This window comes from Juglans regia, chromosome 3 (assembly GCF_001411555.2).
Source record: "Juglans regia cultivar Chandler chromosome 3, Walnut 2.0, whole genome shotgun sequence".
NCBI classification, from domain to species: Eukaryota; Viridiplantae; Streptophyta; class Magnoliopsida; order Fagales; family Juglandaceae; genus Juglans; species Juglans regia.
Genome location: NC_049903.1, coordinates 5,742,748 through 5,886,462, shown reverse-complemented (window position 1 = coordinate 5,886,462; position 143,715 = coordinate 5,742,748). Strand labels below are relative to the sequence as shown.

At 34.5% G+C, this 143,715-nt stretch overlaps 14 protein-coding genes and 1 long non-coding RNA gene across 22 annotated transcripts in view; 10 read left to right on the top strand and 5 right to left on the bottom strand.

Moving 5' to 3' along the window:
- Nucleotides 1-7,455: 7,455 nt before the first annotated feature.
- LOC108979815 (serine/threonine-protein kinase-like protein ACR4) lies at nucleotides 7,456-9,316 on the bottom strand. Its single transcript, XM_018950582.2, has one exon. The coding sequence runs from the start codon at nucleotides 9,071-9,073 to the stop codon at nucleotides 8,072-8,074; it is 1,002 nt and encodes a 333-aa protein (XP_018806127.1). The 5' UTR covers nucleotides 9,074-9,316; the 3' UTR covers nucleotides 7,456-8,071.
- Nucleotides 9,317-14,213: 4,897 nt separating this feature from the next.
- On the bottom strand, nucleotides 14,214-17,990 carry LOC108979816 (receptor-like protein kinase HSL1). The gene is made up of 2 exons (XM_018950583.2): nucleotides 15,091-17,990; nucleotides 14,214-14,872 (listed from the first exon to the last, which is right to left on the bottom strand). The coding sequence occupies exons 1-2, from the start codon at nucleotides 17,678-17,680 to the stop codon at nucleotides 14,481-14,483; spliced, it is 2,982 nt and encodes a 993-aa protein (XP_018806128.2). The 5' UTR covers nucleotides 17,681-17,990; the 3' UTR covers nucleotides 14,214-14,480.
- Nucleotides 17,991-40,395: 22,405 nt separating this feature from the next.
- Nucleotides 40,396-41,331, top strand: LOC109020010 (protein DMP4-like). Its single transcript, XM_019002396.2, has one exon. It carries the CDS (start codon nucleotides 40,463-40,465, stop codon nucleotides 41,093-41,095), a length of 633 nt encoding a protein of 210 aa, XP_018857941.1. The 5' UTR covers nucleotides 40,396-40,462; the 3' UTR covers nucleotides 41,096-41,331.
- A 1,276-nt stretch (nucleotides 41,332-42,607) lies between these two features.
- LOC109020011 (triose phosphate/phosphate translocator, chloroplastic) lies at nucleotides 42,608-47,202 on the top strand. Its single transcript, XM_019002397.2, has 12 exons — nucleotides 42,608-43,098; nucleotides 43,191-43,265; nucleotides 43,414-43,479; nucleotides 43,634-43,712; nucleotides 44,727-44,847; nucleotides 44,960-45,055; nucleotides 45,242-45,354; nucleotides 45,495-45,572; nucleotides 45,692-45,808; nucleotides 46,020-46,119; nucleotides 46,222-46,322; nucleotides 46,875-47,202. The coding sequence occupies exons 1-12, from the start codon at nucleotides 42,809-42,811 to the stop codon at nucleotides 46,890-46,892; spliced, it is 1,254 nt and encodes a 417-aa protein (XP_018857942.1). The 5' UTR covers nucleotides 42,608-42,808; the 3' UTR covers nucleotides 46,893-47,202.
- Nucleotides 47,203-50,499: 3,297 nt separating this feature from the next.
- Nucleotides 50,500-64,344, top strand: LOC108984176 (homeobox-DDT domain protein RLT1). Of its 4 annotated transcripts, none has more exons than XM_018956045.2 (18): nucleotides 50,500-51,162; nucleotides 51,332-51,781; nucleotides 53,159-53,241; nucleotides 53,866-54,273; nucleotides 54,363-54,452; nucleotides 54,562-54,726; nucleotides 54,850-55,072; nucleotides 55,708-55,808; nucleotides 56,235-56,321; nucleotides 56,412-56,564; nucleotides 56,664-56,819; nucleotides 57,474-57,683; nucleotides 57,866-58,561; nucleotides 58,682-59,242; nucleotides 60,620-61,252; nucleotides 61,443-61,547; nucleotides 62,558-62,821; nucleotides 63,114-64,344. In XM_018956045.2, the coding sequence occupies exons 1-18, from the start codon at nucleotides 51,003-51,005 to the stop codon at nucleotides 63,867-63,869; spliced, it is 5,301 nt and encodes a 1,766-aa protein (XP_018811590.1). In that variant the 5' UTR covers nucleotides 50,500-51,002; the 3' UTR covers nucleotides 63,870-64,344. The 4 variants fall into 4 exon arrangements, with proteins under 4 accessions (XP_018811590.1, XP_018811591.1, XP_018811589.1 ...); XM_018956046.2 differs by having other exon boundaries at nucleotides 50,502-51,162; nucleotides 53,165-53,241; nucleotides 63,111-64,344; XM_018956044.2 differs by having other exon boundaries at nucleotides 50,502-51,162; nucleotides 53,162-53,241; nucleotides 63,111-64,344.
- LOC108984177 (dnaJ homolog subfamily B member 13-like) lies at nucleotides 64,272-67,453 on the bottom strand. Its single transcript, XM_018956047.2, has 3 exons — nucleotides 66,983-67,453; nucleotides 66,161-66,579; nucleotides 64,272-64,995 (listed from the first exon to the last, which is right to left on the bottom strand). Exons 1-3 carry the CDS (start codon nucleotides 67,145-67,147, stop codon nucleotides 64,557-64,559), a joined length of 1,023 nt encoding a protein of 340 aa, XP_018811592.2. The 5' UTR covers nucleotides 67,148-67,453; the 3' UTR covers nucleotides 64,272-64,556.
- Nucleotides 67,454-78,712: 11,259 nt separating this feature from the next.
- On the top strand, nucleotides 78,713-79,962 carry LOC108984186 (protein E6-like). The gene has a single exon (XM_018956064.2). The coding sequence runs from the start codon at nucleotides 78,792-78,794 to the stop codon at nucleotides 79,662-79,664; it is 873 nt and encodes a 290-aa protein (XP_018811609.1). The 5' UTR covers nucleotides 78,713-78,791; the 3' UTR covers nucleotides 79,665-79,962.
- An 8,060-nt stretch (nucleotides 79,963-88,022) lies between these two features.
- On the top strand, nucleotides 88,023-90,402 carry LOC108984173. Its single transcript, XM_018956039.2, has 3 exons — nucleotides 88,023-88,082; nucleotides 89,317-89,475; nucleotides 89,985-90,402. Exons 1-3 carry the CDS (start codon nucleotides 88,071-88,073, stop codon nucleotides 90,246-90,248), a joined length of 435 nt encoding a protein of 144 aa, XP_018811584.1. The 5' UTR covers nucleotides 88,023-88,070; the 3' UTR covers nucleotides 90,249-90,402.
- Nucleotides 90,403-97,354: 6,952 nt separating this feature from the next.
- On the top strand, nucleotides 97,355-102,055 carry LOC108984171 (protein NUCLEAR FUSION DEFECTIVE 6, mitochondrial-like). Of its 5 annotated transcripts, XR_001994984.2 has the most exons (4): nucleotides 97,362-97,639; nucleotides 97,761-97,882; nucleotides 100,573-100,644; nucleotides 101,786-102,055. XR_001994984.2 is itself a non-coding variant. In XM_018956033.2 (3 exons), exons 1-3 carry the CDS (start codon nucleotides 97,485-97,487, stop codon nucleotides 99,906-99,908), a joined length of 297 nt encoding a protein of 98 aa, XP_018811578.1. In that variant the 5' UTR covers nucleotides 97,355-97,484; the 3' UTR covers nucleotides 99,909-100,209. The 5 variants fall into 5 exon arrangements, 4 of the variants coding, with proteins under 4 accessions (XP_018811578.1, XP_018811579.1, XP_018811581.1 ...); XM_018956033.2 differs by lacking the exons at nucleotides 100,573-100,644; nucleotides 101,786-102,055 and adding an exon at nucleotides 99,889-100,209 and having other exon boundaries at nucleotides 97,355-97,639; XM_018956034.2 differs by lacking the exon at nucleotides 100,573-100,644.
- A 1,394-nt stretch (nucleotides 102,056-103,449) lies between these two features.
- On the bottom strand, nucleotides 103,450-106,949 carry LOC108984180 (uncharacterized protein At4g28440-like). Its single transcript, XM_018956051.2, has 2 exons — nucleotides 106,447-106,949; nucleotides 103,450-103,967 (listed from the first exon to the last, which is right to left on the bottom strand). Exons 1-2 carry the CDS (start codon nucleotides 106,712-106,714, stop codon nucleotides 103,777-103,779), a joined length of 459 nt encoding a protein of 152 aa, XP_018811596.1. The 5' UTR covers nucleotides 106,715-106,949; the 3' UTR covers nucleotides 103,450-103,776.
- Nucleotides 106,950-108,637: 1,688 nt separating this feature from the next.
- Nucleotides 108,638-112,278, top strand: LOC108984179 (protein DEHYDRATION-INDUCED 19-like). The gene is made up of 5 exons (XM_018956050.2): nucleotides 108,638-109,156; nucleotides 109,226-109,365; nucleotides 110,758-110,835; nucleotides 110,973-111,256; nucleotides 111,886-112,278. Exons 1-5 carry the CDS (start codon nucleotides 109,072-109,074, stop codon nucleotides 111,992-111,994), a joined length of 696 nt encoding a protein of 231 aa, XP_018811595.1. The 5' UTR covers nucleotides 108,638-109,071; the 3' UTR covers nucleotides 111,995-112,278.
- Nucleotides 112,279-112,982: 704 nt separating this feature from the next.
- On the top strand, nucleotides 112,983-113,963 carry LOC118347892. The gene is made up of 2 exons (XR_004801039.1): nucleotides 112,983-113,303; nucleotides 113,534-113,963. It is a non-coding gene; the product is annotated as an uncharacterized LOC118347892 (long non-coding RNA).
- An 11,256-nt stretch (nucleotides 113,964-125,219) lies between these two features.
- On the top strand, nucleotides 125,220-128,314 carry LOC108984178 (pentatricopeptide repeat-containing protein At5g04780, mitochondrial-like). The gene has a single exon (XM_018956049.2). It carries the CDS (start codon nucleotides 125,248-125,250, stop codon nucleotides 128,089-128,091), a length of 2,844 nt encoding a protein of 947 aa, XP_018811594.2. The 5' UTR covers nucleotides 125,220-125,247; the 3' UTR covers nucleotides 128,092-128,314.
- Nucleotides 128,315-128,616: 302 nt separating this feature from the next.
- LOC108984172 (MACPF domain-containing protein NSL1-like) lies at nucleotides 128,617-134,666 on the bottom strand. Its single transcript, XM_018956037.2, has 7 exons — nucleotides 134,017-134,666; nucleotides 132,402-132,640; nucleotides 131,938-132,142; nucleotides 131,340-131,423; nucleotides 131,056-131,239; nucleotides 130,097-130,263; nucleotides 128,617-129,463 (listed from the first exon to the last, which is right to left on the bottom strand). The coding sequence occupies exons 1-7, from the start codon at nucleotides 134,272-134,274 to the stop codon at nucleotides 128,771-128,773; spliced, it is 1,830 nt and encodes a 609-aa protein (XP_018811582.1). The 5' UTR covers nucleotides 134,275-134,666; the 3' UTR covers nucleotides 128,617-128,770.
- Nucleotides 134,667-143,555: 8,889 nt separating this feature from the next.
- LOC109015484 (ethylene-responsive transcription factor 4-like) overlaps nucleotides 143,556-143,715 on the top strand; it is a 1,182-nt gene continuing 1,022 nt past the window's right edge. The window contains exon 1 of the mRNA XM_018997955.2: nucleotides 143,556-143,715. This exon is cut by the window's right edge and continues 1,022 nt beyond it. The gene's annotated coding sequence lies outside the window, so the exon portion shown is untranslated.

The window sequence follows — 143,715 nt, the reverse complement described above, 5'->3', positions numbered from 1 at the left end:
TTTATTCAAAATTTTCTCTCTCATTTTCCAAAATCTCATAAAACATATTAACTCAAATATTTCACTACAAACATCTCACTACTATTTACAGATCATCTCATCTTATCTCATTATACAAACGAGGCTTTAGAGCTTATGAAAATGAATAGATAGAGTTAAAAAACTATTTGATTACTATTAGGTTGTGTTTTGATGTTGAACTGAGTTGAGTTGAGATGATAAAATATTATTAGAATATTATTTTTTAATATTATTATTATTTTACAATTTGAAAAAGTTGAATTGTTTATTATATTTTGTATTGAAATTTGAAAAAGTTGAGATGAGCTAAGCTCAAAATCTCTCATTTGATTACTATTCATCCAAATCATAGCTTTGGTCTAATATATTAATATACCGAAGTTGTGATGTAGATTATATTTCATTGATTACATGAAGAATTATAATTCATCAGTAAGGCTAGGAGAATGTATAAGGTCTGTTTTTTTTTTATTTTTTCACAAATCATCTCATCCCAAAACTCCCAAACGTTATAGTCATTACAAAAGATAAGAATTATAATCATTACAACATTTTCAAACTCTCAAACAAAATACAATAAATGATTCAATTTTTTCAAATTACAAAACAAAATTTTATTAAAAAATTATATTCTAATAATATTTTTATCCAATTTTCAACTTTCTTCTACTTTCATTTCATCTGTATAATCAAACGAGGCCTTAGACTTCGGGTCTCTATTCTTTCATAGTATTAAAGCGCTAAAATGTAAAATGTAATTTAACTTTGGAGAAGGCTGGTTGTGCATATTTGAGGTGCAAATGGAAAGGTTTTTGTATTGTTTTGGGTTTTGCTCATGCTGTGATCAGTGTAGCATAAGGCCTATTTATTGATCCTGTCTATCGTACGAGGGTGCAGCTCCCACCATATATAATGTGAGCTAGCTTTGATATGAAATTCTTTGTTTTTTTTTTTTAAATTAAAATAAAAATATTAAGGGCTTGTTTGGGAGGTAAGATGAGATTATAATTTCGTGAATAATAATGAAATAGTTTGTGAATAGTAGTGAACTAATTTGGGTTAAGATGTTTTATTAAATTTTGAAAAACGAGAGAGAAAAAGTTGAATAAAAATATTATAAAATTAAAAATATTGTTATAATATACTTTTTTAAGATTATCTTTATTTTGAAATTTGAAAATTTGTATTATTTTTTGTGTTTTATTTAAAAGTTTGAAAAAATATCATACAAAAGTTGAAATTTTGAAATTGAAAATCGTATGCATTTGAGTGATATTAATTAGGAAGAAAATTATGAAAAGTTTTGAGATCATGATCAGATCATCTCACTTCTCAAACAAATCATAACGCATCGTTTTTTTTTACAATCATTCTCATCTCATTTCATCTAATCATTATAATTTTTTGAATTTTCACACAATAAAATAAGCAACTCAATTTTTTCAAATCTCAAAACAAAAATGATATTAAGAAAATATATTCTAACAATATTTTATTCAACTTTCAACTTTTATTTCAACTCATCTTATCTGTAAAAACTAATTTCGAGGAACATAAACATGCCAAAATAACAATTAATCTGTTATTAGGGAAACTGAAAGACAAATTGCAGGACGTTTTCCCATATCGTGCTAATTACTAAGGATTAAATCCATTGAATATTTGACTAGTTCTTATCAAAGGATCATAGGCTAGACCACATCTATAATTGAATGAGACCGATCCCTTTTGTACCTTTCATGTGGCTTAGATACTTGTCAAAGTTTTGAGAGCTGGTAAGAAAAAAAGAAAAAAGATAAAGAAAAATACTTCATCTTTGTACGAGATAATACAAGAGTAGTGAATTTATAAGCCAATCACGTGATTTGATGTGTTATATTAAATTATAAAATTATTTTTATAATAAGATAAAATTTAGCATATTACATAAAATATGTGATCAATTTGTAATTAACTTGCTTTTGTGAGATCTTTTGTGGATATTCTAAAAAAGAAAAGAACATCTACAACCATACGAAGTTAAAGAGGCATCAGCCGCGCGCGGAGTTGGCCAATATTCATGCCGAGACAACGTACATTGGGTACTGTAAAGGATTGCATGGAAATCAAAGACTTTTTACCCCCAGGATTACTTTTATCGTACAATTGTAGGTAGCTAACGTGCCATGCATGGTCAAAATCCATACCAAAAACAATCAACCTAGCTAGGTATGTTAAATCGAGGACACTTTTCAATCAAGTATTATTCACTATGCCCAGCTAAAAAGTCTTTGCAATTGGGGCGCCAAGGCCTGGGTCTTGAAATTGAAGGTTGAGTGTGAGATACGTCGTGTTACTTCTGTCCTGTTATATGAGACATGCGCGCCATGTGTCATAAAAAAACTGTCATAGAAAGGGGGAAAAAGTCTTTACAAAATCATTCTCCAAAATAGTAGAAGTCTTACGAGACCAATATATTTCAGATTTTAAAAAAATTCAAAAAATTGAAAATTCGAATCTTAAGGCCGAGTGTTATGTCGTAATTTCTCATTATTTTTTTGTTATAAATCAGATGTTTATATTCATATATAGCATAAATGGTTTGTACTTGATACAAGAAAAAGCCTGCCCTCCATAACTGAATGGCCAATGGGTATTAAAAAACAGTGACAAAAAGAGCCAAGTGACGAAAATATATACAAGGACGTTAATTAGGAGCACATGATTAGGCTTGGCCTACGAACGTCGACTTCGGAATAGGCCGAGAGCTTGAGCTCAACGATCGATCGATCTCCAAAAGCAGTACAGTGCTTGACATCAGCCCAGATAATCAGCAAGGGTCCGGCCACTTTCAGCCGGGAGAGAGGGTGGGTGGGATGATATGCAGGGTGACGATGAACATGACCATGCTTGGAGGCACAAATTAAGGGGGTTCAGCTGTAAAGCAAGACGTTTCAAATAGAGTAAGAGTGAAAGGGTCGTTTTCGAACCTTTCTTCTCAACCATGTCAACCCGATAAAGCGGAACTAAGAGAGTTAGTTTTCAAACGGTTAGCCAAATTCCAAAATAATACACAGTCAATTTAGATGCGAATCAACCAACTTTTGCTCCGCGGATCACTTTTGTTTTGTTTATTGTTCTTTTAAATGTCATGGCTCATCGTAATTCAATGACAGTAGCATATCAACAGTTGGGATACTCCGTTAATGCCAGGGTTGATTGATAGAGTAGTATAAATAATGATCGAGTCACCATTTGAATAGGACTTGGTGTAAAATATCGATTAACATTTCCGAAATTCGATTTTAAAATGAGTGTGTTGCTGAAGATAGTAGTCCATGATCAGTTAGACAACAAATCAGTGTCTTCTTCACTTGTGTTCGATCGATTTTGACTGTTGAGACATGGAACCATCCTTAGCTGCCATTGCTGATAGCTTGCTCTGCCGCCACTCCATCAATGTTCAGCTTCGTTTCTCTCTCCCGATAGTCTCTTTTGTCGCCACCCATTGTAACAGCAATCCGCCTCATGATCTCTGTCATGACCAACCCCGCTCCGCTCAAGGTGAGGCAGTTAACAAGCCCATTTTTGGTGTATTGTTAGCATGATTTCTAATGAGTATTTTTTCATCCATTATGATTTTCCTTAACATTCACTATGATTTGCCTTTACCCAAATACAAAAGGAAAAAATGTATATGAAAACTTGAGAGACTTTCAAGACATATGGCATCTTCGTAAAGTTAGGTTCTAGCCAATTCTTGTTCAAGGCATTAGTTGTTTGGGGTCTATTTTGTTTGCTAGGATTTGGGACTTGAACAGCACTTAATGATATTAATGCGCGCTTGATGACCAGGGTGTATGGTTAATTAGTGCATAATTTTCTTTGGGTTTCATCTCTATGCTGACGATGACATAGGGTTCAGAAAACACAGGTTGGATGTCATGCTCGACTGATTTTGGAGAGAAACACAAGCTGGATGCTAGCTAGATTAATTGGAGAGAAACGTGTTCTATCCCCTGCAATATCGTGTTCAGCTCGAAAAACAATGGGAGCCTGTCATATTTTGTTTGAAGTTAAATTCTCATAAATATTCTATCATAGATCAAATGCTACCTCGGTAAAGAATACTGTAAAAAAATTATGAATTGATCATGTGATATATAATTAAACCTACTTTATTTAAAAAATATATATATTCTACTTAACCGTCTACTATTTATACATCCTCCACACACTAGTCCACGTGGCTTTTTTTTTGTTTTTTTCAAACGTTGTCGTTTCTTAGATTTGAAAGTTCAAATGTTTTCTCTCCCAGGAACACTCCCCAATTACGTCCCGCGTCTTCTCCCTTTTTGCAATGAATCTAGGGCAATCTTAACCCTCTTGTTCCTATTATGGGGCGGGAAGGACGCAGGACGAGTAAGGGGGGAAGACGCGGGATAACATTTCGGTGTTCATGGGAAAAAAAAAAACATTTGAAAGAGGAAGAAACAGCAAAGTAAAAAAAAACCACGTGAGCGGATATGTGGAGGATGTATTAGTAGTGGGCGGTTTAGTAGAATTGTTCAAAAAATAAAAACTTTATAATATGATACATCATATCAAATCAATTATATTTATAAAATATTTTATTATTATTATTCTCTTGATAAGCCTCGCATTTCTCTATCAGTCACTAACCTAATGTTTTATGATTAAATGAATATTTAACAGAAGATAATTGATACAGACATAAAGAGATTATACAAAACAAACCAACAAATTGATATGGTTTCATGAAATCTGTTAGTTTTACTTTATAATAAAAATAACTTTATAATCTGACATAACACATTAAATCATATTAATTTATAAATTTACTTTTATTTAATCTCTTTGTACGTTGTTAAAAAATTTACCTTAACAAAAACCATGTCTATGTCAATGGAGAAGTGTTAAAAGGTGAGTTGAAGGAGACTTTGGTCAAGGAATCTTTAAAAGGCCATGGACCCCATGGCGTAGAAAATGTTGGTCGATGATGTTGCCCCAACGCTGTTGTATGAATCCAACCCAAAAAAAAAAAAATAGGGGTGAGAAATGATAATTTAGAGTCGAGTTTAACGCGCAAAATTTTGACAAATGGTCAAAGTAAAATGATTTGATCTTAGGTACTCACCCAAAGCTTACTTTTTATCTTATTTTATTGCCATCTTTTCCTTGCATAAAGTCTTGATTACTTTACTTTAACTTAAAATTAAGTTTAAAGTCGCAAAGTTTGAAATCATCCTCTTATAATGAGAAGAGAGAATGGAATTTAGATCGGCATTGATTGGGAGGCCTATCCCCTCATTTTACCGTTATTGTTAAGACTCTGCTATGTCAGCCGAGAAAATCCACAGAAAATTTCTATTGATAGTGCAAAATATTTTTTTTTAAATATTTTTTTAAACCCTTTAAATATTTAAAAAAAAATCCCAAACTCATTAAAAACATTTCCTTAACCATTAAATAAATAAAAAAACAATCAGTAAAAATCCTTATTGTTATCCTTATTGTTATCCTTTGTTGCCGAGTGAGAACTTCTTTTGAGGGTGGATGGGGGACGGTAAATCCCACTATTATTTCATCAAAATTCTCCTAATTGTTTGGAATAGGAAATTGGATGGTATATATTTAATGTAAACTTGAGGTATTTTAATAGTTGTGTTTTAAAAAAAATTAAATTGATAAGTGAAATTATCCAAATAACCCATAATTTTATATTGAATGAATACTATCTATTTCAAGTACAATGTAAAATATCATTGTTCTATTTTTTCGCGGTGGGTTTTTTTATATGATTAATAAATCTTAAAACCTGATGATATTTGCCTCTTCTCTCGTATCAGGAGTGGATTGAACATTAATTAGATGAGAAACATAACTCCATAGACAAATTAAAGCAATGAGTAATACGTACTACTCATTATTTAATGATGTAGTATTAAATAATTAAAAATTATGTATTACGCTTTACTTGTAAGCATATTATTTAATGTCATATTAAAAGATATTGATAATATATATAAATAGATTTTTTCAAATGAAAATAATTTACACATAACATTTTTTACAATACTTTATAACTATATTTTAAATGAAGAGTATTTTTATAAAACATCTTATAAAAATAATATTATTTTACAAAAATATCTTTATTTTATAATATTATTGTATAATATATTATATAATATATTTTGTGTATATCATTACTCCTTTCCAAAAAGTAACATCCGACAATTAAAACTTTAAAGCATCCCCTTTCAACTAATCTGTTCAGAGTTCTCTATCAGCCCAAAAGCGCCACTACTCGGGCTTAACCTCGTTCCTGGATAGACCAAACCAAATTTGGCCCAAGTCCATGGGATTTGGGCTGGATTATCCGCGCCCTTGGTTTGGTTCAATGATCAACAGACATATTTTTGCAAATAAAAGTGTTTTTTTATTTATTTTTCATTTACCAAATTCCCGCGTCAACCATGGAAATCGATACTATTTTCTTAAAAAAACTCTCGAAGCTATAATTAACATAACGAACTAACTTTAGGCAAGATAAAATTTTGTGCGCCCGATCAACCAATTACGTCCTCATAATTCACAAATAATAAGTTACACCCACCATCCCCGTGGTTAGACCTAATGAATTCTTAACAATTTATTAATACTTGATGTGTAACTAGCATTGATATTAAACTCTACGGCTGTGTTTGGCAGTTGAGATTACCTCAAGCTATCTCACTATTATTTAGAAAAAATTCATTATTATTCACAAATAATATATTACTATATGTGCTTGGTTCAATGTTTGGGAATGAAATGATATTAGATGACATGAGTTGAAAATTGTTGCCAAACATCTCCTAAGCTCCAGTGGTAAGAAATTTGGTCTTAAGGGTATGCAACAATTTCGAGGGGTCACAGACTCACATCTTATCGGTGAATAATTTACTTAATATGTGTAATGAAAGCACATTATACGACTTTGAAATTTAACCGAGTAAAATACATGTTGCATTTATATTGTCTTTGAAACTCCTTGTCATTAAAAAAAATATCATTGAGATTCAGAGGACTGATTTTGTTGTATCAAACTTGCAAGTCTTATATAATTAGCAACAATCTCTAAAAGGCTTCAACATATTCTCCATGGTCACCAATAGAGGTGTAATTGGTCCAGTTCAGTTTGGTTATGAATAAATTTTAAAACTAAACTAGTATACACCAATTTTGATAATTTAAGAATCGATACGGACTAATTTATCATCAAAATCAAAACTTATAATATTTTTGTTTCCAATCCGGTCCAGTCTAATTTTTTCTATTTACAAGCATAGCAGCACTTAAGTTTAGTATTATAATAATAATTAGATCAATAGGAAGTGACAACAAAAAGGATACCCTCCTGCCAAATAATAAAATGTGGATACCTTGTTCTTGTTAGTCATACATACTATCCATCATGTGAACATTTATTCTAGCATTTGGCTAAAAGACGAAAAATAAAACACAAATCCTTTGTAGCCGATGGCCTTGTTTATAATTGTACATTAATGATATACAGATGATGTTTAATCAAATGATTAAGCAATGACAAGCCAAAAAAGTACTGTACAAAATAAGAGGTTGATTGGGAGATTGGAATGGGTCCCTTCAACGCTAGAGCGATCCCCTACTCTTACCCACACGCAAAGAAAAGATAAACACACCGTCCAAAATATGGAGGCACCATCCCCACCTTTGCATTCCAAGAGCTCCCAGTCCCCCGAGTAATTCTCAAAGACGGGACAAAACCAAAACATGGCAAAGACGTTTCAAACCCGCAACATTAAGATGGCATTTGATCAGAGTCAAATACTCCTTTTTCCTATTTCTTCATTTTCCTCTTGAAAATTCTCTGCAAATGATATTAGCAGCAACCATTTTAGACCAGTAGTACTTGACTTCAGCTCGTGACTTAAAGGGGCACCAATTTGTTCAAAATCTCTCTCTGAATTGTGCTGAATATTGTAACTCAACTGAATCATTAGCTCGTTTTGGAGAGACCTGTGAATCAAAGGCATACCTCCGTCTCTAAATTGTTCAAAATTGATGCCACTTGACCCATGGAAGGCCTGCTCTTCCTTGAGTTACCAACACAAGCTGAAGCAACTTTAGCCAGTCTAACAAGAGGTTTTATATCAGAAGGAATTACTATTCTTGGGTCCAAAAGTTCATAAAATCTCATGTCCTTGATCAATGGCAATGCCCACTTAACAAGTAGCATTTCTTCATTTCCTCTCCCACTCAGAATTTCTAGCAGAAGCACCCCAAAACCATAAACATCACTCTCCTTGCAAGCACCACCTCCTCTGTCCCCCAAGTACTCATCATCCACATACCCTTCAAAGCCTTTCTCCCCGGGGGGTGCCATAAAAGAAAGCCCATAATCACAAATTCTAGCACAAGATTTCACATCAATCAAAATATTTGAGGCCTTGATACAACCATGGACTATATTCGGTGCGATGCCTTCGTGCAGATATTCGAGTCCCCGAGCAGCCCCGGCAGCAATTCTCAAACGGTGGCCCCAATCCAACAGAGACGCCCCATCTGGGTTTTGATGTAAATAGAAATCCAAACTCGCCATGCCAACAAACTCCATTAATATAATTCTCTCACCAGGAGCTTCCGAAAAGCCTATAATCGGCACTACATGGGGGTGTTGGGCAAAAGAAAGTGATTTGATCACCTTTGAAAACCCAAATCCCGCATTGCTCAGAACAAGCCGTGGATGAATCCGCTTAATAGCAACTAGTTCTCCTTGCTCAAGTATGGCTGCATATACAGTTCCTAGGCAGCCCCGGCCGACAATTCTGCGGTGGTTGAAGCCATCAGTGGCAGTATCAATATCCGTCAATGAGTATGCACGAGCACAAGGCTTGATGGAAAGTGGTTCTTCGGATTCAACAGATCTCTTTTTGCAAATAAAGTAGAGAACAATACCAAGAACGATGAGAGAGATGGATAGGCAAACCATGACAACGTAATAAGCAATATGCTGGATTGGATTCATCTTCGTTCTGTTTGCAGGTTGACTAGGTAGAGAGCTTTGGATATGGAAAGATGAAAGGGGTTGTCTGGTCAATATAACGGTGTTGGAATCGGCTTATATACATGGGATTCAAAGTTGGTATGGAACCAAATCACCAATCAATGACAGATATGATCGAGAAGAAAATAGAGGTTATCGGTTTGAATATTGGGGGGGTTAGATGGGTGAGAAAGTTGGAAACTTTCCATGGTTTTTAGTTGTGTCTTTCGTTTGTTCACGGTTGGCCGCCTCCTTAATGAAACATGACGTATGCTTAGGTTGCTCTTGATTTGGAATTGGGCTTCTGATTTTTCTACTTTTTAGAGCCTTCTCGATTAGTTAAAATTAAACGAAAATTTTGATGAATATAAGAGAAATTTAACTTTTAACTATTTTATTCATATAAATCTACACATTGAAAAAATTATTTTTTTATTATATAATAATAAAATAATATAAGATGAATTTAATTTTAGTTATTCATATTAAATTTTCACATTAGATTATACATTTATTTATTATATGGTAATGAATAACTAATAATTTCAAATTTATTTAATTTTTTTAATTATTAATTTATTTAATTTTATCATATTTTACTATTCTACTTATTATATGTTAATTAATAATCATGTTCTTATTAAATTAATATATCACTAAGTCAAATTAATATATTAATTGTGATAAAATATGTGATAGAAAGAAATTGAGAGAGAAATAATTAATAAAATATGTATTTGATGTATGAACAGTAAATTTTAAATTTGAAAAAACTTTTGAAAGTCACTGTAGCTAAATTTCAAATATTTAGAACTTGACTAGTCTAATGTGAGCATATTTTACTCTTTAATAACTAAATACTCATTAAATTTAATTTTTAACTAATCCAATAAAAATGCTCTAATTAAGAGAAGTTTTACAGGTCAAGAATTGAAACCATACTATATCTCAACTTGATTAGGAAGTAGGTGTGATTGCTATTCGTCCTTGCACACTTTGGGCCGCACGCATCTCCTACTACATGTGTCTTGTGTGGCACAAATAAACCATGAAAAAGACTAATGATCAAGTGAAAGTTATCGATCGAGCACATGAGGCGTAGTTTGGCATGGCTGGATATTAGGAATATTGATACATCCTTTTACCATTTTAGTTAGAACCACCAAAATGCATAGTTTTGGAGCTCATCTGCAAATAGCTTAAACAAACTCACAGATCATAATCTTATTGGCCCCATCAAAAATTTGTGTAGAGTCAAATGTTCCCATCTCGTTTTCGTTAGAAATTAAATTAAACGAGTACTTGTACGCAGTATCGTTTGCTTTGGTCTCCGATCCATCCAACGTCTTAAAACTCTTCAGCACTGAAACTTACAGACCAAAATGGCTGTGTGTGGAGTATATAACAATTTTAGAAAACACGTTCTCAAATTGTCCGATTTCAAGACTTCAAAGTGAAACAGAGATACATAGAGTGATCCATTTTTTATTTTATGTTTTTCTATTTTTCTACATTTTATACTAACGTGCACTGTTTATGTTTAAAAGTCTATGAAGCTTGAAAGAATGGATCTCCCAAGGATTTGTTTAAAAATTTTTAAATTATAACTACTAGTTTGGAAAATAAAAAGTCAAAACCCCAAACACGAACGTAATTTTTTAAGCTTGTGAGAATCATGCAAAGAGCCATACACGTGGCTCACCACTAGAATAAACTGGACAATAGCATGTGTATAAACAAGTAACATGAAATTGCATACTAAAAAAGAGCATGAGATTACCTAAAATTGTCCTATGCGGCCGAATTAATCATAAAAATCCATCCCAACCATAACGAACAAAGTGAAATAAAAGATGCTCCTTAATTCTTGGCTTCGTTTATTTTCGCAGATGAGATGAGTTGAAATTAAAATTAAAAGTTAAATAAAATATTATTAGAATATATTTTTTTAATATTATTTTTTTTTATATTTAAAAAGGTTGAATTGTTTATTTTATTTTATGTGAGAATTCAAGAAATTTTTAATGATTAAATAAGATAAGAATTTCAAAAAAAAAATTAAATAAGATAAGATAAGTTGAAATGAATTATGAAAACAAACGAGGCTGTACGTTTGGGTGTTGAAAAGTATTGAGAAGTGTTGAGAATGTTTGTGAATAGTTATGAGTAGAGATTGAAGTGAGTTTGTGGGTCCCATTGAGAGTATTTTGAATTGTTTGGATGTGTGAAGTATGTTGAGTTGTTGACTTTTGAGTAGGTAGTTGAAAAATGTGTGGGTCCCATAAATATTATAGTGATTTGATTTTTAATAATAAATATTATAATGATTTTATTATAGTGATTTTTTAATATTAATAAATATTGTAGTGATTTTATTTTACTTTTATATATAATAATGATAAATATTATAATAATTTTATTTTTAATTTATATATAATAATGATAAATATTATAATGATTTTATTTTTAATTTATATATAATAGTGATAAATATTATAATGATTTTATTTCTATATATATATAATAGTGATAAATATTATAGTAATGTTATTTTTTATTTATATATTATAGTGATTTTATTTTTAATTTATATATAATAGTGATAAATATTATAGCATTTTATTTTTTATTTATATATAATAGTGATTTTATTTTTATTTATATATAATAGAGAAAAATATTATAATGATTTTATTTTTTTATTTATATATTATAGTGATTTTATTTTTTATTTATATTTAATAGTGATAAATATTATAGTAATTTTATTTTTTATTCATTATATATTATAGTGATTTTATTTTTTATTTATATATTATAGTGATTTTATTTTTTACTTATATATTATAGCGATTTTATTTTTTATTTATATATAATAGTGATAAATATTTTTTATTTATATATTATAGTTATTTTATTTTTTATTTATATATTATAGTGATTTTATTTTTTATTTATATATTATAGTGATTTTATTTTTTATTTATATAGAATAGTGATAAATATTTTTTATTTATATATTATAGTTATTTTATTTTTTATTTATATATTATAGTGATTATATTTTTTATTTATATATTATAATGATTTTATTTTTTATTTATATTTAATAATGATAAATATTATAATGATTTTATTTTTCATTTATATTTAATAGTTATAAATATTATAGTGATTTTATTTTTTATTTATATATTATAGTGATTTTATTTTATTTATATTTAATAGTGATAAATATTATAATGATTTTATTTTTTATTTATATGTAATAGTGATAAGTATTATAGAATGTTTGTGAATAGTTATGAGTAGAGATTGAAGTGAGTTTGTGAGTCTCATTGAGAGTATTTTAAGTTGTTTGGCATGTGAAGTATTTTTAAACGTACGAGAATACTTGGAAAGTGTTGAGGAATGTTTGGTACCCAAACATAGCCCGGGTGCTGTTACTCAGTTCCATCTTGCTCTCTCAAAATTATCACTAGTTCAAATTAGTTTTTTGTGTGTGTTTTTTTTTTTTTAATATTAAAAAAATATATACAAATATACTAGTGGTAATTTTTAACTATTTAAAAAAAATTAAATACACTAGTGATGGAACAAAATGACGGAGCTAACCTACCTTATGCATTCATTAATAAGCACTCTGAAACCCACTACTACAAGTACTACTCCCTATGCGTTTCGTGGGCTCATGCTCTGCATATTTTGATGGGCTCATCTTTCCAGACAAAGATCGAAATGTGGACTTATCCGCTGGATAGTCCAACAAAAGTGTATTTCAAGTTCTCGACTCAAACTCAAACGGCCCATTTCCCAGTGACGAAGTAAAAGCAAGAAACGGATGAAATTAAACGGGAGGATAACACTGTTATGTAGCTGAGAATTATTGCTAGTGTCTTGGTTTGAGTGACATGTCATATCTATTTTACAATAATAAAAATAAAAAATTAAATTTATATGAGCAGCAGAGACGTGAGTTGGACCTTCATTGATTTGTTACAAATGGTATTAAGAGTGCGAGATTTGAGCCGTCCATCCTGTTAAGACGTATTTATCTGACACATCACTGGCTGTCACTCTCATATAGTGTACAAGGCACCCCCGTTGGATAAGGGCGTTCTGCATCATCATCTAAGCAGAATCTCATACCTTTCTTCTACGGAGGCGACTCGTCAAAGGCAGAATTCTTTTAAACATTCATGAATTTCAAAGTCGGTACTAATCTTTGAAATCAAGCCAAGAAACAAAATGTGCATTAATTGGGTATATAGAGTTTGAAAGCGAAAAGTACATAAGTTTTATTGGGGAATTGCAGAACTCCTGCCCTCTTTACGGGACTAACTATAGCTGCCCAACTGAGTTGAGTAAATGGGGTATTAGAGCCACAACGGACAGACGGCTCTCAGCGCAGGCTTGCTCTAGTACTTGCGCTTTTTCTAGACTAGCTTTTGCCCATCCTATCCTCTTATCAGATTTTTCCATAAATAAACAGCCAATAATCCGACCCTTGCAGGACTTACCTGACAATCATTAGGCGGGATAAAAAGAGAATAAAATCTCTAATATTTTCATTGAAACCATAGCAAATAAGAAGAAGTTGCATATTGGGAAATTTGATTTTTTGATACTTGAATGTGGGTAGGACCAGCCCTAAATTACAAGTGAGACGTCCCAGTCATTTCCAATAAGTAGGATGTATACCTGGACTCCACAAAGTACAGCTATAAGAGCAGCCCAAGGAGAAGGAGCTATTTCACTTAAATGGGAGGGACCCTTTCTGTATCAACCATACTAACTACCTTCTTAATTGAATTTGATGTATAGGCTTCTGCCCTCCTCCTCGTATGCCTCTCCTCACTAAACAGTAGCATAAAACCGCTGTGTATTCTCAGAGAGAGGATAGTAAAAAGCTCAAATTAAGAAGTTAAGCACCACCACCACCGCCGCCGCATGACTTCTAAGAGATTCCATATACATGGATTTTCTCATCATAACATAAGTAAAAAATTAGTAGGATGATTCTTGACAATGAAGCCAAAGGTTTACATTTTCAAAATCGCCTGAGTGATGATGCCAGGGAGAAAGTCCACCATCAAGAAACAGTGCTAAACATCATTCTCAATAAGAGGAGTTAATGCAAGCAGCTACGCAATCTTTGGATAAATCCAACAAGGATGTATTACTTTACACTTAAAAAATCCACTCCCTCTTTCCCTTTTGAACTCCCTCTTTTACTTTTCCCCACTCTTTGAAGCAAACACAAACTGGATCTAATTATGTGGAGTTAACTTAAGAAAATGTAAAAGAAAAGAAAAGCTGCCACTCCCCCATCCATGGATACATTATATTTTGTAAACCAATAAAAAGTAAAAAACTTGAACCCAAGCTCTTAAGCTACACTTCCATGATCTGAGGTATCTTCGTAGTAATAAGGAGACAATTTTCCATCTTTCTTGGGCATCTTGGACTGGTTCTCAGGACACACTTCTTGCAACATTTTCACCACCCGTCTCATGGAAGGACGATTGATTGGGAGAGGGCTGGTGCAGAGAAGGCCAATGTTGAGCACCTTGCACATGTCTACCTTGTAACAAGAATCAACTTTGGGATCAAGAACGTGGTCCACGCCTTTCTGATCCAATGTGGTACAGACCCACTTCACCAAATCCTTCTCCCCAAACTCGGGGTCAACCGGGAGTTTCCCTGTGACCAACTCAAGAACCACAACGCCAAAACTGTATATGTCGCTCTTCTCGTTCACTCTAAGCGTGTACGCATATTCTGAAACAAGTTTAAGCAGATGGGCACTTAAATTTTGAGCTCAAAACAAAGACTTTATGCATTGAAACCATATCTGTTATGGCATCCAAGTAACACTAATCATAAATAGGAATTAATTAATGACAGTAACTTGAACATAAGATGAAATTTGATCGAGATCAAGTTGAAAATGCATACAAACCAACCAAAGCCAGCTACCAGAAGTTAAAGTGGCTAACCTGGAGCAATGTACCCACAGGATCCAGCAATGACTGACATGGATTTAGGTCCCTTTCCGGCCGAATCAACAACCTTAGCCACTCCAAAATCTGCCACACGAGCTCCGAAATCCCCATCCAACAAAATATTGTTCGATTTCACATCTCGGTGGACAATTGGGGGAACACAATCGTGATGTAAATAAGAAAGTCCCTCAGCCGCATCCAAAGCAATCCTGTACCTCGTTGGCCAATCCAGCAACCCTCCTTTACTACTGTGCAGCAAATCACCCAAACTGCCATTAGGCATGTACTCATAAACCAATAGCTTGCAGTCCCTGGTGGTGCAGCAACACCATAGCTTTACGATGTTCTTGTGCCTAATCTTTCCCAAAGTCTCAACCTCTGCATCAAAGACATTGTCGCGAACATGACCTTTCTCAACATCGACACTCTCACACTCTTTCCTCAGCCCGACCCAAAGCTTCTTCACCGCAACAACCTCGCCACTGCTTAGCACAACCTTATACACCTTCCCGGAAGATCCACTACCAATCACACTATCTTCGTCAAGGCAATCCAATATCTCGTATTCACTAAAGCCCAGTTTATGAAACGACATTAACGTCCATTTCGACTTGTCGATTTCTCTCTTCGCCATCTTGAAGTTCCTGTACTTTAAGTAAAACCAAACCACGCCCACAACAAACACTAGCCCAGCAACGACAAAAATTGTCCGAAGCAACCAAACATAACCATTGCTCTTAGCTTCCTCTTTCCCATTGCACAAACCCTCCAAATCTCCACACAAACCAGGATTACCCACAAAGCTATTCATATACGTTTCCTTGGAAAACAACGGGGGAAGCTCACCCGATAGTCGATTGTATGATAAATTGAGCTGATTGAGCTTCAAATTCTGTAATCCAAGTGGGATTTTCCCAGAAAATTGATTTCTTGAAAGATCAAGGTAATTAAGCACAGACAACCTCCCAATCTCCTCGGGTATCTTCCCTGTAAACTTGTTATTTGCTAGATTCAGCTCGTTAAGCTTCTTCCAAGATTTAACTCCACTTGGAAGCTCTCCAGAAAGCTCATTGTTGTGAAGATCAAGAATCCCAAGCTGCTCAAGATTCACAATACTCCCAGGCAATGACCCGCTGAAACTATTATTGTAACCCGAAAACTCAACCAGATTACCCAACCATCCAATCTCATCTGGTATCGGACCCGAAAACTTGTTCGTAGACAAGAGTAAACTGGAAAGATTTGCCGCACCAACAATTGTCTTCGCGATTTGGCCCGAGAAAGAGTTCCCAACGAGTTCGAGCAGAGACACGCGTGGGAGACCCCAAAAGCCAGCCGGTACTTCGCCGGAAAACCGATTGAAACCCAAACGGACACGGGTCAAACTCTGGCACTCGCCAAGACTCGCCGGGATTGGACCCGACAATTGGTTGTATATCATCAAAAGCTCTTCCAGCGCCCCCTTCTGACACAAAGCAGCCGGAAGTTCGCCGGAAAACTGGTTGCTCGAAATGTCGAGCCATTTAAGTGGCGAGTTCCTGCCGAGATTTTTGGGTAACTCGCCGGTGAGTCCATTCCGAAACAGTCTGAGCTCGTATAAGCCCGTCGAGTTGGCAATACTCTCAGGCAAGCTTCCCTCTAATCGGTTCTCGTAAAGATTGAGGCTTTTGAGAGGTAACCGACACAACTCATCCGGAATCGTCCCTGTCAACTCGTTCATCGACACGTCGAGCAGCCGCAATGCAGTCAAGTTGGACATCCCGGGAGGAAACCCGCCCGAAAATGAGTTATTGTAGAGCTCAATCTGGACCACGCTGCTCAACTCAGTGAGAGACCTGGGGATCGGACCGTGCAAAGCATTCAGCGCCAGGTCCAAATCGGTGAGTTTCTTGAGTCGGCCCATTGAGTCAGGAATCTCACCCACCAAGTTACAGTCCGTGAGCCACATCACCTCGAGATTCGTCAAGTTCCCAAGCTCCGGCGGGATCCCACCGGGGACAAACGGGTTATAAGAAAGGTTAAGCATTTTGAGAGTACTTATGTTTCCCAAGAACGCCGGAATGGTCCCGTCCAAAAGATTGTAAACCAGGGAGAGAACCTCGAGTTCTTGAAACCGCCCAAAGGTGTCTGGTATATCTCCCGAGAAATTATTGCCGGTTAAGTCTAAGTACCGGAGACTGGGTAGGTCAGCTAGGGTGTGGGGGAGCTCACCGGTGAGAAGATTCTGGGAGAGGTCGAGGTGTTGGAGACTTCGACAAGTGGACACGTCGGGAGGAAGGGTGGAGTTGATGGAGTTGTTGGAGAAGGAGATGAAAGCGAGGTTGGGGAGACGGCAGAGGAGGGAAGGGAAAGGGCCGGCGAGGTTGGTGTTGGAGAGGTCGAGGGAGTGAACGGAGTGGGAAATGGGGTCGCAAGTAACCCCAGGCCAGTTGCATGGGGCGCCGTCGCGTTCGTTCCAGGCAGAGAGGGCGGAGTCCGGGTCTTCGAGGGAGTTCTTGAGGCTTTGGAGGTAAAGGCCCTCTTGGTTGAGAGAGACGGTGAGAGGCGGACCAGAAAGGAGGAAGAGAAGGAGAAGGAGAAGCATTGTTGTTAATGGATGGGTACCAGAGAGGGAGTGAGTTTGAGCTTTCACGAGGAGAAACGGTGTACTGGTTGGGCGTAATATATGCGGGACAAAAGAGGAGAAACGAGGAAGAAAAAGTGAGGATCAGAATGTGCATTTGATCGTGCTAATGAAGGCTGTAGGAGAGAGAATCACAGAGTCCACAGAGGAAGACAGCATAGAGATGAATGTGTGCGCGCGTGTAGAGAGAGAGAGAACATTGGTATGAGTGTGATAGAGTAAAAAGTTTGAAGTAGGCTAGTTCTTCTACTTGCTCTCTTTCGCATGCCTTAATTATCTTTGCGCATATATATATATATTGTACTTTGAGTTTCAGATGATTTTACTGTATTATGGACCTCCTCAAAGAAATAAATTTAGAGGTCACCTTTGTTTGCGAGATCGAGAGATGCTTCTAATTGTATTGAGTCTCCTATTTTACCTAAAAACAATAGAGAAGGCAACTATAAAGAGTAGCACAGTACTCTCAATATCTTTTGTACTATATAAAAAATAAAAATTATTGAAGAATTGTTTTAAAAAGGAATTCCAACCAATTATATAAAAGAAATTATAAAATATAATTAGCTATAGTAACCCTTACATGTAGTAGGTATTGTTCATCTTATAAATTTTTTATTATTATTGATATTTTATTTAATCTCTCATTTTCTTTTATTTTGGTTTTAATCATGTAAGCAGATTTTTTTTTTTATTGTTTATCATTTAAAACACATATATGTCATTTTCGTCTAACAAATATCTTGAAAATATTTTAAAACCAGTTTTTCATATTTTCATTTTATTTTTAATTTTTATTTGGCTTCTATATTTTTGTTTTACACTGAATTAGTTTATATTGTATATAAAAACAAATTAAAATATAAAAAAAATGGATATTATATATTTATTAGTAGAAATGAAATATTTAAAAAAAATTAAATAATATAAAAATATATATAACTTTATAGATGATATATTGTAAAAGTTAATAAAATTAATTAAAATTAAAAAAAAAACTAGTGAGTGCTCGTGTTCCAGTATCATTTCTGTAAAATACTGTGTAGTGGATCCTTTACAGTGAAACCAAGGAGAACAAGTGAAGTGCAAGTTTGTAGGAAATACATCTCCAAGAGTAACATTTTGCTTTTCCTATGATCGGCCAAATCAAGTCCTGTCACGCGGCTGCAATAAACGCCGTAAGTGAATTAGGAATTGGTTTCCACAATTCATTTTAAATAGTTTTAGCATGCAAGAAATTTGAAAGTATATTCAGGAAAAATTCAGCGCCTGGCAAACATATATAATTACATAAAACTATACTAGCTACAAATGGTTTATATTAAAATAAGAGTTTTGCTACACAACTTTCATTACACTCCACGCTTCATATTTTTTAAATTTTTTTAAATTTTTTTTATTTTTGTTGAGTTTATTTTTTTAAAACTATTTCAAATTTTGTATTCATTAGTTATATAATAAATATTTGATAAAAGAATAAAAGAATAAAATTAAAAATAATGTGGAGTGTAGAGTGTTAGAAAGTTGTAAAAATTTTTTGTTAAAATAAACTCACAATTAATGTAACTTAATGTGACACGTTAAATTGTAAAATTATTTATATTGTCAAATAGATATGACGTATCATATTAAACTATTTTAATTTATAATTTTTTTTATACAATTGTTTTTTTAATAATTATAGCACTTCTCATGCTTTTATATATATATATATATATATATATATAAAGGAATATGGTTAATTTTGTGGAGGCAAACATCAGACCTCTAGAAAGAAATTAATCAAAATAATTATAAGAAAAATTATACTCATCACACATCACATATAATTTTTTTTATTTTATTAAATGTGTAATATATGGATGATAAATAAAAGAATTGAATTAATTTAATAAAATTAAAATATTAAAATAAATATGATATATATGAAGAGTAACAAAGCACAAATAAAAAATACTCACTAAATTTTAGGGCCCATAGACTCAAACATAGCGGGTAACTTTCCTTCCCTAGGACGACTTTCCTACTCAGAAGTCCCAGCCACCCGTGACCCATGGCAGATCGAATCTAAAAATGGGATAATCTCACTTATTCCAAGGTGGATACTTCATATATAATTGATATCTATAACAGAAACGACGTTACTCTCTTGTGGAATATAAGTAATATAGATTCATATTCGACGTGAAATATTAATTAATATAACTCTCTTGTGGAAATGTCATGGATAATCGTATTCAAAATGTAGCATAATTATGCTAGTAATATTATATATTATATTCTCATTTTATTTTAATTATATTAAGTGATATGTTGTACATTAATTATTATTAAATGATAAAAAAATATATAATAATGATTATTTAATAATAATAAATATATCATATCATTTAATGAGATAGAAATAAGATGATAATATACTATATTAAATTTTCCTAACTACACAGTTCATAATCACACTATTCAATTCCCACGCATTTAGTACGCTTGTAGAAAGTGCACGTAATTGGTGAAGAGCGGTACTATTCTACTGCTCAGAATGTACCGCTCAAGCTTATCTAAAAATATTTTTGGAGAAATTAAATAGACAAACTAATATTTTTCAATTGGAGAGAGACTAGAGAGTAGCAAGGGAATCAAACTAGAGAGTAGCAAGGGAATCAAACTAATAAGATGTCCTTCGCGTCGGTCGCATCGTTGAGCCGATGGATGATGAGACGGAGACATCGATGAGAAGTACTGGATCGTAGGCTACTATTGCTACCTATTGATACCTGAGAAGTTACTTTTATAACATATTTTATAAAATTATTCTTCATTTTAAGATGTAGTTGCGTGAAGTGTTTTATTATTATTTTATTTATTACCCTCCGATCAAGTTGGCCGTTTTTTTTTTTTATTCTATATATATAGTGATGCTACAGCCCCCGCTGGGAGCTCCCGCTGGGGGTGTAGTGTTATTTTACATATATTTTATTTAAGTAATTTTTTATATAGATCTTTTATTATTTTAAAATATTTTAAAAAAATAAAATAAATTTAAAATATCATTCAAAAAATATTTTCTTAATCAGAAAGTAAAAAAATATATATTAAAAAATACTTTCTTAATCATGAAGTAAAATAAAAAATTATAAAAAATATTTTTAAAAAAATAAAATAAATTTAGAACATCATTAAAAATACTTCCTTAATTAGAAAGTAAAAAAAAATTCATTAAAATATACTTTCTTAATCACGAAGTAAAATAAAAAAATATTTTTTATGATTTTTTATTTTACTTCGTGATTAAGAAAGTATTTTTTAATAATATTTTAAATTTTTTTATTTTTTAAAAATATTTAAAATTATTAAAAAAATCTATATAAAAAATAATTTAAAAAAAAAATACATTAAAAATACACTAATCGCCGGCGGGAGCTGGAGCTCCCAACGGGAGATATACATTTCCCATATATATATATATATACACCAGTAAATCACACACGTTTAATTGCATGCATAAAAGTGAAAAGCATGCATGCACTGTTGCGTGCGCTGACTCATGAATAGGCTGAAGCAGCTTGAATACTTCGGCATGTCCGACGGTTATATTTCGAGGGCAGGCAGATGCGAGCGGCTGTGGCAGACACTTTCGGTGAAGCTAGGAAACGGTACCATAAGTACTGTTGAATAGGGATTCAAAGCCGAAACACCGGATGTCACTTTCGAAGGTGGGAGATTTCGTGCAAGCTAAAGCCATGCATGCATAACGGATAAATTAAGATTTGAACTCGTTTCCACCAATCTGGCCGGCAGATATTACGTTTTGCATACTTACATTATTACATATGCTGGCTTTTAAGCCATATTTTTTCACGAAAAAGGTTGTCTATTGGTATATTTAAATTGAAAATGCTATTTTGTTTCATTGCTTTTTCATTTTGACTATTTATATATTTTTTATTTAATGATTAAAAAAATAATCATTAGTGAATTGTTATATTTTTTAAAATATTTTAAAAAATAAAAACATACTAGGAGTACACCCAACATTACATGCTAGCTGTGAGTGTTGAGGAATCATCTCACATTAGTTGTAGATAGGATCTTGGACATGTTTATAAGTAATGAGCAATCATCTCTTGTTGAACCGATTTTATGATATGAGTTAAGCCCATTAATTTCTTCATGGTATCAGAGCCTGCTACAGGACGAATGAGAGCCCACACTACTTACCCCGTGACGAGAACCAAAAAAAATACTGACCTGCACGTGAAGAAGGGTGTTGAGAAATAATCACACATTAGCTATGGACAAAGTCTTGGATATGTTTATAAGCAATGAGCAACCCTCTCTTGTTGAACCGATTTTATGAGATGAGTTAAGCTCATTAATTTCTTCTGTCAGTAGCTAACATTGTCCTGTTTAAATTAATTTTACTACGTGCAGTGCTACTAGTGCAAGTAATCTACAGTAACTCCTCATGGAAAAAGTATGTTGAAGCATTGGAATTAGCTTCTATTTTGAACTCTGTACGCACGCAAGAATAGGTTTAAAAAAATATTATAGCAGCAAAGAAAATGTGACATCTTCATGAAATGCATGCTTGTGATCGCACCAAGCGTTCAGTGTTGAGACTGATCAAAAGCGTGATCTCTGCTTGTTTCTGTCAACTCACATGGATAGGCATGTATAATTGGAGTACGTCATGGCTCAAAAAACAGAGTGCCTTTAACGTATGCCTAAGTTGAATCGATACAAAATGAATTAGTATGAAGGGGAATATATATAGATATTGCAATCAATGGCCAAAATAAAATCTAAAATCACTTACATTTAAGTATCGACAATTGTATACAGAAGTTTATAAGTAAGTGTGCCGTTTATTTTTTCAAACAAATATAGCAGGATATAATATTATTTCTCATTAAAGTCAACCAATTAATATTATATCTTTTAATTAATTATAATAATGAAACTTGACCCGTTTCAATTCAAATAAATTGAATAAAATATTATTAAAATATTAAATATTATTATTATTATTATTTAAAAATTTAAAAAAATTAAATTTATTATATTTTTATGTAAAAATTCGATAAAATTATAATAATAAGATAATATAAGATTTTAATCCAAACCGAGACTTAAGTAACAAATCATGAACAAAAATATAGTTAATCGAATGAACCAATTAAGAAGAGAATTGATTGAACTAGAAGTTGAAAGTCAGGTTGAGTAAAAAAGTCTTGTTGTTTTTATATATTACAACTAAAATATAAATATTTTTTTATCAAATTTTGGTCGTTTTAATTCGAGATAAAATAATATCTAAGGTTTTGTTCACTTTTACAAATTGTTTCATCTCATCTCATCATTATAATTTTTTTAATTTTTTATATAAAATAAAATAAATAATTTAATTTTTCAAATCTAAAAAAAAAATATTAATAAAAATATTTTAATAATATTTTAATTAATTTTTATTTTAACTCATCTCATCTACGAAAATAATAGAGTCCTAATTTAGTAACATGTAAAACCCTCTTGTTGAAAAGCCGATTTCTGTTTTATTTGTTGTTATCCGAAGTTTATAACATTTGACCGTGATTAAAGATTAGAGTTCTCCTGACGATAAGATATCAATTGGTGGTCAAAGATTCAAGTTCCAAAAAAAAATATTTATATTATTAATTTTTTTTTTAATTTAAGATGTATATTTTAAATGTAATGTTATGTATAAATTTTAAATAGAAAAATTCTACCTAAGTACGTTATAAAAAGATGGCTCTCACTAAAAAAATGTTTTTTTTATTTATAATTTACTTTTTTACAAAAGCCTGCACAAAATTTATTTATTTAAAAATTATATAAATGATTTCTCATATTTTAAAGTATTCGGCCCTTTTTCTAACTCTAGTCAATCTTCAAATTTTTTAAATTACGTTTAGATGTTGAATTGAAATGAATTGAATTGAATTTTTTATTAATAGTAGTAAATTAAATAGGTAGAGCTGGTTATGTAAGACTCATCTAAAATGAGTTTAGATGTGTTTGAATGTTAAAATGAATTTAATACTACTTATGAAAAATTAAAAAAGATTAAGGATTCCACGTATAAATGTGTTGAGTTAAAAAAAGTTTGTAAGTTTCACGTGTAAGAAAAATTTGAGTTAAGATGAATTTAATAATTTAATAATCGAGTATTTAGATGTTAGATTCAGATTAAAATTAGACTGAACTGATTTGATATCAACCGAGTCTTGCAACCAAACGGGGAAGACCTGGTTTGCTTTCAAGACTAAAATCCAAAACTTTGACAATTCTACTTTTTCAAATTTCATAATAAAAGTAATATTAAAAAATATTTTATAATAATATTTTATTCAACTTCTTAATTTTAAGTTGCGTTTGGATATTGAAGTGAATTGAATTAAGATGATAAAATATTATTTTTTAATATTGTTATTTTAGGATTTGAAAATATTAAATTATTTATTATATTTTATGTTAAAATTTAAAAAAATAATAATGATAAGATAAAATGAATTAACAATTAATCTCTATCTCATATCTAGCCTAATCAATCGGCTGCACTGTATAGGGATAGGTGTAATCCAACAGCCTTCGAAAATTAGATGTATCACTAATTCACTATCGCGTGTATGCTGCCATTTTATCGCATTACGTGGAATCATTTTAATTATTTGTTGAGTAAAGTTAGTAACGAGTTATAAATAAACAAATTTTGCTAATTTTTTTGTAAAAAAATAATTTGTATTGAAAAAATAATTTTTTTATATTTATTTTATGATAATGTCTATTTATTTTTTTATAAAGATTTGTGTAAAATTTATCTGATTAGAATTTGTAGAAATTATTTCTTTTATTTATTTAGTTAGGAGTTTTATTATGTACAATCAGATTTACGTATCAATTTGTATATTAATATTAATATTTGTATATTTTAAATTTAATTTAATATTATTTATAATAAACTATATTTTTTAATCAATTATATTAAATAAATATACATATTAATATACAAAATTACTTATAATTAAAATTTTCCTTTAGCTAAACTAGTGAGAGATTTTGAGGACAGATTTCAGTTGTAGTGCGTAAGCCACGGGAAGTTGCAGAGGAAGACATGGACAGTTTTGCAGTACTGGCCAATGGTGACAACTTTATTTTGGACGGATTTCACTGCTATTCTTTGACTATCTTTGGGCAACCATCCACGAGATCTATCTTTATGCTTGTATATCCTCCCCCTCCAAACCCAACTCCTTCCCAACAAAATCTTCCTCTGCAGCTGTCAGACTGAACCCAAAAATTTTCCTTTTTTTTTTTTTTTTTTCTCGATAAGTTTGATGGGTACGAATCCCACACTAAACTCCACGACCGAGTTTGTTTGTTTGTATGTTAATCCAGATATTTTATTAGTTTAACCCAAAAATAGTTGGGTTTTCAGGCCACAGAGAACCCCACGCCCAGACACGAGCCACGGCAAACTTGTCAGGACTCAGGATTTTGTTTGGTGTGTTGATGGGTTACGTTACGCCTAGTCAATCGCTGCCACTCCAGTACACACTCCTGAGTCCTGACTCCCCCTCTTTCGACATTTCATAATGATGCCCAGTTTGTTTCTTTCCCCTCTCTCTCTCTCTCTCTCTCTCTAGCCCCGGAGTACAATTGGATGTAATAGTTTTTCTATTTTAAGTTTAATTATATCATCTTTATTGATTAGTTTAGTAGATTTTATAATTGCATAGATATTGTATATATTTTAATTAATAAGAAATAACAACTTGATAATCTCCTAGAGCGCACCTATATAAAGATGAGAATATTGCATCTTTAAATAGAAATTTAGTTTATATATAGTGCAACATTTATTGTATCTATCATATTTAAAATTGAATGAAGAAATCTATTAATAAGCATCACAATCAACGTCGTCTAAATTTTTATGGGCAATCAATATTGTCCATTCATTTACACAAGATAAATGATATTTATAATTAAAAAAATAATAGTTACAATCGTGAGTGCGCAAGCGTCTTATAATCATTTTAGAAAAGTGAATATATACATGATCTATATAAAAATAAATTAATTTTTTAATAATAGACTCTATTCTTTTTTAAATTGACTGTATGACGCTTGCACATTTCACGACTGCATGTAGCATTACTCTTATAATTATCTAGTAGTACAAAAGCGTCACGCATTCCTTTCCGAAAATGTGACTAAATACGAGACCCACTTAAAAAAATTAATTTTTTAATAATGAATTACACTCTTTTTTAAAATGAGTGTGTTGTAGTTATACAATCTATGATTATATATAATATTATTTCAATTATAAAATAAAATAATAATTATAAAATAGAGTTATGTAACATATAATTATTTTTATATATTTTTTATATATTTTATTGATGTGATTATTAAAATAATTATTTTATATTATAAAAAATGATGTAATTAATCATATTAATAGAATAGAATGTATAAAGAGTTGAACATTATTGTATGGGGAATGATCCGTATCATTAGTCGTACTGGAATGGGTTAAATCAACTCAATGTGGCTGCACTTTTTTCAGTGTAGTATGGTTGAAATTTTAAATAGAGGTAGGTAGGTGGGTGAATTGAAGGAACTTAAACAGAAGAGAAAACAGGACAACAACAAAAAAGCTTACTCTAGCTGGCCTCGATAAATCCCCCGACGTGTTGGCAAAGTCAGGCCATCGATGATCATCAGGTGCGTTTATGTTATGCTATCAATACACATGAGTATTTATTTATGTTATCATCCGTCAGGGTAAAAAAAAAAAAAAAAGTAGCTTGTATCTCAGATTCGAATGTTTTTATTTTTACACGTAATAAATCCTCCAGTAAATTTTTGTTTTTAAAAAAAAAAAATAATATATTACAAAAAAATTATTCAATTAATTTCAACAAAATAACTATTTAAAATTAAAATTAATTACAACAAAATTTTTAATTGTAATAAATTAATTATAAAAGTCAGCCTTATCTCAGCTATATATATATATGCGCACAAGAAAAGTTATGCTGAGATAGAAGGGTCCATGAAAGATTCTGCCAACTTTTAGAAGCGAAATTCCTAAGATCAGTGGAACCTACAAAATGATTAGGACTCGTTTGTGTTTGTTTTTAAAGATTAAATGAGATGAGTTGATATTAAAATTAAAAAGTTAGATAAAATATTATTAGAATATATTTTTTAATATTATTTTTATTTGTAAATTTGAAAAAAAAATTAAATTATTTATTTTACTCTGTATGCAAGTTTAAAAAAATTATAACAATGAAATAAAAATTAACTTTTTAAATTTTTAAAATTTTAAGTTTTAGTGAGTTTGAATCTCTAACTCATCTTAACTAAATTCAACTCATTATTACAATTTTTTCAAATCTCAACATAAAATATAATAAATAATTCAAATTTTTTAAATATTAAAATAATAATAATATTAAAAAATAATATTCTAACAATATTTTATCATCTCAACTCAACTCAACTCAACTTAATTCACTTTAACATCCAACCTCACAATCTCGAAAACAAACGCACAGACTATTGGATCGATGCTTAAATGATTGATCGAAATGGTGCTGCTCAGAATTATTTTCTTTTCCATGTTGCGTTACATGTTACCTGGCCTAGTCGTACGTAAAAACTTTTGGACATGCATGCCAGCATATATGCTACTCTCTTCATGGCTACAAATGGAAGTCCACCAACTCTTCTACTAATTAATCTGTCTATCTTAAAAGCCAATTTCGTGATCAAGTGCAACAAAAAGATCATGGTATACTTCAAGTCCAAGTATAATGATTTCTGAGAATGATAGATGGAAACCACTCATCTTTTTATTTAGAAAAAAAAATAAAATTTATAAGTCTTGATCTCGATCGTTGACACATGATCAACACATTATTAATTAGAGATTTGTCATATTATACTAAAACAAATACCTGTTTTTTCAGCAAGGGATTGTGGTGGCAAAAACTTCAATTCGGTGGGCAAAATTCTTTTTCCACAAATTTTAGTCGTGGGATGACCGTGACATAAAATTGGTAGCATAAAATATTTTTCTCCATGAAAAGCTCAACCCGTGAAAAATATGATGGCCTTTGCTAGTAAATCGTTGGAAAAAAATATTTTTGATAAAATACTTTCATGGCAAATAAATAAGTTTTAAAATCAAACTCTTTATTCTTGATTGAAATAAATAATTTTTTTATTATAAAATAAAATTATGAGTTTTTATAAATATTTTTAAGAGAAATAAATTCTTCTAAACAAATGGAGTTTCTGACATAAAATAAATAATTAATCATAGTAAATATCTCTAATAGAAATAAAATCATTCAAATAAACTGATTTTGTAAAACTATAATATTTTCAGGGCTCCAAACATTAAAGAGACTGACTTAAAAATCTAAGTTTGGTTTAATAATATTAAAAATATCTTATTCAAATAATTTTAACTTTTGAAATATTTGAAAGATTTTAAAACACTTGGTTCAATTTAAAATCATCCGTTAAATTTAAAATAAATGTGTGAGATTTGAAATGATGTCGGGATAGGAGAGAAGAAATATAAATCCAATTTTAAAAATTTCAAATCGTGACCTCTTGTGGTGTCTATTATCGCCGTAAAAGATCATATATAGCTACAATAAGTTTCGCCGCAGTGCTTCTTGAACTTTTTCGACAAACGATGATAACAAAAAGTCATCGCAAAATCTTATTTTTATTGACGAATTTTAGATCGTCGGATATGATATTGCTGTAATAGCTTGATTCATTTTCTACCGACATCCTTTATGTGATCAATCCTATATTTTTCACGATGATGTGTCGTGTGAAAATAATTCGTGGGGAAAGATCAAATTTGTTATAGTGTTAATTAAATGGTATGAAAAATTATTTACATTTGCTTTGGTTTCGTTAATATGCCATCTCACAAATCATCATGTTATGGTATCAGCCATCTACCACCATTTAACTCTGATGTCTAATCATGTAATTAAGATGCATTAAATACAAAGTACAACATGATTAATTATAAATTCAAAAAAAAAAAAAATTAGACATAAGCTTCACATATTTTATATCACTTAAAAATATATAATTTTATTTTTTTAATCTCATATTTTATATTGAATTGGAGTATGAAATATAAAAATAAAAAAATAAAATTATATATTTTTAAATGATGTGTAAGAGTGTGAGATTTCTGTGTATCACAATTCATTCAAAAAAAAAAAAAGATGATCTCCTTACTTATATGAGAGCACTCTCATTGGATTAGCAAAATTAAAGTATATTTTTTATGAATGCAAGATGAATTTAGCATTTAGCTATTACATTTACATAAGTTTCTACATTGGAATAGTAATTTTTTCATTATATGACAATAAAATAATATAAGATGAATTTAACTTTAACTATTCACATCAAATCTCCAAATTAGATTATCTATTTATTCATTATATAGTAATGAGTAATTAATAATTTTGAAATTTTTTTAATTTTTTTAATTATGAATTTATTTTATTTTATCATATTTTACTATTCATAATATTATATATTAATTAGTAATTGTATTCTAATTATATTTTTTCAATTGTCATTTAAAATGGAGAGAGAAATAATTGATATTAAAAGGAGAAAGAAAGAAATAATATAAAAAAGATTTGATGAATGAATAGTATGTTTCAAATTTGAAAATTAGTTTGGATATTACTGTAGCTATATTCTATTTGGAATATAGCTAATTCAATGTAAGTAATTTATTGACTTAATAGCTAAATTCTCATTAGATCAACTCTGAGATAGCTTTAATCCTAATATATTGCAGAAAAGACGTTTCTAAAGTGATATATATGTACTTGGACCTTTCGCGTGGATTATTATTAATCACCCCAAATGTTTAAGGCGGCCCCTAGATCAAGATCATTATTGCAGAAATAAAAGTTGGAACTCTTTAATTAAATTACATTGTATATATGTTCAATAAATGTTGACGATGCGGATCGATGTCCTTAATTCTAGACCTGGGCATCCTTTCGATGAAGCTGCTGGTCCACACTAGACGTGAATTTAAGGTGTAGAAAACAGCATAATCAAACGGTCAAAACGGGTCGGTGTTCCAATTGAAGACAGTCATAGGACTCATCGCACGTCGCATGGCCCACAATCAGGTCCCACACAACCCAATTAGTAGTACGTATCTACCTGATCTGCGTGCCAACCCATGATCACAAAGGGGAAACATGCACGCTGAGAAAACAGAGACCGAGGCGGTTTTTAACCTTTTTTATGTGAGGCAGAGGGTCATGTAAACTCGATCGAGAGGTTAGGTGGGACTATTGAAGATCATGACCTCGTGAATGTCAGCTTGCATGCGAAGAGAGGGCGCTCAAATGCGCAGATTTGCCTCTAACCAGACCTAGCTAGTCCATGCCATGCAAGCACGCCGGCCGGCAAGAGAGGCTTGGTTTTCAACATGGATTGCTTGGTCTTGCCTAGTGCAGCTAGCCTCTCTATCATAGAAGCAGATGAATGTGTCTGCCTATGAGTGAGTGCGACTTTGGAGTATGCTACTTTTGACTCGTGACTTTAATATCAGGAGGTAATTATTAATTGATGGTGAAAATCTATGGTAGCCTTTTCGGATAGTAGAGAGCATAGGGAGCAAGGGGTACACTTACTATAATTGTTGTTGTTTGTTAGTTTTTTTTTTATTTTTATTTTTTTATTATTGTTGGTAAACAATAGCTAGCTAGGTACATTATGATCAATAAGAAATTCAACATTGAATTGATTCACGACGTGCATGAAAGACAAGCTAGGCTTGACCGTTCGCGATTTTAAAATCAAATCAACTCGTACGTGGTTAATTTGTTTGGAATATTTTGAACACTAACTGCATGCCTATAGAAAGATGCAGCCCGTTTCATGTCAAATATAATTTAATATATATATATATATATATATCAATAAATGTACGTAGCAAGCATCGAATGTATGATCCAACGACTTGCTTATAAACCTCGTGAAAACTTGAAATACTATGAATATTTAGAAATCATCTCACTGAGAAAAAACTTTGAAATCAAAACTTGGATTAATTGATGAGGTTGAATTGATAGAGTCGTATAATAAACTAGCATTAATGCACAATGCTGAGAATTTCTTTAGTGGTATCTAAATGCATGTCCGGAAGGCATGCATAAAGGAAAAGTAGTAGTACTGGAGCTAGAGGATTCCTTGCTTTTGGTTAAATTTTCTTGACTTTTTGTGTAAATTAATCGCAATCAAACGCATGCTAATTACTTATTTTTTCTAGTCTAATGGTTAGACGTAGCTCGTGGTCCAAACGAAAAATTAAAGATCAAGCTGATCAAGATGGTGCGAGCGATCCCTCCAAGTCAATGATGATGATCTAATTAATTAAACCGGCCATATGAATTCTGGTCTAAAAGATCATGAAACTAGCTAGCTATTATATATAGTGGCCCATTCAACAAAGACCCCCCCACCCACCTTAGCATTTCCTAATCAGTGACGAAATATCTTTATGACAATTGAAAATACTTCCGTGCATGAGCTAAGTTCTTACTCTATAGCATGCAGCTGCCCACGATTCTTTAAAGATCATTGGGTGCTATATATTTTGCGCAACACATGATGGGGAAGATCGGTGGGGTTGTACGTAGTCGAGGCTTTTATAAAATTTTAATACATCCATTATATAAAAACGTTGATAAAGATGAAAAAAGGATAGTAGAGGCGACGGTGGCTCCAACCCATTAGACTCTGTTCCTAACTATAATGATCATGATTGTACTGGTATGCCTCCACTCTGCCTTTCTCCTACGCCCGCCACTTACTCCCACTTTTCACAAACCTTTTTTCGTGTGAAAGAGAAACTTTGCAACTGTTGTGGGATTTTTTTATTTTCCTGATCATCTTTGGATATGTTACTTTCTCTTCTTTTTTCACAAGATCCCTCCTTTCTTTCCTGCTATTCTTAATGATTAGTGGTGGTAGCTAGTCGATCTGGTAGAATTGGGAAGATCCCAAAAGATCATTTGTTCCAAAATATTCGCTTTTAGCATTAGGATGTGCATGGAGTTCTTACATCTGACCATTGTTTTTGTACCTAATTTCTATCTCATGTGTCTGAATTTCATATAAGATAGAAGGGTCGACATACAGAACATGCTGTGAAAAATTAGATATAGGTTTTTGAAGTATTTTAAATAACTGCCAATGTATGGTTCTAAAATTTCTAGTGAATAATAGCTTTGGAGTTTAAATGTTGAGAGCACTTAGTCAAAAAGCCTAAATAAAGTATGCTAGTAGGGTTCTTTAACCGAGAAAAAAATGTCGAAAAGAGCCAAAAACCCAATATATAGACAAGTACTGATTGATGGATGGCTACTCTTGCGGTGAATTTTGTTGATCAGGGCCTTGCTCGTTCATGATCTGGCGAACTAATCATAGAAGGAAGCTTCAGTGAGAAGGTGTCGAATTATGTTTATGTTACATTTAATGAGTTAATTTAGATACGATTAGTTAATAATTTCGTTTTAAAATCTTAAACTTTAATACGACTATTAAAATAACAAGTTGACATGATACGACATGATTAATTTTGACTCTTTACTGAATACAAAATAGATTGACATGATACGATACGACATGATACAACCAGACTTACTTCAACCTGTTTACGTTAATGGATTGAATAGACCCATTTTAATTCATTTGATCTGATTGATTTTATCTAAATATTAAAATATAAACAATATCTATAATAAATAAAAAACTAATTACAAGTTTAAAATTGCAATCCAAATAATAAAAATATCGATATTAAAATTTCAACAGTATCAAATATGATAAACACACATTGTAATAATATTAAAGTTACAATCTCAAATATAATAAACACACATTGTAAAATATTAATGTTACAATTTTAGGTCTAAGGGTGCTTATAAATGTAAATTCAATTTTATTAACAGGTCATAATGAATTGATTCGTTAGTGATCCGTTAAATAATCTTATCTTAACAAATTAATATATTTTAATCCGAATCCGTTAAGATCAAACCTCTACTTTAATCCTATCGTGTTATGTTAGATTCGTATTGATACCCTAGTGCCAATGCATGCATGCACATGAATCTGATGGCTCAAAACAAGGAGCTACACTGATTACTACTTCTGTCCCAAGTTTTTGGCATATACGGCCAGAAAGTTTTTTTTTTTTTTTTAAGAGTGAAAAATATAATTATAGACAGTGATAAAAATACGAAAGAGACGAGTGGTATTAATGAGAATACCCATGCAAGAGAAGCAGATCAGTGTGTCTGGCATGCACAAGAACTTCAGTGCTACAAGTTGGCTAGCTATAGATGGACCCTACCCCGCCCAATTCACATTATCTTTCATTTTTCAAGGAAATGAGTTGTTGTTCAAGCAAACAAGGAAAAAGACAAGAAAGCCATGTTACATTGTCATGTCATGTACAAAATAAATATGAGAATAAATTGGTTAATAATTAATTGTTCTAAAGAGTAAAGACCATATAATTGTATGACAATACTGCCATTTTTTCTTCAATAATAAGATATGAAAATTTTGTTTTAAGATATGCTAGGAATTGAAGAAGAGAAGAAAAAGGAAATTAATATTGGTGTGAAAAACGAAAGCGTGATCATGGCTGATGGCTGTGTCATCATCACCACTTTCCCCACTGGTCCTCAAATTGAGGGAAACTCAGGCAACAGATCGATTGGTACTTGAAACCAGAAGGGAACTAATTGAATACAAACGTACAGGCTCTCAATTATTAGTGAAGAGAGGGTGAAAAGATCTGATCCCTCTCCCTCGATCGTTATATATATATATATATATATATATATATATATATATATATATATTCTTAAAAGATCATAGAGAACAATATACATACATTTCCCCATCAACATGCTTGTCTGTGCAGATGGGCTCTACATGAGCTGTATGCAAAAGCGTGGCTTCTCCTTATTGCAATTGAGGCCATTTCATCATCACTCCACCATGCTCACCCTCTCTCTCATATGATTGCTAATTGAATCCGATTAGCTTTTTTGTTTTGTAGGAAATATTTGTAGAAGTGGGTCAACTATAACTTCCTCGGTGGAATTTAAAAAATAAAGGAAGGAATTTTCACTTTTCTCATGTTTTATGAGATGTAATAATTATTATATATTACCAAAATTTAAAGCTGCTTAGTTAGAGATAAAAACATACATAAATTTAAGCTCTTTTAAGAGACAAGGATATCTATTGCCAGGGTCCATTTTGATGCTCTTAATAATATATATCCGCTCAATCTTGACAACCTAGCTAATTATTTATAAGTAACTACTACGGTTTATATATACTATACTCATAATGTCTCTCAAAATTCAGCGTCAAATCAACTGATGAAAAAAACCAAAAACAAAAACATCATCAAACAACAACATTAATTATATATAGCTCATCACCACCGCGACCAGACCAACAGCAATAACAACAATGGCGTCAAGGTCTTTTTGTTTGCTTGTTCATGAATTTACGGTACCGTAACTTCTAATAACAAACGTATCAGACCATCCAGATGGTGGATGGTAATAATTTTTACCTAGGGGCCGGATCAGCTTCGAGGAGGCCATGAGGCTGATCTTGATCTGATAGCTAGCTAGCTAGATTATTATTGAATTTGATTAGGTTGATTAAATTACCCAATAATGATTGCCTGGTGGCCCAAATAAATTATAAATAATTTTATGTACGTACGTAGCTATATCATGACTAGAAATTAATTTGGTGCACAATTTTTCTTCTAAATTAACAGAAGAATCTTGGCATCCCCATATAGCCCCATATAGCAGACAGCTACCTAACCCTTTAGACCAGCTTCTGCATTCTAATATTCGATGAAGTTCCAAATTTAAGGATTTTTAAACAGACAAAACCGATTGCATATTCAGAATATATATATGATGCTCATCATGAGAACATCACTAGTCTAGTATTTGGACCTACTTGCATCTAGTTTTGTTGTTGATCAACATCTTTAGAGGCCGGAATCAGTCATGATTCTATATTAATTCTGGAATTAATTATCACAAGCAATGATGATTAATTTGCTCCGATCCATATACGACGCTATCACAAGCAACCCAATTAATTGTAGAAGTAGCTCGCTCGCTTGACTATTAAGAGCACTACAACGATCACGAACTTACACTTGAGAGTGATTCACTTCTGATGGTAACTCATCAGCTAGCTGCTGGGGAATATCATAAAGGAAACCAAACTACTCATGGCTAGATTCCGATGCTGCACAAATCAACATGTTGGACGTATAGGAAATGAAGCAGCTCATCAGTTAGCTAGCTAGACACTCTTGGCATGTAGATGGCATGTAGAATCTTGCCCAGAGGTCGTTCAACAAATTGTATGGGTGGACAAATCTTTGCAACATGCAGCTTGTCTAATTTCAATGAAGCATATTCAGTTATCAAAAAAAAAAAAAAAAAAGAAGAAGAGCACTACAACGAAGAAAACTCTTGCACCTGAATATTATATACTTGATATATATATATATATATATATATGTGTGTGTGTGTATTCTTTGTCTCTACTAGATTTGGATACCAAGAGTATTTCAAGTATTTTCAGAATACTTTACTATTATTTATTATTATTTTTTTATTTTTTACTTATTTTTTATTACCATTCGTTATTTTTTACTATTATTCAATACTTTATTATTACTTTTTCACTATTATTCACAAATATATTTTTTAACACTACTAAGATTTTGTCAATACCCGATTAATTCGGCCTTTTAACCATTTTTTTTTCTGCCATTATTTTCGGTTATGGGAAAAGATGTGGTACTCAAAATCATGTGACATTGTTGGCGCAAATCATGAGACTGCTGATCTCTTTCATTTTCAGCCTAAGCTAGCTCTGGCTTTAAGCATATATTGATCTATCTACTCTGTAAACATTCTGCATGCATGTGCATACTATTCCGACTTCCGAGTTATCAGGGCTAGCTAGCTGGTTGAAGTGGTTGGATAGATTCGATTGACTTTTTTTTTTTTCACAGTATCTAGGTTAATGTGAAGACAATAACAACATATATAGTTTAAATAGCTTATGTTAACAGTACTATAATTATTAATATAAAGTCAAAAGAAAATATTCACTGCTTAATTTTATATTTATGTACTATATATATATATATATATTTTTATGTGGGGTTGGGGGGTAATTAAGTTAAATTTTTTTTAAGGTCAACACTAAACATGTCATAGATAATCTGTTCGATGAATCGATCGATCGATGCTGAAAGCTGCTCTGATCTAGACCCAGGAATAATTGCCTTGGACACAAAACTACCGTTTGGGAAGGGACAGAACAACAGCATGTTTGGAATTTCAACTACATGAAAGCATAATTACCTAAAAACAATGACCTAACAACTTCTGAAATGGCGCTCGTTTACCCACTTTGATATTACATGTTGGTGAGTACGTACTGCAGAATAAACGAGATTAATGATTCCATGAGTAGATAAGCATATTAATGAAACGTCACCGAATCAAACTGATATATATATATATATATACATATATACACACACACAATCCTAGCTAGCCAAGCCTAGATCTTTCAGTAATCTGTAGCCTACAATAATCCAATATTTTGTCCCATATTTGTGGCTTTACAAATCTTTTTGGTGAGTCAATGAAAGTCGTTAAGGGCTGGTTTGGTTTTTTAAATGTATTCAGTTCAGTTGAATTCGATTTAAATTTAGATTTATCTTAATATTTAAATATTCAACTCTCAAATCATTACATTCATTCTAATTTAAAATTTCTTTACACGTGAGATTCATAATCTTTTTCAATTCAATACATATTTACACGTGTGATCTATAATTTTTTTCAATTTCTTATGAATACATCTAAACTCATCTTAGATAGATCCTATATAACCCACCTTATTATCTTAACTCACTATTATTCATAATAAATTCAATTCAATTCAATTCAACATCTAAACACAACCTAAATAACAAAAAAATTCACATATACGGTACTCTTTGTAATGAAAGCAAGTGAAGTCTTCGAGATAATTAATTATGTAGTTCGCGAAAAAAGAATCCACGGTATTTCTTATCCAAATCAAACTAATTATTACGTTAATAAAAGAGATCTTCTCGTTTATTTGTTGAGATAAGATGAAATAAAAGTTAAAAATTAAAATATTATTAAAATATATTTTTTTAATATTATTTTTATTTTAAAATTTGAAAAATTTGAATTATTTATTATATTCTGTATATAAATTTAAAAAATTATAATGATAAAATGAAACAAATTGAGTCGTTGAACTGTGAAAACAAATGAGATTAGAGTCACATTTCGGCCTGATATCCATCGATCAACTAAAGAATTTTACTCTGCCTATTTAGCGGGAGGATGAACATTCCATTTGTTACTTTGCAAACCTCTGTAAACGTTTGAAATGGCTACAATTTTGAAACGTCATAATAACTTTGTGATCACATCATGATATGATAACTCATAATTAATGCTTATTAGTAACATTAATATATATATAAGTACTAATTAAATTCTTTAGGAATTGAATTTTATCACTATAAAAGATGTGTACTCAACGGCAACTTGCATATATAATTTTTTATTTAAAAAACTGGAAAATAAATAGAACCACCTAACAGGACAAAGAGCCCAATTTTATCAACATGGGCCGCACTATGCGAAGTTACTTATTCTATTGAAGAAAATTACCATGTATATAATACTATCTTTATAAAATGGCTCGGAAAATAGTATAATGTTTGAAGCTTTTTTTTTTTTTTTCTTTAAGAAATAAAGGCAAAGGAATAAATAATGGTTCATAAGATGGCTCAAAAGGGGTTTATGTGTTGTTTAGCTTGGAATTTTAGAATTATCAAATCTTAAACTATTCTAAAAACTTAAGGAGATAGAAAATGATGAATAATTATTTAAATTATTTTCTCTTAACCTTTTTCCTCACATGCGAGACCAAAAATCAAGTGGATCCCATCTATTAGGAAAGAAACTTGAGATTTTAAGCTAGAAAATATGCACAAAATCAGGATCATTTGAATCCAAAGCTATCACTTGATACCGTGCTAAAATCACTGATTATCTCAAAAACTGAACAAACTGATAAGAAAAATACTAATTTAATCATTTAAATTACATTCTCCATACTCCATAGGGAATGGTGTTGGACTAGACATTGGAGGATGGTTAATCATCTCTTCCAGAGAACATATGCTGCAATGAAATACAGAACATTAATGAAATGAACATAAACTACCTTAAGTTACTGTTCGTACGTAAGATGGCTCAAAAGGGTAGAACAATTGTGTGTGAAATTCCCCAGCAGTATAACTGGATCTGTATAAAGGCCCAAAAGGGCCCTAAACGGTAAGCGGCGGTGGATTGGGTTTGAGCGTACATGATGCGCATTCGGGTAAAAAAATTAAGGGTTAGCAAGCTCAAACCATCACCTTCGTAGTATAATTTTTCTGTGCTTTATCCAAAGAAAATGAAGTATTAATTTACGTAGAAGTTTATTTTATTTAATTTGCCAAATTTCTTGGATTAGAGCCGCTTATAAATCCACATCAACAGTTAAGGAATTAGTATTAGGACTAAAAAGAAAAGGAAATGAAGTCTTTTGTTGTACACGTACGATGTAATAATACCTTCCATATATATTTTTTTTATTAATGTAGTTTTTTTAATAATTTGCCGAGACAATTTCCGTTTAAAGTAAATCTGTCGAAAATATTTCCAGCCGTATATATTTCTGGCCCCCCTTAAATCACCACAAATAATTCATTATTGAAATCATGCCGTGCATGAGATGGGTACGTATGATCACATCTAATGTGTTATTGGACAACCATCGATCCGCTTTTCCCAATACTACCAAGCATAGTTGTTTACTAGGCATCCAACAAGAAAAAAACGTTTAAAAAAGAAAATTGATAAAAGAAAGAAGAAATCAAATGCAGCCTAGCTAGCTCTCTAGGTGAAGCAGACAACACAATTTGTTATTGGGTGAACCATTCTTTTTTTTCACAGTGTGTTGTCTTCCATAGAGGAGGAGAACTTGATTATAGCAAGAAGGTGGAGTTGTTGGGAGAGCTTCACAATGGAGTGCATGTGAAACTCTAGAGCATGCTATTAGATAGGAGCATGATTTTGATTTTGACATTAGCGTATAGTGAGAGCAAGTTTACAGTTTCATCTGGTAGATAGAGAGGAGGCAGTTTAGCCACTTTTGGGATATGCTCATGCAGACTTTGTGGTATTCTTAACTTGGTAAAAAATATTTCTTGTTAATTTTTGTGTGTATTCGGAAGCCATTGTTCAGGTAGCAATATGTATTGTGATGCGTGTGCTTTTGTGTGAAGAGGAGATTCTTCATTAGGACCAAACTTGTGATTTGATCAAGTCGTCTATGGTGTTGAAGACTTTTTGGTGGAAATTGAGTCCTTCAAAGATAGACGTTGTGTCCCGGTTTGAGATTTGTGGAGAAGTTTTGTTTCTTGATCTTTGATGGGCATCTTTGATGTCTTTATTGTTGAATGGTGAAATTCGATTTGATGGAATTCATATTTTGTTTAGGCATGCTAAACCCTGGCTCAAGCAACCTTGGCTCGACACTTTGCTCTGCAATCCACTCGAGCAAAACTTCAAACATAGAGTTTGCTCGACACTCGCTTGACGGTCAGCTTAAGCAGGAGGCCAACCCATAAGTTCGCTCGACACTTGCTCGATAGTTAGCTCGAGCGAGTGCCTGCCCTAAACATCCGCTCGTGCTCCTCTCGACCTTCCGCTCAAGTGAATGTTATGAAATTACGGTTCCGTGCTGTTTAGTATAAATACATATTGTTTTTCATGTATTATTGCATTTAGGGTTCATTTGGAGTGGCAAGAACTCAAAGAGGACGCCAACAAGACGGAGACCTCCTTGTGAGTTCCATTTGTGAGCTTGAGAGCTCATTTGGGTGTATTGGGACTTTGGGTCGGAGACCTCCTTGTGAGTCTCCATTTGTGAGCTTGAGAGCTCATTTGGGTGTATTGGGGCTTTGGGTCTAAGGAGTGTTTTATTATATCTCTCTTGTATTCCATTTTTATTAATGAATTCCTTTAAAGATTGACTCCACTAGTGGACGTAAGCTATATTCTAAGCCGAACCACTTAAATTTTGATTTTTTGTGTAATTGTCGTTATTTATTTTGTTTGTTTCTGTTCTTATACTTCAAATTAGCCTTTAATGACAGTTTTTTTCCCAACACTATCCTTCTCATAATTTTTTAACTACATTTCAACGTTTCCCACAAAACAATGCTCTCCTTCCAGAATTCTGGAAGCTTGCTTTATCGTTTATCTCAGCTTGCTGTTTTGCTTTTATGTTTCTTGCAAGGCATGCCTAACCAACCTAACCATCCTTTGCCTCCACTCGGCTACCTTCCTTTCACTCCTTATAAAGTATATAGTACTGCCCCGCAAGACTAGATAATGTGTTAATACAAATTTACACGAGGAAATAAAAACAAAGGGAAAAGAGAATTGATCTAGGTTCTGTGGCATGGAGATTAAGGTCATGCAATCTGATTCCCAGAATACTCATGATGAATCAAAACATCCCCTCTTGAGAGATGGAGTTGAAACAGAGGAAAAAACACCGATACAGAAGGCCATTAGCCAGACATTTCAGAGCACAGCTCATTTGGCCAATCTCTTACCTACAGGATCAGTCATGGCTTTCCAACTTCTATCACCCATTTTCACAAACCAAGGTAAATGTGACCCAGTTGGCCGGTTCATGACTGCTGCACTCGTGACCCTCTGTGGAGTATCATGTTTCCTGCTAAGCTTTACCGATAGCTTTAGGGACAACAAGGGAAGTGTTTGTTATGGTTTTGCCACATTCCGGGGCCTCTTGGTCATTGATGGGTCTGCAAATCTTTCACCTGAGGTTGCTGCAAATTTTCGGCTGCGCTTCATAGATTTCATGCATGCCTTCATGTCGATACTGGTATTTGTAGCAGTTGCACTGTTTGATAAGAATGTGGTGAGTTGCTTCTTCCCGACACCATCCCATACGACCCAAGAGATTCTTACAAGATTGCCAGTCGGAATTGGTGTCGTTTGCAGTATGATGTTTGTTGTGTTTCCCACGAAGCGCCATGGAATTGGCTTCCCCCTCTCTCTAAATTAACAAAAGTAGGTTCACCGCACCCAGAACTTCTGCCTCCACCCTGCAAGCAGCAGTGACAGGAATAAAATAATAACCAATATTGATTCAAGATGCAAGCTGCCTTGGAAACTCAGCTTTTGTTTGCTTTCTGTATGTACCTCTCTGCCTTCATAAGTGTTGATATCTTTTCATTTAAATTTCTGGAACGAGTGTTGTCTTCTCTTTGATGTATATCAATGTTAAACGATTCCATGCGATTGAACCGTTACTTAGCGGAAATATCTTGCCTTGTCCATGCTTGTGAATATGCAGGCCGATGTGCTAATATTGATAGTGCAAGCTGGTGATTGTGACTCGGCATAAAAATCAAATATGTAGTTCAGCGCGGGGAAAATGGTGGGATGTATATGTCTGCGTGAGCTCCAACGTCAATCACTTTTGAATCATGGATAATATTAATATATAACACTTTATCAAAATATTGAGTAAACAGAAATAATTCGGGACCCAAAAAATGTCCTCAATGATTTTTTTTTATTTTTTTATTTAGTGATTAAGAAAGTATTTTTTAATGATGTTATGAATTTTTTATTTTCTTAAAAAATATTTATGATAATTAAAAAAATACAAAAAAAAAATAAAAATAAAATGAACTATTCAGTAAAATTATTTGAGCTACTTCTTCGGTAGCTGAAGCAGAAATCTTGAGTAAATCAACAACTGCACGTGAAGAATATACCAAATTTAATTTAGTCTTAATAATAAGATTGACTGAGTTTCAATAGTGTAAATCAAAATCCACATGATATGTGCATATTTTGCAAAGGTTAGGAAGGCTTTTATACACATTTGGCGGCTTCCAAAGCTTACCTTATATATATCCTTGTCCTTTTTCTATTTTTATTCTATGTTTCTTCTCCTAGTCCTTGTTTCACTTTATACTAAAAGTATTAATTTGGATTTAATTTTGTCTAATTTCTATTGAAATTGCACTCGTTGGATGGAAAACACGTTTGCATAATAAGAAATAGACAAGAAATACGTATCTCATATATGATTGGTTGACAAGCATTCATGTGTTGAATATTTTAAGATTTTTCTTTGTTTTCCTTACCATATAAATAGGTACCAAGTCATTTTTTTTTGTTTAATTTGAGGTGTCCCAATCAATAAAGAAAGAAAAGATAAAAAAGGTAAGATGTCCGTGATAACAGTTGCCAAACAATAATAATACTAGAAGTGTAACTCCTAACTCTCCACCTCTCATGATATAGGAAGAGGGAAATAGAAACGATAGGGCATTAGCAAAACAGCCAACCACGAATGGATAAGACACGCCCTCACTCCCAGGCCTTTCGCTTGCGATAAGACGGGCCCACGCTATATCACCTCCTCCGTATCCACATCCACTTTCTTTCTCCCTTCACCACTCCTCTGTTGGGACCGCATACAACCACTTACCCTCATCTCACCGTCCATCTATCTATTTCCTAACTCTTATCGGCAGATCAACTCATGGATCTAGCTTATTACTGTGTTCCGCGATGCATGGGATTGTTAATCGAATTCGAGAAGTGATGAACCGCTCGTGCTCGGTTTCGCTTCGCACCGCTCACCCGTGTACAAGTTATCGTGAATAAGAGCTCTGCGTAGCTTACAGCAACCACATTTCGTCTCTCTCTCTCTCTCTCTCTCCCTCCCTCCCCCTCTCTCTCTCTCTCTCTTTCTCAGGTCATGGAATCGAGAATACTGTCACACACCGCCACCTTCGGTTGCCTCTCCAACCTCCGGAAGCTACCGAGAGAGAGAGGCAGCAGCTGCAACACCACTAGCGTCAGCTTCGTCTCGGCGAGGCCGATCGGAGCCGTGGGAGAAGGAGGGAACCTGATATGGGGGAGGCAGCTCCGACCGGCTCTGCTGCTTGAGAGCTCGAGCCTCGGCGGAAAGCCGCGAGAGACTCTAAAGCCTGGCCTCGTGGGCGCCGCTGCCTCTTCATCGCCCGCCGAAGGGAGCGATTCTGCCGGGTGAGGTCCGTCTCCTACGTCCTGACTCGGTCGAACCGGCCGCGTCAGTCTCCCCGACTAATAGTCTTCAATCTGACACCCTTTTATTTCAGGGAAACGAAGGTTGCTCCGCTAGGGTTCATCGATAAGTACCCGGCTCTCGTCACGGGGTTCTTCTTCTTCATGTGGTAGGTTAACCGTTAACGTACGTGCTTCCACTAATTTGCGCCGGTTGCGCACCGAAGTGACCGAGGTTCCCACTTGGTCGTCGATACGGTCTCTCCCAGCCTATTGGTTAAACTGGTGTATGTAAATTACTAGATTGTCCCTGTGCAGGTACTTCCTGAACGTGATTTTCAACATAATCAACAAAAAAATCTACAATTACTTCCCGTATCCTTAGTAAGTACTTCCATCTAATGATATGTTAAATATTAATTAACTAATGCATAAAAATCACGTGTGCTTTTTCACAAGTCCGCATGACTGTAAATACGACCAACTTTAGGGGTACATTATCGTGAAAGCCGGTTTGTGGTGTTTGCAACTTTTGCAGTTTTGTGTCAGTCGTGCACTTGTTCGTCGGGGTGGTTTACTGTTTGGTGAGCTGGGCCGTGGGCCTTCCCAAGCGCGCTGTAAGTGAAGCCAGAATCCAGTTACTTCGTAACAGTTAATTTAGTTATTTATTTTTAATATTTTCGGATGTGTTTAGTCAGATTGTTGCTTGCTATTGAGGCCTATAATTGTCTTTTTTCTGTATATTAAAAAAATAGATAGCTTATATGCTTCTTTTTTTGCCATTTAAATTTAAGGAGAAAAATAAAACTCGTTTGGCTTCATTCATTCAAGTAAAATTGGAATGCGTTTGTTTTCATTGTTTAAAAGTAAAGAAACTTGCATGTACACAACCACTAAACTTTTATACGAATATCTATTAAAATGAGAATTATTTAAAATTTGTATATTGGGTGTGTACTTCATTTTAAAAAAAATGTAATCCATAATTAAAAAAATAATTTTTTATGTGGGTCTGAAATTTTTTAATTTTTTTTAAAAAAATATGTGTTGGTGTTACGTAACTTAAAACTGCAAATATCATTTCTCTATTTTTTTATATATGTGAATCATCAATCATAAGGCCAAGGACGAAGGAAGGAATTTAATCTAGAAGGGGTTCCCGAGGCATTTTCAACAAAATGCTAACTTGCATTTTCTCTTTTTGGGTTTGTACGGAGAAATATGAGATTCTAATACATTTGCAGTCCTTGGCCATATGATCGATGATTCATGGTCCTCTCAGTGTTTCTCTACCATTGCTGTCAAGTCTCTACGCATGTCCTGGAATTTAAATCAACACCAAAGTCAATGATGAATGTGGCATGAAGAATTAGTAGTTTAAATTACAGATTTAGTAATTTGAAGTTGTTTAAAAAAGGGTGGAATATTACCCGTCCTTGAGATCGGAGAGTATATAATTTCATGCTTCTCCCCCATGATGTATAATCTGGTTACTGTTTTGGAAGTCTCGGGACAGGGCTTATTCCAATGAGCAGAATCTCTATATCCCCCAAATTTTTTTTTTTGGTACTTGAAACCCCTTGTTTATGTATTGACTGTACTTGCCACGCAACTGGTGTTTCTCTCTGTAGCCTATGGACTCAAACCTCCTGAAGCTGTTGATCCCTGTTGCCGTGTGTCACGCACTTGGCCACGTGACCAGTAATGTCTCTTTTGCAGCTGTTGCTGTCTCCTTCACTCATACAATCAAAGGTGATAGAAAATTTGATGCTCTTCAGGGATTCTAGCTTTGTGTTGTTATTACATGACCAACACCGGTTGAGTCAAAAGTTTCTTCATCTAAAATTCTATTTATTTGTTTCAGCTCTTGAGCCCTTCTTTAATGCTGCTGCCTCTCAGTTCATTCTTGGGCAATCAATACCCATCACTTTATGGCTGTCCCTGGCTCCTGTTGTTCTTGGTAAGATCTTACTTCGGTTTACTTGCTTGTTTCAGTTATATATGCAGGTTGAAATGTTCTTAATCTCAGCAGACCAAACCACTTGACTGCAGGCGGGCTGATTTATGAAATTATGTATCTGTTAAGATTGCATGTCATGAAATTATATTATCTACAAAGTGTGTTTATCTTTAATTTGAAATGCAGGTGTGTCCATGGCATCGTTGACCGAGCTGTCATTCAACTGGACTGGCTTCATTAGTGCCATGATTTCCAATATCTCCTTTACTTACAGGAGTATCTATTCAAAGAAAGCCATGGTTATCTTCTATGCAACTCTCATGAACCCCTTTACTGGAGTTGAACATGCAAAGCCGTTAAATGAGTTTAGAAAGTTGTTAACTTCCATAAATCAGAAGCTTTTCTACTGATCTTTTTGTTTTTAAATGTTAATTTGCAGACTGACATGGATAGTACTAATATCTATGCTTATATTTCGATCATTGCCCTCTTCGTCTGTATTCCACCTGCCATCATTGTAAGTGAACTTCTCTTGCAACCCCTAGATTTGGATGTATGTACTGACATGTATAATGCATCTGATAAGTTTATGTTCTAAAGTCTCTAATTGTCTTTTGTCCTTGTTTTATTTTACAGTTGGAGGGACCTCAACTACTTAAGCATGGTTTTAATGATGCAATTGCAAAAGTAGGTCTAATCAAGTTCATCACAGACCTTTTTTGGGTGGGGATGTTTTACCACCTTTACAATCAGGTAAATTTGTTTTCTGCAAATTCTTTGGTAACCGATGCTTTCTTGCAATTATGTGAGTCCTCTCTTCTGTGGATTATCGTCAACAGTCTCAAAATTTGCATTCCGTACAAAGCCTACTGCTGGATTCCTTTCTACTGGGTCCCTGAATTTCAGAGATTGATCATTTTTGCATACTATCACGTTAAGAGCTAATAAAAACTTACACTTGCAGTTGGCCACCAACACCCTGGAGAGGGTGGCACCTCTTACACATGCAGTTGGCAACGTGTTGAAACGAGTATTTGTGATTGGATTCTCAATCCTGATCTTTGGTAAGTTTTTATCTTCTGCTATTTCCTTTCTTCCGCTCTTAGTCTTTACTTGCCCCTAGAAGTTTATTAATGGAATGATGTCTAACATATGATTCCTGGCAGGTAACAAGATTTCAACACAAACTGGTGTTGGAACAGCCATTGCAATTGCTGGTGTAGCAACCTACTCTTACATCAAGGCCAAGATGGAAGAAGAGAAACGAGTGAGTTTCTTAGCTTAGAATATTAAAGAAAAAAGAAAAGAAAAGAAAGGATAGCCTTATGGAGGAACCAAATTTTACACCAGTCCTAGGTTACTAGTATTGAAGCATTCAATCCAAAACCTTAAACTAGTAGAAAGACAGCTCTAACTACCTAGCAATGAGCAGCAATTATACTTCAGAAAATATTTTTACCAACTTAAGTGGAGTATACTGCTGATTTTTCGACATATTTGGTATGTTTGCGCCACCCATTAAACTGATCCATGCTGTGCTTGTCTTTTGATTGCCATTTAGGTGGCATCCTCTGATATTCCAGTAAATTAGGATTCTCCAGAAACCAGAAAAACCGACATATTTTTGTTCAGCATGCAATTTGTTGTGATTTTATTTGTCCCACGCATATATGAATCCAGAGAAAGTGGTAAAAGAGGCATTTCCTTGTGGTTTCCTGATGGGTCTCAGATAGCTTTGCTGCTCTACCTATTATGCTATGTTTTGATGTACCTTTGGTATTGAAGCTGAATTTTTTCGATCTGATTTTCCTTTTGACAGCAATCGAAAGCAGCATGAGAAGAAAAGAGGTCTGAACATGGGGAAGAAAAGAATCATGCGTTGTAAATTTTTAAATGTTTCCTTCATTAAAAGAAAAAAGGATATGACAATTTGAGTATCCGAACAAAAAAAAAGGTGGTGTATCCTATTATCTTAATATCTTTGATTCATTGTGATAGCTCTTAATTTCTTGATCGATCTTCATTGATTCAGAGTAAAGACAATTGCTAATTTGCAATCATCTGGTGTTGAGATGAGCTTAACATTATGAATCACCTTGTCTGTTACAATTCATAATGAGCCTTAAAGGACATGAATTTCTTGATTATCTTCTTCCTTTTCTAACGCATTCTAAATTGCAGATATTGGAATTAATGTAAATAATAAAGAAATTAATAAAAGTACTCCAAATGTCTTGGGGTAATTTATGGTATAAGTTTCTGCGATTTTAATACTCTGTTTTGAATAAATGCCATCACAGTAGGTTACTTCTTTCTTTTCTCAGGCATTTTAATTTATTAAATAGAACTTATTCGGTTTCAAATAAAAATAAATAAATAAATAGAACTTATTCGTGGGCAAGTCTAGGGCTGGGCTCCGACTCCAACGGAGTCGGAGTGCTCGTTTCCGACCAAGAGTCGGAGCCAAATTGGAGCTCCGACTCCGACTCCGAACTGGAGTCGGAGTCTGACTCCGATCGGAGCTCGACGTGCGCTCGACTTCCGCTCGAGCGAGAGAGGTTCGCTCGACTTCCGCTCGACCTGTCGCTCGAGCAGAACTCTTCCAAAGAGGTTCGCTCGACTTCCGCTCGACATGTCGCTCGAGCCAATGTTCAATACAACGTGTGCTCGACTTGCGCTCGACACCTCGCTCGAGCGAAAGTGTACAGTAAAAAAAATTTCAGAGTCGGAATCGGAGCTTCTTGGAGCTCCGACTTCGACTCCGACTCTGAATTGATATTCGGAGCTACTCTGAATTCCGACTCCGAATTTCGATGACTCCGACGAAGTCGGAGTCGGAGTCGGAGTCGGAATCGGAGCGAAAGTCGGACGGAGTCGGAATTTTTGAAATTTTGCACACCCCTAGGCAAGTCCATTTAAAACAAAACAAAACCAGCAAAAAAAAAATTGATAATGCCCGAAACTAAAATAAACAAATGGTATTTTAATATGTAGTGCCTGATTGAATATAGTGTTATTGTTTGAAAACATAAAAAAAAACTATGAACAACAGACTGATTAGATATAATCTGGTAATTGTGCAGTCACTTTTACGTATATTTCTAACATTTTATTGATGTAATTAATTATATTAATTTTTTAATATAAAATAATTATTTTAACCAATCACATCAATATAAAAAATACTTAAAAATAATTATACTCATTCATTACGAGTGAGTTTTTTTTTTGTCGTACTTTTACATCTGCAAAATATTTATTGCTGGATTGGAATCTACACAAACGATTCTACTTTTATGTATTTGGAAAGTTTTTCTTTTTTTCTTTTTTAAAAAACCTCTGTTTTAAGTGTTTTATGGAAGAGCTTGGGCAGGTTTGGGACAAAAATAAAATATAAAATTCTCATCTCATCTCATCTCATCATTACACCTTTTTCAAATCCCCATACAAAATATAATAAACAATTCAACTTTTTCAAATCCCAATACACATTTTTCAAATTCCAAAACAATAATAATATTAAAACTTAATATTTTAAACTTCAAAACAAAACATAAAATTCTCATCTCACCCCCCAAACCTACCCTTAGTATGATGCAATATTTTTAGTATAAAATGTTAAAATTACAATATTTTCAAAAGAGCGGTACTACTCTATCATTTAGAGTGTATCATTCATTGTTACTGTTAATTAAAAGTTTCATTTTTATTTTTTTATTCATATATTTTTAATATTTTTAAAATATATAAAAAAAATAATATATTAAAAGTAACTTCATTAATTATTAAGTAAATAAAAAAATTAAAAAAATAAAATAAAATACATGAAATATCAAAACAAAGAGATAAATAGAGTGGACAAAGTAACATTTTTCTTTTCAAAATGATAAGTATTAAAATTAATTTGGAAGATCTGGTTTAACTTGTATTTGATGTAAGACTAATGTAAATTTGGCTAGTAATTACTATTAATTAGTGCCACGGTCTTCTTTTTCAAGCATGTTTATTATTAAATAGTATATTTCTTTTCTTTTCTTAAAGTAAAATTATTTTCAATTACTACTAGATTTCCTCCATATTATAAATTATGTTTGAAAAATATGAATTTAGTAAAGGATGAGTAAGGACACCCGCCACCTCACCCTGCTCAATAATGTTTTGGTTTATCAACCCATTAAATTTCACCGTACAATTTGCGGTAGTTAGCGATAGAAATTAGGTTGGCTGTAATAAGATAAGAGCAGCACCACGAGTATAAATAAATTTTATAAAAGAAATTCATAGGTTGATATGTTTTTACATAATATGTTAAATTTATTTTATAATCAAATGTAACGCACAAAATAATTTATAAATTTCCTTTTGTGAAATTTTTTTTATAGCCAAAACATTAATCACAAGATAAGGAAAAAAGAACACTTTTAGAAAATGTTTCGATACTGAATTGAGATGAGATGAAAATTAAATAAAATATTATTAGAATATTATTATTATTTGAGATTTGAAAAAAATTAAATTATTTATTGTATTTTATTATAAAATTAAAAAAATATAATGATCGAATGAGATAAGATGAGTTGAGATATATATATTTTTTTCTAAAATGATGAGTTGAGATATTTTTGAATACAAACAAGGCGGACAACATGTTCATGTTTTTCTCCATCTAGGGTATTATTTTCTCTATGTATTTTTAGATTAAACTATTTTCATGTTTTTTTGACATGACATTGTAACAATTCAAGTGAGTTTTTTTAGAAAATATGGTATTGGATTGTTGTAAAATGTGGTCGACAAAAACCTAGTTGAGGTAGTTGTTGTACAATAAGAACACGTAATGCAGACGAATTGCTGCGTAGCTTGACCTCATAGAAAAGGGATTCAAGACTCAAGTCCTTATATAACAACTAACCACCGGTTTATGAGGTAACTTTTGTCGATCAAATAACTTTCCATTGACCTTGTAAGTTACTAATCGGTGGTGGTCTCTAAACGTCATTTTTAAAGAGAAATAATTTATACAAATTTTTAAATAGTCTTTATTAAAAAAAAAATAATTCCATCTTAAAAAAAAAAAAAATATTTTCGATAGAAGTCACTTTTACACAGCATTATAATTGATCTCTCCCAAGTTCAAAAGTATGATGCTTTGATGCCTCTGTTCTGGGTAAAGCCCACGCACACGGAACATGCGAGCAGGCCGAATTATGTACAAATGTAGGGGCTAAAGCAGAAAACTGAAACCGGGTGGGTCCCACAACAACACAAACCGCAAACACCAGGTCGATCCTCGAACGCCGAAGATCCCAAGCAACCCGTACCACGAAACCGAAATTTTCCTATGACTCCGAAAATAAAAATAAAAATAAACAAAAACGATAAAGAAAGAACCAATAGAAATGGTTCATCAAATCAAAATTAAAAACACCAGAGAAAATGGCGTGTCGTTAAAACTTGAATAAATAAAAATCGTTCCTTTTGATAATGATTGTTAATAAGCGAACATTAACGCCTCGTTTGACACAAACACACACCCATTCATTAAAAAGAACGACAGAAAAAAGAGTTTGTTTTTTTTTTGTTTTTTTTTTTGGGAAAGAATTAATAATAAGAATAAGAATTATGGAAGGTGGAATTAGGGGAGTCGTCAAGAAGGACTACTGTTGTTTGTTTGCTCCTGATTATTGTGCCTTTTCCTATTTTTCGTTTGTTTTATTATTATTTCTTCCTTCTTCTTCTTTCGTATCAATTCCTTTTGCCATTTGTTTTTATCTTTTTAGACGATGACCATGATAATTCTTCTTGCCCTTTCCATTCTCTGACTTTTACTGAAGATAGCAAATCGTGTTTTTCTGGAGCCCCTTGTTCTTCTGGATCTTGGGATTTTTTCTAGGGTTTCCAAGGGGCTGTCTGTTCGATCTCTCGATCGTCTTCTTCTTCTTCTTCAATGGATGCCGCTTCGGAAGGAGATAATCACAACAACCAGAATGATGCCCACGATGACAATAGCAACAGCAAATTCGGTAATTCCAGCGAAGGGCTAAGCAAGCCCAAGCGCCAGATGAAGACCCCCTTTCAGCTCGAAACCCTCGAGAAAGCCTATTCCTGTACGAGCTCGTCTTCCCATTCCCCTTCGATTTCTATTTTTTTTTCAAAACTAAAGCAAAATTTTTGTGTTTGTGTTTGTTCTTGGATGATTTTATTATTTTTGTTGAGTTTATGTTGATTTTATTTATTTTTTGGATTATTATATTTTATTTTGGTGGTTTGATTCAGTGGAGACGTATCCGTCGGAGGCAACAAGGGTGGAACTGTCGGAGAAATTGGGGCTTTCGGATCGGCAGTTGCAGATGTGGTTTTGTCATAGAAGGTTGAAGGACAAAAAGGAAGTTCCAGCAAAGAGGCCGCGGAAAACGGCGGCAGCAATGGCTTTGCCGGAGTCTCCTGTGGATGAGTTGAGGGCAGGGGGTGAACCAGGTAGTGATTACGGGTCAGGCTCGGGTTCAAGCCCGTTTGGCCGTTTGGAGTTTCGGAATGCGATGACAAGGAGTGTGGTGGATGATGTGCCAGTGGGGAGGAGGTATTATGAGTCGCGGCAGTCGATATTGGAGCTTAGAGCCATTGCCTGTGTTGAGGCGCAGTTGGGGGAGCCCTTGAGGGATGATGGGCCAATCCTTGGGATAGAATTTGATCCCTTGCCGCCAGATGCTTTTGGGGCACCTATAGGTATAGCTAATGTGTCTTTTCATTGCATTTGACGCACTTGTGGCATATTGTTTTTTACCACTTGACTCACAGAATTCCTTTATACTTTGTTTTGGATATTTATATGGGTATAATTGCATCTGCATTGATGAGATTGGCATTGTTGATTGTGTGAAATCTCAAAATTTTAATCAAGCAAATTACTTGGTGTTCAAAGGTGTCAAGTTAATCTGTGCCCCCAGCGTATGAATTTTTAACCATATCTATCCTTTATAATGGTTTCTCTGAGGTTTGGTAACGGGAAAGATTAATTTGTTCACTGAGCTGAGTGTTGTTGAATTGATCCATAATCATATTTAGCACCTTCTATATCACCAATTGGCCTTTTTTTTCGTGGCATATAAGTGCTGCTTGTCTCATCAGTTGTCCCACGTTCTTTGATACCATGCATAGGTACTTGGATGGCTTTTGCTTCATGCAGTTTTAGCCAGCTTGTAATTCTGAGCCATTAGAGATTCCGTATACATGTCAATTGTGTCAAGACTTTTTTTAATAAGTTTATATTTCTAAAGTCCAATTGTGTAAGACTCATGGGTTTTTTTAAAGTTCTTACCCGATGAGTTATAATATAAAGAAGAGAAAAACGGTTGAATTGTTGTTGTGGATAATCTTTTCTCTTTCAATTTCTTATAAAATATTTGATTTGAATCTACTAGCTTGTTATCAATTTTTTTAGATTAGTACGGAGTAATTTCATTTACTTAAACATGATTTTTTCTTGAAATGTTGTATGTAACTTTTTTTTGGTGGTTTATTCTTGATGCTGACTCCAATTTAATTTGGATTGATGCTTGATAAGTTGAATTGTATGATCTCATGGCACTTAATTTATGGTTTTGGTGGTGGTTCAAGTTGTAAATGACGTACGAAGTTTGAATTTTTCTTTGTTCTGTTGCCAAATATTTCTAGTTAAATGACACTATGGGATGCTTATGTAGTTTACCAATCAAAAGATAACTTTTGGTCTTATAATGTATGTCCCGTGTACTTGGCTTCGCCTATTATCAATAAAATCCTTATTACTGATAAAAAAAAACTTTTGGTGTGTTTTGATTATAGAAGGTCAATAATGATTTTGATCAAAATTAATGTGATAATTTCTATTTGCTAAAATGACTTAAGAGTTAAGATCTATCATTTATGCTACAAGAAGTTAGTAGCTGCAGCCTATGTATGTGGGGAGATCATCTCATCTGGCTGTTGCTAGTCTGTGTATAGAACGGATTTTATTGTCCTCTTCAGTATGCCTTGCTGGTAAATCATTGGTTGCAGCATATTAATTGCTTGTTCCAGCTTGTAAGTTGTTTTCCTACTAAGCGTTTGGTATTGCATGTGAAGCAGCAGTTCCGGAGCAGCAGAAGCGGTCGGGGCAGTCTTATGAGGGAAAATTATATGAGCAACGTGATGTCAAGCCATATAAAGTTCGTCTCTTAATTCTCCAATGAAATAATCTGTTTAATGCATCATGCTTCGTTACTTTGGCACACAGACTGATGGATGAGATTTATTTTGTCCCTTTTTGTTGTAAATCTGGATGTAGTTAAGATTCTTGATGCTTCATTTGGTGTTATACTGGCTCTGATTTTTGTTTAAATATTATGCCTTATTTTATCCTAAATTTCTGAGTTGTAGTATTTTGAATTTCTTTCCAGGAAGAAACTATTATTGTGGTGTCTAGTTTCTTGTCCTGCTTGCTACAAGCTTTTATGCTTCAGAATTTTAAACTAATTAGAAAATAGGACTTCTTGAAAAAAAAAGGCACTTGCATCTGTTTTCTAATGCTATGACCATGTGCAAAGCATCATGATCTTTTGGACCAACTGTAGTCGCTACTATATTTTTCCTCATTTTGATTTCTTCTTCCCTTCATGAAATAGAAATCTTGCTATTAATGAATTCATATATGAATCGTTTATACTGTTGGTAGCTTGTCTTCATCCGATGTTTGCATTTAAAACTGAACATTGTTTTTGCTGGAAGCATATATTTCTGTACTACCCGATCTTCTGGGTTAATATCTTGAAGTTGAATGAAATTTATCCCAGGCTCCAAGGGTGCTCCGTGAATATCCATTTCTCCAAGACCAGTCCGGTATTAGATCTGATGCATTTGGACAAGTTGCCCAATCTCATTTTCATGAACCAATGGTTGATGGTCCAACTGCCAGACCTTCATCATTGGTGCTTGGAAATGAACTATTGCCCAGAGTTCATGGTGTCCAAGGTCACGGATCTCGTGTTCGTCTTTTGTCTCAGCAAGATAGGCAGGGGCTTGCCTTATCATCACCTCCTAGGGATGATGATCGTGTCCCAGAAAGGGACTCCCTTACAAATGTTAGAACGAATGCTCAATTTAGTGATCATTTGGTTGTTGGACCAGATGATCCATTTGTACTCTCTGATGGAAAAAGTTTTCATAATGATGCTATTATACGGAAAGAGAGGAAACGCAAGGTATCCTAAACCACTCTTAATCAATTTAGCTGGTGTTTTTTTTTTTTTTTGGCTAAGGGTTATTTTATACTTTTTGTCGCCTCATGTAGAGTGAAGAAGCTAGTGTTGCAAGAGAAGTTGAAGCCCATGAGATTCGAATAAGGAAAGAACTTGAGAAACAAGATATTCTGAGGCGAAAGGTTTGAGCTTATCATTCATGAATCTGTGTTCTCTGAAGTGAACTTGTTGTACCCTTCCCAGAAGGTACTTGCCTCTTTATTAGCTAATATTATGAACCTGTTTTGCCAGAGTGAAGAACGAATCAGGAAAGAAATGGAAAGACAAGATCGTGAAAGAAGAAAGGAAGAAGAGAGGCTGCTGCGTGAAAAGCAGCGAGAGGAGGAGAGGACAAAGCGTGAGCAAAGACGTGAAATCGAACGAAGGGAAAAATTTGTGCAGAAAGAGTATTTAAGAGTAAGTTTCTGTGATGCAAGTTATTTGGAGCTAACCCTTTTTTACTTTTCGGGATAAATGACCAAATTTCACCCATCTTTCCCTTCTAAATTTCCCTTTCCCACTTCCCTCCTTATCCTGAAGGCTGAGAAAAGGAGGCAAAAAGAAGAGCTCCGCAAGGAAAAAGAGGCGGTGAGACGCAAAGCTGCCATTGAGAAGGCTACTGCACGCAGAATAGCTAGAGAATCTATGGAGCTAATTGAGGATGAACAGCTGGAACTGATGGAATTAGCTGCTGCAAGCAAGGGCTTATCCTCGATGATCCATCTTGATCATGACAGTTTGCAAAATCTTGAATTATTCAGAGGTAGGATCCCATCGAGAACTTTTGGTTCAGTCTTCATGCATTTACATGACTGCTTTTTTCTAAGCCTTCATCTGGTCTTTTAGGATGCTGAGGAAAAGGATAAATACTGGCTCTTCTTATTCATGTTATTTTGGTTCCCAGATTATGAAATCTTGCCTTAAATATAACTTTGTCACAGTCCATTGCACATCATTTTTTTCCTATAAAGTTATTTGAAAACACAGTCTGGTAAAATAATCAGAGTGGTGTTCTGGCAATAATTAATAGAGCATCAGAATCTTGCCTTTCAATTTGTTAGTTCTCAGTCTAATCTTCCTAGACCATAGCAAATGAAGCTAAGGCTTATGTCTTCCTGTCTTGTTGTGGAGTTTTGACAAGGTTTTAGATAATGTGCCCCTTTTCTAGTGGTTTAAACTTGATCTGCATTCTATAAGAGAATATGCCAGGATAATTATGATTGAGGTGTCAAATACGGCCATATAGAAATTAATGGAATTTAATTTAATTGAACTGAAATCTCTAATTTGAGAATGTACTTCAACATCATATGATTAGTTCTGCTGATGATTAATGGAATTGAATTTCATTCAACTGAAATCTCTAATTTTGAGTGACCCTGACACTTTGTGTTGTAGATTCTCTGAGTGCTTTCCCACCTAAGTCGGTGAAATTGAAAAAGCCATTTGCGATCCAACCCTGGATCAATTCAGAGGAGAATATTGGCAACCTTTTGATGGTATGTCCTAATGGTCATTTTCATTGCGTCGTAGATGAGGAAAGATTCTAGTGCAACAGGAATTATATCATAATATACATTTTTACTGCTGTGCAAGAGGTATTTTAATGCTGTATATTGTGCTCACAGTATAGACTAATTGAGGGTTATGTATTATACCCTTGGTTTACGTTGAATATTGCAACTTTGTAGCTTTAAGAATGAGCGGAATAATTACATTGTTTAAGTGAATGTCATTTTGTGAATTGGCGGGTTTGTGATTGCAATTTGTCTTTTTTATGTTAATATTACTGCAGATAACCAATTAATGCACTTCTCTCTCTCTCTCTCTCTCTCTCTCTCTCATATATCTGTTTTGTTAAAGGAGAGAATTTTCGCTTACAGATGAATTAGTCCGTCTGATGTGTTTATCTTGGTTGTGTTCAGGTCTGGAGGTTTTTTATTACTTTTGCTGATGTTCTTAAGCTATGGCCGTTTACTCTAGATGAATTCGTTCAAGCTTTCCATGACTATGTGAGTCATTCATATATGGTTTTTGCTTTCAAATTTTCTACATGTAATCACTTTTGCCTGGACACGGTATTCATACCATTTTGATCTCAGGATTCAAGGTTGTTGGGTGAGATACATGTTGCTCTTCTTAAATTGATAATAAAAGATATTGAAGATGTTGCGAGGATGCCTTCTAATGGATTAGGAATGAATCAAAATGGTGCTGCTAATCCAGGAGGTGGACATCCACAGATTGTTGAAGGGGTAACCTCTGCTCCATGCATACTTGAATTAGTTTATTTGTTTTCCATACTGCTTTTCCCTGATTTTTGTGGAACCTTTTTGATGTTGTTTCTGTATTAGGCATATGCATGGGGCTTTGACATATTCAACTGGCAGCAGCACTTAAATACACTGACATGGCCTGAAATATTTCGACAATTAGCCCTTTCTGCTGGATTTGGGCCACAATTGAGGAAAAGGAGTATCACGTGGTCATACCCACATGAGAATGATGAGGTTTTCACTATTCTTTCTTTTGGCAATCATGTCCTTGTGCATTGGGTTTTTAAACTTCTAGTTCAGCACTCAGATGGTCATGCACACATGTAATGATGAGGTTCACATATTCTCTTTTAGCATTCATGCTCTCATATTTTCTCATGTCCATTGTGATAGTCATACAATTATGTTGTGTGTGCAAGGGCAATGGGGAATCTGTAGATTTTCTTTTACTCCTCTGTGAGGTAGCTAGCTCATTATGGCAACTTGCTATTAGTCTTTTTGGGCTTTTCTATGTAGACAGGTGGTTGATCTGTTAGTGTGCTGAAAAGGGCAGTTTGATAGTCTTCACAGTGAGATCTTGAGGAAAATGATTCTGATTTGTTTGATGTGGTGCATGTGGAGGGAAAGAACTTACGTTAGTTTTGAAGATAGTAGAAGGATCATGGAATTTTTCAACTGTTTCTTTATAAATTTCACTTTACCACTGGATGGCAGCCCACCTATGTCTTTCTAGTTTTAGCAGGATATTCTCTATCTCTTTCCTTTTTCTCATTAAATTTCTCTGATGCATATTCACGTGTGCCTTGGTAACACCTGTGTTTGTCCTTTTTTTTTTTTTATCAATAAAACTTAAAAAAATGTAATGACACGATTTATATGTATTCGCAGGGTAAAGGCTGTGAAGACATAATTTCTACTCTTCGTAATGGTTCAGCAGCTGAAAATGCATTTACAATAATGCAAGAAAAAGGTTTATTGCTTCCGCGAAGATCTAGGCATCGGTTGACTCCTGGAACTGTAAAATTTGCAGCCTTCCATGTTCTTTCACTGGAGGGAAGCGAGGGATTAACAGTTTTAGAACTTGCAGACAAGATTCAGGTGAGTTTAAATTGTTATCAACTAAAATTGTCAGTTAGTTGGGTTTTTTTTAGTTTTAATTTTTATGAATGATAGACCCCAGGTTCATGGTTTTAGGGATGGTGGAGAGAGGGGAGGGAGAGAGGGATTTATTTTTTTATTTTTTCAGTTTGTGACTTCCTAATATATTTGTATGCCACTAGAAATCTGGACTTCGGGACCTGACAACAAGCAAGACACCGGAGGCTTCGATTTCCGTTGCTTTGACAAGGGATGCTAAGCTTTTTGAAAGAATAGCTCCTTCAACATATCGTGTGCGTGCTGCTTTCAGAAAGGATCCTGCTGATGCTGAGGCAATTCTTTCAGCTGCGAGAAAGAAAATTCAGATATTTGAAAATGGGTTTCTAGCTGAAGAAGATGCTGAAGATGTTGAAAGAGAAGATGCTGAGGATGTTGAAAGAGATGAAGATTCTGAATGTGATGATGTTGATGAGGATCCTGATGTAGATGATTTTGCTACTCTGTCAACTGAAAATAAAACCTCCATTCCCAGTAGCGAGGAAAAAAGTTGCTTGGGAATCCAAAACATATGCAACAACGTTGTACTGAATCTGCAAAATAAGTTGGAGAAGGATTTTTTGTCCATCCCCCTGAGTGAATCCAAAGATGAAAACTGTCAAAGTACTGCCAGTGAACAATATGTTGCTGGTGAATATATTAGTGCCAATAATCTTGGTCAAGAAAACATGGAGATTGATGAAAGTAAATCAGGCGACTCATGGATTCAAGGACTTACAGAAGGGGAATACTCTGATCTCAGTGTAGAGGAGCGCCTTAATGCCCTTGTTACCCTGATTGGTGTTGCAAATGAGGGGAACTCTATTCGTGGTATACTCGAGGTAAACGTGTCTTGCCAGTTTTGTAATCTAGAACTATTTCTATAATCTGAAAAATGTGTTCTCTTTTCCTCCTGTCTCTCTCTCTCTCGGGTCTTGAATTTGACATTGAGTGTTTTACAGGATCGTATGGAAGCAGCAAATGCTCTTAAGAAACAAATGTGGGCAGAAGCACAGCTAGATAAAAGTCGTTTGAAAGAAGAGATTATAAATAAAGCAGATTTTACGTCGCCTATTGTGGGGAGCAAAGTTGAAACACTACCTATGAGTTCTGTAGTTGGGGGCAACCAAAGCCCATTGCCTAATGTTGATGAGCAAAATATGGAGGCATCCCCCAGCACAGCTGAAAACCAAAACCTACTGGGTTTGCAGTGCATTCAGGATCACCTCAACAGTTTGCCTGCTGAAAGGACCCCTGTTGTTCAAGATTTCTCCATGGGTCCAGATAATTTCCTGATTCAGCAACTTGGATATGCTTCAAAAAGGTCACGCTCACAATTGAAATCTTATATTGCACACAGAGCTGAAGAGATGTATGTATACAGGTCCTTGCCTCTTGGGCAAGATCGTAGACGGAATCGATACTGGCAGTTTGTTGCATCTGCTTCTAGCAGTGATCCTGGTTCTGGCAGGATCTTTGTTGAATTGCATGATGGCAACTGGAGGCTTATTGATTCTGAAGAGGTAAACAGAGTCTTGACGTTATTATTATCTTTTTCACTGCTCCTGTATGACATGAATTTTAGATCAGGTGCCAAATCAATTCTTTTTTTTTTTCTTTTTTTACTGAGTCGATTTGTTTTCTGGGCCCCCTTTTTTTTGGGTGGGGCAATAACATTTATGCTGTTTTAGGATTTTGAGTGATCTCAGTTTGGCCCACCAACTGTTGCAAGATAGCTTACTCCTTGATCATGCTCTGCATCAGTATATGCTGGATTCAGGCCAACTTTCACTCTGGAAGTTTTGATGACATGGATAGTGTGTTGATAGCTCATACATTACTTTGGCTTGAATCTTCTTTTTTCCCACCCTCTAATGGAGTCCTTTGTGTCACAAGTAGTAAAATTCTACCTTTATTGTCGGAAAATTCTACCTTTATAATAGGTCATGCATGATGCCAATAATAGCAGGAAAATTCTACCTTTATTGATGTACTTATATATAAAATGAAATAAAATATTTACTGATGAAATAGGCAGTCTTATATTTTAGATTAGGTAGAATTTTCTCTTCTTCGAGCTGGATGAATATTGGTAAATATCCTTGATGATTACTTTTGTCCATGTGTTTGTATATTCGAAATAATTATTATTGAGCCCTTCAGCCATTCAAAAATAAAGGGGATCCAAAACAGTAGAAGCTTGTTTTTGCTTCTTGGCACAAGGTGGGTACTTAAGGGTATGATAGCTAGAGTTGAAAAGTTATTTGAATATAACCCTTTTTAGGGTTGTCTTTGTTTTGGTTTGTGTTTTTTCATTTCACTGAAAATCTAGGCAAATGATTGGGCAAAAGGTTGAAATAGATTTTTTTCGGATTGAAAGATGTTTTGGATTGAAGTTGATTTTTTTTTTTTAAAAAAAAAAACTTTCAAAAGTTAATTAACTGAACATAGCCTAGGATTGGCCAGTCGACAATATGCTTATGAGACTGTGGAAGGTTCCTGGGACTTTGTGCCTTGCATCTAAACATATTGGTGGCATGCCTTCTTTGCTTAAATTTCTATTGTCTTGGGTTTTTGTTTTCTTACTTGTGAATAATGAGAGTTAGAAATTGACTTATTGTTTCAATAATTTTTGAGTTTTTTGTTAGTAAGCAATCGTGTTAAAAGTGCGAAGGGGTATAACCCAACTTCAAAAGTATACTGGAGAGAAACGCTTCTAGAGGGAGGAAGAAAAAGAACAGGAATTAAAAAATTATAGAAAGCTGGACAAGGGAGCTATTATGAGCAGCCCTCCGAACAATTAGGGGATTAAATAATGTTTGAAAAGTAGAACTTTTAGCATTATAATCTTGATAAACTTGTTATTGTTGTGACAATACTTTAATCCGTTTTCTGTGTAGGCCTTTGATGCTATTTTGATGTCATTGGATGCACGTGGGATAAGGGAATCCCATTTGCGCTTAATGCTGCAAAAGATTGAGACCTCCTTCAAAGAAAATCTTAGAAGGAATACGCAGTGTGCCAATGTTGTGGCCAAGAGTGGAATCAGTATGAAAAATGAAACTGATGAAATGAATTCTAGTCCAGATTGCCCAGCTGCATTTGACAGTCCTAGCAGTACTGTTTGTGGTATAAATTTGGATATATTGGAGACCTCGTCTTCTTTCAAGATTGAGCTTGGGAGAAATGAAGCTGAGAAGAGAGCTGCTCTGAATAGATATCAAGATTTTCAGAAGTGGATGTGGAAAGAGTGCTTCAATTCATTAACCTTATGCGCAATGAAGTATGGAAAAAAGAGGTGCGTACAGCTGCTGGGCATTTGTGATTTCTGTCTTAATACTTATTACTCCGAAGAGTTCCACTGCCTTTCTTGCCACCGAAATTTTGGTACCAGTACTAATGGTTTTAGAGTTTCGGAGCATGCAATTCAATGTGAAGGGAAAAGGAAGTTAGATACTGGGGATTTTCGTATATTAGAATCTTCTCTTCCCCTCGGAACCAGATTGCTCAAGGCTCTGTTAGCTTGCATTGAGGTTAGACGATGCTGACCTTGAAGAAACTTTTGTAGAAATTGTTTAGCCATTAGTTCCTAATATGGTAGTTAAATATTGATTACTCCTGGCATCTTATGTCATTTATGCGGATTGTCCTTAGAGCAGTTGATAGTGTATGTTGTATATCTATCTACCTGTAGAAAGCATTTACATCTTTTTTCATTGACAGGCGTCTGTCCCTCCAGAAGCTCTTCAATCATATTGGATGGAAGACCTTCGAAAAACTTGGGGTGTGAAATTGAATGCATCATCGACCATTGAGGAACTTTTACAGGTTTTGTGTTACTTAATACCTTTGATGGAATTTTATGTAACTTGATCTTCTAAATCTGCTTTGCATTCAACTTCTCTTGTACTCGCACCATAGAATGGTGATGATTAGAGTCACTTGTTAGGACATTAGCAAAATTCTTCCACCCGGGAGTAGGGAGTCGTTGGTTGATTTAAATTGTAATTTCCATTGATTTGATTTTAATGCATTTTGTTTGTTTATGCTAGTGGAAGCACATTTAAAAGGATTTGAGTTGTCTACTGAACTTGATGTGCTCACTATTGAAGTTTATTTTTGCAAGTTGAGATGTCTTGTGCATGATCTATAATTATGGATGTGAAGACACAGGTCCAATCTTTTGTCTTAACAAGGAAGCATGCTAGCACCCTATACTCATCATAAGCAAGCATTAAGATATATCTGTTTCATGGGATTATGAGTGCAAAAATACACATGGTAAGACATGGAAGCAGCTCACATGCTTGAAATGGCCATTTTGTTCGGGCATGAATTGCTGAAATGTTTTTTAATAAGTAAAATTGCTGGAAAATTTATATGAAAACACGGCAATTTTGTTTTTTAATAAGTACAATTGCTGGAAAATTTATATGAAAACATAAAACCATTATAACTCTGAAATTCAGTGTTAGAGAGAAGCAAAATAGATTTAAAAAAATCATATTATTGCTTGATTTTGCATCTAGGCTAGAGAATTATCATGTATTATTTTTTCTTTTTTAATGAAGAAATTATTCCTAGGCATTCTTTATATTATGTTTTTATGCATCTATATGGAGGTAAATTGTGTGCGCATTTGGAAAATTACCTGGAGGATGTCATTTATTTATTTATGTTTTTAATGGACTATTATATCTTCACTTTGCTCGTATCACAAGTGATGTCAGATACAACTTCATATTGCTTCTGTTGCTTTTTATTGATTAACGTATATAGTTCAGTCTTTTTTGTTTTTCGTTAAGATAATTTGCTCAACTAGAAGAGCTTTGTTGCAGATATTGACTCTGTTTGAGAGAGTGCTGAAGCAAGACTTTCTTTCATCGAAGTTTGCAACAACAGAGGCGCTATTGGGGTTCTCTACTCAGTCAGGAAGTGCTTTGCATGATTTTGCTGATCCTAAATCAGTTCCTCTACTTCCATGGGTACCACAAACCACTGCAGCTGTGGCTCTGAGACTTTTTGAGCTGGATGCATCGATTATATACGCAAAGCAGGCCAAACCTGACCCTTGTGAGGACAAGGAGATAAGAGAATTCATTGTGAGTTCTATGCTTTCTTTTCTTTACCTTTCGTTTTTTTAGGGTGTGGTTCTATAAGAGAAATTTTTCCTTTTGCATAGTGTCGCAGTGTCCTGCATCTTTATAGAGTTTCTGTTGGCCTCTCATTTGTGATAACCCATTGATTAGCCAACACATCTACAGGCTACTGTTTCCGACATTTCACAGGGTGGAAATTGTAGATGTGTGTAAATTGATGTCATTTGGGGTCACAATCTTTCACCATCTCGTAAAAGAAATTATTACCTAACTCCTATTTTCTTATCCACAGAAGCTTCCTTCAAGATATGGCCCAGTCAATAATGTGAAGGAGGTTGAACTAACAGAACTAAACCATGTTGAAGACATGACAGAAAAGAACAGTGCCAAGCTGAAAAACACCCGAAACAGCTACAAGCGTGGGCGAGGGGCACGTGACCAAGGACGTGGTAGAAGGTGGCAGAAAAAAGCTAGTGTTTCTAACTCTGATGTTAGCAGGCGAAACGTTAGGAGCAATGAGAATTTAATTCACGGACTAAGACAGCAAGGACAGAAAACATATGGACAAGGGAGTGCACGGGGTCGCCGAACAGTTAGGAGGAGGAGAGTAGAAAAGAGAGCTGTGGATGAGAGGTCACCGAGCCACAGGGCTGACACACGTAGCCCCAAGAGCATTGGTGAATCACCAAGAAACATGGGGGAGGAATGGGATGATGAAAGAATTAGTTTGCTCCATATGGAGGGTGGCGATAATATTAATAATGCAGAAGCAATGGAATCTGATGATAATGCCCAGGCAGTGGAATATGATCAAGGAAATTGGGAGATAGGGTTTGCTAGTGCTTCGAATGGGTGGACAGGGGATCTAATGGAAGCAAGTGATGAAGATGTGGATGTTTCTGAAGACGATAATGGCGTTGAAGAGGGAGGAGATGAAGATTCAGAGGCAGATGTAGATGTAGATGTAAGTGAGGGTTCAGATGGAATGGTGAAAGGGATTGGAAATGATGAAGGCACAGAATCCGCGGTTTCAGAGGACTATAGTGATTAAAGTTGTGATTTTCAAGTGATAAAAGCTCCCAAAGATTGCTAACGCATTAGCAGCAAATGGATACAGGCTGCATAAAATTTTTGATGGTGCAGCTTCATTCTCGACAGAACTCGTGGATAGGGGGGAAAAAGAAACAGCACCGTCCCTCATTTTTCTCCCACTCATTAACTTCGTCTCATTTAAAGGGTGGGGGGGAGGAGAGTAATGATCTTTGAAAGAGGAATTCAGAACACATGAATGGATGAGTCGTCACATGATTCGTTGGTGGAAATATTAGGCTCTGTATTGTAAGCATATTGGCAACAATGCTTTTCTATGCCTATGTTCGTTTATAAATATATAAATATATGATTACGTGATTACTATCATATTGAAATGTCATAGAATGTATTGATAGTTCTGTATTCGAATAGAATCAAATTCGATTAGATACCCAACATATTAATATGAACAGTTCCATAAAAGTTTACTTGTAGCATCAATTGTGTTCTAACAGCCATGACGCTGGCTACTACAATCACCGCATAGATCAGCAGCTGACAAAACTAAATTTTATTTGGTGCTTTCTTTTCTTCGCCGGTCTAAATTTGCTAGAAGTTTTATATCGGGCAACAAATGTATAAAACATCCCAACATAAACTGGAGATACAAATCACAGCACTCAAGGGTCTTAATTCACCATCTCATTTAAGATGCCAATAGTTTCTTGATTCCAGACTTCTGCTCAGCAGTCAATCTTGTTGGGAATTTGATGTTGAACTTGATTCTTAGGTTACCTCTCTTTGAGGGATCTTTTGGTATTGGCATACCTTCTTTTGGCACAACCTCTTCATAGTTTGGATGAATTACATTGTTGATGGGAATGGTCAAGCTCCTTCCATCAAGTGTTGTGAGATGGACTGTGTAACCTGTTAAAGCTTCTGCAAGCGTAATCTTCAGCGTGATGACCAGGTCGTTACCATCCCTTGTAAATGTGCTGTGCGGTTTCTCATCAACTATGAATACAAGATCCGCTGGAATGACATATGGCTGCTCGTTCCCTTTCTCTGGGAAGGTGATTTTTGTTCCCTTCTTCCACCCAGGCTTAATTTCGATGGTTAGAATTTCCTCCACAGGCAAGGTCTTCCTGTAAAACAAGATTTACAGTTACTTAACCAAAACTAGATAAAAGGTGGTTCCATTTCTAGAAACAGGGCAAGGCATGAGATAAAAGTGTATACAGCCATATGCCTGCTACAACTGCATCAGAGATGGTGCATTGAGAGAACAAATATTCCCAATGCTCATCAAATAACCATTTTTTAAAAAAAAAAAAAAAAATTACATAATTATTTGAACAGTCCAGGAACATCTGAAAATGGACCAAATTTGGACAACCTATCTGCAACCAATGGTAGCCATATCACGGCCTATAGCTTCATCATGAGCAAAAGGACATCTCCAATAAGTAATGCTTGTAGGGATGGCATTGACTACCCTAGAAATTGAATAACAATTGAGTGTCAGCAACAACAGTGGGATGGAGTGCAGTAACAACAACCCCCATGCCACCGCCACTGCAGCCGTCGCCATAGACACTATCCCTGATTCTCTGTCCTATTCGAACTGCAGTCATAAAACTGACATGCCACCACCAAATGACCAATTCATCCCATACAGTCAATTCAGAGCAAGATAAGCACCGTCAATCGTAGAGACCTTGATTCAATTCAATCCGCCGAAACTATGCATGTTTTTTGTGTTTATGTATATGTGCACAAGTTCACATTAGTCTGTGAGGACCAAGAACTTTTTTCAACAAGAGAAACATACCCACAAACTATAACACGATATTTCATTTTCTGCTGTGGATTAGAACACGTTCCTTCGAACCACAGTGTTAGAAAAAGCATTACTTATGTTTTCAAGAGACTCCATTCCTATACTTGGAACTCCCTCGTCTCATCTTATTTGTTCATCTCCCCCAACCTTAGGAAGCAACGCTTTTAAGGTTAATTTTGGAAAGAGATCCATTTTAAAAGCTCATTAAAGGAGGGCATCAATTCTTAGAAGAGGGGATGATATACGATAGAGAGTAAAAAGAAACAAATCACCTTTAATCTTCAACCATCAACAATTAAACTAGGCACACTTCAACAAAGTAGAAACAACTTAATAAACTTAGAAAGCAGTCTAAAGGAATTTCATAAACGAAAGAGGAAAAAAAAAAAAAAACATAAGCATAAAATCATATATGGCAACTCTACAAATAGAATGAAACTGAATAAATTAACCAAGTGAGAAATACTCACCCACTCGCATCCGCAATTTCCCTTGAGATCTTCATCTTTTTGGTAGTCCCCTTATATAGCTCCTCGAGGCTACAGAGCAGCGTATTTTCAATAGGAGCAGCCTTTCGCGGACCCTGACTCATCGGTCTGCTCTCCCCAAATGAGCTAAAGATGTCATCCCCATACATCCCGCCGAAGGACCTTGAACTACTCCTCACGCCACTGCCTCCCATCCCTCCGTAAGGGCTTGAAAAGCCAAAAAATTCGGCAAAAATGTCATTCGCATTTCTGGGGTTGAATCTGAATGTCGTTGGGCCATCCCCAGTTTGGAAGAAGGAAGCGCCAGCAGGTCCCCCAGCATCAGGTGGAGGCACTTGACCTTTAAGCCCTTCTTCGCCATACTGATCATAGATTGCTCTCTTTTGGGGATCACTTAGAACCTACCTTAAACCAAAACATAACGAGTGATTAAAATTCGGTATTTTACAAAAAAAATGGTGGAATAAAGACTTGGTAATCTTGTAAAGCCTTTATAACATATAGAATACACATATAGATCATAAAGTGTGATTTGGATTTCAGGTACACCAAAAAAATAGCAAAGAAAAAAAGTTCATCCATGCTAGTTATCGAGGGTTTACATATGTAGAAAGAGCGTTAGATAAAGTCTATACGATTAATTTTCCACTGCCCATCAGCTTAGGATTCGGGACAAACGATGATATATTAATTGAAGACAATCATGATTTGATCATGAGTAACATTCTATCAGAGCATGAAAGAGAATACATGCTGAGAGGGAGTAAATGCAGGAGAAAGCGAATAACAAGATAAGCATAATACCTCATAAGCCTCAGAGATCTGTTTGAATCTGGACTCTGCTTCTTTCTTATTGTTTGGGTTCTTATCAGGGTGCCATTTCATGGCAAGCTTCCTGTAAGCTTTCTTCAGATCATCATCCTTGGCGCTCTTGTCTACCTGCAATACCTTGTAGTAATCCACACCCATATCCTTGTTCTTCCTATTCAGCTAAAAATTGGAACTTTGAGGTAACTCGATAGTCTATAAAATAGAAAAAAAAAACTCGATCTTTGGTAATGGGTCTGTTGGTGTTAATGTTGTCTTCGTTGTTGTCGGCTCAGACCGAAGGGTGATGTCGAATTTGAGGGACAAGAGAGAGGAAGAGAGAGAGATAGAAAGATTTGTCTAGATGGAGCATGTGATTACGCGAAGGGTGTAGAACTATCCAGATGCGAATGGCAAAGCAAAGCTAAGTGGGACACTTTCTCCGCTGTCAAACTACGAACGTAGTTTGAATGATACGAAAAGCCGGTTACGGTAACTAGGGCATGGATCGCGCTCAAACGACCTGCCGCTTTGAGTAAACTACATGACGTTCTCATGATGAGGCAGAACATTAAAGGCCTCGTTTAGTATTTTTTTAAGAGCTTTGCTACACAACCTCTATCACACTCCACACTCCATATTTTTTTAAATTTTTTAAATTTTTAATATTTTTTTAAAATTTTTTTTTGAGTTTATTCTTTTTAAATTATTTCAAATTTTTTATTCATTATTCATATAATAAATATTTAATAAAAGAAAAAAATAATAAAAATTAAAATTAATGTGGAGTGTGGAAGTTGTGTGAATAGTAGGAGGTTGAGTAGATTTTTTGTTTTTTTAAAGATGAAAGAAAGATAAGATGAAATAAAATAAGATAAAAATTAAAAATAAAATAAAATATTATTTTTTAATATTATTTTTATTTTATCATCCACACTCATCTGACTTGGTCAAATCAATGAATGCCGCCTCATCCATCAATGTTGGTTGCTCCACTGCAATGTCCAATTAACGCAATTATTCGTACATTTCCACCTACCAAACACATCACCACCGCCAACAAACTCTTACCAGTTATCATCACCCTCTATTCAAATAGAAATGTTTCTGTGAATTAATATAATTTAACGTGACACGTTATTATAAAATTATTTTTATTATAAATTAAATATAATATATTATATAAAATTATATTAATTTATATAATTAATAAATTTTAATAATAAATTATATGAAGTTCTGTTCCAATCTCACATGTTTTGATCTGCTTGATATTTTATTTTTGCATATTTTTTTGAAATGATTCCATTTACTTGATATAATATGTGCGAGTCTCTCCCTTAACAATTTTGTCACCAGAATAAGTAAAAATAAATAAAACGTGACAGTGAGAAGTTTGCACGTGGAAATTATGAGGTGGTGACATACTTATTTTTCTAAAATTATTTTTTATTGCAAAAATATTTTTAAATAGTTTTATTTTTTATTTTCAAGTTCCACATGGTAATTATTCTGATTAGCACATATTTTTTTATAGTGACGGTTATCCCACAATCTCAGTAATTTATTTGGAAAAAAATAAAATAACTTTTAAAGCTTTTATAGATTTGGAAACTATATTATAGGGCTAAACAAATAAAATGTGCGGCCGGCCCGGCCCGATTTATCGACTCAACTCGACCCGAACCGAATTGAAAAAACCAACATGCTCAAGTGAAAAATGGAAATGGAATGCCCGAACCCGTTTTCTTTTTTAAACAGGTAATACCCGATACCTGATTTTGATCTTTCACAAAATCACATCTCAGCCCTCAGGTTTCTCTCCTTTCTCTCGCTCGACGCTCACTCACTCTCTTGTAGCAGCAACTCTCATTCTCACTCTCTCCCTCAACGATCACAACTCACTCTCTCATTCTCACTGAGTCCACTCTATCTCCCAAGTCCTAACTCCGTGGCTCTCTCATTCTCTCAAACTCAAGCGCATCTTCAATTTCTCGGATAATGATTATTTGAAGGTTAGGTTAGGTTTGGGTTTTGGCATAATCCGTAATCCAAATACCCGCTATATGTTTGCAGATCTACAATTTATAAATGTATTTCTCTCTTTAAATCTTTCATTTTTTTCTAGTATTTTATTCTATGGTTAATTACACTTTGTTTTTTCGAATTTTTACTCAATTCACAATGTGCTTCCGAACCTAATAATTGCATTAAAGTGAACCATCGAACTTTCAAAACTTTCTAATCCCCCTTTCCGTCTACCAACATCGTCAAATCTAACAAAAATTCACTGCACGTGCTGCTCATGTGTATAACATTCATTGCAAATATGTAATTTTCATCTAATTTATTATCATTAACCATATAAAATATAAAATAACATATGCTATCAATTAATAATAAATAATAAATCATTAAATAATTTTTTTTATTAATTTATATATAGTTAATGAATATCAAATAATTTCATTGTGTACATAGATTATTCATAATTGCTTGTAACTTAAGTATAAATAATTTTATATATGGTTAATAATTAATGATTTTATTATTAATTGATATCATATATTATTTTATATTTTATATAATCAATGATAATAAATTATATGAAAATTACATATTTACTGTGAATTTTCATTAGATTTGACACTGTTGGTAGACGGAATGGAGGGTTGGTAGATGGAATGTTTTGAAAGTTTTGAAAGTTCGAGGGTCTACTGTGATGCAATTATTAGTTTCGGAGGCACAATATAAATTGAGTGAAAGTTTGAGGGGCAAAATGTAATTAATCATTTATTCTATCTCCGTTCCTATCTTCCTCAACGTGCACAAACTCTGTGTTTTGCGCATACAAAATAGGTTCGGCTTCCCACATCACGGGATCTTTCTTTCCATCTATATTCTTGTCTGCCGCTCTTTCCTTGATTGCGTTGCGTTATTGTTATGTGTGTTGTTCTAAGTTATATTGGGTTACTTTATTTTTTCTGATATGCAGTTTCTGCAACTATTGATTTTCGTTTTCTGGTATGAACCCATTAGGTAGAACTCACATTTGAAAACTAGCTTACAAGGGAATGGTGTTTAGGGGCTTATAAACCATTAACCAATCTGATACTTAGTCGATGTGGGATCATAACAACCACCACGCTCCGCAGTCGACGTCCATGGCAATCCCGGTGCTCATACGGGTTGGCTGTGCACTAGGTCTTTTTCCTAACTCCGGGTGAACACTGCCATGCCGGTATCACCCCCCGTGCCACACAATTACAACCGTCGCAACATGGCCTTAGATGTGAGGTGGCTCTGATACCATTTGTTATGAACCTACTAAGTAGAACTCACCCTTAAAAACTAGCTTACAAGGAAAGGGTGCCTAGAGCTTATAAACTATCAACCAATCTGATACTTAGTCGATGTGGGATCGTAACATTTCCGGGCTTCATGCTCAACTACGTTGTTTTGTGATATCGTATTATATTATGTAGTTCTTCTGATTGAATGATCTGAAGTTGGGATTTTTTATCTGGGTTTTGTATCATTTGCATTATTTTTGGCCCATTTGGTTGTTCTAGATGATTATTTTGCTCATATTGTTCTCTCATATGGTTCAATGAGAGAACAATATTACTAGAATTTTCTGCAAGTCATCAAATTTTCTCTCACATGGTTCAATGATTCTCTTGTTCTGTATGAAAGTCAGATGTAAATACTCCAAACAGATTCCAAACTTCTTTATTATCTTTGCCTTCAAACCAGACTCTGCTTTCTAATTCAATCAAAACAAGTCTTTATAACATAAATCATGTACATAAGAAAATTTATTATTGCTCATGTTTTAGGTGACAATAAAATATCTCCATGCAGATTTATCAATGTATTTCAACCCACTGCCAAGGTAATACCAACATCATCTTGACGCATGTTAACAGGTTCAATTCAAAGCAATTTAACTGAACCTAAAGCCCTGCATCTCAGAATGATTATTTTGGACTTGCCAATTATAAGTTTGACAATCCATTTTGCCCTTTAAAGATTGCACCAGCTCTTGCTTAACATTGGTTATGGTTGTTATATATAAAGATATTTGCTCATAAAACCATCTCAATATGTGCTTTGAAATAACAAGGAATTTCTAAGCTTTAAGATATATGTTCATAAAACTGATGTGATGATTTTGTGATGATGGTTCTTATCTGAATTCCATTGTTTGAAGTGTTGATGAACTTGTTCTGTTTTCTTTGTGTTTGTGGTGGGAATGACTAGAATGCTGTATTTGCCTAGCCAATTACAAGGAAAAGGAAGAATTGAGGCAATTGCCATGTTCGGTGTTCCCATGTGTTTCACCTCGAGTGGGTGAAACCTTTTAGCATTCAAACATCAGACTTCTTTTCAAGCTGCTAGCATGTGAATAACTGTTCATGCATGGTAGATTATTGGTACATTAATTTATGTTGGAACCAAAGCATGGTGCTATACAATAGAAAAGCAAAAGAATAATCTGGCTTAGAGTGCAGCTAAAGAATTTTTAGTTGAGCCGATACAAAGCATGCCGCAGAAGAAAATGTAGCATATTTCTTCTGTGATTTGGCACACCCTCCAAAAAACAGAAGGAAGAAAAATGGAAGGCAATATATTTAATTAGATTGATTTGAATACTTGGGCATGCATGCATGTCTTGTCTTTTAATGTATTTTTTTCTTTTCACATGAAAAATGATATAATGAAGAGCTCCAAAAAGGTAACGTCTGATTAATGAGACTAAACTAATAATGCATATACAAATTAAAGCTGCTCCTCTCTCTAGTCTCAATATTGGTAATATTTATCTAAGTTATTATTGATATTGATCCTCCGGTTCTTGAACCCAAAAAAAGGAACTTGTGTTGTCGCCACGTGACGTCATATTGAAGATGAAAAAGTTCAAGAATTAAAAATACCATACATTTTGGTAGACCTCATTGATCTATATTATTTATGTAAAAAATAAAATTATAAATAAATAAATAAAAACGGGTCGGAACACCCCGATGCTTTCGAAATTTTTTTAATCGGTGAAGTGGAGGGCGGGGGCCTCTGTTTCGGGGCGGGTTGGGAATGTTGTTTTCGGGTCAGGTCGGGTCGGATGAAAAACTGGGAAAAAATGAAATGAAAAGAAGAAGTGAAAAGACCAATGCCTAAGCCCTGGCCGTCGCCCCGTCGGAATTTATGCAGAACAAGTGCACTGTATCGCGTCATCATACGACGCCGTCGAGTGTCCATTAAGCCATTAAGGCAACAACGGCATTTTCCGCGAGTAGAGAGAGAGAGAGAGAGCGCGAGCTGTTCACTTCTCAAAGCTTAGAAAAGCGAGAAAAAAAAAGAAAAATGGCGGGTCATCTACTTCCATTTCTGTCTCTGGTTTCCGGTCGATACCAAATGCTCAGCTCCACACAGCCACCGCTTAATGTGCGAGTTTTTCCAACTCAAGCCCAACAGCTCTCGATTAGGTATCAATATAACTTCATTGTATCATCCTAAAAAAGATCATTTTTGTTATTTTATTTTTTCTGCTTACACTGTATTAATTTGTTTCGCACCGAAGCCCTTGTATTCATCTCTGTCTTCTTTTCTTTTCTTTTTTTTCAAAAAAAAGAAAAGAAAAATTATGGCAATTGAAATCCATTAAAATAGAATCGATTCTTCAATAATAATAATAATAATAACTTGGGGGTTACAAAAATCCCAAACCAAGTCCTATACAAACTAAAAACTATATTATCTATCTATACAGCATTAAAATGTAATCTACAATATCCTATGTACCAAACAGTCGCATGAGAAAACTATATTAACAGCTATAAAACAAGACACTAAAATGTAAACTGAATTAACCACCATCAAAAAGTAAAGCACATGAAAAAAATAGTAACAACTACAATCTATGTCTAAACTTTGGCAAATCAATTAAATCCAATTTTAATTTGTCCCATGCTAATCTAGGCAAAAAAGAAGACAAGAAAAAAATTTCAAACAAACCTTTAATCACTAGCTTTTGCTAGCTGATCCGCAACTGAGTACCTTCCCTACATATGTGCTGCAATGAGAAAGATAAAGATTGACCAAAAGTAATTATATCATCCCAAATCTCTAAAAACTTCCAAAGTGGAGAGGAGACTTGATTGAACCAATGTACAAACTCTGCAGAGTCAAATTCAAATATAACATCATTAAACCTAAGCTCTAAACAATATAGCAAACATTGCCAAGCTTGCTTCAATGCCATTAATTGAAGAGAAAAACCGAAAACAAAACCTCCACCATCATCTCTCAAGACACCTCCACAACCAGCAAGGCCTGATTGTTTGTTTATTGTTAAACTTATTCTCTTCATCTTATTTTGAGCTTTTTTCTTCAACTCATCTTATTCGGAGTATTTTATTCTCAATAGTAACCATAACCTAGAAGGTAACCCTGTTTCAGGTAAATGAATAGCATGAATACTGTATGTGAAAAAATGGCAGAAACATTGGGTTTCCTCATATGAATTTAACTTGTTACTGTTTTTAAGGGCAGTGATTAAAGACATGACATGGTTTTAACCTGCTTAACGGAATGCTCTGTTACATTTTCTACCAGAACATTTGTTGAATTAGTAGAAAAGTTAGTGTTGTGCTTTAGCTTTGGTTAAGCAAAATTGACCATACTTATGAAATGAAAAACAGTAAAATCATCAATATCAAAGGAAGAAGACACCAACGCATGTGAGCAAAGTCTTCAAGCCTCGACCCACATCCTAACAAGCCCCACACCACACTTTCTCTCTACTCCCAGTTCTTTATCTCCATCCAAATCCCTTGCTACTTCAACAGGGACTATCCTCCTATTCTCTGCACTCTTCACCTTTGATTTGGGCTTCCTCTCTTTTCCTTAATAGGCTCTCCAGATTTGGGCTCCCTCAGACCTTGTGGAGGTCCAAGTGCCCATTCCAACAGCCCCAACCCTTGATTCTTGCAATTTTGCAAAGGGGAGAGTGCGTCAAGAAAAGGCCCACAAGGAAACGCGTTGGAAGTGTTGTTCACCCGTCTACTCCTACTTTGGTTCCAAATCTTTTGACGTATGATCTTCTGCTTTGGAATCCTTTTCCTGACACAGATTCCTAAAAACCTTGAAGCAACATTGTAACATCTGTACTTGTAAATGTAAATCTTATTAATGAGAAAAATATCTCTATAAATTCTTTTTTTTTTTTTTTCACAACAAAAGGGGAGTAAGGGGTAATCAGTGTAGCAACCCTCTCTGCCTTGACCACAGGAGCTACTCTCGCTGTGGAATATTTGGTTTGAGCCATAGCTACTATCCTAAAGGCGAAACTCGTCACCACAACACCCTCAAAGTATCCAGCTGGACTAAAGCCCATCAACATGGCCCAAAGGTCAAACTTTACAACTATAAGTGATTTCAACTTATGTCCTAACTCGAACTCTTGACCTTGAGACATGGAATATATGCTTGTACCAATTGGGCTACCACCTTGGTGGTATATCTCTATGAATTCTAAATAGATAAGTTTTGTGCATGTTTTAAAAAATAGACCCCAAATTAAAAAATATAAAAAAAAAAATTATTATTTTTTAGTGAGACTCAATTTTTTACAAATGGCCTACGCGGAACTCGTCTATTTGGGGCTTGTACCTAATATTACTCTATTAACAATTTGGCCATAAAAAAAAAAAATAGTTTTACTACTCATCATCTCACACACCACACTTCTTTTTATTTTTTTTATATTTTTTTGTTTTATTCTTGCTAAACTAATTGATTTCTTATACTCATCATCTTTAAACCACATACTTGCTAAAGAAAAAAAAAATAAAAAGGATAAAAAATCATTTGTAGTGTGTGGTGTATGATGATTATAATTTTTTTTTTTTTAATAAAAAATATCATCAATTATATGCAACAACGGGAACATAGGGATTGCTTCGAATTTCCATTGTGTAATAAATCCTCCTAATTTTGTTTACCAGCTCTCCTGGTGTGATACGCTGCGAGAATGGGGGAGAGCTGGGTCTAGTGGAAAGAGCTAAGGCCCCTCATGAATACATCTTTGTCTAGTAGTGTCAATTTGTTTGTACACGTGTCTGTTGCCATTCTAGTAATGAGATAATCTTGTCTATTTTTTCCCATATATATTCAACAAAGATAAAAATAAAAAATAAAAAAGAAGAAGATACGTGACAATTTGAAAAGGAACCGATCGAGGGCAATCAAAGAAAAAGAAGGCCGGCATGGTACGTACGTACGTAGATTTATATATCTCCCCGCGGCAAAGACTTTGGATGCTATATATGAAACAACTTTGTCTTCTTTATCATCTTTTTTTCCTTTCCCTTTGGTTTCAGGACACAACAACTGATTGCCCAAAACAAACCATGAAAGGTTGAAAATTCCTCTTCCGCTAATCACGCGAAAGTCTGTCATGAACCAATGCAAGGAATAAAGACTTGAAAAATAAAAATAAAAAGATAAAGAAAAAGCAAGAAAGTTTTAGGTTGATTGGTAAATCAAAAACGTTGACAAAAAAGCATTTCTCACACGTCCTTTTTTTTAATATATATATATATATATAAAACTTATAATGAACTGCACAGAGCTTATGTATTAAGTACTTCCAAATGATCGAAATATATACATGAATATTGATCGTAAGATTTTATAATGAATTTTCATGGCCGGCACAGCCTGCCTTGAATCAGTAGTCAGATAATAGGCATATATTAATTAGGATTAATTAGGACTTGGGATATTAATCGAGTTTCATGTACCTAGCTAGCTATTTTACTTGATCAGTTTGCATCAATTAATTTGTAGGTAAGTTTTAGGTGGGAGGACAGTTGGGACATGCATGCACGACTCGAGGCATGGAAGATTCTTCTTTTTGCAACACCTTAATTAGCCTTTAAATGGTTGATCAGCACTAGTACTCAGGCTCTGTAATCATGAAGATGTATGTGGGGATTCCAGTCGAGCTTTCTGGAATTCCATCTCATTTCTTACTATTTTTTCTTCTTATAATAATAACTCTTTTTTAAGTTCACCGATCAATTTATTTTATTATTTAAATTATATTAATTCAAATACCATGCATGACAAACTAGACAGTACTGAATAGTAATTAAATTAATTTGTTGATCAATACAAAACTACATTACTAATTAGATATTGACCCCCCCGGCCAGATGACAGCTAGCTAGCTACCTCATCCAAATTATAACCTAAAGTTGGTGACAAAACCACTTACCCATCCAACGTACGTACCAGATGATGAGATTATTAAGAACCCTGGCTGGCTTCATGATCTTCTATATATGTACGTACACACCTGCAATTATCCTAATGCATGTATACTTTATACATGGTTGCTGCATTAATTAATGATGCTTAAGATCTAGCAACCAGTAGTTATTCATGATTTAATATTAGTCCTTAAATAGCACATGATGTTCTGGGAAAATCATGGGTTCATGTATCAATTAAATTACAGATCATCACATACAAAATGACGTATATCATGTTTGGTACTGTTAAATGAGTGATTAGTCATGTCTTTCCCATATCCTGCTTAATTAATTAGCAACTTCATGCATGCTACACTACTTTGATCAGTTGTAAAATGGGCAGCTTTAAAGTTTAGGCTAATTAGCAGCTCATATATATGTACTGCGCATAGCTTTAATTTAAAGTAGTGATTCTTGAGAAAGCTAGCCTTGGCTTTTGACTCACTTTGCTTCTTTCTTGTGCTAGCTAGCTAGATTGAGATCATGATCTTAGATATAATTTGAATACCATTTTACCAAATCGATGATCTCGCGCCAATGGATGGAGGAGATTACTCGTGAATCTTAAATTAAAGATTAATTAATTGACATTTTAGCTACAATTGATCCCTTCCCGCCTAGCTAGGAGTGCTTCGATGTGGTCTTCCACAACTCTTTTTAATGTAAAAACATTATATTTTATTTTAGATAATCTATTCATTTTTTGATTAAATTAATTATTCCTTTAAATGATTAACTTACCAAGTTACGCTATTATCTACATATTTAATTTGAGATATCTAACTAATTTAAAATAAAGAATATGATTGTTTTGTAATCATTTGTCCAAGCAGCAGTACTTTTATTTATTTATATGGGTGCATGACTGACTCCGTGCCATAACCATTAAATTAAACTTTATCAACTCTGCACGTGCCGCACGCGTCAAGAAATTGGGTAGGCATGTTGTCTGGGTCCCATGGAAGAATTCATGCGTTTTCTGATAGGTGGGGGGGCCCAGGGGACCAGCGTTCGTAAAGATTAGGTGTGTCCTCAGGCAAAGCTAGCAAAGAGGGGCACATGCTGTGTGTAATAATACCATTATATGCGTGTCCCACCCACTCCACAATCCACGCATTGTTGGTTTTCAAATTAGCTGGTTGAATTTCATTTTTCCAATTTTAAATTACATCATGTACTATCTAATTTAATATTAATAATATATATAACAAATATAAATATATATATATATATATATTTTTTTAAAGATCGCATGCACCCTAGCTAATTGGGTGATCCGGGATCCCAATGAGTGACCCAAATCAAACCACAATTTTCACTCAAGTCTGATCTAGCTAGCTAGCTAATTTTTACCCGATTATCTTAATTAGAGCTAGCTGCTAAATCATGAACACTTGTTTTCCCGAGAAAATAATGAACACCAATAGTGGTTAAGAACAAGAGATTGCGACCATAACGATGGACAGTAAGTCGGGCGAGTGGGATCCAGCTCGGTCGATAATCGGTAGATCATGCATGTATATATATGTTCTATCGTGTGTGCTTTCTATTGATCTGCATAAATTGTAGTACTCCAATCAGCTAATTAATATATATATGCTTAAGGGAAACGTACGTGTTGCTTTCTTTAATAGTATTTCCAATAATTTTTTGATCCTATCTTTTAAAATATATCATCAAAATCTACTTTTTTTATTTTATATATTAATTTTTATAATATACTATACATCAGTTTATCTACTTTTTATTTATATAATTTAAATATTATATTTTTTAATATATTTAAGTAGAGAAAGAAATAAATAAAGTGTACTTAGTGAAGAAAAAAATATAAAGTAGAGAAAGAAATGATTAATCAAGAATTTATACAAGTGTGTACAATGTCCCGTGATAGATGTAGAGGTGGTACTGTAGTAAACTGGATATTAGTGATAAAATACAAAATCTATTGAATGGACTATTTTGAACTATTCCCTTCAAATTTTACAAAAGCATGGATTTTAAATAACTATATATCCAACTTAATCCCCATGCAGTAAGTAATCGATAGTAATGAGTTTTGTTATAACTCATTTAAGGTTGGTTTGCTTACAAGGTACGAAATATACACATGATGTCAAGAAGCCGAATAAATAGTTAGCAGTACTCATTGGACATTCTGAGTAAAAACAGTACATAATTCTGTTTTTTTTCATAATGTTCTGCCAAAACAAGTTGTAATAGTATTTTTCTGTTTTTGTTAATTTTCTCTGATGAGACATAGTCAATTGGTAGGAAAGAGCTCGGTGCTAAAGTTCACCCGTTCAAGGGACCACAATGATCACAATTCCTCCGTCCATTTGCACCAAATGAGTGGAAAAAATTGGAGACAGAGAGAGAGAAAAGTCTCTATATATTGGACCATGACAAGCTCTTACTCATGACTAGCTCACTATACACTACTTGATCAGTTCATACAACACCTGCCATTTTTTTCTCTCTTGCCTGCCATGGCAGCTCCCTCTGCAAAACTCATCTCTTTTCTCTTCCTCATCACCCTCTCCTTCTCTGTGCAAATTTATGCTAGAGAAAGCCAGTTCTTCAGCAAAGTCACAAATGTCAACATCGCTGCCAAGGAAAAAACACCACTCCCCAAAAAAGAAGAAGCTACTTCTAGCGAACAAGAAGAGCAAGATCAGCCTGCCTTCATTCCGGACGCCCAAGGTGGCTACGGCCTCTACGGCCACGAATCTACGGAGCTCTCTCACACCCCCACCACCCTAACCAATGTCAATGCCGCACCCTACACCACCACCCCCACCAATATCCCCTACAAAACCCAGTTTACCAGTAACCCCACCAATGTCCCATACAAAAACGAGTTTGAGGACGAGGAATCCTTGAACAAGTACCTCAACGCCAACGACAACAAGAACAACTACTACAACGGTGCCAACCAGTACTACAACGACGAGAACAACAACAACTATTACAACAACAAGATCAAAAGCAACGGAGCCAACCAAAATGGCTTGGTTGACACAAGGCTAACGGAGAAAGAGTACACCACCACCACCATCACCACCACCACCCCCACGGCCAACGAGAACAACTACTACAGCGGTGCCAACCAGTACAGGCAAGGCATGAGCGACACGAGGTTTATGGAGAATGGCAAATACTATTACGACCTCAACAATGAGAATCTCAATTACAATCCTAACCAGTATGCAGGGAACTCAAGAGCTGTGAACCCAAGAAACGGGTACGGAAACAAGGTCTATTATGGCAACAGGGAGAACTCCTTTGAGAACAATAAATCCATGGAAGGGTACCAAAATGAGGAAGAGTTCCAAGAGGAGCAAGGCGAGTTCGTGCCGTGAGCTTGCCTAGCTGCCTCGACATAATTAAAGTGCAAGGACCGAGATTGGAATTTGGTTCTAGGCATATATCTTCACTCTGCATGCAATGGTGTTTTATACTACTTAATTATATATGGTTTGGTTGAAGAAAAAAAAAATTAGGTTAATTTACGCAGGGTTCTTAATGTTGATTTGTTGTCATGTTTCTGGGTTTGGATAGTACTCTTCATGCTTTGACAAGCTAAAGTATGAAAGCATAATTTTTCTTTTGCATGGTTATGATCAAGAACTAAATAATTATATGTATATTGCAATTTTAGTCACTCTTAATAATTAATTTGTCGCTTCTCCTGATCTCCTAGATAGCTAAAAGTATCAAATATCAATCCCCCCAAAAAGAGGCCAGGCAAGATATAAGAGAGAAAGCATGATGAGGGTGCGTCGTAGTTTCCAAATTGTGGTGGTCCCATAACCCAAACTTGCCTTCCATGCATAATCTAGCAAAAAACCATTTTGGTGAATGAAACATCTGATCAGGCCGGGATGGTACATTTCTGGGGCTTGGGACCAATTAGATTAGAGTTAATCCCACGGTCGAGGGCAGTATGGAAGTATATTACTAAGAAATTAAATATAATCAACTACAAACAAGGAAATTTCCTCCAGATCTTACACACTTATCATGATGTGACCCATTGCTGTAGTGTCCGCTATATATATAACCTTCATGTTCTAGACAAAGTGTTAATTTCATGTAGATCAAGTACTCCAAGTTCAGAGTTTTTATCGCTTTTGCCCATCCGACGCCTAGAACTATGTGTTCTTTCTTTAGGTGAGGCCAGTAAAGGTACTCCATTGTAGTCTACTGATGATGACATGCACCAAAATTTTTGGTGAGAGCCACGCGTATAATTGGCTATTCGATCCTCTAAATAATCAGAGATGACGATGTATACCACGTCGCGCCTATTGAATTAGAATGAACATGACCATACCAAACTTTGTCGAAGGCGGGGGAAGAAAAGAAAAGGTAAAGTGAAAGACGAATATAGAAAAGCAGATTGTATCGGCAGCGTTGAAAGGAGACTATAACTTTAGAAAGTTAATTAACGATAAGGTAAATGGCCACCGGATTAAGAAATTAATTAAAAAGGGAAACATTGAAGGCTGGTTCATTTAAGTGGTAGCTAATTCATCTACTTGTTTTACTTAATTCATTAAAAAAAAAGCTTACCTACTTCAATTCATCAAAGTCGTGATCAGCGCTACTTGAAACGACATGTTATTTTCCGATCGATTCCAGTACTACCGCTTTACCTTAAGAACATACGAAAACCCTCCTCGATCGATGATCGATCGTCTCTCTGATCTGATAATCTTCTACGTACAAATATATCCATTTAATTATATTTTTCCTCTTTTTAATCTTGGCCATCTCCTTTTTCCCCGATAAGGACAAATATTGAAGAAACCCTATTCCCACTTTTGGCTGTACCCTACTTTTAGTCTTTTAGAGGCAAATTTATTAATTAATTATCTCCATCGTCCATCCATATTCTCCCAGTACTGTTCTTAATTAGCCAGAACCCCCGGCCACTTCCACTAATTCAATGGCCGGGTTGATGGTTGGTTAACGACTAGTACTGGCACTAGGCTATATCGGGTAGGCCAGGACATTGACCAAGAAATCATTCAAGGTATAATAAAAATTATGATCATAAACTTTGAAAATGAGCAGCAATGCGGACTTCACTAATTGGGATATTGTTTTCCCCGTGACTGACGACTCATGACTTAATTAATATTTAATATGTTTGTTCATCAACTTGCTGGGCTAACATCGATCCAAGGTATATTGGCCAGCTTTTTTACTAGAAAAATCCTAGTCCAGAACCTCTTGGACTTTCTTGCTTGGTTTTGTTGTCGCGTAGGGTATTTTTAGGGATAGAGTCCCATGCATCACATCGACCGTACGTAAGACTATACATACATACATACACAAGTATATATATATATTATATATATATATATATATATAAAATATAGTCGACACCATTTTCTTTCCCCACCGAATGTTGAATATATAGTCAAAGGCTAGCTCTAGGCCATTTAGCACCGCGTAGGGTCATTGTATTTCGAGTTAATTATAAGGTCCATGAAATTGGACACGCATTATAAATACAGTAATGATCGCATATAATTGCATGCAGAAGCGCACAGTACTACTCATGATGCTGGGGATAGATATATAGAATGGGCAATAAGACGAAGAGGCATCTCTAGCTGCTAGGAGATATAATAGTAACGTAACTAATCATCACTACCATTCCCACCAACTTCTGTCCCCCTTCACTTTTCGTCATCTATCATATCTATTCATGTCCACCTCATAAACTTAATTAATCCATCACTTTTTCCTTAATGCTCGGGGGCAAAAAAGCTGGGGGGTGGGGGTTTTCTCTTACGCGTATTTACTACCTTTTGGGTCGTCCACTACCACTTTCGGTGTGAATATTAAAGATTCATATTTTCTAGGGTCAGTGATGTACGTACGAGATATTTTGGAAGGAAAAATAAACCCTACAGATCAGTATATCGGAGAGAGATACTTGGCCAGAGGGAGAGAGCTGGGAGTGTGCAACGATGATCTGACTGTACTTTATATCACAGAGAGGAGAGAAACTGAGAGGGGAAATAGAGATAGAGACGGGAGAGAAACGAAAGGGTTTTAAAACAGAACCTTATATCAAAACGAACCCTCTAACCTTATATCATCGTAATTTTATTTAAAAAATTTATTTTTTTAATATATATATTGGGGTGAACAGGCTTGGACCAGCTCCAGTCCTGTCCCTCGACACCCATATGCGTGCGGGGGGCCGTCTGCACTTCCACCCATCCCAGGCAGGGGCCGGACAGAAGAGGACCAACCGGCCAGATGCGGAGGTCCGCCGCCTATCCCTACTACATAGAAATTAAACTATTCTTGAGGAGAAGTGTGCAAAATGAGTTTTGTCCATTAATTTGGAGGGTTCAAGTCGCTTAATTTTCTAGAGATAGTCCAATATTGAACAACGTCCTCGGATGCTCGACATAAGTACGTACATGTAACTGGTTAATTTGTAGCTTTTTTATTTTAAATTATACGAACATCTTAAAATCCCATTTGATCATAGGTATATAATATTCGACAAATAAATTTCATTTAAATTTTATTAAATGAAAAATAATTTTTTATTGATGGTTGTCGAATATGATTATTTGGTTTTATTCCATCCAATGATGGGGGTTATATATATATATATATATACTGCTATCATATCTTGAATATATATCTATATATATATATATATAGATATATATTCAAGATATGATAGCAGTACTACATGATTGTAAGTGAATATGATTGAGGATCTAGCTGGTGGGTTTAGACTTACATATGAAGCGTTATAGATGAGCTGCATGCAGCATCTCAACCCATTGAGTGCACCTTACCAAACATTAATAATTAGACAAATGATCAGATCAGCCTTTTTAACTATTCAAGCCTATGACGCTAAGCCCTGTTTCAACACTAGCTAGCAGAATTGCCTACAACTTTGCTGATCTGATATTATACAAACAAGGCAGAGTCTCCAGGACTATGTCGGAGAATGGCATCCATGTAACACTTGACAGCCAGCCCTTGATGCAGATATCTAACGAAGTTGAGCTTCACATAATTAATCTTGCCCATGAATACAACACATGATACACACGTATTGTTGCGGACCTGTTTCGTATTTCTCATAACAATTTTCAGTAACCTCAACAGAAAGTAGGAGGGGTTGGGTGTGTTTAGGACACCTCTAATACCTAAGTCAGTATGTATTTTGAAAGAGAAAAAAATCTAATTATAAGCGATTATGCGTATTAATATGCATATCAATTTAATATGATTGATTAAAAAGTAAATTTTATTAAAAATAATATTAATTTAATTTTAAAATATAAAAATAATAATATTAATATACAGATTGATACACAAACTTACTTATATATAACAAAACTCTTTAAAAAAATATTTCAAGTATATAGAGTTCATAAGTACTTATGATCTCCAGCGTGTCCTTAATTTGACCTCTGTTTATACGAGCTAGTGTGTGACGAGAGAGCTTGACACGTGGCTTGACCTCCTTTAATCCTCATTGGGATGCGGATTATTAGGGCCCCAAATGAGCCATTATGCCGGGGTATTAATTAAGAGCTTTGCTACACAACTTCCACCACACTCCACACTCTATACTTTTTTAAATTTTTTAAATTTTTAATATTTTTTTAAAATTTTTTTTTTAGTTTATTCTTTTTAAATTATTTCAAATTTTTTATTTATTATTCATATAATAAATATTTAATAAAAGAAAAAAATAATAAAAATTAAAAATAATGTGGAGTGTGGAGGTTGTGTAAATAGTTAGAGGTTGAGTAGATTTTTTGATTAATTAATATCCAGGGTGTGTATTGTGCTACTCATTATTCTATCTTTTACATCATAAATTAATAATTAATGACAGTTGAAATTGAATTCCGTATTGACGTGTTGTGGCTGGTCATCCTTTCTTTATGGATCACGGGCCTTGGGCTCTCTATCCCGTGGGCCCATATCGATTGTGGGTTCGGCCCATTTTTTATGAGTCCTCGTATATAGGACAAAGATGTACCGAGTCAAATTTGGGATAAAATTAGGGGACTTTTTTCCCTTTTTTTATTTTTATTTATCTTTTTTCCCTTTTTTTTTTTTTTATTCTCTTTCTTTTGTTTTGAATAGTCTCGGGGGTTAACGTATTTCTACAACGCAGCCCTATATATATAGCTGCTTCAGTACGTAGGTGAGTCGTAATAACAACGAAACTAAGCCCTGCCATTGGCCATTGCGACTACTCAAGCCCAAGGATCTAGTAGCACTCCTCAAGCCCATTTTAGTGGCCCAGGCCAGACTGAAATGAAACACTTCTGATTTTAACTACAGTTGAAGGACCCTCAATTTGATTCAAGCCCAAGGGATTCGGAGCCCCCAAAAAAGAAAAATAGCAATCTACGTTTTTATGATTAATGTTATATATAATCATAAATTATGTAAAAATTATATATTTTTTTTAAAAAAGAATGGTTTATTATTAAAAAAATTAATTTTTTATATAAATTTTATATTTATTTACTTTTTTTTCAAAATGAGCACGGCTCTTATGCTATAAATATTATTTATCAACAAAATAAATGGTACAAAAGTATGCCAATTTAACATTCAGCATCATTATCATTAGATGAAAAGTGTAATCTCGGGTTCCAATTATCATAAGAGATCTATCATCTCTCACAATAATAAATGAAGGGTAAAAGTTGTCATTTTTATCTTTTGTAGAAGGAACGAACAATTTTCGTCTGGAAGAAATTGTAGAAAGAAAAATTATTTTTTCGAATCGATGTGTAGATAATATATAATATAATGATTACATCATATAATTTGATTTAAAAAAATTTTAAAATTTAAATCTTACATATCAAATAGTATAATTTAAATTATGAGAAAAGTGTGATCTAATTATCGATTTGAGAATAAAATAATTTTTATAAAAATTAGTGGAATAAATATATGAAATGATTTTTTCTTTTTTAAAAAAAAAACATGTCTAGAAAAATCAAAGATAAATAAAAGCGGGAGTGTCGTGTGGGTTGGGATTTTAAGAAGGGGATGGGGGCGGCATCGCAGGGCAGTCAAGAGTTAGCTAGCGACCAAACCTTCACTGTCCAACAAGACTTTTTCGTGTTTCACATTGACATGGTTAGCCGTTGGGAAAGGGCCATTCCACTTCTGCAACTAATCTATCTGACTTCGAAACTGATTTTTTAAGAGAAATGGTAGACGTAGTTATTGTGCATTTATTTTAAAAATAAATAAATATATATGAGATTTATATAAAAAAGAAAAAAAATTATTTTTTTAATAATAAATTTTATAAATTACTCATATTTTTATGTTCTTGGAAGGACCTCAATTTATCAAATACACAACAATAATCATTGATGATGAGAAGGCTGTGAATTGTCAGTTTCACCTTCACTGCAGAAAACTGATTATATCAGCCACTTACTGAGCTGGTGCATCCACGCCAGCACAGGATGGCGGACACCCACTTCCTTCCCTGCATTTCCTATCTTGGATTGTTCATCCAAGTTTCGATCCGAAAAATTCAGATAGACCTGGACCGAAATCCGGGTTTCAAACCAAAGATCGAGTCAGACCCGGGCCGAACACGGTTGAACCTTTTTTTTTTTCCTTCTTCTCTTTTGAATGCGTGCGTCGACATCATATATATTAATTCCAGTTCCGGCCTTTTATTCTCTGCTCCTAATTAGAATAAATCAGTATCAATGGAAGTGCTTCTTCCTCCAATGCACCTTCCACTGAATGTAACGGAATGCATGTAGTACTACTGTCATATACAAATTAGAAAAATAAGTGTTAGGTTATTTATTTTGATTTTTCAACGATTAAACTTTACAAATTAATGACCATCGCTTATAAACCACTCATCATATATAACCTTTTTTTCGGAATATCTGGAGGATTTTTTGGAATTGTACTCATCTTCTTGAAAATGAAATAAACTTGACTTTCGTAAGTATTTCCTGAATGTGGATTGAACCGTCCATGTGTGGTCTTTGTCGAGAGATTCCTTTGTCGATTGCTTGTGTGATCTTATGTAGTTTTATTTTTCATGAAGTTTTAAATGACAATTCTTGGCTTTGTTTCACTGACAACATCGAATTTGGGCAGAAGAGAATATGGCTGCACCCTCCCAGCCTACAAGAATTGGCCTTAAAAAAAAAAAGGTACCGGGTGTACCCTGGTTTTTTTCCCGGGCCTGAATCCGGTTCCGGATAAACAGTCCTATTCCTATCTTGTCTGAAGTGAGCTAGTGGCCAGCAGCGCGCATTTGATCGTTCAGTGACTTTAGTCAGCCTAAGTTTCAAGTACTACAACATACGACACAGAGTGTCAAAAGAGACATAAAAATGTGCACTTGTACATTTATCGTGGGTATTTGTTCAGTGTTCCTGCTTTAATCAAACACATCATCATGTTTTTATGTGAAAATCCAGATTCAGAGTAGTTGCTCTATGTTTTCCGGCCTGTTCACATGTTATAAAATTCTATCATCATATTGTTTATTGAATAACCAAGGTTGGCGTTAACCATTGTTTTGAACGTGAGGTGCGAGGAGCTTCGCGACAATTGATAGTGCTGGGATTCCCAATAGAGCCGTGCTATTAGCTATATACATGCACGGGAAGAATTTTACAAAAAAGAGAGATATTTTTGCTCTTCCATGCAACGCGATGTCCGTATCCCAATGATTTTGTATTATACAGAAGAGATAGTTACTGGTTTTTTCATACTTAAGGTTTTGGGCTTTGCCAGTACGAGTAAATGTTTTCTAAAAAAATTTTGGAGCATTTGTTGAAAAACATGTAATTATTTTTGTCTAACAACTAATGCATGCATGCCAACTGAAATTCGAAGACACGAAAATGATTTCATGTCAATGAGGTACCGTTCTGAAGTGAGTGAGGAAGAGCCTAAATTTGGATCAATGACAACCCATAAACTCCATTTGTTAAGCATTTTGGTATTGCTATAATTACCGATGCAGTCAGGACGGCTAGCACCATTGCCTTTGGGGTGCATACTAAAATTCCACATTTTAAGCTCATTTTGTTCCCAAGCAAGCAGGCAGGCATAAGGGAAGAGTCCATTGCAAGAAAACTCGGTGAAAATCACACCTTATCCTCTCAAATCATCCAGTATTTTGTAATTTGATCACCAAACTATTTATATTGTTACTTAAAATTTGATGCGTGCAGCTTAAAATTGTTCTAAAAGCAACAACAAGCGGTGCCACGTCACAGTTGAATTAAACCTGATCACCAATTAGTAATTAGTAAGATGTAGAAGGAATACCTGATCACCCTTCATGTTCCTAATAAATATTCTCTCTCTTAGTGGTCTTTATGATCCCACCTATTTGGTTTCTAGTTCTACACAGTTCTGAATGCCCAAAATCTAATCCCGCCAGCTGCATAATGAAATATCGTAAATAATCCACTTGATAGCCATTGATGTATGTGTCCATAATTAGATTTGAAATATGGCGGTAAACTAACGGTTAAACTGTTGTTGTATGTCTGAACGGTTGTAATTGTCAGTTGCTAATTAGAAAACGTTTTCAGAAGTTCTAAATGATATTTCAGGGTGAACATCCGGGTGGGACCCAAGCTAATAAAATGGTGTCCTACTTCACGAATCACGAAGGATATGAAAGTCTCCTAATTCTTCAATATTGGTGTCTCTTAAACGACATTTTCTTGCCCTTTCTTGTGGACGCCATGGTCGCAGAGGTGATGTTCATTCTTGGTACTCTTTTATGCTCAGAACAAGTAAATTTGGTGGTTTCTTGAATTTTCCTTCAGGGTTTGCTTCCTTTTTCTCTTCTGGGTATTATCATACACATTCGATTTTCATTGTTTGGATTGGATCGGAAGCGTAAGCTCTGTGCCTCTTTTTGTTCTGGTTTTACTCGATTGTCCTGTCCTGTTGGATTGTATTCCAAATGAAAGGCTACCCTGATTCTGCAGTCTTTTTTTATCAGGGAGGATTTCAAGTAGTTTTTGGTTGCGAATATGTTTTCTTTGCTGATGGGAATTACGAAATTGAAATGTGATTGTAGTACTAAATTTTGAATGTTTTGGAGATGTCTGCTCAGTAAGTGATCGAGTGAAATGCTTATATATACTTGGCATGTATGTATACTTCAAGACCACCAAAAAGCAATCATGTCAGTACTTCACTACTTCCTCTCTTTCATAATTTTCTGGTCATTAATCCTCCGGTCAGTTCGCTTTTCCCTTATTTTTTTCTAGTAATAACTTTCTATTGGTTGACCGAACAGTACTGTAAAACATTGATTGTTTGCACATGATGCAACCTTGTTATCCTTTTATAGTATTCTCAGGTGATTAGAAGATAATTTATGCTGTTGGCTAATTTCCGTTCACAAAAGGAGTGGAACTCTGATCGTTTTTGAACTTTTCTTGAAAATCCAACCGAACATAATGTGAGTAGCTGTAAGGGAGTTTGATTTCAGGCTTCAGCACCATGGCAACAAGCGGTCCTCTTGTGACAAACCAAAAACTGTGTTTTGACATTGTTTTCCTTTCATCCTGCAATATGCATGTATCTTTCATCCCTTGAAAAATGAATGTGTGAAAAAAAGGCTTTGCCCCGAGCATCTTTCTTTTTCGGATCTGCCATTTTAAGAGCAGTTTGCGATTAAAAACATTGGATTTTGTGAACCAAAAGTGCTTTGGTTTTTGCTCTCAAAAAGGAAGGAAAGGACTTCTTGCTTGTGTTGACAGCATTGGCATATGTTTCAGAACTGAAGTTTGTCTTTTAAGAAAACTAGAAAGTAGACCAAATCAAAGAAGGAGAAGATGACCGATTTTTCCACATTTCCCTAAAATCAGAGATACAAATTCTCTGTCCATCATCTGACCTGCTAATTTCTTATTTTCATCAAATTTTATTGACCGATTGTTCTGAAACTTGTATGAATCGATCATCACTGTTTTTCAGGAGCATGAGATACCCAATGGATGGCCTCTCGGGCTTGGGATTGTGAACATTAGACTTAGAGTCGTGCAGAGCTTACCGGCTGCTGGAATAGAGCCTCATTCTTTGCACATGCAATCATCCAGTTTCTCTTCATTCTCATCCTCCAACCTTGATACTGAGGTAACCCAAACTCTTTAACCAGCTTTTTTCTTACATATGCTTGTGCATGCATGTGTGAATACTTAGTTTTAACTCTTATCCAAACTAAAGTTTTCTATTGAAATTTAATAATGAATGTTCAACCAACCTGATCACGAGAAGAGTTTACAGACAATTGTAGAAATTGATGAAGAATAATTCTCTTTGATTCATACATGGGGAGAACCTTGCTTTTTCTTCAAGGAGGGATATCACTGTCATCACCAGAGCTGGAGTTTCGGCCTCTATGGCAGTTCGCATCTTCATTGGACATGTAACATTAGGATTGTGAAAGCAACTAAAACATCCCTGATAAGAACATTAATTATCTTTCCAGAACTATCTCAAATTAAAGAAGTCAATATGTAAAATGTATAATGTTGATTCCTGAGGCACCATAGGCATTTCGGATATATATATACAAGCTTCTCCCACTTCCCTAATAATACTGTGTTGGTGCTGCATGCTTCTTCTACTGCGAGATAAACCAGTCCACAGCATCCTTCTTTCAAGATCAAAGTGTGTCGCTGGGTCGGCTAATTGGACTTAGACCAGGTGAAAGAAGAAGCTTATACATGCCAAAATCAATCCCTTTCAAAGACCATGATACGATATCTAAAAGGGATGCACCATGTGATGTCCCTAGAGGAGGAGGACAAAGAGTGCTGGATATTTTACAAGGAATTTGCATACCTTTACTAACTGGTGCGCTAGAAAAGATTAGCCGAAGTAAGAGCAAGTCAAGAAAGTCATGATGATGTTGTGGATGGCAGGGCCAATTATCACATGTTTGTTTGTGACATGCAAGGGAAATAAACTTCCACGACATGGATCAGTGTTGCTGTTGATTTGTATCTAGAAGAGCTCTCATTTTAATTAATTTTACAAATGAAAATTGCTTTTCATTAATCTTTTAAGTGTTTTCGTTTCATCATATCTTCTAATGTAGCAGCATCAAGTAATTGATAGATAAATTAAAGATAACAAACTTAAGGCAGATTGAACTTCCTAAGCAAATGCTCATTTATTTTGCGAAGATATTCGAATTTGGCTTGTTGAAATAAGATGTAAGATTAAATTTAGCATATTTAATTCTTTCCTATTTTTCTTTTAACCTCAAAAAGTTATAATGCTTGAGTTGTAGTTAATTTTAAATAATAAAAAAATAGCATCTAGATATAATTTAATGGTAATGACATTGTAATTACTCTCAATATTTAATAAATTCATCGGGTTAACTTTTAGGCTCTCATATACAAATTTAATGACAAATAGAAAGTATTGTCTAAATTATAGAATAAAAATATTATTTGCTATACTTACTTACTCTTATCTTACGGTAATTATATAATATATGATTCACAAATTTGTAAATTTGTTATTTTATAAAATAAAAATTAATTTAATGATCAATGTACTATATTCATTTCAGTATCATAAAAGTAAGGATTAATGCTAAGTACAAATCTCAAATAGATAAGTCTCACACAAGTCTTTTATAAAAAAATAGATCCTACTAATAAAAAATAATTTTTTTGTACAAGCCTTAAATTAACATTCTTCATACAAGTCATTGTAAAAAAAAAGGTAGATCATATCTAATAAAAGCGTAAAAATTTTATTTTTAATTTATAGGATCCATTTTTTTTTATAAAAAATTTGTATAAAAGTTGTTTTAAAAAGTAAATGAGAGGAAAAAATAGTTGACCACATCACTAATCACAAAATGCCACATTCTCGTACGAGCATACACACACAAACACAAAACTGGCTAGAGAGAAGTCAGAGCTTCTCTATCTAGGAGGTGGATAATATTTCTGCACTTATTGTTGCTTAGCTATTAATATTACACACTTACTTACACTCATCGATCTCTTCAACCTAAACGAGCATTCTGATGGACATGGAATCTCTAATCTCACAAACGGAAGCTCTCTCATAGAGTGATATGAATCTTCAACCTGCTCCAGAATCTGCAAAAGCAAACTCAGACAAAATCCTGATAGGAAGGTTAGTAGCTGATAGGCCTCTGAATAAATTTGCAATCCATTCAAGTATAAAGGCCTCATGGAACTTCATCAAAAATTTTCTCATTGAGGATTTGGGGATAAACAAGTTTATTTTCACCTTTAGATCCACTCAAGATAAATTCAGAGTGCTAAATCAGGTCCCTTGGAACTTTAAAGGGCATTTACTTATTCTGAAACCTTGGCCCCTAGGTGCTACTCTTCAAGAAATCAATTTAAATTATGCTATTTTCAATGTGCAAATACATAGGTTACCACTAGATCATATAACTCTTGAAAATGCAATTGAAATTGGGAAAGCCCTCGGTTCATTGATCAAAGTGGAAGAAGATCCTCTTTATGGATTAGCCTTCAGAAAATATATTCGTATTAAAGTGGAGATAGACATAACTAAGCCACTCAAGCAAGGATTCATGATGCCAAGAGTTGGGAACCATGAGGTATGGGTTGCGTTCAAGTATGAAAAATTATCAGACATTTGCTATGCGTGTGGAAGACTTGGACATTCTCAAATTTTTTGTGGATATCTAAGCTCACCTCCTACAAGACTTTCATACGGACCTTGGATTAGAGCTGAGTTTAATAACAACCCAGACAGTGTTCAGCCAAATCAACAAACAGATAGTGGGCAACACGAAGCAACAGAATACTTTGAAAAATTTATTCCTCCGGTTTCATCCGCAGATGGTTACAACAAAGGAAAGCAAGTCATTTTCCCAAGGTAAAAATATGAGATAACTTTAGGTGGGCAGAGTAATCTTACCAGTGTTCAAGTTGAGAAAAATGCAGCAAAAACTTCGGATCTGGTGCAATTCCTCCCTTCTCCTCTAAGTCTCCAAAACCCGAATGAACTTGCGAAGGGAACAATTCCACCAGCTTCTCAAACACTGTTTAGCTACAGTGATCAGTCTCAATTAATACTCTCACCTACAAGTGTAAATGTGATTACTGTTCGGCCAACCATCGAACCCTGCAGCTTCAATTCAAGTCTCAGCAAAATATCCCTCTTAACTTCAAGTACAGAAGCACTGACTGAGCAAGAAGAATTTATTTCACCAACCGATCCTCAACTTGTCATCTCATCCTTTAGTGCGGCGTCAAAGTAGATTTCTCCATAGAAGACGCAATGGAAGACTATCCACAATGCGATGCAGACTTATAATCATCAGCAGAAAATCGATGGGCTTGGAGCAGGAATCGGGCTGGGTCTCCATCAAGCCCACTGTGTTGAACTCAATAATACTGAAACGAGGCCGTTGTTCATGAGCCCCCAGCATCCCGAAGCTTCTAACGTCAGCCCTTATAAGACTTCAACCCAGCACTTTCAAAGGTCTGATCCGGGCAAATCTGCATTGTCCGTAGAATCAAGCCAAGAACCTGTGAGTATTGAAGAACAATCATTCTCTCAAATGGATTTTCAGTTGATTACTCCATCTCTGAAAACGCACCAGATGGTTGAGCTTTCAGAAGCTCCTAAGAGGAAATCTCAAAGACTCATCAAAATTGAGAAAAAAGACCCGAAAGACTACACAAATCCAGATGAAACTTCAATGGCTCAAGCACTTCTTGATATGCATTCAGGAAATTTGGGAAAAGAGAAAAAGTTAAAAGGGAAAGCAAAATATAATCCCTACAGCAGACCATCATCCTAAGGAAAATCCAAAACAGCTTCTGAGGCAAGCTTAAAAATGCTTCCACAAGCCAAGTGAAGACAATAGCTTAGAATTGCAGGGGATTAGCCCGCCCTAAAGCAATCAAAAACCTTAGGGCCAATATTAGGATATATAACCCGGATGTAGTTTTTTTGTCGGAAACTTTGGTGGTAGATGATCACACCATATCTATTGTTCATAGTCTAGGTTTCCATCATTTTGTTTGTACTCCTTCTGTTTGTAAAAAAGGGGGCCTTCTTCTTTTGTGGCATCCGGGTGTAGAGCTTGAGCTTGTAAATATTAATAGTAATGCAATTTCTGTTTTAGTTTACTCTGATCCCCCACACCAACCTTGGTTACTTACTTTTGTTTATGCACCAGCCCAGTGGATTAACAAAACTAATTTTTGGAGCCATTTAGGTTCAATATCTCAAGCTTTTCGTGGGCCCTGGGTTTGCATGGGAGATTTTAATGATATTACTAACCAGTCTGAAAAATATGGGGGGAGGCCTGTTCCTTTCAACCCAAATAGGGGTCTCAAAGCCCTTATGGACAGAAACGGCCTGATTGATATTGGTTATATGGGACCAAAATTCACTTGGACTAATAATAGACAAGGGAATGCACTGATAAGAAAACGATTAGACCGATCCATTGCTAATCAAGAATGGAGACTACTTTTCTCAGATGCAACATTACAACACTTGGCATCATCAGCATCGGATCATCATCCAATCTTATTGCAAACAACGGCTAATACACGTCAAGTTCTATCATTCAAGTTTGAAGAATTCTGGACTCGTGAACCTTTGAGCCATCAAATAATCAGTGAAGCATGGAAGAAACCACACTTGGGCAACCCGTCTTATATCTTGTGCAAGAAGATCAAGTCTACAAAAGAAGCGCTCAAAATGTGGAACAAAAGTCACTTCGGACGGATCAACCACAATATCCTTCAGATTGAAAATGAACTTCTCGAGATACAAGACAATCTTATGACTCATTCAAACCAAGAAAAAGAAAGATTCTTGCAACATAGACTGCACAAGCAACGTGAATATGAAGAAATCTTATGGAAACAAAAATCCAGACTTACTTGGTTAACTTCAACAGATCTCAACACCAAATTTTATCACTTGACAACAACAATTCGTCGAAGAAGGAATGCAATTGAAACAATCAAACTGGGACCAGGTATTTGGTCTATGGACCCTCTTGAAATAGAAACTGCTTTTATTAATCATTTCAGCTCCATATATTCCTCTTCAAATCCAATCTTTCCTGAACAATTGGATAATCTATTTGATAAACAAATCTCGGATATAGAGAATGATTCTCTAACTACCATACCATAGGAAAAGGAAATATTTGAAGCTCTAATACAGATTCCCAGTAACAAAACTCCAGGACCGGATGGAATGACGGCCCTCTTCTACTAGTAGTGCAGAATTTCTTTAGTAGTGGTCAACTTCTAAAGCAGATTAATCATACCAACATTGCACTAATCCCAAAGACTTCTAGTCCAAATAGTCCAACTCAATATCGTCCCATTAGCCTTACAAATGTCAGCTATAAGATCATAACCAAAATTTTGGCAAACCGTCTCAAATATCTACTCCCAAAAATTATCTCACCACTCCAAACAGCATTTCTCCCTGGCAGAAATATCAAGGAAAATACTATCATAGCTCATGAGCTTTTCCATCATCTTAAAAGAAAAACAGGAAAAAAAGGTTTGATGGTTGTTAAGCTGGATATGGAAAAAGCCTTTGATCAAGTGGAATGGAAATTTCTCTACGCAGTGATGAAGAATTTGGGATTCAGTCAAAAGTGGATAAATTTGATAAAGGCATGCATATCTACAGTATCTTTTTTCATCCTCATTAATGGTTCACCAAGAGGTTTTTTCAAGTCACAAAGAGGTATAAGGCAAGGAGATCTAATGTCACCCTTTCTTTTTACTCTGGTCACAGAAGTATCATCAAGAATCTTATTGAAGGCTGAAGCTCAACAGAAACTGGAAGGGGTTCAAATCAGTAGAAATAGTCCAGCTGTGTCACATTTACTATTTGCAGATGATACTATTATCTTCATAAAGGCCACGAAAAAAAATGCAAAAAACCTATCAGAGTGTTTGACAAAATATCAACATTGGTCAGGACAGAGGATAAACCTAAGTAAGTCTTCAATGTTCATACCAAAAATACAAGCCAAGCAACAAAAACTTCTATTTCCCAATGGTTACCTTATAAATCTGCATCGGCTAGAATGAAATATCTGGGATTACCAACTTCGTTCAATAAAAACAAAAAAGAAAATTACAGTGATATGCTAGCCAAAGTGGGAGAAAAATTGGAAGGATAGAAATCAAAGCTACTGGCTCAGGCAGGCAGAACAATATTAATCAAATCTGTTGTAAGCACGATACCAACATATCACATGACCTCTTTTCAGCTACCAAAATCAGTCTGCAAGTCACTTGATCAATCTTTTAAGAACTTTTGGTGGGGATTCTCAAAGGACAAAATTCATCATATGACATTAAAGTCCTGGAAATATATATGCTTACCAAAAAAGGAAGTTGGACTGGGTATCAGATTAATGGAAATAATGAATCAAGCGATGCTTGCCAAAATAGGTTGGGAATTAAGTGGACCTTCAAATGGTTTGTGGCATTCAATTCTTTCTGCTAAATATCTAAAGAACACAACTTTCTGGGAGGCGACACAAAAAATAACTGACTCATGCATGTGGAAGGGAATTCTTAAAACAAGAGAGTTGCTTAATAAAGGTCGATGTTTCCAAATCTATAGTGGAGAATCTATAAATATCTAGTCAGATCCATAGGTTCATTTGCTAAATAACTTCAAGCCACAGCAAATACAAGGTATGACTCTTGATCACCCAACTCTTACATTTCAGATCTCATTATTAGTAATCCTAGGAGTTGGGATATACCAAAATTGCGAAACATATTTGATCAAGAAAGCATATAAGAAATTATAAAAATCTCTCTCTCGGTAAGATCAATTGAGCAAGATAAAGTTGTTTGGGCACTCAGTTACAATGGAAAATACTCTGTCAAAATAGCCTATCATGCATCTTTGCAGACTCAAGTATTAGTTCAGTCTAGCTTCTCAATATCTCTCTTCAAGCCTATGTGGAGCCTTAAAATTCATGATCGCCATAAATTGATGTTGTGGAAACTTCTTTGGAATATTCTTCCTACTAAATCACGAATTGGTGAATTCATTACTCACCAAGATTCAGAAGAGTGTCCACTTTGCAACCAAGAGAAATAGACTCTACTGCATCTTTTCATACACTGTCCTGTCATCAGAATTTTGTGGCAACAGAGCAACTGGCCTTTAAATCTTGCAAGATTGCCTATAAATTCCATATCAGATTGGATTAGGATGATCATCTATCCAGATAAAGAATTGGGCCTTCTATCAGAAGAAAAGCATCATTTCCAACTATTTGCAGTCATAATGTTAGATTTTATTTGGAGAAAGAGGAATGACATAGTCCACAATCACACATCTTTATCATTCCAAGATGCAAAAATCCAGTTTCAACACATCTTTGAAGATTATAAAGAAGCTTGGAAGGAGAGAAAGAGTCAACACATCAAAGAAGAAGATTGGAAATCTCCTCCGTATAATCATCAAAGTTTCTCTTTTGATGCAGCAGTGCGTGATCACTTCTCAGTAGGCTCGGTAATACAAAGAAATCACAAAGGAGATATTCTGGGAATAAAAACGGAAAAATTCCAAACTACTACTCCTTTAGTCGCAGAAGCCTTGGCAGCATTGTTAGCATCTAAGACGACTTCCAATCAGAATCTCGCAATAAAGAAGGGGATGCTCGGTCGATATTTACAAATATTGAAAATCCAGATTCGACTCCTTTCTGAAACATATCAACAATTATTGGCGACATTCTTCACATCTCTCAAATTCACCAAGACTGGAAATTTACTAAGATACATCGATCTCAAAATCAATGCGCGCACTCGATAGCGCAATGGGCAGCTACAAATCTTGTATTTGGAAGCATATTTTTAGATAATATTCTTAGTTATTTTTTGTATATTGACAGTAGAAAAGATCCACCTTAAATTTTTGTATTTTATTAATTTATAATATGCTTGATTAGAAATAAAAAATAAAAAATACACACACAAACACCTTTCTCAAACCTCGTAGTCGTAGGAGAGATCTTACGTCTAAAACCCCGAACGAAACGCAAAACCCTCGTGACAAAACGAAGCCCCTCCTCATACTCACTGGCCAACCCAAAACCCAAAGTCATGTCATTCGCCGCCGCCAGGTCCGTCCTCCGCTCCACATCGGCACGAACCGCCTCGGCGGCGAGGCTTACTGCCGGAGCCGGAGCTAGGGCCAGACCCGCAAGTTCACCATTTCGTATCCCCAAACAAAACCCTATCGCACATCGCATTTTCAGGTACATACATTAAATACACTAGCCTTCTCTGTTAAATGAATGATTTCATTTTCCAATAAATACGCTGATAAAGATAGATATTTATCTGAGATAATTAGTATGTATTTTTGTTGGGATAAAGGTCTCCTGTGGAGATGAGCTGCTGTGTGGAAACGCTGCTTCCGTATCACACTGCCACTGCTTCCGCATTGCTCAACTCCATGCTCTCCGCCTCTCTTCGCAGCTACTGTTGGACTCCTGAAGGTAATTTCTTTTTCTTTTTTTTTTTGTTTATATTCCAATGAATTGGACTTGATAATTCGCCATAAAGCTTTATTTGATTGTCTATTATGTGGTGCTGGAACTGCTTTTTTGAGTTATCATTGGTGAACCGCTTGTTGTTCTAGTGGCGTGGTTACTGCTTTTTCAATTTTTCAAATGTGAATGTGGAAACTATGCCATAATATAGGATTTTGGCTATTAAGTTTTGGTTTGACCCCCTCTATTCGAATTTGCCAAGTTTATAGTTGTAGATCCGTGTATTGCTTTGGAATTGTGTATGGAGATTTATATAAGGTTTGACCTTGAATCCCATCATTAATTCAACTAGGAGAGAAATTAAACTCGCACTCGCAACTTATACATCGCCTTTGGGTGTAAATTTGGTCCTAATCATGGAATTTACCTATTAAGTCTGCTTATTCCTAGCTTTCATTTGCAGATTCTCCTTTTGCTTCTCTTTAACCCCTCATTTTGTATGCAAATCAGTACTTTCTTCTCTTTTTAATATGTTGGTGTGTAGATTCTTGAGGGAAGAAAGGTGGAGAAAGAAGAAGACAGAGAGAGAGAATTTGTTTTTAATAAAGTTTGTTGTAATGGTGCAGACAGCTGAACTTCAGAGGCCACCACTGTACTCTTCATTGTCAAAGTGACATTCTAATTTACACTAGACAAGATTTTAGTTCTTTGGACGATTTTGGAATTGTAAATGTGTGTTAATTACGTTTGCAGTAATTTATGATTTGTGGATTCAACCAAAGTTTGGCTTGACAAAATTAAATAATCATATTGAAAGGGTCTCAGGTCTTTGTGGTTGATTTTAAGCATCACTGTTTTCTGTTGTCATTCAAGTGAAATCGGGGATCCTTTGGCTTTCATTAACTCAGAACTTTCCTACTTTTCACCTAATTTGTTATGGTCATATCACCTAGATTGGAAATAGATCACTTTAGAATATCTAAATAATTTATCAGGAAGATTGTTTTTAACATTTATGGGGTGCACTAATGATTCTTTCTTTTACTTATAAAGAAACATTTATGAGGTACTAAAGATAGGGGGACTTTTGTTTAGCAAGTGAAGTGTCTGCCGCCCCCATTTTATTTTTTTGATAAGTAATAAGAGATTTTATTTAGGCAAGAAAATAGGGATAGCCCAAGTACACATGGAGTATACAAGTGGAAACACCTAGAGACAAGCTAAAGACTAGGAGCTAGGAAATGCTAAAAGAAAATAATTAAGATCATCCCCATTCAATACAAGAACTTTAACCCAAAGACATAGTTTGAAAGAAAAACTCTCTAACTTCTCCCGACGTGTTCTCTATCATCAAAACACCGCCCATTCCTTTCCAGGCATAAGCACCACATCACTACATCAAACATAAAGGAATCATCTTCTAAATAGCAGCAATGCAATGACTGCCCGCATTTTCAATTGAATGATAGTCGGGTAGTGATACAAAGTTTCAAAAGCTGAAAGTTCTTTACCAGAGCTCAAGCAGTAAGTAATTACCAGTTGAAAACTCAGCATCTATACTTCATGGTCTCGTAATATTTGCTTATATGGGGCATTATGTGGTGTTGATGTAAATTAGTTGCAAAACAATACATTAAATGGTCATATGGTTTGGTCATAGCTATTATTGGCTATGTTCAGGTGAATTGTCACTACAGTACATCAGTATTTTTTGCATTGACCTGCTGTATTTATGTTATTAAGTATCATTTTTGCATAAGGTGAATGGAGAAATGGGGAAATTTGCGGGCACAAAGATGTCCAATCCATTGGCAATTATTAGATGGCCACATGTAATGTGTGTTTTTTTCAAGGGAGTGGGATGCATTTTATGTACTTTTGGATTGGGATTTGGGGTTTGAAATTAAGCAATTTTTCTTCTCATTAGTTTCCCCACTTTTTTTAGGTACTCCCCATTTTTCTTTCTTTCTGTCTCTCAATGAAAGAATGGCTACCCTCTTTTCCTTTTGTAGGGCAAGAGAAGACTAGATGAAGATCAAGCATCAAATTCAGATTTCCTCGGATTTGTTGTTGTTGTGTGCTTTGAAAGCATTGGTGAATGTTCTCAGATGGTTTGGTGATTGGGATTGGGATTTGGGGTTTGGAAGTATTGTTGTGTGCTTTTGAAAACTCGCCTAGAGAGATGAGAGATTGCACACTTAATATCACAATGTTATGACGTTAGAAAAAAGTTATGAAATTCTACAGAACTTCTAGCTAGATCTCCTAAATGATCTTGATTAGTTCATTGAACTTGAAACAAATTATGGAGTTACTTCCTCATTTCCTTCTCATTCTAACCAGTAGAGAAAGTGTTTATCCCTTTATTTTCTCCCCTAAAGAATTCCATCATGGATGTGGAAGGATCAAAAAGCCCCAAATAATACATTATCTTGTAGAAATGGTTGCTGTTATGCACAAAAATGCTAGTCATTTTTGTTCAGATGTTGCTTGTGTATGTGTGATGTATGTGATTTTCATTGATTATTTGGTGAGTTAAAACTTGGATGTTTATGGCTGCTATAAACGCTAGAGCGATGAATTTGAATAGAAAGGTGTTTCCTCATATTTAATTAGGTTGAACTATTTTGTTTCATTGATATTAATGTCACTATGGTCATATGAGGATCATACTGATTTGTGGTGTATTCGCTCAGCTTGCAATGATGATGTGTGATGAATGGCAGAAGATTCGAGCAAAGTTTTATGTACATGCACTCTAAGACAAGGTGGTGAAATAAAGCTTTTTTTTTTTAGTAGGGATTCTAGATGTTTCTTGCCTGTTTACAAAGCCAGCCAAGTTGGTGAAAGAAAAGTTTAATAGCTCAAGCTAGAAGTAACTGAGGTTATAAATGGTTGCTTACTTAATGGTATTTCAATAGAAAGAAGCTAGATATGTAGTTGGGTATGATAATGATGATAACAATGTTCCCTCGTTAAGTAGTTTGTTTGTCTTCACTTTTAATTGGTGGGTATGTAATATACTTCCACGGCTTTAAAGAACATGTTTTCTGATAATGATAATAATCCCGTAGCATTACTGGAGATATTTGTAGCAGTGGCATTGGGTTTGACTTTAATAAATTTTAAACCACTTCAGCCGTCTACTAAAATTTCAAAGAGCCTAATGGAGTAACATACAGAATTTAACAGTCTCAGGGTGTATATGGCCATCATGGCCTGAATATGGAAATTAATATTTGCTGTTAATAGTCTGGAATCTATAGTTTGAGTTGACATGTGAAAGACGGAAAGGACAAGGAGAAGAGACACAAGACTACTGTCTTTAGGTGGTGAGAAATACATTGTGAATGTTCAATGCATTATTTCAGCCAACTTTATGATATATGCCATTTAAGTAGGTACTTTTGTTATGCGAAGTGTACTTTACTGTTGTTTGCGTAAACTAGTCATTTTTAGTGCAAGTTTCTAAGATAAAGATTATACAAGAATTTGCTGCTTGACAAAGTTTGCTTTGAGGATGATGTGATTTTGTTTCCACCTCTGCCTCATCTTGAACCCACCATTCTGAACCTAGATAGTGAAGTTTTTCTTTCTGGTCATACCACCACACCTTCAGCTTCTACAGTTCCTACATCATTTCTTCTTCTTGACTTCAGTTGTTTCTTATTTTGGGGCTGTAAGAATTGCTGATGGCTTTCAGCCTTGTGGCTCGCCAGGTCCCCCGTGTGTCTATTTGGTTTGCCTTAGAAGTTCATCTCTAGATTTTTACTCCTGGAAACTCCAAAAAGAAATATACTATGTTTTAATGTTAATCATCTTTATTTTTTTCTTTTTGGTTGATTACAAGTAAAGTGACTAAGCATTTGTTCTGCCCTTGATTAGTACTCTTCTTGTTCTTTGTTGTAGATGGATGATTGTTGTTGGGGTGCCGTATCTTGATCATAATTTCCATGGATTTCAATGGACTTTGTAAGACTTGCTTGAGGCATTATTCTCAATGATCGGATATGAAAGTCAAAAGATTAATAGTCGTTCTACAGGCACTGAAGAAGTAGGTATCATAATGAGACTAGATTGTTCTTATCTTTTCAAATATTGCATACGGTGCTAGATCAACTCTCTTGTACGAGTTATGGATGATTATCTCTTCAAGAAATGTTTGCATTACTTCACGTACTTTGTAGATTCTATAGACTAGCTGTGATTTAGAATATCAGGTTGCATTTGACGATCGTGTATAAGCTAGGTGGCACGCCAGTCTGAGATTCATTGGATGAGGCATACGTTCAAAAACATAACCCAAAACCCTCGAAATTCAGCATGATTTGGTGGGTTAGTGGTGAGGTGATATGCCTAAGATGGCATTTGTGCCATGCACCCCCCCCATGTATGGCAAGATTTCCTCTTTTTTTTTTCTCCTTTCCTGGGGAAGAAACATTAGATGAAAAAAGGAGCACCTGGTTTCTGATAGGATCTTTGAAAACTTGTAAATCAGAACCCCCGAACACCTTAGAGTGTCGACGGGAAAGAGGGCAATCAAATTTGACTGCACGCAATCTCTAAATAAGCTTCAACCTGGAGTTTTATGCTCTACTGTAGGAGCAGCTTTGGGGACTAGAGTCTTTTGGTTCAGTCCTGAGGGCTCTTTTCTTCTTGGTTGGCCATTTCCATGTTATGGGATAGAACAATATTTGGTTAAGTTGGTCCGCCATAATCGTCACAATCTACATCAATATTTTTGCTGCCAACTACGAAGCCTGTTGCACAAATTCTCACCTTTAAGAGGAAAATGAAAACGAAAACGAAAACTGAAACAGAAATAGAAAGAAAGAGCTTCATTGCGAGGAGAGTGTTTGATACAGGCATGTTTACCAAATTATAATAAGAGAATCCTCAAGCTTGTTGGTGAGTTAGACCGGGCTTGATTTCCAGAATCCAAAATGCATACCGTGGGGTGTGGATTGAAGCAAAGCAATATTAAGAAAAAGGTTCTTTTTTTCCCCTTTGTTTATAGGCAACCGGGTGGATCATTTCGGTGTCAATGACTCAATGAGGCCGAAGGCTACCGAATATCGTGTGCTTCCAAGTCATGTGCTCATTTTGGACGATGTGAAAAAGAAAATTGCCTTCTTGTTCTTGTTTCGGCCACGCCGAGGCGACTCAGGTGAGTCTACCTGAAGTTCATCTTCTTCTTTTTTTCCATTCTTCCTTTGATAAGTGAGTCTACCTAAAGTTCATCACAGAATAACATAGAAGTACTAGACAAGTAACCAATCTAGCACAACCTCATCTTTCATTTGGGTGCCACGTCACATTGATTAATGACTGGCCACCAACAAAATCCTGAGTCAGCCAAAAGAGAATATACAAAGCATCTACTCGTATCCTTGTAATATATTGTTATTTTTGGCAGGTGAAACCCGAGAAGTTCTTGTCAACATGCCACGAACCATTCAAGATCTATAAAATAACTCATAACGAACTATAAACCGTTAACTTCCAGTCAACTGTTTCTAGACCTCACTAAAACAATATAAAAAGAATCATGACAAACCATCATCTCATAAATCTAGAGCCAAAATGTAGAACATATATTATAAGATTCCAAAGGAACTTATTCTCAACACTTAAAATAGCTTACCATTCCACGATATGAAAGGAGCTTACTACTCATAAATCTTGTTTACACACTTTAACCGTTCACAAGCATTAGACTAATCCTAGTAGATGTTAATACATGTAAAAAGGAAACACTCTATTTTGATTGATATTTGTATACCAAACCCAACTGTCGCAAAGAAAATTTAACCCCCATGCCACAGGAATACGGGCAAAAATTATGGGACTTCCAACCTATAAAGCACTCTTTTAGTATCACACGGCTGATTTCACAACAATCACTCTTCGACTACATTCACCAACTCATATTCAACCAGGGAGAGATTGTTATCCTCTTGAACTGCGAACTTAGCAGGTTCGGTAACTTCAATGCGGCCCCATTTGTCAACAGCTAGCCTCATAGACCCCTTAAACATGTCAATCTTTGCGTTACGAAGAATTACAGTGGCGCCCGGCTTCATCAAGTCAACTGCAAAAAAGATACAACCATTATCATCACAAACAGGTAAAGAAATTGATGCACCATAACTTTTTCAATGGAGTGGAGGTCCAGTGGAGATACCACATCAAGATTACAATCATATGGACTTTTTTTTTAAATGTTTAGCTTTTTGAGATCGACAACAAATTTTGGATTATTTTGGCAGAGAGCTTTTAATAATTTTTCACCATATTTATTAACTGCAACTAAAACATACAACAAAACCCATAATTACTTTGAAACATTTAAAAAAATAAAGGAAAAACCAACATGGGATTCAACATTAAATGTTCAATCGTTAAAAAAGATGACCCCAAGCAATAAAGCCACTCTCATAACCCCTTCTACCAGTTTACAACACGTTGGGATGGAAAATCACTTTCATCGTTTTCTTTGCAATATATGTATCTCCATTACCTAATTCAAGTGACAGGTAGTGGATATACATGCATGGAACTAACGCTCAATGTCATGCTATTATCTTTCTTGATAAAATCATTAGTAAGAGCCAAGCATTGTAACCATTGGACTAATGCATGTACGAGACAACTTCAATTGCTAAAGTGGAATCAATATTCCAACTATACACACTTGTATGCATACATACACTCCAAGACCCTCTACATCCCAGGATACTCAAAAGCTGTTTTGCACACACTTGCTCAGAGAAATCTGATAATCTTAAATCTCCAAATAGGGATTCTGAAGAATACTAACTGCAACAATTATAATCAATTTAAGATAAACCAACTTTGGATACTAAGAGCACTCCCAATAGATTATGTGAAATCCATCTATCTGTAAAATTTAAAGGATTTAGCTTAAAATGCACATCCAACCGATTCTCTACTTCATTTCTATTTTACAGTTTGGTACTGTGTTACCGCTACATGTAGCGTGTCACTATTCACGAATGTAAACATTTTTTAATTAATTTCTTTGTCTTCTTGTACTCTTTCTTCTGCATCAAAGTTCATCTTATTTCACAAAAGCCCTCTGTGTGTTTGTTGCCATCTTCTCTTCCTCAATTCTCGTCAAATCCAGCAACCACGCATTCAGTTTGCTTCAAATTTCAGTTTAAGAATCCCTTCATCCAGTTCAAATTTGCAAGTCCAGTTGCTCTTCCTTGTTTGAGTGGGTTCTAGCCTTTGGGTAATCTTTCCTCCGCATCCAAAGTTCACTTATAAGGTGCAAAATGAAGGGTTTGTGAAGTTGAGGGATTGCTGGAAATGGGTTCGCGATGAAACTGGTTTTGATGGGTTTTGGAGTGTGAGACGAGGGTAGGGTTTGCTTTGGTTGGAAACAGAGTGGGTGATGGTGCTTAGTGAGTTGGATTCGGTACAGAATTGAAGGTGATTTTGGTAGATTGGAGGATTGGAGGAACGTGAAGTAGTGGGGTTGGGTTCAAATCGGAAGCTAGTTGATGTTGAGTTCCAGATTTTTTCAGCTTCTGTTTTTGGAGGTAGTGATTTCTGGTTTTTGGAGAGAGAGAAGTCAGGAGGAAGATAAACAAATATGGGGAGATATTGTAAATATTAAAAGATAGGAAGATATTATTGATAGTTAGAGAAAATATTGGAAATGAATAAAAAATATTATAAAATATAATATTTAAATAATATAAAGAAAAAATAAATAAGTTGATGTATGATATATTCTAAAAGTCAGCATGTAAAATAGAAAAAGAAGATTTTAGTGATGTATTTTAAAGGATGAGATGAAAAAGCCATTGGGAGTGCCCTAATGGCAAAAATTTCAATATTACAGGTTCAAAAACAGCAAGAGCTAAAGAATTGATATATTCTCCAGCATGTAGTTCTAGATATGCTTCCTACACTGGTGTGGAAGAGTGTGTAGTAATTACTTTTCACAGAACTAAAAATATGAAACGTGATGATGGTATGGCTAAGAAAACTATGGACAACGAGATTCTATTTCATACCCACATTGCAAGGAAAACAATGAAAAAGAGGGTACATCCTATAAAGCTCCCATAAAGTTCGTAAAATTTTTTTTTTTTCCGATAAAGTTCGTACACATTATCTCGAGCTTCATCCTAGATAGCTCAAACATAGCATTTCAAGATATCAAACAAAAAAACAATGCCTTTTCCAAATTATTAGTCACATAAATGCGGTTTGGACACATACACAAGAGACAAAAAAGGTGCTAAGGATCCGTTTATTTATCTAAATTTATAAAAGAAAACGGACAACCAATCACTCTCAGCTTCTGATTAAAGTCCCGGAGACCCAAATCAAAAGAATACAGAGAACCAAACTCAAATTTTAGGCCAAGAAAATATACACAGAGAAAATCCCTCCACACCCCCAAACCTCCAGAACAACAAAACTTGAGTCCTAAGAGCAAATAACCAAGCACATTGAAACCAAATTATTTCAATTTTCATCACATATATGTATGTACAAAAGCACAGAGAGAGAGAGAGAGAGTTAGTGTTAGGGACCTTGATCGTTGCGAGCGGTGAAGAGGATGGTGGCGGTGTCGTCACCGATAAGGCACTCGGCGATGCGAGTCTGGCGGAGGTGCTGAGAGGCAGCGCGGCCCTTCTGCAAGACCTTGTTGGAGGTCAAGACCTTGGCGATCAGTGTGTGACCGCTCGTTCCTGGTTTCAGCTGATCCACTTTCACGAACACCGGCTTTCTCTTTTCCGATCTGCTCGCGCTCCCTTGTTCTTGTTGCTGAGGCTGAATCGTCTCCATAATAGACTCCATTGATAGAATCCGAAGGATTGGTTACTTTCCTGCTAAGGTTCAGAGAGAGAGAGAGAGAGAAAACCCTAGCCGAAGATTGTTGGGGAGTTTCTTCTCACATATTTCAACAGCGAGTACTGCACGACTGTAGAATCAGATTCTGCGCTTGAGTCTCACGTTCTTTGTTGTCGACGGTCCGTCGTCGTTTTAAAAGTCGTTCTTTTTCTCTCCTTGTCGGTAATATCTTGGCTTCCTATACCTAATTCTATCCTTTCCATATTAGTTGTAACTTTAATTGTGTTCTTTTAATAATAAAGTGAGATATTTAATTTTTTTTATAATTGCTTCCTCATCTTGGATTGATAAAATGAGAGAGCTCGTACATTTAATTAATGTATTTAGGGAAGTAGCCACGACCCACCGTTCCGCCCCATGTCAAAATTCCATCCTACTTCTACCCTTCACCTCTCCCACACTTTCGATCATTTTAGGGCTTGTTTTAGATAAAAAAATAATAATAATTTTATCTCATCTCATATCATTATTATTATATTTTAAAATTTTTATATAAAATATAATAAATTTTTTAAATTTTAAAATAATAATAATATTAAAAAATAATATTTTATTCAATTCATCTAAAATTATTTTATCTCTTCTCACTATCTAAATGAGCCATTAGTTTCTTTGATGGGTGCATTTCAATTCCTTCAAAATTATACTATATCAAACAAAATTTTAAGTATATTAAAATAAAATTATAAATTACTCTTCTTAATATAGTAAAAAAATGATTATGGTCGAAGTTTATATGATAAAATAAATCAAATAAAATATATTGGAGATTTTGAAGTTTTTTCACTTAATAAATAAGTAAATAAAAAAGATAATTAGGGTGTTCTTTTTTATATAGTAGTAGACAACTTTTCGAATTCTTTTCTTTTTTAATTTTTTAAAAAAAAAAAAGAAAAGAAAAACAAACAAAGAACAACCGATCTTCACCACACAATTGTCACAAACCTCTCTCTCTCATGCTGACGTTGCCCGCACGTGAACCTATAATTCCCCCACTCTACATCATTTTTAATAAATAAATAGAGTCCTCACAATAATCATTTTTAAAAAATAAGTACAACTTAAACTTCTTTAATATTATCTTACTATTTAGTTTTTTTTTTTTACTATTTAAATTTAGATTAAAAATTTCATGACTTTCTTATATAATTTAAAAAAAAAATTCAGTCAATTAATGTTAATCACATAGTTTAATTAAAAATAAATAAAATTAATTGACCTAATGAGTAAAAGAATGTCAATTTTTATAAAATTTAATTTATTTTTAATTAAATTATATAATTAAGTCGATTGATTAAATTTATTTTCTTTTAATTTATATAAAAATGTCGTATTCTAGTATTTTTAATCTATATTTAAAAAAGAAAAATAAATAAATAAATAAATAAAAAGGAAATGTAAGTTCTCGTTTGGTTACGTAGTTATAAGATGAGATGTTTTGTTAAAATTTGAATAAAATATTTTTATAATATTATTATTATTTAAAAAATTTTAAAAATTAAATTATTTATTATATTTTATATAAAAATTTAAAAAATTATAATAATAAAATAAAATAGAGTTGTGCTACACATAAGCCCCACACCCTGCACACCCACTTAAAAATATGTGATTTTACTTTTTTATCATCATATTTCATATTTTAAAAAATAAAATCACATATTTTTAAGTGAGTGTGCAGAGCGTGGGTCTTATATTTAAAATTTTTCAATAAGATAATATAGATTTGTCCATACAAACCGAACTAAATTACTAACTTAAAATACACTCAAACAAAATTGAAGCCACAAAAAGTAATGGCATGCAAATTGCAGACAGACAGACAGACAGACAGATAGAAAGAAATGAAAACGAAGAGTAACCCGACATTTGCTCGCACTGACTTTACGTCACCTCACCACACAAACCTCCCATCTCTCTCCGTCTCTCTCTCTCTGTTTATCTCTCCCCTTCACAGCCTAATCGTCATTTCTGAGGCTTCCTCAGATTAATAAACGATCCTAAGAGATAGTCAAATTCATGAGATAATATCCATCAACCTTTAAAGAAAAAGAAAAAGAAAAAGAAAATAAAACAATCATACGTCGGCTATCTCTAATTTTGTAAGCTTCCTTGCGATCAACTTGGACAGGAATATCTAACCAAAAAGTTAAAATTTTCAGAAACGAAACAGGCAGCCAAGAGGTTAAAGATCGGAGGCCAAGTTGAATTCTTTTTCCTCCCTGGAAGTATTTAGAATCAGAAGAAATTATTTTTTTGAGAAAAAAAAAAAAAAAGCGAGCTTCATCTGATCCTTATATTCAATGGATTCCGACTTCTGGACCTCTCGCCTCGCCGCCGCCAAGCGCCAATACACACTCCAGCACCACCATCAGAGTTCCCACTTAGGTATCCGATCCCCCTCTCTCTCCATCTTTTTTTCATTCTTAGTTTTAAATATGTTGTTTTTTGGATTAGATCGGTTGAGCATCGATGAGTTTGAGGTAGATGACGAGGTCCGACCCGATTTCCCATGCCCGTATTGCTACGAGGACTTCGACATCGTGTCTCTGTGCTCGCATCTCGAAGACGAGCACTCGTTCGAGTCCAAAGTCACCGTACGTATTTCTTTAGACACGCCCTCCGATTTGTTCTGTTGTTGTGTTCTCTCTCTAAAGAACGACCTCTTTGATGGTATTCGGTCTATGAGACTAGACGGTTTCCTTATTCCGTTCATGTCGGAGGGTTACAATCTCTGTTGGTAAAGTTGTGTCTGCCCTTTTTTGAGTAGTCGTATGATATTTCTTGTTTCATCGAGTGCTTTGATTTTTCTTGTTTGTGCTTGTGTCTGTGATAAAACGGATATGGTGCTTAGATCATATTAATAGGGGCAGAGGTCCTCAAATTACATCTCTCCGTGTTGAGGGATTTGTTCATCTTCCCAATTGGTCATTTGGGTGTTATAATCCTTTTTTTTCAACTATGAACTATGTGTTTTCTGAAGAAGCTCATAGATTGGTGTCATTGGAATGGTTGGATGTTTAGTTGGCTACGTAAAGGAGGAACCCAAAAAAAGAACTAACATGAAAATTATTTGGTTGAATTGGGGCTGGCAAAAGTAAGAAGACTTTCAGTGTTAAATTAATTTGGTATCTGCCACCACCCACAAGCTTCATACCCTACATCTGTGGGTGGTTCACTTTTTTATTTCAAATGAGTATGAAATCAACCGAGTCCATAAGTTCTTCAAAGCCAAGTTGTAACTTGTTACCCTCCTTTTATATCTGCTTCTGTTGGTTAATTTCAACCGATCAAAAAAAAAATATATTGTAATTTCATCATAGTATGGTAAGAAACGTGGAAGTAATACTGGTTCACGTGTGCAAAGTAAAGTTACAAAGAGGCAGACACTGCAACTATGAACACAATTTTAGGACAGATACGAAAGCTAAGTCAAAGAGGAATGATATAATTCATCTTTCAGATGTTACATATCATGATCCAGACCCATGTTACTCTAGTTACTTAACTTTGAACAGAGTTTTCTGAGTAAGGAATTATTGTATTTTCAATCTATTTATAGTTAGCATATAAGACACAATTTTCATGGTCAGTGTCGTGCAGTTTATACGGTTTCATTCATGGATTCAATATATAGGAGATCTCCATTTTCGCATGTGAATGCTAGCACCTAAATCCAAAGATATAGTGCTGAAGAATTCAAATCTTGGATCATATATGTGGTTGATGCCTTTGATGCGAGGGAAATTTTAGAATTAATTTTGGTTTCTTTGATATAGTTCCAAGTCCAGAACGAATCAATGGAAAGAGGGGGAAAATGGAGAAAGAAAATTGAACAAAATGAAACTATTGTTTTATATAGTTATCTATTGTTGATACCTTATTCCTTACAATTAAGGGCGGATGGTATGTTAAGTTGTTTAATTTCTAGTTTTGATGATGCTTTCTTGATAATATAGTCTCACTCTGCATCCACTTTTTCCTTGCAGGTTTGTCCTATTTGCTCTGTTAAAGTTGCGCGGGACATGTTGAGCCATATCACCCTGCAACATGGACATTTGTTCAAGATATCCTTCAAACTGAAAAATTCATCTGTCGTTTTCTCTTTGTATGACTTGTTGAATAAAATAATAATAAAAATGCTTGGTTATTTATCAATGACAAAACTGGACCATTATATAAGTTTCCCTTAACTAAGGATTACTTGCAGAGACGTCGCAGGTTACGCAGAGTAGCAATTCCTAACAGTCAGGCACTGTCTCTACTGGGTCGGGATCTTCGTGAGGCTCATCTGCAAGTGCTTCTAGGGGGTGGTGCACATCGGTCAAACAGTGTTAACATGTCTACTGCAGCTACTGATCCATTCTTATCATCGCTCATTTTGAATTTTCCTGCATCTGAAGCAGAAGAAATATCAAAATCTGTGGCTGCCAGTGCTGAGGACGCTTCTGCAAAAAATGAGGCACCAGCACATATATGGAAATCAAGGTACTGGTTGGCATATATTTTCTTTCATGATCAGAGGAACCTGTGATTTCCATTGAATTATAGACCACTTGTTTAGTCATTTAATTGATTAGTTAAAATGCCTCAAGTAATTGTCATCATCTAACATCCCTTTTGTGCCCGCCCTTTTTGTCCCTTGCTTTCAACATCCTCACTATATAAAAATCTGTTTTGAGTTCCTTGTTCTATTTTATGCAAGATTTGAAACTTGGGACTCAACACTTTGCCAATGTAAGCCAAGGCTCATAAGCAAGTTTTTTCGTGTTTTTTTTTTAGTTTCACATCTTAATCGTTTACCAATGTAGTCCATGAACAGGGTTTGGCTTGCTCATTTAATCCATAATATGTTGGCCAGCTTTCTCGATGAGAATGTTATACATGTTTTGTTATACATGTTTTGATATCCTAGACAAGACAATCCACGGTTTTTGTATCCATCAAGGAGCAGAGACTATCAGATAAATTAGAAGTAATGGAGTTACAGCCTTTGGTGGGGAGAGGCACTCACTGCATCTGTTTCAATCAAATTATTTATGCTTTATGGACACCTTCACACTCCTGTAAAAACCCTTCTATGGATCCAACTGTTTAACATCTCTCCCCTCTTGCAGTTTTGACCCTTCTTTGAGCTACGAAGAGCGGGAAAAAAGGATTCGACAAGCTGCCGGGAGAGCTGGTTTCTTGCAAGATGTCCTTTTCTCAACTCTGTTAGGTGATTAATAGAAGCAGTAAGTTGCATTATGAATAATTGAATGCTGAGTTTTTAAAAAGTCATGATAAGGGGGTACCTTTGGGTGGGATGCTTGTAGTTTACATTGTCTTGGCAAGGCAATGCGTGCCTCACATGGATATCGAAGCAGCACTCACTATGAGTGCCTCTTGATGATTGTATCCCATTCTTGTTAGTGACCCCCCCACCCTCCAGTGATGTACTCATTCTAAAGAAATATTCCAAAATGATCTATCAGTTTTATGGAAAACTTCAGCTAATGAGTTCATTTCAAGTCAATGAGTGAATCTTCTCTTTGGCGCATGAAGAAAATCAACAAGCTCCATCGAGAAAAAGAATTCAGTCCACAAAAAAGGGTCAGTTCTAGTAAACAGTAAAATAAACAAGCTATGATCATCAAGGTCACTGTCTCCGTGCAAGTTCGCTCACGGGGCCGGTGCCCGACTACTTCTCCCGTCGCAATAACCATTCCCATGTACCCACGTGTAACAACATTTCAAAATCTTGTAATTTATTTGTGTCAAACGACTCGAAACCACTGCGGTTGGTTAGGTGGCGACAGTCGGCGCCGTTAAAATAAGACCTTAATGTCGGTACCCGTACTGCCGATCAGCCGAGAACAAAAACTGGTGAAAAACACGTGCGGAGACCCTCTGACCTGCCGCTGTGAGATCCACCTCAGCTGCAGTGCGGTATATCAATCTCCATACCCCCGACGCCCACCACCTAACCCGCCCCACTACTCATCATAATATCATTGCCGCACGAATCCAACGGCCAATCAAATTTAAGTCCAAGTAGAAACATGCAATCATATTATCATCCACGCCTGAAAGTGTTAAGTGAGCACACAGTGAAGACCCATCGCAGTCTGGAATAGTATATGAACAATGACGTCAAGGCACCGCCTTTGATAAATTAATTAATATTATATTATATATACATAGAGAGAGAGAGAGAGAGAGAGAGAGAGAGAGACCCATCTTAAAACCTCTCTCGCTTTAACAGGTAAGTCCAAGGCTCTGGTAGGATCCACCCTTGATTCCTTGAATAAAAGGACTTGGTCTTCCTTGCCGCAAACAGAGACTTCGTTTCATCTCTGCGTCGGCCGTTGCGCAAACAGAGAGCCTTCATTGATTCGTTTGCAGAGAAAGAAAGAGCTCTTTGTGGTGGTAAAAACGATCGAGAGATGATGGTTGAGTTATTTCTTCTTGGATGTACTGGGATTGTATTGTTTCTCCACGGTGCTAATTTCATTTATCATGTTCTTTCCAAACATGTCGCCGTCCGATCACTCAGGTTTTGAGCTCTCCTATCTTTTTTTTTATTGTTTTTTCTCTTTGAACTCCAAGATGGATAATAGTTTGAATTCTTCTTGTGGGAAAACGTTTCTTTTCCAGAACTTCGCGAGTTTGGTGCCTTATATCACGCTATAAGGATATGCTACTATGATGAAAGGATCATACTCTGTTGATCGATTTTTGTGGACTTTTATTATTATTATTATTCCTTCTTGTTTTCTGTTTCAGTTTCTTGGGATTTGTTGGATGGTAGAGCAAAGCGGGAATCAAGAATGAGGCGATTAATAATTCCTTCTTTTTTAGTTTTTGAATAGCAAAAAAACTGGGATCTGCAGGGTCCTGATCTCCGTGACAGCGCCCAGATGGTTAAGCCTTGGCGTGAAGTATGGAGAACCATGCCTATCCAAAGCGCAACTTTTATTTATTTGTTTTTTAAAATTTTGTTGAGATAGGAGTAGTTAGCAGCTTGGACATGCCGTGACGCGCGCATTGTATATATTATTACATTATGTTTCAGAAAGCTCAGGGGGGAATAAAGTTTGAAATAAATGGGAAGCTGGCTTTAGTTGAGCCAAACCATCTTGTAATCCCTGAATAATTACTTCTAATCTTCGAACATGAACGCTAGAATAGTTCAAAACTTCAGTCCATTCTTCAATTCCATTCTGTATACTCTCTCTCTCTCTCTCTCTCTCTCTCATGGTTTGGGAACAACAAACCATGTGAATCTCGTGATTCAGTTTTTCTACGGCATACCATTGCGAGTGAATGATTAGTTTGGATTCTTGGGAATGCATAAACCATGACTTGCAGGTAGGTACGATCCATGACTTCGGGAAGAATAAATCGACACTTTTACGTGCATGCTTTCGTTGTCTACTAAAAAAAATAAGAGTTTAATTCAACTACCAAATGCATAAAGAACCATATTCTTCTCGTTGGAGTGGGTTTCAAGTGAGTGACGAATACGGTAAAATGTTATTCCAAAAAGACAAGTCGTGCTACACCGACAAAAAGTCCGGCTCACTCATGATCTGTCCATCAGTTTTTTTTCGGTATTTGTTTATTTTTTGTCCATGGCATCGAGATGTGCTGAACTACTACCTACTGTACTCCTACAACCGCCACGCACTCCCCCACTAAATTTTTCAGTCGTTGATCCTTCATATAGCAGAAAAAAAATCAACTAAAAGAATGGCGCGTACGTCTCATGGGCAGCACCATCAAAATCAGCGGCTCCGGATCTCTTAGACGCACGGACTACACACGCCTCCACAGCTAGTGGCAATCGTCTGTCAACAATTTGACCCATCTTCTGGTTGCGATTTTCTTATATTCCCGTTTTTCTTAACCAATTATCAAAATAAAGTGGTAGTGAAAGTCTCATTCAGCCTAAGTGTGGGCAACGAGGGCGGGCCCCTGCTGCCCCGCCCCACTTCCGCTCTGCCCTAGTTTAATAGGGTGGAGCCCCCAGTCCGTCAGATGGGGGGTGGGTGGATCCACCCACATCTGACTCCCAAGGCGGGGGCGGGGGAGGGATAGGGGCGACCCTCGCCCCTACCTTTTTATATATATATATAAATAATAATAATCCAGGCATGAAACGACGTCATTTCATGTCTGGATTTTTATTTAAATATACAAATAATAAAACGACGTCATTTCGTTATTTATTTAAATCCCCCCTGCAACATTACACTACCCAGAATCTCTCTCTCTCTCTCTCTCTCTCTCTCTCTCTCTCTCTCGCTTACATTCTACAATCTGCATCTCCGTCGCCATCACCTTAGCCTTCGCTATAGCCTTCTGTGACTCATTTTTCATCTTCGTTGTCGAAGGTAAGAAACCCTAAATCTACTTTAATTTTTTGTGATATTTATTTTATGGAATGAAGATTGGGGAAGGATGGGGTTTAATCGGAGATAGATGATAAGATTTTGTGAATTGTGTGCTGTGGAGACTTGATTGTGCATGTGGTTTGAATGATTGATGAACAATGTGTACTGTGTAGTCGTGTGTGAATCTGTCCGTGACTCCATGGTTTATTTTTTCATTTTTTTTGAAATACCCTAAAATAATTTAGGGATTTCAAACCACATTAGATTGAAACCTTAAATTAATTTAGCCCTAAATTAATTTAGGGTTTCAATCCGAAGCCCTAAATTAATGTGGTTTGAAATCCCTAAATTATTTTAGGGTTTTGATTCACCCTAAAGTGTAGGAAACATCAAACATTTCCGTAGCTCTAATATTTTTAAATGACTATTTTTTATATTTTATAAATGAAAAATATTGTTATCAGAATATAGTATAAGAGCTAAATGATTTAAGGATGATGAAAAATATCGTATTACTTTATATAGACGGATGAAATTGAAATATTAGTGTCATTTAGAGGTCTTATTTAAATATAAATTCCAAATTAGAAAGACATTGAACCATTTTAATTGAGTATTTTTTTTATATACTTTCACATTTTCATATGTTTATGTAAAAATTATTTACAACTTTTATAACCCGTACGTGGCTAGCTAGGCCATATAGAAAGCTATGAGAATTAACTGTAGAGTATCCAAACAGATATATGGTGGGCAAGCATTTGGTATTAGATTATTATTTTTTATTACTTATATTTCTCTAATGATTTTTCATTTTTTAAATACTTTTTATTTTTATTTTGATAATGTCCAATAGCGTCTAATAATGATATTCATTTTCATCAATTGAATCCAACTAAGGGTGTAAACATTTTTATTTTTTTGTATGTTTGATGTTTGATCTTCTAACTTGCAATATATATGTTAATGCTTGGATGTTAATTGTTTGGCATGTTGCTATATTTACTATAATTTCATATTTCTTATTTACTTGAGTTCATGGATATACCAGCAATTTCTAGTGCGAGCTCTCATTTCCATGCCCAGGGTACCCCTACCCCTACCCCTACTCTTGCTTCTACTCCTACCCCTACCCCTACCCCTGGCCCAACACTTGCCCCTGCAGCACCTTGTCCGGCCCCCAAGCCCAGTAAAAAACATGCTTCCATAGTTTGGGCTCATTTCACCAAACTAGAGGGTGGTGACCCCAATAACCTCCAAGTCAAGTGTAACCATTGTGAAAAAAATTATAGATGCCACTATATGACACCTCACAATAAAAGGTGCATTTAGAAGAACAATGTAAAAAAAAGTCTAATATTAAGATCATTACAAGAGAATAGCCAATCTAGACTAGAAATTGGACTTTAAAAAATGACAGATGGAACTAGTGGGGGTGCAATTTTGAGAGGGTATACTAAGTATGATCCCGATGAGTGTAGAAGACACCTACCTCGTATGGTCATCATGAACGAGCTATATTTTCAAGTTGTTGATGGAAAAATGTTCCAAGCATATTATCGCTACTTGGAACCAAAATTTAATATTCTTTCTCGGCACACGGTGGCAAATGATGTAAAAAAATATTTTTGGTTTCAAAAAGAGAAGTTAAGGGGTGAATTGATGGGTCAATTTATTTGTGTTACCACTGATACTTGGACATCAGTCTAAAATTTTAATTATATGTCTTTAACTATGCATTTTGTTGATTGTAATTGGACATTGCATAAGAAAATTATAAAATTTTATAAAATCACCGATCATAAGAGTGAGACAATTGGAAAGTCCATGGAGACCGTAATAAAAGAGTCGGGGTTGACCCAAGTTGTTACAGTTACTCTTGATAATGTCTCGTCTAACAATATTGCATTGGGACATCTGAAAATCTTATCTTAGAAAGGCAAATAAGACAATCTTTGGTGGTGAGCGTCTGCATGTGAGATTTGCGGCACATATTCTGAATCTTATTATTACTGATGGTTTGAGGGATCTTAATGACTCAATTGCTCGGGTCAAGACTGTTGTGAGATGGGTGAGATCTTCTCCTTCGAGGTTGGAGAAATTTAAGGTTGCTTCGAGGTCTGCGGGCCTAACATCTAAAAAGGGCATTTGTACTGATATGCCTACACAATAGAACTCAACATGTTTTATGTTGGAGGCGGCCTAAGGATATAAGCTGACATTTGTACTATTGGGTGATGAAAACATCCAATATGTAAATATTTTGATGATCATGGGGGAATGGGGAAACCCGTAGATGATGATTGAAAAATTGTATCTATTTTTGTAGAATTTTTTAGACTTTTTTACGAGGTCACCACGACGATATCTGGAATTTTGTATCATACATCCCATCAATTATGTCAACAAATATGTAGGATAAAAGAATAATTAGATTACATGGTCGCAGGTGGTCACATTAGGCTACAGGATATGGTATTGGTTATGAGGTAAAAGTACGACAAGTATTTGGGAGATTTTACTAGGACTAATATTTTGTTATATGTAGATGTCGTCCTTAACCCGAGGTTTAAGGTGGATGGCATGATATTTGGATTGGGCCTTGCGTACGGGCAAGCATAGGCGGATCTTATTACAGTAAGGGTTCGGGAAACCCTTAGTAGATTATTTGATGAGTTTACCGTCCTGCGGGGTAGTAATATTGCGGCACCTACACCTACCCCCACCGGTTCAAGAAGTCGAGGTCGGAAAAATATGTAGATTGGATTGGGGTGAGAGATTTGAGCAGAGCCCCTTCATCCGGAGTTCTGTAGAAGCTCAGTCCGAGATAGATATATACTTAATAGCGGAGCTTCTACCATTTTCACGAGATTTCGATATATTAAGTTGGTGGAAGGTGAATGTCGTGAAGTATCCCATCCTTTGAGATATATCCCGCAGTCTTTTGGTCATCCCTACTAGCACTGTAACCTCAAAGTCGGCCTTTAGTACCGGAGGGTGTGTATTAGATTCATTTTGAAGTTTATTAGCTTCTACCATTGTGGAAGTTTTGATTTGTATGCTAAATTGGATCAAGGAAACTCTAATTCATGTTTCGGATGTTCTTGAGTATGAGGAGGCCGACATCGAGGAGGAGGGTGGTGATCAGCCTGGATCTTGTATTTATTTTAATTTCATTTTCTAATTTCTTATTAATTTATTTATTTTAATTTAATTGGTATTCATTAATTTAATTTCAAATTTAATTGTTATAATGATACATGAGGCGGCGTCTACAGCTACCTCCGATGCAATATGACTTTGTATTGGACCCACCATTGCCATGGTTTGCACAATTTGTCCTTTATTTTTTATTTTTATTTTTTTACATTTATAATTTTATATCATATTTTAGTATCTAATTATTTTGCATTTATTTAGCTTTTATATTCATAATATACATATGTCGAATCCTAATGACCGATCTATGCTCATCTGCTTTATTTTCATCTCAAATTCCAATTGCTCAATCTCATCTTGGTTAGTATTTTTAATATTTTGTATTTTAATTTTTTTAATTTTTGTTTCATTTTATAACTTTATAATTTTAATTTGTTTTATTTTGAACTTATTAATATTTCAAGTTTTATAACTTATTAACTTTTATGATCTTGATTTTCAGTCTCACAGCAGTCGACACAACTCACCACTCAGTGAAATCACCGCCACAGTGCCACCCCAAATTGATCAAATTGAAAAGTTATGAGTTATAATTGTTAATTTACAATTAAGTGTAATGTTGCTACAATAGTTAATATTACAATTTGTAATATTTAATATCTTAATTTAGAGGAATTTGTAATATTGTAATAGTTTATTAGTTCTCTTAGAGTCTTAATTTGTATAATTGTAAATTGTAATTTGTAATAACTTAGTGTCTTAGTGATGATTATTGCTTAATTAGTTAATAGTTGAAATTTAATATATAGTTAATAGTTCTATCTATATATATATTTTTTAATTTTTAAATATATTTATTTTTTTAGTTAAATTATGGGCCCAAAAATTGATTATGGGCCTAAAGTGGCTCAAAAATAGATTCTGAGCCATTTAAGGCCCAGAAAATTGAGCTGGAGCAGGGTGCGGACGGATGAGGGTCCACCCCCGCACCCCTGGGAACAATTTCCCACCCACGCCCATGCGGGGTAGGGGGGCAGGGTAGGGGTGGCCTCACCCCCTACGGGACGGGTAGCACCCCTTCTTCAGTCAATACAGACCAACAAATTGCAATGTACAACAATCCATTGTAGCTTCTAGTCATAGTTTTATAGTTTGTTTATCAGATTGTGTCAAAACCACTTCAAACGACTCCCCTTTGTAGGAAATGGATAGGAGCCAAGTCATTGGCTTCAAATCCCTCTTTATTTTATTTTTCTTGTATTGTAATTACTAATTTGGGATGATTATTGAAAGAAAAGAGTTAAGCACGGGAATAGTAGCTACAGTTTTATATTCTAGATGAACAATCAATCAATCAAGAATCTCGATGAAAAAATCAAAATTTTTAGTTTTATTAATAATCCGTTTTGGAATTATGGCTAAAATTAATTTGATTTATAGTGGTAGGGACAGATTAAGATTGGTCACGAGAATGACATTGCATTAAGATAGATCACGAGATTCAATTCAAATAACAGTAATAATACATGTACAATATTTTTTTATAATTTTTTATATTATCATGTTTTAAAATGAGGGTATTTATGTAAAGTGATGTTATTTTTATAAGTTGTTTTATAAAAATGACCCTCATTTAAAATATATTTATATAAAAAGTTGTAAAATAAGCTATATGTCTATCATTTCCCATCCAAATAAATATGGAAAATAATATTCTCATGACATGTATCGATTGTAGTTTTTTTTTTACTTAATGATTAATGAAATATTTTTAATGAGTTTGTGCTTTTTTTTTAATGTTTACGGGAGTTTTAAAAATATTTGAAAAAATAATAATGTTTTTTTTTTTTGGACTGTCAGTATAAATTCTCAGTAGACGTAGCAGGGCCCAATAGTAAATATATAGTAGTAATATGCATGGTCTTTGTTTAATTTAAATAAAATAAATAAATAAATAAACCTTTTTTTTAATTAGAAAAAGTGTCGAATTTATAATTTTTCAGTTAGTTATTCTGTCAATATTAGAGTATTATATATACGTTTTATCCTCTTAAATTTACATTTATTGACAAAAACACAAAGGGGTTCGGCGCAACGGCCAGGCCGGGGGCTAGCATTGCCAACCAGTTTAAGCTCATGATCAGTGCCTTTTGCCTTTACAACATCCTCGTTGGATTAATCAAATGGCAGTTGAGCTGTTAATTTAGCTAATCTCATCATAAGTTGGAATATATCGGATTAGCCAAAGCAAAGCCATCCAACCAAGGAGCTACAATATAGCCAAAGTCAGACAAATATGACTTGCTATTGTAGCAAGGTAATATAATTTTATATCAATTTTCTCACAATCTCTATTTTCTAATTGTATCGATTGTTGGATTTTGAAAGTTAAAATAGAAATATTTGTTGAAGATTATGAAACAAAAAAAAAAAATGCATTTAAAATATTTAAAAATATTTTTTTAAAAAAATAATAATAATTTATTATTATAAGGAGTAAGATAATTAATTCAATGTAGAGTTCAAATTTTAAACGATTAACTAAAAATCAAAAAGTGACATATTAGCCAAACTTTGACTTTTGAAATTGCTAATTCCACGAGGATGCTCGCATCTCCATTGGCATAGTTAGAGCATTGGCAATGGTCAAATCTAAAGTTTAGCTAGAATTTCAAGTTTTGGCTATAGAGTTAAATTTTGGCTGGATGAATCCACATTGCACTAGTCATGTTAAAGCCAAAATAGTAATATAATATTATATATTTTAATAATATTTTATAATTTATTTTTTTATATTTTTCAAATACACTCCATATATTAATTAATAGATATAATGCATATAAATCAAAACCAAAAAGGAAAAAAACATATAATAATTATCTCCTTACTCATTTTTCTTACATATTACAACTTTACGATCTGAATGAAGTACTTCTTCATGCACAACAACTTTCATTTGAGCTAATGAAACCCTATAAATAACAAGGAAAAATAAAGGGTTTGAGCACTAAATCATACATAAAATGCACATCATCCAAGTTATTCTTTAGTTCGAATTATACACATCATTTTATATGAAATAGAACAACATATACTCTTTGGTATATGAAACAGAACAATCACCCTTGCCACTGGAAACAGACTCTACAAACACAACCACCATTGCCAGTCCCCATTACAATATGCATTCTTCTCCACCTCAGTCACTGCATAGTTCATTACCCTCGCCATGGTTCTCAATTTCATGTCCAAACAAACAAAGGCAGAATAAATTCTATAAATGCAAGCCCTTGTAAATATGTAGATGTTATATCTATCTGCCTCAAGCTGACATGTAAAACCACATGTAAAACTAGCAGTCTCTAATAGAATGTTTAAATCAACTTGAATTATGATAATAAAAAAAAAAAATTAAAAAGAAGAAAAAAGAAAAAGAAAAACCTATATGGCACTACATATAGAATCAACATCATCTTTAGATAGAAGTCAGAAAAAGCAAAAATATGTAGAAAAATAACAAAGAAATAAACTTGGTGTTCTGTTTTGCTGATATGGTATGCAAAGAAGATAAACTGGTATGCATGTGTTCTATTTTGCAAAGAAGAACAGCAAAGACAGTTTTCAAAGACTTGTTTTGATTAAGATAATCAACCTGAAATATATACGGTGCTACTAAACCCCCTTTTAAACCTTACTTTTTTTTCATGCACCATGGAAAAGCAATGAGTTAAACTGGAATATCTTTCATTCAAGCCTGAAGAATGTTCATAATATTTCTGAATATTAAATCAAAAAACATAAATAAAAAACTTTACTATGGAGACTGGGATGCACAAAAAAATATATCAAAAACAAAAGAAACAATTATGAAGATGAAACGGACAGACATCTACCCAATTTACAGACCAAAAGAGTTCCTATACCTAACAAACATTAAAAAAAAAAAAGTGAAAATAGAACACATAAAAGGGTGAACAAGGGAAGGGCGGGACATACCTATAGGGCCTGCTTGTATGACCTATATAAGAATAAAATAAGAACCATAATAAGACAATCTCATAAACTTAGATATGAAATTCAAGTCTGGGCATGGAGCATGGAGAAGAAAATGAAAAGAAAAGAACACCAAAAATGAAACGAAACGAAACAAAAGAAACAAAATATTCTCTGGGTCTGTAGAGTCAGATTCCCAAAATCAATCACACAAAAATATAATTTCCTAAATCAATAGCACAAAGTTCATACCGTGAGGGGTATTCTGAATGTTCTTAAGCCAAGCTGAGAGAGAGAGAGAGAGAGAGAGAGAGAGAGAGAGAGAGAGAGGAAATCGCACGGATGATGGGAACCAGCAAGGAAAGGGACTTAATAATTTTTGGACCCAAGAAATGAGAGACAATCGATCGAGGAAGATTGAGGAATAGGGAAAACGGAGAGAAGAGAGAGAAAAGTGCGATGGCCTTCTGAAAGGAGCAGAACAAAAAAATACGAGGGAAAAAGGGAAGGAAAAGAGAGGGAAATGGAGGGAATAATAAAATATTCCTTTGATCCTTCAACAGTATATTGCCAAAGATGGCTAAAAAGAGAAATTTACTGTAGCTCAAAATTAAGAAATAAGGCTTTAGCCAATTCAATGTAGGGATTTTAATTCAAAAAAAGGTAAATTTTGGACTTGGATTTGGCAATGCCATTGCCAATGCTCTTAAATGCCCTTTCGGTTCATAACTTTTGCTTAAAAGTGAGCTGCATTAGCTTAGCTATCAAGGAGTCAAAATGTCTTTTTGCTACAGTTACTCAACAAATTAGATGACCATTCTTGTAGCTTTATGAGTAGTGATACATATACTTGCAATTTTATTTACAATTATACAAAGAACCATTTTATTAATTTTTTTCTTTTTTAATTCGAATCTTAAATTTCAAGTTTTATAATTTTCAGCATATCAATAGTTGACACGTGAGCATATATTGTTATATGAGTAAACAATGTAAGTATAACCAGCATTTTTTAAGTATATTTTATTTTATTTTTCTCTACCCGGGTGTTAAAAACAGTAACATTTGCATTTTCATTTCTCTCACCAACATAAGTATTTTGATGTATAAATTATTAGAAAATAAAAATAAAAAGTATTTAAAAAAATATATTAAAAATAGATAAAAATTAAAAAATAATAATATTTAATTATTATAAAGAGAGATAGTTAATAATTCAAATTTTGAGTGATCAGCAAAAAGCTAAAAAAATGTAGGGGTGATACCCGCATGGTGCCCCCGCCCCGCATTATGAGGGGTAAGGGTTTTCATCCCAGCCCCTCCCCTATGGATATTGCTTAAGTATGACTATTGTATTGTATTAGCCTCCTATATAAAGGTTAGTCTAAGAGGCCAAGACAATCTATATACAATATATGTATTAATAAATATTTAAAATTTAATTTTTTATATATAGGAGAGGCTGGATAGGGTCAGGGTCTGCCTGCCCCTCACCCCCGCTAGGTATTCCCCCTGTAAAGAGGGGCAGGCGGGAAGGCCCGATGCCCACCCCTAAACTTGAGTTGAAATTCTGCCTAAATTGAGGCCAGTACTCAAGCATGGGCAAAAAAACCATAGACCATCCCGTCCAAATGATCTGAACTAACCTGACGAATAAACATGCGGGCTAAAGGTATTTTTGGGTCGAACCCGCCAAATGTTGGCTTTAACCTGCCTAAAGTGCATGCTTCAGATGCTATCTAGCTATTTGATCCAATGGTCACAAATCAACAATTTCTTTCTAACACTTAGCTGAATGCCATCTGTATTTCCAGTTCCTTCTTCGCAAGATACAACTCGAAACAACCATCTCTCAACACGAACAACCATCTTCTCCGCCTATTCATCTTCCTTAACGATCTGTGACAGGGAGTCTTGTCCGAGAACCAGCTCGTTGTTGTCAATAGGGGTATAAATTTACACCGAAAAATCCATCTGGACTGGAATGGTTTTGAACCAGTCTGTTCTGGGATCGGTTCGTGTATTAGGGAAACTGACCGGAATCGGTCCGGTTCCGATTTTACGATTTCCCGGACCGGACTGGTTGGGAAAATATATATATAAATTAATATTTTATATATAAATTTTATATATAATTATATGTGAAAGTTGTATATATAATTATATATCATATATGAAATAATTTCATATTATAATTTATAAATTATACGTTATACGTTATAACATAAAATGTTAATCTTAAATATGAATATTTATAATTTGTTTGATCATATGTTATTAATATAATTATATATAAGGTAATGTTATATAATTTATAAAATAAAAACTCAATCCTAAAAATGAAATTTTAATTGATCGTATGCTTTAAACATAAAAATATATATTAAATTTTATTATATATAGTCTAATATATTGTATAGTTATAACTAATACTAATATATATACTAATACTAATAGTCTAATATAGCCTATAGTTATACTTATACTAATATCATTATATTATATCATTATAACTAATACTAATATATATATCTACACTAAAAGTCTAATATTAATATTATTATATAGTTATAGCTAATATATAACTAATAGTAATATATATACTAATACTAATAGTCTAATATTAATACTATTGTATAGTTTAATATATTATATATTTATATTAATAGTCTAATATAGGCTATAGTCTAAAGCCTGCAAATTTTCTCTGTCTAATGATTTCTAACACTGTATCTTTGACAAATAAGAACATTGAGAGAGAGAGAGAGAGAGAGAGGGGGGGGGTCGGGTTGGGTTGGACCAAGTTGATCTGCACTACAGGTTGGGTCGGGCTCAAGCACTGTGTGGTTTGGTCGGGTTGCAAACTGTACTCTAAGAGTGCGCTATAATTAACTGGTGTTTGACGGCTACGATCATCCTACCGAAACTATGTACAAATACTGAAGGCACTCCATGATCAAATGGACCATGAGGATTTGGAGCCTCCTTTCCCTCCAAAATCATCTTCGCCAACGACCTTACCTAACGTTTGAACCCGTTACTCTCCCAACCACTTTCCTCTTCCCTGTTAAATTTATCCAAACCTACGTTAAATTTGGCGGAGACCCACAAACTGCAACTATTCTAAGCTCAATCCATAAGGGGAGTTTAACACCCAGCACTATATCCTACTCCAAGCTCCTCTCACAATGCACTGCTTCCAAGTCTATTAATTCAGGCATGGAAGTCCATGCCCATGTAGTTAGATTTGGATTATTTGAGGACCGGAATGTTAGGAACCATCTGGTAAATCTGTATTCAAAGTGTCGTTGTTTTGGGTATGCCCGGAAACTGGTTGAGGAAAGTACTGAACCGGATTTGGTTTCTTGGTCTGCTTTGATATCTGGGTATGCACAAAATGGGCTTGGTAAAGAAGCTATATTGGCCTTTCATGAGATGCACTTGTTGGGTGTGAAGTGCAACGAGTTTACGTTTCCAAGTGTTCTTAAGGCATGCTCTGTAACGAAGGATTTGGGGCTAGGGAAGCAGGTTCATGGGATTGTTGTGGTAACAGGGTTTGAATTCGATGTGTTTGTTGCAAATACTTTGATTGTATTGTACGCAAAATGTGGGGAGTTAGGGGATTCAAGGAGACTGTTTTATGCAATTCCAGAACGGGGTGTTGTTTCATGGAATGCATTGTTTTCTTCTTATGTGCAGAGCGGTTTCTGTGGGGAAGCATTAGATTTGTTTCAGGAGATGGTTTCAAATGGAATAAGCCCAAATGAGTTTAGTTTGTCAAGTATACTGAATGCTTGCTCGGGTTTGGGGAATGGTGGTCAAGGAAAGAAAATGCATGGGTATTTGGTAAAGCTTGGATATGATTATGATCCATTCTCAGCAAACGCACTTGTTGACATGTATGCAAAAGTAGGAGATATCGAAGATGCAATTATTGTTTTCGAGGAAATTGCACAACCTGATATTGTTTCCTGGAATGCTGTAATTGCTGGCTGCGTTCTTCATGGGAACCATGATTGGGCTTTGAAGTTATTTGTGAAAATGAGAAGGTCAGAAACACGTCCAAATATGTTTACCTTATCAAGTGCTCTTAAAGCTTGTGCTGGAATGGGGCTCGAAGAATTGGGTAGACAGTTGCACTCTAGATTGATAAAAATGGATACAGAATCAGATTTGTTTGTGGGTGTGGGACTGATAGATATGTACTCAAAGTGCCATATGATGGGTGAAGCAAGGATGGTTTTCAATTTGATGCCAAACGAGGACTTGATTGCTTATAATGCTGTTATCTCTGGACATTCACACAATGGGGAAGACATGGAAGCTGTATCACTTTTTGCTGAGATGCATAAAGAAGGAATAGGATTCAACCAGACTACTTTATGCACAGTCCTCAAATCCACAGCTAGCTTGGAGGCTATCAATGTTTCTAGACAACTTCATGCACTTTCACTGAAATTTGGTTTTCATTCAGATATTTATGTCATAAACAGTATTCTTGATGCATATGGAAAGTGTAGTCGTCTAGATGATGCAACCAGAACTTTTGAAGAATGCCCAATTGGAGATCTGGTGGCTTTCACATCCATGATCACTGCTTATTCTCAGTATGGTCAAGGTGAGGAAGCTCTAAAGCTCTATTTGCAAATGCATGACAGGGGGATCAAGCCAGACCCATTTGTTTGTAGTTCCCTTCTAAATGCTTGTGCAAATTTATCGGCATATGAACAAGGTAAACAGATACATGTTCATGCTCTGAAGTTTGGGTTCATGTCTGATGTCTTTGCTGGAAATTCTATAGTTAACATGTATGCAAAGTGTGGAAGCATAGACGATGCAGATCGTGCTTTCTCTGAGATACCCGAGAGGGGAATAGTATCATGGTCCGCAATGATTGGGGGACTTGCACAACACGGCCATGGGAAGCAGGCCCTCCAATTGTTTAACCAGATGCTTAAAGATGATGTTTCCCCAAATCATATAACTTTAGTTAGTGTCCTTTGTGCATGCAATCATGCAGGTTTGGTAAGCGAAGCCAGAGAATATTTTGATTCGATGAGAGAGTTGTTTGGTATTGAACCAATGCAAGAGCATTATGCTTGTATGATTGATCTTCTTGGCCGTGCTGGGAAATTAGATGAAGCAATGGAACTTGTAAATACAATGCCATTTCAAGCTAATGCTTCGATTTGGGGTGCCCTTCTTGGTGCTGCAAGAATCCATAAAAATGTCCATCTCGGCCGACATGCTGCTGAGATGCTCCTAACACTTGAACCAGAGAAATCAGGTACCCATGTGCTTCTTGCAAACATTTATGCATCAGCTGGCATGTGGGAAAATGTTGCAAAGGTGAGAAGGCTTATGAAAGATAGCATGGTGAAGAAGGAACCCGGAATGAGTTGGATTGAGGTCAAAGACAAAGTATACACCTTTATAGTAGGAGATAGAAGCCATTCTAGAAGCAAGGAAATATATGCCAAACTTGATGAGCTCGCTGACTTGATGAATAAAGCTGGCTATGTTCCAATGGTAGAGATTGACCTTCATGATCTGGAACAGAGTGAAAAGGAGCGGCTTCTGTTCCACCACAGCGAAAAGCTTGCAGTGGCTTTTGGTTTAATTGCTACTCCACCAGGAGTTCCCATTAGGGTGAAGAAGAATCTTCGAATCTGCGTTGACTGCCACACTGCATTCAAGTTCATTTGTAAAATTGTCTCAAGGGAGATTATCGTGAGAGACATCAATAGATTCCACCATTTTAAAGGAGGTTTGTGTTCTTGTGGAGATTATTGGTGATCTCTGTGGAGTGGTGCTCCCTTTACCACTCATGTCCATCCTGTGGAGGTGAAGCGCTCTCCTGTTGCTACCAAAGTACACACCCTATGCAGACACTACCCATTCATTATCTGACATAGAGAGGCATATTGGAGACCTGTCATGAACCTACGGCTTTTACCCAACTAACCCCAAAAATTAATTTGTATTCCTTGATATCTATTGATTTAAATGTAATATTACATTCTCCACAAGTGATTTTATTAATAGAAAATTATTTGCTTTATGTTGTGCTTACCATTTTCAGGGCAAAAAATTATCAGTGATCAACTTATGTACTCGAGGCAACCTGGGAAAGTGGAATGATTACTTTCCTGAGACTATTTTTTAATTTTCCTGACATGATCATTCGACAATACATGATCTATCTTCTTCTACAGATGATGTTCAAAGTTTGCTCTTTTCTCTTGAAGGTCGAGATTGATTTCACTTAATTTGGTTTAAGAAAATAAGGTTCACTGGGGAAAATATTGTGTGCCACCAAGATTGAAAAAGATGAAGGTTGTTTTCTTGGAATGAATAGCATCGTCACGCCAAAATGGATTTGGGCCAAATAATAATATTGAAGCTGATTTAAATACAAAATCTACCCGATCCATTTACAACGGAAAAAATTGACTTTGCTCCCTGTTCGATATTCTCACATTAACACTATTGACTCCCCTGACATTATGGTCAACAGTGAGTATTTCACTTTGATTGAGATTCTGCCACCAGCTACACACAGCTTGGCTCCGGTGACCACCCAATATCCAGGCGGGTCCTCTGGGCCCCTCACCATTTCCTTCGTATTAACAAAAGTTGCCATTTTAGGGACCCTTGGTGGTAAGGGTGGTCCCCCTGGATAAACTGCTGAATTCATATCCACTTTGGCTGGCTTCTCAGGTGGGTTCAGTCCAGCACTAAATCTTGTGCTAATCATCGTTGAGATGAATCCAGATTTTCGAGATGAAGTTGTGGATCCTTCCCATTCTGATCTACGTATCCTTGCAGATGCCACCATGGAGTATCCAAGCCTCAAGAACAAAACTTTCCTCATTCCAATAACCTTAACTTCAAACCAGGCCTTTGTCAAAATAGAAGCAGAGTCATCAATGTGAGAACCATTGTACTGCACTGGGGCAGTGCACACATGTGAGAATATGCTCCACTTGACAGGTTCAAAGTAGGCTCGATCAGCTGGTTCCTCAATGGGCTCAAAACCGTAGTCATCTGAGAGTTGGAGAATCTTGGGAACAGTTGAGAGATGCTGAAGATGAATTGCAAGGTGGTCACTTCTCTTGCCTTCCAAGTATAGACGGACCCCTGTCACTGGTCGATTTCCAGAGTTAACCTGCAAATTTCAAGATTATCAACCAGAATATAACTTGAAATACGGTGTAATGTAACAACATGCTTGAATACTGGAAAACAAATCCATCAATTTGTTTCAATAATGGCCGGCATCCAGTTCGTTATGAGGCAAATGCTGTAAAGATGGAACATGTTTCGTTTGGTTTCTTCTATAGCCCAAATAAAAAAGTTTTGAAGAAAATAGAACATATATTGAACTAAGTCACAAGTTTGTTTGACTCTTTGGTTGAAAGAATTATATTTACATTTAAAGGAGTAATGAAGGGCATGCAGCAGTTGCGTGAAAGTTCATTATATGAGTTTCTTCCTTAAGCTCAAAATCTACTTCATAAAAACAGCAAATGAAATTATGCCCAGACCTTGGCTATTTCAAATCCCTAATGCATAAAAAACAAGTACTAATCCTGACTAGAAGTGAAATGCACCTTTGGAGTTCAGATGGATTTGTCAAGTATGATATAAAACTTATCAATTCAGAGAAATGATAGTCACTGTCTATAAGTCCATGTAATTCTAAACAGTCTTCTCTAAAACTAAGGAATCCACATAATGAGATCACGGGTAATTTGAGATCTTAAGCTTAATGGTATCAATATGCAACATAAGGACTTACCTGCATGGTGTTGACAAAAAGCCTGGGGCCCATTAAACTGAACTGAAGAGATGGAGAAACTTGTTTTCTGTGCCTAAGACTGAGCGGTAAATCACTATACATTGGAGCCCATTGACGAGGCAGTTGAAATTCGAGAAATTGATGGAGTTCCTCTATTGGTGGTTTATCTGCATGATTTAACAACCATCAGTCTCTCAGAGACCAATACAGGTGATAATTGATAGGAAAACACCACTGTGCTTCCAGTAAATATGGTAAATTTATCAACTTGGAGATTGGTTTTTTTTTTCAGACTTGCAGATTCACCCATAGGCTACAACGAATTTTAATCACAGCAACAAAAATGTAATAAAGCTAACTTATGTGTAATAGTCTCATAATATATGCAATACACGTACCAATCTACCTGATATAAAGTTGGATTCATAGCATCAAGAGGGATATGAACTGAAATCAGAGACAGACATACAGCGAATGAAGCAGAGAAAATTGCAGGGGCAAAAATTTAAGGTCTATACAGTGAGGAAGTGTCTTGCTCACACAATTCCGCCAGCAAAATGAAGAGGTCACCTCCAGTGTGTCCAACATTGTTTCACAGCACAAATATATAGTAGTATGATCAATGATATTCCATTAAATAGTTGACATGAAAATTCTTTTGAGTTATAATCTTTTTTAAATCACATTTTGTGCTTCAGTAAATGCATGTTTGGACTGAACTTGGGGCAGTCTAGACAACCTTCAATTAGGCCAAACTCAGATCCATGATGCTATCTTGGTTGGTCCAGCAAGAGAAACTGCCACACCTCAGTTTGCGAAAGATGCAGGAAAATTAATACCCCCATGGTCCTCACGAATTCAACAATCTCTCCATCTTATGAAATTGAAATATAACAGTGCTCACGCGAAACTTGGAACCATAGAGATCAAACTGACAGATTAGAGATACCCATACTCACATCTAAGGTAGAGATTCACAGCGTGAATTAGGAATCCATTGCCTTGGACACCACTCAAGAGTGAAGTTATGGGCACAAACGACATTGATATGACATAAGGAGATTGTGATATGGTTGAGAGCCACTGGCTATGATCTTGACCGGTATCAACACCTCCCCTTCGGATATAGATGCACACTACATCCTGCATAAAAATATCAATCTTGAACACCTTTCCAAAATAGCCCATTTCCCAACAAGAACAATAAGGAATGCACAGCCACAGCAGAAAGTAAAAGGTTTACATCAATCTTCGAGTAAGTGACACCTGGTGGCCTAAGAGAGGCAGAAAAGGCTTTACGAAGATCCAAGGGGATAGAATGTTCTTCCTGAGCAACAAATAGAAATATTAAAGTAGAACAAGGGAGGAAAAAAAAATCAATTTTAAGGAAAGTGATGACAAAAGTGCCCTACATACTATCTTAGGACTCAATAAATTGATGAAGAAGTTGACAATTGACATTGGTGCTATTGGAACTTCTGAGAATTCAGACAGCGGCAACAGTCCAGCATAAAAAATGGTTCGGAAAATAATTTTCCAGAGATTTCTTCTCTTTTGTTTTTTCTTTTAAGTATGTCGCATGTTCTCATCAATTTTGAGTCAGGATAAGCTAAAATGTAGAAACATCACCCGTCCTGTGGCTGAAAACTTGCAGAAATTATAATTTTTTTTTAAAAAAAATGGAATTTCCATAGCAGCCAAACGTTATCATATCCAATAATTTGGTAGTACTCTATTACTTCTCTTATATTACCCATCACTGTGATGCATTTTAGAAACACTTTAACAATAATAATGATGTTACCACATGGTGATGATGTTATCGTCAAGATCCTATGTACCTTCAGTTTTCCAGATAATTCAGCAGAGTTTAGTAAGAAACTTCCATTCCCATCTTCAGAAAATCTCTGATCAGCCAATTGCTTTAACAATTTCTGCACTTCAGTGGGCTGAATATTTGAAGTTTCCAACTGCTTTATGTAAATTACATCCTTGCCTCCCATCTTTACCCCAACAATAATATGAGTACCGTATTTTTCAATGAACCTGGGAAATCACATTATTAAACATTAACAATTGAGATACCGTAGGGAAAACCTTACAATTAAAACCTTAATTTCAACAAGGACCATTATTCCAAAGACCACAGTGGATTTTCAGAAGTTACGGCATGCACAGGTTTCATTCTTTGAGCTCGGGATGACTTCCAAATCTTTTATTTGTTTGAAAAAAAAATCGCAACTTTATTAGTGCAACACATTCTGGGCACTTATATATCAAACATTCTCAGTATACAAAATCTTACTCAGCAAGAGCAGCAGGATCCCATGAAGAAGGGACATCTTGTTTGACGTGCTCGGAGAGTGTTATCTGGGATCTGTCCAACTCAATGTTATATAGAGCTATAAACCAACCATCCATTGCAACACTCCTTGTGGTAGCTGCATCCTTCTGCCAGCACCCCTTGAAGTCAAACATTGCATTGAATGGCCCAGATGGAATTTTGCCAGATAATGACATTTGGCGATTATGTTGCTCCGACATCTGGCATAAATTATCAGATAATTGTAAGAAATTTGATTTTATAAGATGTTCCAAGCATTCCATCAGTCCTAAAAAAAGGTATAGGTTTATGCTAGGCTAAATTAAAATGATTAAAAATATGACTAATAATGAGTAAAAAATATTCCTAGAGTTTTCCTTGATTGCTAAGAAAACTATTTAATAGATTAGAGGGCTAAGGTTCCTGCCAAAAACTTAATTTGTGTATCTAACCATCATAAGATACTCTTAAGAGTCTTAACATCAAGTTGTTAGGCGGTGATTTTCTAATTTTCAAAACAATTCTCCAGAAATTATAATGGAGAGAGGTACATATTAGTAGGAGTGTAAATTGGTCCCGTCCCCATCATTTCCCTGGACAGAACATCCCTAGGGACCAGTCTGCCAATTATTTATTTATTTTTCTTTTTTTTAAAAAAATTAATTAATTAATTTTTTTTATTTAAAATACTAAATTAAAATTAAATGAATTATTAATGTGAATTATATAACTAACTCAATAAAAAATTATTTTATATGGTCAATAATAATAAATTAGATGAAAATTACATTCTTAACTTATATAATTACTATATAATTAGTTAATTGATATAATATTAATTTGTTAATACCGTATTTAAAATTTTATATTTTTAATGATGATAGGTTAGATGAAAAAGATTAGATAAAAATTATATAATTAATTATATAAATATATATATTTTAATTCGATCGTCCAATCTGGTCCGGAGTGGAAAAATCCTGAATTGGGACCAGACCGAACCAACCGGTCTGATCAATTTCTCCAGTCCGGACCGACCAACTTTCACCCCTACATACCAGTCTCGTTTTATTTTATAGATTTAATATCGCAAAGCATAAAGTTGATCCTTAAATTATAAAATCATGTCACTACCTTTAACAATAATACCCAAAGTTACACAAAGCAGCAAATGCCTCTTACGCCATTGTAATATTTGAACTGGCCCAAAATAATAATTACTAATCCTTATTTTTTTGAAGTTTACTCTACCGAATCTGATTGAAATCCTTTGTTTTTCTCTATTTTCTCGCAGTATTCAGTCATTATTTTCCAGAATATGAAATTTTACACGTGGGAAGACAGGGTAATGAAGCCGCACATCTGTTAGCACGGCATGCACGAAACATTGATGATACCCTACAATGGTGGAATACTTGTCCAGTTGTGATCTTTAATCGGGTTTGATTGGATGCTGCTCATTAGTTGTGTTGTTGCATTTATTTGTACATCATTGGTTAGACAGTGGACTTTCTCTTGTAATTTGTACACTGTATTTAGCTAGAATTCTGTTTTCTTTTTTAATTTTTATCATAATTATAACAAAAAAAAAAGGTACCTGGTCAAATGAAACGACATCGGAGCGAAACCTGGTGCGCTCACCTTTGTCGCACTTGATGGAGGTGGGCACTTGAGGGACGACCAACCCGCCGGGAAGCATGAGGTCTCGGGTCACGGTATGGTCCAGCTCGATCAACCTCGACCCGGAAGGACCCGACTTGCACGACAACAGGCGGATATCGTTGCAGAGATCATAGCCGAGGCCGATCGCCGCGACAGCTTTCTCGGCCGCGAAATGGGGGTTCAAGCAAGCCATTGATGCCCAGTCGTAGGTTGGATGTTGTGCCCCTCTCTCGATGGGCTTCTAAGGTTTCGTTGAACAAGGAAGATGAAGAAGAAGAAGAAGAATTGAAGTTTGAGTAGTCTTTGGGTTTTTCAGTATTCACACAGCCTGCGAGGGCATTCTTTTCTTCATTTCTATACCACTGAGAGTGACAGGTTTTCTATTCAAACTTCAAAGCGTAGACTGCGGACAATGTACGCGAAGTGCGATTAACGATTCGAACTAGATCAAGGCGGCTGGCAGGTCATGCATGTCTGTGTATCAGGATCATGTGCAGGCTGCATTGCGCCGGTCGGATGAGTTGTATTCCTGGTTAATAAAAAAAAACAAGAAAATGATTCTCCGCCAGCCACCAATATTTTCGTACAGAGAAATTTTAATTATTATTCTTAACTACACATTAAACATAATTTTTAATTTTTTTTCTTATCAAATATAAAATATATAGATGATAAATAGAAAAATCAATTAATTTAGAAAGAATAAAAAAAAATATAGTGTATCAAAATGATGAGTAAGAAATTTCATTTGTTGACCAAAATAAATTTACACTGTCAAACCAAATTTAATATTAATACTATTCACCCGAGTTTTGGATAGGTATCCAGATATACTCAGACCAGAATCTGGGTCGGAACTTGGCCTAAATTAGCCTAGTTATAACCTCGGCCGAAATTTAGATGAATCCAAATTTTTAAAATTTGAAAATTCAAGTTTGAACTGCGCTTAGATTTTTGTTTTTTTTTTTTAGTAAAAATTTTGGGCTGTACCTCGATGTAAGATTATAGGAAATATCTTATTGCAAGCAAGTTTGTGCACTAATTTGTACACCAATATTGATATATAATATATATATTTAACGAAATGATGTGAATTAAAAATAAAAATAATTTTTATGATATATGAGATTTTCTTCTTCTCTTAAAATTTTTTTTTTATTTTTTTTTAAATAAAAAAAATCATCGGTACGCGATATGGTGCACAAACTCGCTTGTATCTAACAAAACCCAAGATTATATACTTCTTGACCGATATTATATTTCTGTTTGAAACGAAAACTTTTATTTGCACCCGATCGACGTCCTCTTTCTATGAACTGGTAGCTGTTTTTTGGTTTTTGAGGTGATTGAGGGATTGTGTGTACCTCACAGGAGCTGTTTCTTGATCTCGTTTAAGGTTTTCTTGCGTATTCATAGTCATAGATATTGCATATATTCTTTCATTTCAAACTCGGCCGGTTTCTGGTTGCTTTTTTCAGCCATATAGAATAATAAAATGTTGGCACAACTCAGTCCCAATCTCATACCATTCCCTCCAGGTCTATGTTGTCTTGCTCTAATAAATCGTCTTCATCTGATGATATGGTTGTAGCCCTTTTTTTTTATCAGAATCTAAATTTATTTATTTGCAGTTTTTCACGAGTAAGTTCCAAGCTTTCTTTTTTGTTGTAATGTTAATTGCGCATGTTACTTCATAAAATATACCCCAACCTGTTTTCAAAAGATTCAAACCAAGAGGAAAAAGAAAAAAAAAAAAAAAAGTTTCAGGTTTTAAACTCGATACCTGAACCGGGTGTACCAGGATTTTTCTATGTAGGTACCGGCCAGGGTTATCCGGGTTCCAGACTGAACTTGAAAAAAACTCAACCCGGATGAATAGACATATTTAGTACTAATTATTGGTGGTTCTAGCACCATTAAAAAAAAAAAAAAAAAAGGAAGACTTGTGGGTTTTCAAATTACAGTTAACAAAGCAATATCAACTTTGAAGAATGAGTAATACTATATACAGTCGTAGAATACGTAAGCATCATGCAATCGTTTTAAAAAATAGTAAAGTCCACTATTAAAAATTTAATTTTTTTATGTGGACTCTGTATTTACTCACTTTTTTTAAAGTGATTGTGCGGCACTTGCGCATTCTACAACTGTAAATATAATTTCTCTTAAAATTTAAGATATTTTGATAAAATAACTTATACAAATAATATTATTTTATAAAAATATTTTTATTTTAACACATGATTGAATAGTGAATAGAAATTGAGAGTAATGGAATTTTTGTGACGTTCCTTTGATTTGATTAACTTCTTTTATAGACAAAATTTGATGTCTTTCAAATTTTGTTTTATTTTTAAAGGAAACTGCCATAATTCATTTATCGAGAACTTACATCCATGAGCGAATACATTCTAAGATTTATCCATATCAAACATAATATCATAAACCAAAATAATATATTTGTAGATCCAATAGTACATTATTTTCTTTTGTAACTAGTCTAGTTTCCACTACTGTTGATACTCTTCACAGAAAAATGTTCAAGAGACAGTTTAACCTCACCCTTCATAGAAAGAGATTACTCAACCTCTACAGACAAAACTCCGATAAACAATTTTTTTTTTTAATTAACAATAAGGAAACAAAAAATGAAAGCAATGAAATAGATACGACCTCACCCTTCATAGAAAAAGATTACTCAACCTCTACAGACAAAACTCCGATAAACAATTTTTTTTTTTAATTAACAATAAGGAAACAAAAAATGAAAGCAATGAGATAGATACGAAATCTATGATGGTGCGTGAAGGCAACACGTTTGTCTCTTTTCAGCCACAAAGATTAGATCTGAAAGATTTGGTGGTGAATTCGATGATTTGACGCTTGTGGCGATAAGAGCTGCCGGGAAGGGTGGCGCGTAAAGACCACGCTCAAAACTATTACTTTTCTCCAAATGATTTGTAGATTGGGAGTCTACTTGTGTTGTGCGTCTTTTAAGAGTTGTCATAAAGCTATAGATCTGTCTTTTTCGACCTTAAATGAAGCCAAAAAAAAAACTAAGCAAAAAGAACTTTCTTGAAAGAGAGAGAGAGATGGATAGGGCTTCCTATCTTTTTAATGATTTGGCCGAAATACAGAAGATAAATGAGGGTTAATTAAGGTGATATTCTTTTAGTGTTGGAATTAATTGACATTCCCAATATTCTTGGATGTATTACCTGATCTAGGGAACTAATTTACTTGTTATTTCATTTTCTATAACCGGACATAAAGAAATTTGACTTTCAATTATTTATCCCCAAAATGGTGTAAGGAATTTAAAAGACTTTGCATCTAATTTGCTAATTGTTTTTTTTAATTACTAAAATGAAGGAAAATTTCATACCCAAATAAAAATACTTAAAGAATGATTATCTTTATGGAGATTGGATGATCAAAGATCAATATCCCTAAAGTTTTAAAACATATTAAAATGCTTATTAAAAGTTGTAGAGTTGATTATTCTTCATGTATTTATGATTATCTGAATCCCGGATTTTCCTTCATAAAATAATGGATTGGAACTCCTCCCCATAAATCAAACCAACTATCAACCGTCGGATCAGAGCTTAATTTTCTAAACTACGCATCACATTAGAAACCCATTATCCTAAGCCCAATATATTACATCCATTCGGATAGAGTTGAGGCCCAAAGTTGAGGGTGTTACAATGACTCTATTACCCTCACGCTGTCGCTTTTCGTTACCATGGTTTCACAGAATCACAATTCACACCCCGCACTCGTTAATTTGTCTTTCAAATTGCCAATATTTGAACTCCATCGAAACACAGATTTGTTGATGTTTTCTTGTAGAGAAATTCTATTTGCCCTTTCCACGTAAAGACTATATGTACAAGTTTTTTATTAAATAAAAAAAAATATCATTTTAAGAGGGATATTTTTATAATTTTAAAAAAATTTAAAGATAAAATTGTTTAGGTTTGCATTGCAGTCTTCAAATAGAAACCGTATATAACATTGCTATTTCATGTAATAGTTAGTGGTTTTATAAATATTTTGGATCAATAGTCTATCCCTATTTTTTTTTTTTTAAATAATACTAGATATAATTTTTAAATAAATAAATCTCGTTTAGATCTTTTATAAAAACGAGAGTTCAACTACGAAATAATAATAATTTTTTAAATGAGATCATTTTTTTATAAAATCAAAACTTATTTATTTTGAATTTATATAAATTATTTTAAAAAAAAATTGATTACTAAATTGAACAGGGATTAAATGTGCAAATAATCCCGACAAAACGTCGTTATAACCGCGGAAACAAAGGCATTTTGTAGGCCAGGAATAGCACGTGGTTTCATTGATTTTTGGATGCTTTCTGCGAAATAACATCCAACTACTGTACTTTTGTACTACGATTGACTGCGAGCATATGTATGTCTGAATATTAAGTTGTTAAACTGAGAGTTATCTTATCTATCACGTATCATTCAATCATTTTAATTTTTTTAATAAAATATAATATATAATTAAAAATTTTATAATTTTAAAACAAATTACATATTAAAAAATTATATTTTAATAATATTTTATTTAATTTTTAAATCTCATCATATTTAATCTCAACTCAATTTACTATCCAAACCTCCCTTAAAAATATATTTGATTAAATTCTTAGAGTATCAGTATCTCATAATTTTGTGAATAATACTAAAATAACTTAAGTGAATATAATTTATTAAATTTTAAGAAATGAGAGAAGAAAAGTTGAATAAAAATATTATAAAATTAAAAATTATTTTTATTTTAAAATTTATAAAAATCGTATTAATTTTTATTTTTAAATAATTATTAAATTAAAATTTTGAAATTTGAAATTAAAAATGTTTTTGAATTTAATGAGTGATTCTGAATGAAAATTGTGAGAAGCTTTTAAGAAAAAATTCTTATAATCGTCAAGATTTCCAAAGGTGTTCTAAAGACTCGGTCTCATTAGCTTTTACAAAAATTTTCATTTTATTTTATATAATTATTATAATTTTTTTAATTTTGTATATAAAATAAAATAAATAATTTAATCTTTTTAGATTTTAAAATAAATATAATATTAAAAAAATAATATAATAATATTTTATTCAACTTTTAACTTTTATCTCAATTTATTTCATTTCATCTCATGTATAAAAATAAAAAACAAACGAGGACCATGAAATTGTTCAAGCGTGACATTTTATAGGAAGAAGTGGAAAAATTGAACCCATACACATGTTCATACTGAGTGGAAAAATTGAACTCATACACATGTTTATATTGAGTTTATTATAAGAGTAATGATATACACATAATATATTATATAATAATATTATAAAATTAAGATATTTTTATAAAATAATGTAATTGTTGTAAAATAATTTATAAAAATACTCTTTATTTAAAATATAATTATAAAAAATATTATGCGTAAATAATAAACAGCAGAAATTGATTGATGGCAATCATATATATATTAGCTTCATCATATATTCACTAATCATGAAAAATAGGATGCTCTCCCATTTATAATTGCGTCGTCAACACGTAAAGCAAGAGGAAACTCGTTTTATTTACATTCAACGTGAGTCATGATTAATTACTGCATAATTATCATATTGTTTCTCTTCCTTCCAAGATCCCATTTTCTGCAGAATCTCCATCCACTCATTATTTGACACGTTTTGTAATTGCATAGCTATTTTTGTTTCTCTTTTTCGAATATGCATGCACTTGCCGCCGTATGTATGAATGTATTATAATCGTGTGGACCTCATGGATCACATCATATATGAAACACATCCAGACTCCAGAGTCAATCAAATCAATATTCGTGGGGATTTGTGGGGTCCTTTTATACCAAACCTACGGCGGCCTACTCAAGAAAATAAAACAACTTTACCAGATTTTCTCGCATCACGGAAATATGAAATCAAATGGTTGCAGTTTTAACCGTGTATACTATTTCTTTTTAAATTATTTTTATTTTTTATTTTTTATTTTATGGGATATGTTAGTAGAAAAGGGGGGTCAGTTAGGCATTATTAGCAGTGACGAGGATAAGGGGGCGAGGGGGCCCATGTAAAGTCTCAATTGAAAGGTTCAAACCACGATATTTATACTTTAAAATGATTAAATAATAATATCTCCCTCCATTTTCATACTTTTGTTCTTATTTTTGTCAACAATTAAAATAGAATAATTTTATTTAAAAATTTTTATACCACACATTATTTACGTGGTATAATTTGATTTAAAAGATAAATTAAATCTTATAAATCAAATATGACCTTAATTAATGTTAATAAATGACCAATCTTGAGGAATACCTTGCAAGGATTAATACACCACACACTATTTATATATCATCATTTATAATGATCTCCTCGTTGTTTAATCACAAGGATTAATATTCAATGAATTTAATGACAAGAGTCTATTCTACATGTGAGAGATTGTCTTAAAATATAATATAAAATAATGAATTTTATTTTTATATCATTAAAAAATTTTAAAATAAATAATCAGGATATTCCAATGATTTGGTATTTGAAATTAAAACAAATGTAGGCTGTAGTTTGTGTAGATTCGCCTACTATGGGTCTAAACGACACTGAGATTTTTTATTTTATTTTTTGCATTCAATTCTTTCGGAAGTACTTCTACCTTGGTATTGATTTTTTTTATGGTGGACCAATTAAAAGCAGACACGCGGCTTCTATGCTAGGTCGAGGGTACTCGTACGACGTACGTGTTGTGCAACTGTCGGACCATTCATGGACGCTGATGAACATATATAGGTCCACTTCCATTTTTGGAACTTGAATTTATATTCAAAACTAAAGTCCTTCTCAAGTAAAATAATTAAATAATTAAATGTTTGAGTTCGAGTTGCAGGCCGTAATCATAACATGCTTGACCGTACTTACGGAGGCAACTCTCAACCAACCTCTATCTATATGGCAAGCCAGGTCAAAACAACATCATCGTACTGCTTATTTCTTCAGCATTCCTATATATGATTAAATTATACATAACAAGTTCAACAGTTTTCTTTCTAAAATAATAAATTTAATTAATCTTTTTACACAATGTATTATGGTTAATAATAAAATATAAATAATGAAATTCACTCATTTTTATTGATTTAAAATTTTTAGACAAATATTGATTTCACATAATTTCAAAATAAATGTCCTGATTCTAAATACTGACTCTATACTTTACTCTATATAATTAAATATTACACGTATATTACATCTAATTAAGTGTGAGTATTAAGAGTATAATATAAATAATTAAATATGTATATTCACATCAACTTAAATTTTTTAGACAAGTGGTGAGTTCATATGATGTAAGACTAGAAGTTCATAATTTGAATACTGACTTTACACCATATTCTATTTAATTATATATTTTATCATTAACCTGGACTTTTGAGACAAGTAGTAATTTCACAGTTATTAATATATAAATATTCATGCCAACTATCATAAAAGATTATTAGTATTCTCATATATATTTTTTTAAAATTATAAATAAAGTATTTACATACTATAATTGTTTCCAAAAGAATAAAGTTATAAGAAATTGATCAACATCCTCCAATTTTCAGGTTCTAATGATTTTGTATCAATATTTAGCTGGACAACACCACACCAAGACTAAAATAATATATTAATGGCGCTTATGCACTTTGTTATAAATGGTTAAATGGGTATTTCGCATGTTTGCATACACTTAATTAAAAAATGGACACTCCAGCCGGTAATTAATTATATAATTAAAGATTCGCAGGGAATCAATAGTGCTTGATTAATCGTATCCATATGGATCTGCCTTTATCTTATTTTATTTTAGTTTGCACGTATTAATTCATTCATCCGACAGATATAATTAAAGCTATACAACTCATGCACACCTAACGCACATCAGTTTTTCATGCAGAATATACAAATAGTTCAACATTTCAGTGTGATAAGTCGATATCATTGTCATGTTTGTTCATAAGGAAATTATTTAAATAGCTAGAATTTTCTCCCACATTACTATTTTTTTTTTTTCCCGTTTCATATTTCCTCTCTTTAGGACATCATTAATAAATGGGTGGTGCTACTCTTACAGCTGGGAGCTCCCGCTAGTGGTTTTGAAATTTTTTTACATATATTTTTTTAACATATTTAAATATTTTTTAAAAAATAAAAAATTTATAATATTATTAAAAATTATTTACTTCATTATTAAATAATAAATAAAAAATAAAAAATTCATAGCAGTAAAAATTAGCAATAGAAATAAATGATGACAGTAATATTTTCCTTAATAAATATATATGGCTACACGCTCGTCTGCATTCCCACGGTTTACATGGTGAGGGAGGGACGAGGGTCCGTATATATGTGGGTTTAGCCATGTATACTTATAGCAAATAAATTGCTATATATATTTAGCCTATATACATTAAGGTTTGTGCACACTGTCACGTAATCCCAAATAACATGACAAATAGATTTGATACAAAAGTAATAAAAACCATCTACTGAGTTTCAAAATATAGTAAATGCAAGTAGAACAAAATCAACGTGCCCGTATAAATTTCACTTAAATGCTGGGATAACTTGGTAATTCAACATGCCGCATGGGAGACACATCAATTGGACAATCTAATTTCAGTAAACAGAAAAGATAAATATTTATTAGTAAACATATCCAAATTCATAAATTTGAGTGATTTAATATAGTACATTAGATTATAAAATAAATAATAATTTTTTTTTTTTTTATAAAAATATGAAATTATGTTAATTTATGTGTCTATTTTTGTATAATTTTTTGTAACTGTAACATTTTTCTATATTAATAAATGGTTAATATTTTAATATTTTAAATTTTAATATTATTAATATACTCTATACACTGATTCGAATGGAATAACTCAAAAATTAAAGAGGGTGTTGATCTAAAATTTAATGCATATTTAACTCATTAAACATATTCGAGTCTTAAATTGGTCAGATTTTATAACATCATCACATCGTTTTTTTTTTTTTTTCTATTTACACAAAAACAGAAGATATCGCATTTAACACATTTTTAACATCCTAGCACGCGGGGGACATTGAAAGCTAGGTATTCCTTCCCCCACGAGAAGAAGAACTCAAAAGTAAAAACCGGAAAATGATACCTAGCCAATCAGCGAGTAGGAAGACGCGCGGAAAGAGAGTGTGGATGGTAGGAGTTCCCCCGCACGCAAAGAACTGTGCGCCGTTTGCAGCCGTTCGATAAAGATAATGATGCTGGATACCCCCCACAAAATAAATAGACAGGCCACATGCCACGTAATTCGGGGACAAGAAACACTAAAATTGCCAGCCGCCCCCTCCTTTTTTTTTTCTCAATTTATCAGTCAAATCCCTCGTTGACTGGACCTTTATCACTCTATCTGCTCAATTCCTCGCCGATTCCTGTCTCGCCCTCTATAAAACCATCCTCCCCTCCCACTTACCAGATTGGATTTACCCGCCCTGCCCTTGCTTTACCTCGTTTCTTTGTCTACATTCCAGCTGCCAAAACATAGTTCCCCGGAAATTAATAA

Excerpts from the sequence above, each read along its gene's own strand:
- LOC108979815 (XM_018950582.2), bottom strand. The coding sequence starts at position 9,073 with ATGAATCCAATCCAGCATATTGCTTATTACGTTGTCATGGTTTGCCTA.
- LOC108979816 (XM_018950583.2), bottom strand. The coding sequence starts at position 17,680 with ATGCTTCTCCTTCTCCTTCTCTTCCTCCTTTCTGGTCCGCCTCTCACC. Across the intron at positions 14,873-15,090 it reads CTGTGGGTACATTGCTCCAG|AATATGCGTACACGCTTAGA; the intron begins GTTAGCCACTTT and ends AACTTGTTTCAG.
- LOC109020010 (XM_019002396.2), top strand. The coding sequence starts at position 40,463 with ATGGAGATTAAGGTCATGCAATCTGATTCCCAGAATACTCATGATGAA.
- LOC109020011 (XM_019002397.2), top strand. The coding sequence starts at position 42,809 with ATGGAATCGAGAATACTGTCACACACCGCCACCTTCGGTTGCCTCTCC. Across the intron at positions 43,099-43,190 it reads GAAGGGAGCGATTCTGCCGG|GGAAACGAAGGTTGCTCCGC; the intron begins GTGAGGTCCGTC and ends CTTTTATTTCAG. Across the intron at positions 43,713-44,726 it reads TGGGCCTTCCCAAGCGCGCT|CCTATGGACTCAAACCTCCT; the intron begins GTAAGTGAAGCC and ends TTCTCTCTGTAG.
- LOC108984176 (XM_018956043.2), top strand. The coding sequence starts at position 51,003 with ATGGATGCCGCTTCGGAAGGAGATAATCACAACAACCAGAATGATGCC. Across the intron at positions 54,274-54,362 it reads GGAAAGAGAGGAAACGCAAG|AGTGAAGAAGCTAGTGTTGC; the intron begins GTATCCTAAACC and ends CGCCTCATGTAG. Across the intron at positions 56,565-56,663 it reads ATCCACAGATTGTTGAAGGG|GCATATGCATGGGGCTTTGA; the intron begins GTAACCTCTGCT and ends TTTCTGTATTAG.
- LOC108984177 (XM_018956047.2), bottom strand. The coding sequence starts at position 67,147 with ATGGGTGTGGATTACTACAAGGTATTGCAGGTAGACAAGAGCGCCAAG. Across the intron at positions 66,580-66,982 it reads AGATCTCTGAGGCTTATGAG|GTTCTAAGTGATCCCCAAAA; the intron begins GTATTATGCTTA and ends GGTTTAAGGTAG. Across the intron at positions 64,996-66,160 it reads GAAATTGCGGATGCGAGTGG|GAAGACCTTGCCTGTGGAGG; the intron begins GTGAGTATTTCT and ends CTTGTTTTACAG.
- LOC108984186 (XM_018956064.2), top strand. The coding sequence starts at position 78,792 with ATGGCAGCTCCCTCTGCAAAACTCATCTCTTTTCTCTTCCTCATCACC.
- LOC108984173 (XM_018956039.2), top strand. Across the intron at positions 89,476-89,984 it reads CCTCCAACCTTGATACTGAG|TCCACAGCATCCTTCTTTCA; the intron begins GTAACCCAAACT and ends GAGATAAACCAG.
- LOC108984171 (XM_018956033.2), top strand. The coding sequence starts at position 97,485 with ATGTCATTCGCCGCCGCCAGGTCCGTCCTCCGCTCCACATCGGCACGA. Across the intron at positions 97,640-97,760 it reads ATCGCACATCGCATTTTCAG|GTCTCCTGTGGAGATGAGCT; the intron begins GTACATACATTA and ends GTTGGGATAAAG. Across the intron at positions 97,883-99,888 it reads CTACTGTTGGACTCCTGAAG|GGCAAGAGAAGACTAGATGA; the intron begins GTAATTTCTTTT and ends TTCCTTTTGTAG.
- LOC108984180 (XM_018956051.2), bottom strand. The coding sequence starts at position 106,714 with ATGGAGTCTATTATGGAGACGATTCAGCCTCAGCAACAAGAACAAGGG. Across the intron at positions 103,968-106,446 it reads CACCGCTCGCAACGATCAAG|TTGACTTGATGAAGCCGGGC; the intron begins GTCCCTAACACT and ends TCTTTTTTGCAG.
- LOC108984179 (XM_018956050.2), top strand. The coding sequence starts at position 109,072 with ATGGATTCCGACTTCTGGACCTCTCGCCTCGCCGCCGCCAAGCGCCAA. Across the intron at positions 109,157-109,225 it reads CCATCAGAGTTCCCACTTAG|ATCGGTTGAGCATCGATGAG; the intron begins GTATCCGATCCC and ends TTTTTGGATTAG. Across the intron at positions 110,836-110,972 it reads AACATGGACATTTGTTCAAG|TTGCAGAGACGTCGCAGGTT; the intron begins ATATCCTTCAAA and ends ACTAAGGATTAC.
- LOC108984178 (XM_018956049.2), top strand. The coding sequence starts at position 125,248 with ATGATCAAATGGACCATGAGGATTTGGAGCCTCCTTTCCCTCCAAAAT.
- LOC108984172 (XM_018956037.2), bottom strand. The coding sequence starts at position 134,274 with ATGGCTTGCTTGAACCCCCATTTCGCGGCCGAGAAAGCTGTCGCGGCG. Across the intron at positions 132,143-132,401 it reads GATCCTGCTGCTCTTGCTGA|GTTCATTGAAAAATACGGTA; the intron begins GTAAGATTTTGT and ends GTGATTTCCCAG. Across the intron at positions 131,240-131,339 it reads TCACTTACTCGAAGATTGAT|GATGTAGTGTGCATCTATAT; the intron begins GTAAACCTTTTA and ends ATTTTTATGCAG.